The sequence below is a fragment of the Molossus molossus genome, unplaced genomic scaffold (genome assembly GCF_014108415.1).
Source record: "Molossus molossus isolate mMolMol1 unplaced genomic scaffold, mMolMol1.p scaffold_m16_p_1, whole genome shotgun sequence".
Lineage (NCBI taxonomy): Eukaryota > Metazoa > Chordata > Mammalia > Chiroptera > Molossidae > Molossus > Molossus molossus.
Genome location: NW_023425344.1, coordinates 226,450,864 through 226,587,295, shown reverse-complemented (window position 1 = coordinate 226,587,295; position 136,432 = coordinate 226,450,864). Strand labels below are relative to the sequence as shown.

The 136,432-nt window shown below is 44.1% G+C and overlaps 6 protein-coding genes, 1 non-coding gene and 2 pseudogenes across 9 annotated transcripts; 1 reads left to right on the top strand and 8 right to left on the bottom strand.

The window, feature by feature from the left end:
• Positions 1 to 9,976: 9,976 nt before the first annotated feature.
• Positions 9,977 to 10,947, bottom strand: LOC118619288 (acyl-coenzyme A thioesterase 1-like). The gene is made up of 2 exons (XM_036245975.1): positions 10,860 to 10,947; positions 9,977 to 10,587 (listed from the first exon to the last, which is right to left on the bottom strand). Exons 1-2 carry the CDS (start codon positions 10,920 to 10,922, stop codon positions 10,012 to 10,014), a joined length of 639 nt encoding a protein of 212 aa, XP_036101868.1. The 5' UTR covers positions 10,923 to 10,947; the 3' UTR covers positions 9,977 to 10,011.
• A 14,127-nt stretch (positions 10,948 to 25,074) lies between these two features.
• Positions 25,075 to 34,192, bottom strand: ACOT6 (acyl-CoA thioesterase 6). Of its 2 annotated transcripts, none has more exons than XM_036275216.1 (3): positions 33,730 to 34,192; positions 29,295 to 29,491; positions 25,075 to 25,729 (listed from the first exon to the last, which is right to left on the bottom strand). In XM_036275216.1, exons 1-3 carry the CDS (start codon positions 34,190 to 34,192, stop codon positions 25,124 to 25,126), a joined length of 1,266 nt encoding a protein of 421 aa, XP_036131109.1. In that variant the 3' UTR covers positions 25,075 to 25,123. The 2 variants fall into 2 exon arrangements, with proteins under 2 accessions (XP_036131109.1, XP_036131101.1); XM_036275208.1 differs by having other exon boundaries at positions 29,295 to 29,497; positions 33,736 to 34,192.
• A 13,576-nt stretch (positions 34,193 to 47,768) lies between these two features.
• Positions 47,769 to 49,405, bottom strand: LOC118623541 (annotated as a pseudogene).
• A 6,621-nt stretch (positions 49,406 to 56,026) lies between these two features.
• On the bottom strand, positions 56,027 to 59,974 carry ACOT4 (acyl-CoA thioesterase 4). The gene is made up of 3 exons (XM_036273776.1): positions 59,517 to 59,974; positions 58,244 to 58,446; positions 56,027 to 56,703 (listed from the first exon to the last, which is right to left on the bottom strand). The coding sequence occupies exons 1-3, from the start codon at positions 59,971 to 59,973 to the stop codon at positions 56,098 to 56,100; spliced, it is 1,266 nt and encodes a 421-aa protein (XP_036129669.1). The 5' UTR covers position 59,974; the 3' UTR covers positions 56,027 to 56,097.
• An 11,796-nt stretch (positions 59,975 to 71,770) lies between these two features.
• LOC118623535 lies at positions 71,771 to 77,530 on the bottom strand (annotated as a pseudogene).
• A 5,329-nt stretch (positions 77,531 to 82,859) lies between these two features.
• HEATR4 (HEAT repeat containing 4) lies at positions 82,860 to 135,782 on the top strand. The gene is made up of 16 exons (XM_036242066.1): positions 82,860 to 83,787; positions 85,193 to 85,374; positions 86,408 to 86,548; positions 91,695 to 91,883; positions 93,413 to 93,556; positions 99,334 to 99,513; positions 100,660 to 100,820; positions 103,037 to 103,141; positions 108,044 to 108,162; positions 109,161 to 109,341; positions 109,914 to 109,983; positions 111,850 to 112,039; positions 112,730 to 112,808; positions 114,148 to 114,307; positions 116,132 to 116,214; positions 135,600 to 135,782. The coding sequence occupies exons 1-16, from the start codon at positions 82,910 to 82,912 to the stop codon at positions 135,756 to 135,758; spliced, it is 3,021 nt and encodes a 1,006-aa protein (XP_036097959.1). The 5' UTR covers positions 82,860 to 82,909; the 3' UTR covers positions 135,759 to 135,782.
• LOC118621207 lies at positions 90,791 to 90,897 on the bottom strand. Its single transcript, XR_004957652.1, has one exon. It is a non-coding gene; the product is annotated as a U6 spliceosomal RNA (small nuclear RNA).
• Positions 115,229 to 118,233, bottom strand: RIOX1 (ribosomal oxygenase 1). 2 transcript variants are annotated; one of them, XM_036242035.1, is made up of 2 exons: positions 116,047 to 118,233; positions 115,229 to 115,482 (listed from the first exon to the last, which is right to left on the bottom strand). In XM_036242035.1, the coding sequence occupies exon 1, from the start codon at positions 118,231 to 118,233 to the stop codon at positions 116,314 to 116,316; it is 1,920 nt and encodes a 639-aa protein (XP_036097928.1). In that variant the 3' UTR covers positions 115,229 to 115,482; positions 116,047 to 116,313. The 2 variants fall into 2 exon arrangements, with proteins under 2 accessions (XP_036097928.1, XP_036097937.1); XM_036242044.1 differs by having other exon boundaries at positions 116,128 to 118,233.
• On the bottom strand, positions 122,662 to 122,978 carry LOC118616467 (40S ribosomal protein S21-like). The gene has a single exon (XM_036242056.1). It carries the CDS (start codon positions 122,941 to 122,943, stop codon positions 122,692 to 122,694), a length of 252 nt encoding a protein of 83 aa, XP_036097949.1. The 5' UTR covers positions 122,944 to 122,978; the 3' UTR covers positions 122,662 to 122,691.
• Positions 135,783 to 136,432: the final 650 nt, after the last annotated feature.

Sequence of the window (136,432 nt, the reverse complement as noted above, 5' to 3'; positions counted from 1 at the left end):
AATCCCTTTCACGTTGATGTTTCTCTCTCTCTCCCTCCCACTCTATCTGAACAAAAACCAAAAAAATGTCCTCGAGTGAGGATGGAAATAAAAAAAATCAATGGAAAAATATCCTTAGGTCCTCGGGGATTAACAAAATATAAACAAACAAAAAAATACTGCACCTCTGTAACTCATCAGTTCCACTTCTAGGACTTCATCCTGAAGAAATAATCACACAGGTGCACACAGATATATGTTCAAAAAAAATTTTTTTTTTCTTTATTGATGTTAGAGAGAGAGAGGAAGGGAGAGGGAGAGATAGAAACATCGACGAGAGAGAACATCCACTGGCCTCCTCCTACACAGTCCCACTGGGGTTTGGGCCCACAACATGGGCATGTGCCCTCACCAAGAATTGAACTGGTGACCTCTTGGTGCATGGGTCGACGCTCAGCCACTAAGCCACACCGGCCAGGCTATGTTCAAATTTTTATTTTACTTTAACATTTTTTAATTAAATTAATTAATTTATTTTATTTTATTATTTTATATTTTATCCTCACCTGAGAACATTTTTCCATTCTTATTCAGAAAGAGCAGGAGGGAGAGACAGAGAAAAACATTGACGTGAAAGGGACACATCAAGTGGTCGCTTCCTGCATGACCCCAACCAGGGCCAGGGACAAATCACAACCAAGGTTCGTGCCCTTGACTGGAATCCAACCTGCGACTCACTGGTCCGTGGGCCAACACTCTAACCGCTGAGCCAAACCAGCCAGGGTCTATGTTCAAAATTTTTATAGTAAAAAGAAAACAACCCAAATGTCAACAAAAGAGAATTGGTATTGTTGATCACCCAAACAATGAAATAATATACTTCCATTAAAGATGTTGCTGGGGCCCTGGCCAGTTTGGCTCAGCAGTTAGAGTATGGGCCTGCAGACCAGAGAGTCAGTTCAGTTCTCGCTAAGGGCACGTACCTCGGTTGCACTTTGTCCCTGGTCCCAGTTGGGGGTGTGTGGGTAGCAACCAGTCGATGTGTCTTTCTCACATCCATGTTTCTCTCTCTCTTCCCCCCTCTCTCCCTCCTGCTCTATCTGAAGATATATACAAAAATGTCCTCGGGTGAGGATAAAAAAATAAAAATGTTGCTGGGCCCTGGTCAATGTGGCTAAGTAGTTAGAGTGTCGGCCCTCAGACCAAAGGGTCTTGGATTTGATTTCTGGTCAAGGGCATGTACCTGGGCTGCGGGTTCGATATCTGGCCTCAGTAGGGGTGCATGCAGGAAGCAACCAATCAATGTGTCTCTCTCACATAGATGTTTCTCTCTCCCCTCACTCCCTTCCACTTTCTAAAAATGAATGGAAAAAATATCCTGGAGTAAGGATTGAAAATAGTAAACGTTGCTGAAATGCATCTATTGACATGCATAGTCATGATGTGTTAATTTAAAATGCAAGTTACCGCCCTGGCCGGTTTGGTTCAGCGGTTAGAGCATCAGCCTGCGGTCCAGAGAGACCCGGGTTCGGTTCCCACTAAGAGCATGTACCTCGGTTGCAGTTTGTTCCCAGCCCTGGTTGGGTCATGCGGGTGGCAACCACTCCATGTGTCCCTTTCATGCTGATGTTTCTCTCTCTCTCTCTCTCTCTCTCTTCCTCTCTCTCCCTCCCACTCTCTCTGAACAAAAAACAAAAAAATGTCCTCGAGTGAGGATAAAAAATAAAATAAAATGCAAGTTACCAAACAAAATGGTGTGATTCCTCTTAAAAATTATATATAGCACAGATATACATAAGAAAACTTAAAAGATATTATGAGGGTTTAATGTTTGTTACAGAGTGAACTGTGTGCCCTCAGAATTCATGTGTTGAAGTCCTAACCCCCAATGTGACTGTATGTATTTGGAGATAGGGCCTTTAAGGAGGTAATTACAGTTAAAAGAGGCCATAAGAGAGGCCACAAGAGTAGTAGAGCCCTAATCCAGTAGGACTGATGTCCTTATAAGAAGAGGAACAGACACCAGAAGTAGTTTGCACAGAGGAAATACCATATGAGGATGAAACCCAACACAATGGGTCCCAAGGCTGCCTGTCACTACTTGAGCCAAACTAAGCAGAGACAGGGATAAATCATATATGAGCGTTTATTCCAATAATGCCAGCAATATGGAGAGAGCAGCAGGTCATCCTGTAAATCCTGCTCTAACGCTTCCTATTAGCCAACTGGTTATATAGAGATAAGTATGAAACTGCATGCAAGGGGGAAGTGCTTTGGGGTCCCTGGTCCATGAGTCTCCTTCCAGGATCTTGAGGTCCAATAACAAGGTAGTTAATTTTCTGTGATGTTAAAACAGCTCCGCCTGTTCCTGGGACCTGAAAATGGTCAGCATTCCTGGAGCAACTCCTGGGGTGGGGTGGGGGGTGGGGGTCAGGGTCCAGGCACAGCGACAAAATCGAAATGTGTCCTGTCCTTTGTTTGTTCTCAAAATGTATTTAAGAGAATAATAGAATAATAGAGAACTAATTATAGTGGGGTACTAGCCATAGTTAAACATGTTAAACATAAGAAATGTTAAACATCCTTGCTCTGTTAATCATAATTGCTTTGTTCTGATTAAAGAAAGCCTATTCTGACCTGGCTGGAAGTTGTGCACCCTGGGAGTTTGCTTCAGAAACGCTGTCCATTCTCCTTATCTAAGAACAAGGGAAAACTGCTCAATATCATGGAAAGACTAACAACCTTGGAGCCCTGGAGGCAAACCACCCTTCCTAGTCTCCAGCCCACATTCCCCAGTGCATTCCTGCCCCAGGCCTGTGATGTGTAACTGGTTTTACCCGTTGTGATCCTTTTTTTTATCCTCGGGTGAGGACATTTTTTCCATTTTTTTTTTTTTTTTTTTTTGTTCAGATAGAGTGGAGGGAGAGAGGAAGAGAAAGAGAGAGAGAAACATCGAATGTGAAAGAGACACATCGAATGGCTGCCATCCACACAACCCAACCAGGGCTGGGGACAAACTGCAACCGAGGTATGTGCCCTTAGCGGGAACCGAACCTGGGTCTCTCTGGACCTCAGGCTGAGGCTCTAACAGCTGAGCCAAACTGGCCAGGGCTGCTTCTTCTTTTTTTTTTTTGCCTATCTGCCCTTCCCCACATGGCTACCCAATATAAGCCACTGGCTATTGAGGGAATGCAGAGCAGATTTTTCAGGGATAACCCACTGCTCGCCCATCTTGCTGATAATATTGGAATAAATGCTCATATACAATCCACCTTGTCTCTACTTAATTGGCTCAAGTAGTGACAGGCAGCCCAGACCCATTCGTTGTCCGGTTTCATTTTCTTTTCTGAGTAATGGACCATCTGAGCTCTAAGGCATCTTATCTTCTTTACAGCCCTGTTTTTCTTCTTGCAGCACATCCTCCAGTTTCCCAGAGGCTGTAAGAAAACCTCTTATCTATAATTAGTAAAGTGAATAATCATTAAATAACTATGGTCCTATTCCTATTACATGCCCTTCCCCCTATCAAGGACACAGTGAGAAGGTGGTAATCTGCAAGCCAAGGAGAGAGGCCTCACCCAAAACCAACCCTGTTCATGGACTTCCAGCCTCCAGTAATATGAGAAAATAAGTTCTGTTATTTAAGCCACCAGTCTGTGGTATTTTGTTATGGCAACCTGAGCAGGCAAATACAATGTTCACTTTGCTTGTCTATTTTTTAAGTGTTCTATAATGTGGATGTTTTAAATTTTGAAATAAGAAATAAATTTCATTTTGAAATTTGAACCACATTTATAAAACTAGGAAAAAGTAGAATTTTTATTGGAGAAAATAAAAATGTATATTTATAAGATATCCAACTTTTGCTGTTGTGTGATAGGTAGGCAGACAGGAACAAAGCAAGGACAATGGGCCAGATACAGAAGGTCACCAGGGTGGAAAGCCCTGGATGCCTAGCAATGGGCAAAACAGGGAAGACAAGGACCTTGCCCCCAGGGTAGCCTTTCCTCCCCTAGTATATCATAGTCAAGTGTTTTGTTTTTGTTTTGTTTTTTAATCCTCACCCAAGGACATTTTTTGATATTTTGTTCAGATAGAGTGGGAGAAAGAGAGAGAGAAAAACATCGATGTGAAAGGGACACATCAAGTGGTCACCACCCACACGACCCAACCAGGGCTGGGGACAAACTGCAACCGAGGTACATGCCCTTAGCGGGAACCGAACCTGGGTCCCTCTGGACCACAGGTCCAACGCTCTAACCGCCGAGCCAAACCAGCCAGGACGATAGTCAAGTGTTTAAATTCCCTGACCTTTCAGAAGAGGAGGCCAGGGGGGAAGAAAGAAATAAACCACAGAATTTATATGCATGTATGCCTAACCATGGACATAGACAACAATGCTGGGGACAGGGTATAAGGGAGGATCGGGAGGAGGGTGTCAATGGGGGGAAAAGGAGAAACATCTGTAACAAAAATAAATTAAAAAATTAAAAATTAAATCCCCTGACCTTTCCTCCCCCGTCATGTGTCATGTCCCTAGTCACACAGTAGACCTTCTTAGAGGAGGAACAAGGGGCTTAAGGTGGCCTGATGCAACTCCCATGCTGGCCCTTGCACAACCACTCCCTTAAGCGTTAACCCTAGAGATAACATCTAGGCCTCAGTTGCGTTTCTGCTCCAGGCCCAGAAAAGCAGCAAAACCAGACAAGCAATGCCATGGCTGACATCAGGACCAGCTGCATTGAGTAATGACCCACTGCCCTGATGCCAATCAATCAGCAGAAACCAGGACCCTGAAAGGACACACCTGGAAAGCTGACGACTTTTATTGGGATCCACTCTGGAGACCTCCAGCTAAATACCTTCAAGAAGGAGGGCTCCCCTCCTGGGATCACAGCCAAGCCTTTCCCCTTGCCCTCTTTTTCCCCTTGGGCATAATACCTTTAACTTTCTTTTCCCTAAATTTCTACTGCCTCTGTAACTTGTTTCCTGAGCCCACAGCCAGCTGGTCCCTTTCCTACCTCTGTGACTTTTTATTATTATTATTTTTTTATTGATTTTTAGAGAGAGAAGAAGGGAGAGGGAGAGAGAGATAGAAACATAGATGAGCCCTGGCCGGTTTGGCTCAGCGGTTAGAGTATGGGCCTGCGGACCAGACAGAGAGTCCCAGGTTCAGTTCCCACTAAGGGCACATCCCTCAGTTGCAGTTTGTCCCTGGTCCCGGTTGGGGGTGTGTGGGTGGCAACCAGTTGATGTGTCTCTCTCACATCAATGTTTCTCTCTCTCTTTCTCTCTTCCTCCCTCCTGTTCTATCTGAAGATAAATGCAAAAAAATTATAATAATAAATAATGTAGCCCGGCTTGTGTGGCTCAGTGGTTGAGCATCAACCCAGGCACCAAGAGGTCATCGGTTTAATTCCTGGTCAGGGCACATGCCCAGGTTGTGGGCCTGGTCCCCAGTGGGGGACATACAGGAGGGGGCCAATCGATGTTCTCTCTCATCAATGGTTCTACATTTAAAAAAATTTTTTTTCTTTATTGATTTTAGAGAGACAGAAACATTGTTCTACTTCCTCCTTGTCATGAATATCTTTTTTATTTCATCCTCACCCAAGGACATTTTTCCATTTTTGTTCAGATAGAGTGGGAGGGAGAGAGGAAGAGAGAGAGAGAGAGAAACATCGACGTGAAAAAAGACACATCAAGTGGCTGCCTCCCATACAACCTCAACCGGGGCCAGGAACAAACTGTAACCGAGGTACGTGCCCTTAGCGGGAATCAAACCTGGGTCTCTCTGGACCATGGGCCGACGCTTTAACCGATGAGCCAAACTGGCCAGGGCATGAATATCTTTTTTTGTACCAGTATATAAACTATTTACCACTATAAAAAGATAAATTTTCTTGTCTCTGAAAATTAATTCACAATATCTTGGTACATTTCCTATCAAGTACATTTTGAGTTTTACATCCTCAAAAGTTAAAAATACTCACAACAGGGGGCTCCTACTTCACATTTTCCTAAATTCTCTCAAACAAACAGCATCTGGACTCAGCGAGCCCCATCCCTATCACTAAATGGTCCCAGGCTCAGCACTAGAAGCAGCCAGCTTTCGTTCACAGCTTGGTATTGCCTGGGCACCTCCAAGACTAGCACAAGCAGCAGCCTTCGGCAGATCACTTTGTAGCTTATGCCCGGTGGTCCTGGGTAGAACACAGGCAGTGGCTGACCTTGCCCCAGAGCCAGCACACCCAGTGGACAGCTTCAGACCATGTAGAAGCACCACCACCCAACCATCTCCACAAGAGACACACTCAAAGAGTGGATTCAGAGGGTACCAGAGTCCTGCTGAAGTACGTCTTGCTCTGTGTGGTGGGCCCCTACACAGCTAATCATCCAAGGTAGTCAGAGGTCAGTGGTCAATGAGCACAGCCAGTCCTTGGAGCTGATCAGCCTGAGTAAATCCCTCCAGTTGACATGTCAACAGCAATCAAAACTCAATTACAACAGAAGGGTGTACAGTCCACACTAGGGGTGCACCTTGAGGGCTCAGCTGGTGTGACCAGGGAGGTTGTGCAATTGGACCTACAGGACACCTACTACAATAGGCCATCCTAGGAAGCCCAGGAGACATAGTAACTCTACCTAATACATAGAAACAAACACAGGGAGGCAGCCAAAATAAGGAGACAAAGATACATGTCCCAAATGAAATAACAGAACAAAATTCCAGAAAAAGAACCAAATAAAATGGAGATAAACAGTCTAATAGATGCAGAGTTCAAAACACTGGTTATATGGATGCTCAAGGAACTTATTGAGAACTTAAAGGAACTTAGTGAGGACCTCAAGAGCATAAAAAAAGACCAGTCAAGAAATGAAGATGCACTACCCTGGCCGGTTTGGCTCAGTGGTTAAAGCGTCAGCCGAAGGACCACTGAGTCGTGGGTTTGATTCCGGTCAAGGGCACGTACCTCCGTTGTGGTTTGGCCCTGGCCCTGGTCGAGGTCATGCAGGAGGCAACCAGTCAATGTGGCTCTATCACATTGATGTTTCTCTCTGTCTCTCTCTCTCTCTCTCCCCCTCCATCCCTCCCACTCTATCTGATGATAAATAGAAAAATATCCTCGGGTAAGGAATTAAAAAAAAAAGACATGAAGGAGGCACTAACTGAAATAAAAAATAATTTACAGGGATTCAATAGTAGAGTAAGTGAAGCCAAAAAGCAAACCATTGATTTGGAATATAGGGAAGCAAAAAACACCCAATCAGAACAGCAAAAAGAAAAAAAAATCCCCAAAACATGAGGATAGTATAAGGAGCCTCTGGGACAACTTCAAGTGTACCGACATTTACATCATGCCAGATGGGAAGGAGGTTGGAGGGATGAGCAAAAAAGGTGAAGGGATTAAGAAGCACAAATGGTTGTTAGACTGCTGAACCTCAAAGGGAAGAAGGGGGCAGGAAGAGATAAACCAAAGAATTTATATGCATATAAGCATAACCAATGGACACAGACATAGTGTGGGGGAAGGCAGGAGGAGCTGGGAGAGGGGAGGAGGGGGTCAATGGAGAAAAATGGTAGATATCTATAACACATTCAACAATAAAGAGAAGTTTACAAAAATATTCACACAAGGAAAGAAAAAAGAATTATATAACTTGGATCCTTTCTTTGTTCTTTAAAACTCTGCAAAATGACAAAATAGATTCCAAAAGCTGTTCACCAGAGAATATGGCTTTGGATCCATTTGCTCTTATTGCTGGCCTGGATAACAGAAAGTTAAGATAAAGGTTAAAATTATTATTACAACAGTGTCCCCAAATTCAGAAAATCTAGCAGACCTTTTGAAAAGTATAGGTAATATACATAGTTTGAAATGACAGAAAACCAGATATATTAAGAAGTCTTTAATTTTAAGCAAGAAGGTGAATTGAATAAAAGAGAAAATGTCACAGTTAAATAATTAGAGATTTAGCAAAATAGCTCAAAGTAACATACCTTAAAATAAAATAAAAAAGAATTTATCACCTAATAGTCATTAATTCTTAAGATTATTAAGTCAAGAGGTTCATGAATTCAAATTAGATTGAGCATTGTATCAAATTTCAATAGTCAATTTCACAAATCATGATTCTCATTACAATTATTTGCTAAAACTAATTTTTACCCTCACTGTTTTTGGTCTGTTTTAAAATAATCCTTTTTAAAATCTTACATGAATAACCCCAAAATTAGGAGTGTGTGTGTGTAAAGTATGTATACATACATACTTTTGTTTGGGGGGGGGGTACGTGCCCCTAGCGGAAACCAAAACCGGGACTCTCTGGTCTGCAGGCCGACAAGCCAAACCGGCCAGGGCCATACATACTTTTTCATTGATGTTAATAATTTGAAACATATCCAATTTTAAAATAATGTTAATTTGGGGGGAACTATTTTTTTTAAATGTTTTATTAATTTATTTTTGTTACAGATGTTTCTCCTTTCCCCCCCATTGACACCCTCCTCCCGACCCCCAGCCTTGGGGGAACTATTAATACTACAAATTAGGGTGACAACACTTCATTTCTCCCAAGAAGAACCCAAAACATAGTTCTGACCAGAAGATCCACTGATCAACCAAAATCAAAGACTAGTAATTAATATCTTTTTTTTTTCCCCCTCAAGTATGTGGAAAAAAATTACTAGGCCAGAACTTTTGATATCTTGTAATTCTATGCAATTTTATTTTATTTTTTTGCATTTATCTTCAGATAGAGCTGGAAGGAGAGATGGAGAAAGAGAGAGAGAAACATCAATGTGAGAGAGACACATCGACTGGCTGCCACCCACACAATCCCATGGGGCCGGGGACAAACTGCAACCAAGGTACTTGCCCTTAGCAGAAACTGAACCCGGGACTCTCTGGTCCGCGGGCTGTCGCTCTAACCGCTAAGCCAAACTGGCCAGGGCAATTCTACGCATATTTTAAAGTTTAGAATAAAAACTCAGAACTTCAGGTAAGATTATTTTATTTTATTATTATTTTTTTTTCCTATTTATTTTCAGGTAGAGAGAGAGAAAGAGAGAGAAACATCGGCATGAGAGGGACACATCGACTGGTTGCCTCCCATGTGACCCTGACCAGGGTATGGGACGAACTGCAACCTAGGTAAGTGCCTTTGGCTGGAATCGAACCCAGGGCTCATTGATCCAAGGGCCGATGCTCTACCGCTGAGCCAAACTGGCCAGGGCCAGGTAAGATTATTTTAATAAGTTAAGACTCACTTAATAAATTGTAATTAAATTTTGGTGAAGGTGGTGGAAGGTAGAAAGGATGAGCTCTGTCTTCCCCTCAGATAATTACAGTGTCTACATGGGACTAGAACCTGGAATCTGCCTATTTTAAAATATATTTTTGAAACCAAGTGTGAAGAAAAGCTTTTGTAAAGTATAAATACAGAGATAAGGGAACTGTAAAGAATCAAAGTGTTTCTCAGTAACTGGTTGCCATTTTTAAAGCAGTATCTTAGGGTTTCTAACTTTTCTTAAAGATCCTAGAATGGGTGGCAACTGGAAAAAAAAATCAAAATCTGATTAACAACAGAAAAGATTCTATGAGTTCAGTCTAACAACAATTAGCCTCCAAGTTATCTTATTAGAATTCACTCCAGCCTTGGACTATTACTAGCCAGGGGTCTATATTCATGTGTTTATCTTGTTCAAAACAGTTTTAAAACCTCGAGGATAGATATAGCAAACTAATTATTCTACACCAGTTTTTAAAATCCTTGGAAGGGTGGGTAAGTGGCAGATTGAAAACTGGTTTTCACTTAGGAATTACCTTGAGTTCAAGCTCAAATACAGCAAATATGGAGAAACATGCACAGTACCAAAGCTACAGGCTTTGATGAACTTGAAGTGAGTATTTCTACTTCTTTTAAAAACTTGCAGATGCCATGAGAAGTCCAGATCTCAGTCATCATTTGTCAAAAATATTCAATTTGTTCTGAGCACATTCTAAATTTGACTGTCCAGTTTGTAAGCCTTTACCCTAGATGCAAGTGCAAAAACTCCAAGATCTTCTTCCAAGACTCAATCTGAGCAACAGCGTGAGCTTTGAGCTGCCCACCTCCTAAAACAGGCACCCCCAATACAGGGTCCAGGGCTGCCGAGAAAAAAGGGCTATAAGGGGGATCTATTCTGTGGCCAGCATTAGGGTAGCTTAAAAGAGTGAAATTTGTCTTCCCGTGCTTTGTGAGGTGCTTCACAGCTATGTCAGCATAAACAGAGCTCTTCCAATGTCTGTCATCCTCTCCAATGATAAAAAGGATATGGGCACAGGCTTTTTCAAGAGGGATACGGCTTTCCTGATAGGCTGGATCCAAAGGATCCTCCAGAGCTTCTTTAACATCGTATACCCCTGAACTGGTTGCAGAGATTTTGTTCAGGTTAAAAGGTAGTCCTGGCAGTATTAATCTACCACATGTGAGGGCAGCGGCTGTGTTAGAGATGCAGCCATTGATGCTCACAACTGCAGCTATATTTGGGAGAAAGCTAGCCATGGAAAGTGCCAACTCTGCCCCTTTGCCAGAACCAATCACTCCAATGTTCGGACCTTTGACCTAAAGATTGAAGAAAAAGACAAACAAGGAGAGAGAAAAAGAAAAAGAAAGAATGATAGTTAATGGGGTCATAAAAGCCCTCAATATAAAGAAAAGTCTTTTATATATTTATCAGATAGTTTGCTTATTTATTTATCCATTAATTCTTTAATTCATTCAATAGGTATTTGTTATAGATATCTTCCAACCCGTTAGTACCACTTTCTATATTCACTCTCTCCTAGCACTAATGATTTTATTTTAAACACATTTCTCTCTAGCACCTCACTCACCTTTGGATGACTTTGCACAAATTTAGCTGCCTCCTCAAAGTAATCTAAATTTAAGTCTTTCATGATTGGAGGTAGATCTTCATAGCCAAAAAATGGCAAAGCCAGAGCAGCAAAACCTCGACAAGCTAGGAGACTTGCTCGAGATTCATTTAATCCTCCATCACCAAACATATCAATCAAACCAGGAAAAGGACCATCTCCTATAAACCAGGAAAGGAGATTAAGCTTGAATTAAGTGGTAGAACATTTAATAGACTATGATCTCCAGCTAACATTTTCTAAGTCAAATTCTAATTGTATAATATTTATCTTTTTAAAAACATCTGCCTATTTGCTTTGAAGAGAAAAGATCCATTTTGATTAAAATAGGATTATTGTTGTGGCTGAAATAGACACTTGTGCCCAGTTGGTGTGGCTCAGTGGTTGAGTGTCGATCCATGCACCAGGAGGTCCACGGTTTGATTCCCTGTAAGAGTACATGCCCATCTTGTGGGCCAAATCCCCAGTGGGGGGCATGTGGGAGGCAGCCAATCGATATTCTCTCTCTATCAATGTCTCTATCTCTATCTCTGTCCCTCTCCCTTCCTCTCTCTAAAATCAAAAGAAAAATTATTAAACAAATTTAAAAAGCCCTGGCTGGTTTTGCTCAGTGGTTAGAGCATTGGCCCGTGGACCAGAGAATCCCAGTTTTGGTTTCTGCTAAGGGCACATGACTTGGTTGCAGTTTGTCCCTGGCCCTGGTTGGGTCGTGCAGGTGGCGACCACTCAATACGTCCCTTTCACGTCGATATTTCTCTCTCTCTCTCTCCCTCCTACTCTATCTGAACAAAATATCAAAAAATGTCCTTGGGTGAGGATAAAAAGAGGAAAAAAGCAATAGATACTTGTTTGGGCTATTTTGAAGCTATAAATGTAAGAATGTTTTTATATTTTCCCTCCACAAAAAAATTACTGGGAAACGGAAAAATAATTTAAAAAATTAGTGCCAAAGAAATAGAAAGTATTTTGATTTCAAGTGGAAGTCACAGTAAATCTAAGCAAATAGTTCTGCAGACTTTGAGTTATGAAAGTATAATACCTCATTTTTTAAAAAAAGCCCGGTCAGTATGGCTCAGTGGTTTAGTGTCAACCCATGCACCAAGAGGTTGCTGGTTCAATTCCCAGCCAGGGCACATGCCCAGGTTGTGGGCCCAATCCCCAGTGGAGGGCATACAAGAGGTGGCCAATCGATGTTCTCTCTCATAGATGTCTATCTGTCTGTCTCTCTCTCTCTCTCAAAATTAATAAAGAAAAAAAAATTTTTTTAAGGTATCCATTTTAAAGAGCCCTTTGACTTTTCAATGAACTTAAGATATAGTCAGAGTCACCAAACCCATAATTTAACAAGGTATAAACTAATTAAAAGGTTTAATGAAAGTGTAATATAAAGTGAACAATACTTATCAGATATCAAGTTATACTATAAAGCCATTGTAATCAAAACAGCCCAGTACTGGCACAAGAAAAGGCATATAGATCAATGGAACAGAACAGAGAACCCAGATATTGACCCAAAATAATATGCACAATATTTGACAAAGGAGGCAAGAGCTCACAATGGAGAAAAGACAGTCTCTTCAATAAGTGGTATTGGGAAAATTGCACAGTTACATGCAAAAAAAGAAACTAGACCACCAACTTACACCATACACAAGAATAAACTCAAAATGGATAAAAGACTTAAATGTAACCCATGAAACCATAAAAATCCTAGAAGAAAATGTTGGCAGAAAAATCTCAGACATTGTATGTAGCAGAATTTTCACTGATACATTACCTAGGGCAAGAGAAACAAAGGGAAAAAATTAATAAATGGAATTACATCAAACTAAAAAGCTTCTACATGGCAAAAGAAACCAGCATCAAAATGAAAAGGGAGAACGGTCTGGGAGAACATATTTGCCGACGATACATCAGATAAGGAGTTAATATTCAAAATATATAGAGTACTCATACAACTCAACAAAAGAAAGACAAACAATCCAATTAAAAAATGGGTAGAGGACCTGAATAGACACTTCTCCAAACAGTGCATACAAATGGCCAGGAGACATATGAAAAAATGCTTAACATCTCTAATCATCAGAGAGATGAAAATTAAAATGACTGTGAGATATCACCTCACACCTGCCAGAATGGCAGCCATCAACAAATCCTCAAACAAGTGCTGGTGAGGATGTGGAGAAAAGGGGAGGACTCTGGCACACTGCTGGTGGGAGTGCAGACTGGTGCAGCCACTATGGAAAACAATATGGTGTTTCCTCAAAAAATTAAAAACAGTCTCTCCTCCATCCTTTTCCCCTCTCTCCTCCATCCTCTCTCCCTCTCTCCATCCTCTCTCCTCCATCCTCTCCCCCTCCTTCCATCCTCTCCCCCTCTCTTCATCCTCTCTCCTCCATCCTCTCCTCCCTCTCAAAAAAAAATAAAAAAATAAAAATGGAACTGCCATTTGACCCAGTGATCCCACTTCTTGGAATATATCCTAAGACGCCTGGAACACCAACCAGGAAGAATACATGCACCCTATGTTCATAGCAGCACTATTTACAATAGCTAAGATCTGGAAATAGCCCAAGTGCCCATCAGTAAATGAGTGGATAAAAAAGCTGTGGTACATTTACACAATGGAATATTATGCAGCTGTAAGAAAGAAAGATCTCTTACCCTTTGAGACAACATGGGGGGACCTGGAGAGTATTATGCTAAGCGAAATAAGCCAGTCAGAGAAAGACAAGTACCACATGATCTCACTTATTTATGGAACATCATGAACAAAATAAGCTGTCGACCAAAAGAGATCTGGAGTCATGGAAGTAGGGAACAGACTGGCAAACCTCAAAGGGATAGGGGATGGGAGGGGTGGGTAGAGATAAACCAAAGAACTTATATGTATATATACACAACCAAAGGACACAGACATTAAGTTGGAGAAAGCAGGAGGGGGGTGGGAGTGGGAAGGAGGGGGTCAAGGGGGGACAAAGAAGGATATCTGTAATACTTTAAACAATAATAAATACATAAATAAATAAATTGAACAAGATGTATAGTAAAATGTCAAACTAATATCCTCCAAATGTTGATTTGTTATTTTTGTTTCAACATTCCTATTAGAGACTGTGTTATTTATTCACCATTCCAATAGAAGAATTTCTCAGCCAATTGCCTCTTAGTATATTTCAGAAATATGCGTCTGTGTTTTTCCAATTAAAAGTGCCAGACAAATCTATAAGAACAGAATAAGAGGAAAGAACATAAAGATAGAAACCAAATTAAGAGATCTAATATTCCAGGGCCAGAAGCCAGTTCTAAATTTTCAAATCTAGAAATGAGGGCTACCAAAGTGAAAGCCAGGATGTACATAGTAAGGTAGTAATTTCTACAAGGTGGTTTTCTTAACATTCAGATATCTCAGGCTATCTCGATCTGCTCTTTTTAAAATTAGATTAATTTCAATCATTTCTGGATTCAAACTTCGTTCCAGAAAGCCTAAAGCAAACCATGAAAAAGACATAACATACAGAACTGGTTGGTTTGGCTCAGCGATAGAGCGTCTGCTCTTGGACCAAAGCTTGCAGTTTGGATCCCAGTCTAAAGCATGTACCTCAGTTGTGGTTCCGTCCCCAGCCCTGCTTGGAGCTGCTCAGGGTCATGCGGAAGGTGATGTTTGTTTTTTTTTCTCTCTCTCTCTCTTTCCCTCCCACTCTATCTGAACAAAAATGGAAATATGTCCTCGGGTGAGGAAATAAATAAATAAATAAATAAATAAATAAATAAATAAATAAAAACCTTGCCCTGGCCTGTTTGGCTCAGCGGTTAGAGTATCACCTGCAGACCAAAGAATCGCAGGTTCTATTCCGGTCAAGGGCACTACCTTGGTTGCGATTTCTCCCGGGCCCTGGTTGGGGTCATGCAGGAGGCAGCCACTCAATGTGTCCCTTTCACGTCGATGTTTCTCTCTCTCTCTCTCCCTCCCACTCCATCTGAACAAAAAAGTGGAAAAATGTCCTCGAGTGAGGATAAAAATAAATAAATAAATAAAATAAAAATCCTTAATATTTCATTCATTGTTTCACTTACATAGTCTGTGTTTATGGAGAAGATCAGAGTTTGGAGCTGAAAGAGTTTTTTACTGCACCCTCACTTTATCATCACCTAGCTATGTGATTTGGTTTAAATACTTTAGGCCTCCATTTCCTCATTTATAATATAAAGAAGCTGTTCTTCAATTTATGAAATGAGCAATGAAACAGTTTTCTCATCATGGTGAAGGTCTCCAAGGCATTAGAGAATGTCAGACAACAACAAAAAATGTCACCTTTGGCGGTAGCCAGGTAGCTCAGTTGGTTAGAGCATACTGTTAGGCCAAGGTTGGACCCCCAGTCAGGGCACATACAAAAATCAACCAACAAATGCAGAAATAAGTAGAATAAATTGATCAAACTGATCTCTCTCTCTCTAAAATCAATCAATCAATAAAAAGTCATCTTTATCCTAACGTGAAGCCAGTATAAAAGAGCGAAGAAGCCCTGGCCGGTTTGGCTCAGTGGTTGGAGCGTCAGCTGGAAGACCAAAGGGTTTTGGGTTTGATTCCAGTCAAGGGCACACACCTGGGTTGCAGGTTTGATCCCCTGCCCTGATTGGGGTTATGCAAGGGGCAACCCATCGATGTGTCTCTCTCACAACTATGTTTCTCTCTCTTGCTCTCCCTCACCCTCCCACTCTCTCTAAAAAGCAATGGAAAAACATCCTCCAGTGAGGTGAGGATTAACAACAACAAAAAAGAGTGAACAGTACATTAGGACTTCAGTCACTTTGGGGCTTGAGTAGATACCAATGAAAGACAGATTTGTATCCACTATTCTCGTCACTTAAAAACATATTTTTTTTCCTTTATTGATTTCCTTTATTTTTTCCTTTATTGAGAGAGGAAGGGGGAGGCAGAGAGACAGAAACATCCATGAGAAAGAACATCAATTGGCCACCTCCTGCATGCCCCACACTGGGGTTTTAGCCCACAATCTGGGCATGTGACCTGACCAGGAATTGAGCCAGCGACCTCTTGGTGCCTGGGTCAATGCTCAACCACTGAGCGACACTGGCTGGGCTATTCTTGTCACTTTTACAAGAAGTTATAACAAAGGTTAAATTGACATAAAGCTCTGCCTACCAGAGATAGGCAAACAAGTATTTGTTTACGTATGTATGTATGTATTTAAATCCTCACCCCAGGACATGCTAGAGAGAAGGAGGAAGGGAGAGAGAGATCAGTGTGAGAGAGAAACATCCATCTGTTCGGGCCCCACTGGGAATCTGAACCCAGGTACACACCCTGACTGGAATCAGAACCAGCAATCTTTCAATGCCCCAGACCATGCTCAACCAACCAACCGAGCCACTCCCCCTGCAAGGCATATGCTCTCAAGGAATAGTGTCTGCAGCACTAGGAATTTGGAGGGCGGACAGATTAAATTTAGTTTTTGTTTTGTTTTTTTATCCTCACCCGAGGACATTTTTCCATTTTTTGTTCAGACAGAGTGGCAGGGAGAGAGAGGAAGAGAGAGAGAGAAACATCGATGTGAAAGGGACACATTGAGAGTGGCTGCCAGTTGCATGACCAACCAGTGTCGGGGACAAACTGCAACCAAGGTACCGCCCTTAGCGGGAACCGAACCCGGGTCTCTCTAGACCGCAGGCCGACGCTCTAACCACTGAGCAAACCAGCCAGGGCTGGACAGATTAAATTGAAATCCCAGCCACCACCTAGGGAAATAAACATCGTCACCTAGACGACAAAATAAAGAAATTAAGACGCTCACTTTGTTTTCACATGACAAATTAGCTAGCAAGGCAATCAGCTTGCATAAATGTATTCCCTAAAGCCACCGCAAGGCCCTCTGCGGAAAAGGCCTCACGCACCTGGTGGCAGCAGGAAGACGCCCCGCAGGGGGCCGGCTTGCAGCCAGGTGCGGGACAGCTGCGGGCTGGAGAACCAGCGCTGCACCCGCGCCGAGGCCAGTGCCGGGCCCAGCGGTCCCTCCGGCTGCTGTGGCGTGTGGTGGACGGTCACCTCCACTTTGAGGGGGGTTTTCAACACTCCCCTCGGCATCTGGCTGAGGCGGGGGTCCTCCAGGCCGGCCGGCGTGAGGCTCCACAGGAGCCCCATTGGCTCCACGCCCGTGAAGTCGCCGCCCAGAGCCGGATCCCTGGCGAGGTCCAGTCCCCCGCGGCCGTCCGCCTCGAAGTGGGCCATCGAGCGGAAGAGGCGGCCTCGGTAGCTAACGGCTGATGCCCTCAGGGTCACCTGCTCCCTGGGGCCTAAGCCTTCCACTTTAATATCCAGGAGCTCGTCGGCCAGACCGGTCTTGGGCGTGACGGTCAGAGTCGCGGCCTTTTGGGAGAAATGGGACGATGGGAACATCGACCTCGGGAACTGGAGGGTCGTCCCCGGGGTTCGGAGCGCGGCCCGAGCCGCCCGCCACATGGCGCCAGGATCTTCGTGGATGTGACCGGGGCCAGAGGGGGCTGGAGCCTGCCCGGCGAAAGGTCAGGGATCCCGGACAGAGCCCAGCGGGGCAGGGCAGGCCTGCGCCGGTAGGACTGGGGCGGGGCGGGGCGGGGCCTGGAGGGGCGGGGCCTGGAGGGGCGGGGCCAAAGTGGGCTGGGTGGGCCACTGAACAGGGCCCTGGGTGGGAAGTGCTTTGGGAGGTCCTGTGGTAGACCGCCTGAAAGAGGTACAAGTTCATCCCGAACCTACCCCTCGACCTAAGGAGAATGAGAAGTTAATGATTTGTGACAGAAAATGCCGCCAGTCGCCTTCTCTAAAATCCCTCGCTGGCCACCAGGTGTCACTGTTCCCTAAACCTGGTTAAAGGAGGCTCCGTGTACTAGTGGCTCCTGATAAATTTCTGTCCTTTGAAATTATTTTTGCCGGGGATTAAGAAAGGGCTGTCAAGGTTAAAGTTAAAATGTTTCAGTAGAAATAATCTCTATGGTACTGTGGCCTGGCATAGTATTACAAATGTCTATTGTTTTTAAAGTCTTTTATTTTTATTTTTTATTAAATGTTTTCTGTAAGGTAGCCAGGCGCCGCCGGTGGGAGGTGGGAAGAAACCGAAGAGCCAAAGAGCCGAATAAGCAGAAATCAGGCTTTATTGGGTACACTCCGGGCGTGTTCACAGACTCTGGGGGTCGAGTCGGAGAAACCGCACCCGATGCTGGGGTTTGTGATTTTTATATCTGTGCCTATGGCAGCGGGAACTTGTTGTTGGGGATAGATCCTGAGGGGCTATGCATGGGGGCCCCTGGAATGTGAGTCTATTGTCCCGGAGCAAACAGTTCCTGGACTAGGACAGGAGAATGGGACAGGAGTTGATCTATGAGTTCGGGGCAAACAGATCCTGAAACAGGGTGGGAGTCTAGGTTGGGTAAGCGAGGTAATGGCTGAACAGTTTGCCTGGCGCCAGTTCCCAGGCTATTGGACATTTTCTTGTTTAATTGATATTTGAGAGAGAGAGGAAGGGAGCGAGAGATAGAAACATGGATGGTGAGAGAGAAAGACATGAATCGGCCTCCTACTGGGAATTGAGTCCGAAGTCCGGGCATGTGCCCTGACTGAAAATTGAACAGGTGCCTCTCAATCCATGGGACTACGCTCAATCCACTGGAGCCACACTAGCCAGGCACAAATGTCTATTTTTTTTTAAAACAAATGCTTTTTTTCTTTATTGATTTTAATTTTTTTTTTTATCCTCACCTGAGGACATTTTTGCATTTATATTCAGATAGAGCAGGAGGGAGAGAGGGAGGAAGAGAGGGAGAAAGAGACAGAAACATTGATGTGAGAGAGAAACACGACTGGCTGCCACCCACACGACCCCAACCGGCCTGGGACAAACCGCAACTGAGGTGTGTGCCCTTACTGGGAACTGAACCTGGGACTCTGGTCGGAGGGCCAATGCTCTAACCACTTAGATACCCGGCCAGGGCCCAAATGTATTTTTATTTTTTTTTATCCTCACCCGAGGACATTTTTCCATTTTTTTGTACAGATAGAGTGGGAGGGAGAGAGAGAGAGAAACATCGACGTGAAAGGGACACATCGAGTGGCTGCCACCCGCACGACCAACCAGGGCCGGGGACAAACTGCAACCGAGGTACATGCCCTTAGCAGGAACCTAACCTGGGTCTCCCCGGACCGCAGGCCGATGCTCTAACCGCTGAGCCAAACCGGCCAGGGCCCAAATGTATTTTTATATGTAGAAAAAACTTACCTAACATGATATTTATGAGTTTTATTATTAAGAAAAAGGCATTGAACTCAGAAAACAAAACCATATTTTTCCATTCATACAAATATTTGTATGTACATGCATTAAAATAGTTCTGTAAGGGTACACTTCAAGTTGGTAACAATAACTACCCTTGGGAGAAGACTAGGATTGGGTAGTGAGTTAAGTTTGGCTCAGCGGTTAGAGCGTCGACCTGCGGTCCAGAGAGACCCAGGTTCGGTTAAGGGCATGTACCTTGGTTGCAGTTTGTCCCTGGCCCTGGTTGGGTCGTGCGGGTGGCAGCCACTCGATGTGCACCTTTCACGTCGATGTTTCTCTCTCTATCTCCCCCTACCCCTCCCTCCCACTCTATCTGAACAAAAAACAAAAAATTGCCCTCGAGTGAGGATAAAAAAAAAAAAGAGGATTTTTAATTTTATCTGTATTGCTTTCATTATTTACAATGGAGACTGTATTGATATATGTACTTTGTTTTCTACTATAGAAGTCTATTCTAATTAAAATGCACATTAATTAAGCCAGGTGAAAACATTGCATTAAACTGCGTCAAGGAAGAAGTGTGCATATACAAATCTTGAATTTTGGGTAAACAATCTTATTTTTAAATATCCTATCCCACTTACCCCATAAATAAGATCATAATTGTCATGTATACTGATTTATGGCTCAAAAATATTTGCCACTGTGAGGGTTCCATTCAAGGTGGTGGCATAGATAAATGCAGTACTCCAAACCTCCCACAACCACATGAAAATTACAGCTCAATTACAAAACAACCATCATTCATAACTGCCTGCAATCTACCTGAACAGAAGTCCTACAACTAAGGATATACAGAAAAAGCCACATTGAGACTGGCAGGATGGGCAGAGATGTGAAAGGAACTGGTGCCACACTCACATATGGTGGTTAAAAATCAGGAGAGCCAAGGCTGGTTTGGCTCAGGGGTTAGAGCATCAACCCGTGGTCCAGAGAGACCCAGGTTCAGTTCCCGCTAAGGGCACGTGTCTCGGTTGCAGTTTGTCCCCAGCCCTGGTTGGGTTGTGTAGTTGGCAGCCACTCAATGTGTCCCTTTCACGTTGATGTTTCTCTCTCTCTTCCTCTCTCTCCCTCCCATTCTATCTGAACAAAAGATGGAAAAATATCCTCGGGTAAGGATAAAAAAAAAAAATCAGGAGAGATAGCTTGGCTATAGAGGTGACTCCTAAGGAGCAAGGGATCCTAGCCCTCCATCAGAATCCCCAGCCCAGCATCCCAGTGCTGGGAAGAGAAATCCCCATAACTTCTGGCTATAAAAACCAGTGGGGATTGTGGCTGAATGACATGGAGGGCTCTTAAAGGGCCCATCGACTTCTTGGACTCACTGTCTCTGAGCTCCAGGGCCGAGGTAGCAGTCAAAAGGTGCCAGGGACATGTGGGAAGGAACTAAATTGTCTGGCTTCAGGGCAAAGGTTGGAGGGGCAGCTTTCTCCCAGAAAGAAGTGCTGGCAGAGGCCATTGTTCCTTTGCTGAGCCCTTACCCCAAAAAGCCAGCAGGCAAGCACCATATCTGTCTCTATCAACCTGGCTAACACTGTTAACCCCACCCAATTTGAGGGCCACCCAAGTAATTTCCATTGGCTTTTCCATACAAATGCCCTCTCTTGCCTCATGCTTTGGACTTTCCTAAAATCTCAAACAAGGAACATCTGGCCTCTGAGTGCCCCTTACCTCTTGCTAAGTGGCCCCAGGCCTGGCACTACCAGTAGCTGGCCTTGGTTCACAGCTTAGCCTCGCCTGGGCACATCCAAGTACAGTATAAATAGCAACCACATGCAGATCGCTCTGTAGGTTGTGCCTGTGCCAGATAGCCCCAGGTAAGGCATAGCAGTGGCTGAACTTGCATTTCCCAGAAGGCCCCAGAGCCAGTGCACCTGGTAGACAGCTTCAGATCGAGCTGGATTATAACCCTATAACCTCCATGAGTGATACACTCAAGGGGCAGACTGGAAGAGCACCAAAGCACCACTGAAGCAAGTCCAGATCCATATAATTGGCCCCTTCACAGTAGCTCCTCTGCTGTAGTCACAGCCAGTCCTAACAGCCTATTGCCCTGGCCAGTGGTGGGGGGGGGTGGTGTCAATCCCTCCCAGTGATGTACCAACAGCGATCAAGGCTCAACTATAACTGGACAGTGCACACAGCCAACACATTGGGCACACCTGAAGTGCCCCAGCTCAAGTGACTGAAGTGGCTGCACCACTGGACTCTACAGGACACTTACTACATAAGGCCACTCTATCAAGACTGGGAGATAGAGGGGTTCTACCTAATACATAGAATCAAACACAGGAAATCAGCCAAAATGAGGAGATAAAAAAACAGGTTCCAAATGAAAGAACAGGAGAAATCTCCAGAAAAAGAACTAAATGAAATGGAGGCAAGCAAACTACCAGATACGGAGTTCAAAAGAATGGTTATAAGGATGATCAAGGAACTTAGTGAGAATTGTTTTTAACAGCATAAAAGGACATGAAAAGGACATAAAAAAGAACCAGTCAGAAATGAAGAATACACTAACTGAAGTGAAAATAAATTACAGGAAATCAACAGTAGAGTAGATGAAGCAGAAAATCAAATCAGTGATTTGGAATATAAGGACACATAAAACACCCAATCAGAATGACAAAAAGAAAAAAGAATCCAAAAAAATGAGGATAGTATAAAGAACCTCTGGAACAATTTCTTTTTTTTTTTTTTTTAATTAATTTATTTTTTTATCCTCGCCCGAAGACATTTTTCCATTTTTTGTACAGATAGAGCGGAGAGAGAGGGAGAGAGAGGAAGGGAGAGAGAGAGAGAAACATCGACGTGAAGGGACACATTGAGTGGTTGCCACCCGCACGACCAACCAGGGCCAGGGACAAACTGCAACCAAAGTACGTGCCCTTAGCGGGAACCGAACCCGGGTCTCTCTGTACCGCAGGCCGACGCTCTAACCGCTGAGCCAAACCGGCCAGGGCTGAAAACCTATTTTAAAAGATAATGATGGAAAACTTCCCTAACCTGGTGAAGTAAATAAACATACACATCCAGGAAGTGCAGAGAATCCCAAACAAGGCCCACACCAAGAAACATAATAATTAAAATGCTAACAGTTAAAAGCAAAGAGCCCTGGCTAGTTTGGCTCAGCAGTTAGAACGTCGGCCTGAGGTCCGGAGAGACACGGGTTCAGTTCCCACTAAGGGCACGTACCTCAGTTGCAGTTTGTCCCCGACCCTGGTTGGGTCATGTGGGTGGCAACCACTCGATGTGTCCCTTTCATGTCGATGTTTCTCTCTCTCTCTCTCTCTCTCTCCCTCTCTCCCTCCCACTCTATCTGAGCAAAATATCAAAAAATGTCCTCGGGTGAGGATAAAATAAATAAATAAATAAATAAATAAATAAAAGCAAAGGGAGAATCTTAAAAGTAGCAGGAGAAAAGCAGTTAGTTACCTAAAAGGGAGCTCCTATAAGACTGTCAGCTGACTTCTTAACAGAAACTTTGCAGGCCAGAAGGGATTGGCAAAGAGTATTCAAAATGATGAAAAACAAGGACCTACAACCAAGATTACTCTATCCTGCAAAGCTATAATTTATAATCAATGGCCATATAGTTTCCCAGGCAAGAAAAAGCTAAAGGAGTTCATCACCACCAACCAGTATTATATGAAATATTGACAGGTCTTGAAAAAGAAAAGATAAAAATATGAATATGGGACCTGACCACCGTGGGCGCCGTCACCCAGTGCTACGGAGGCATAGGGGCCCAGCACCGTGTCCGCGCCCACTCAATCCAAATCATGAAGGTGGAAGAGATTGCAGCCAGCAAGTGCCGCCGACCAGCAGTCCAGCAGTTCCATGACTTCAAGATCATGTTCCGGTTGCCCCACCGGGTTCTTCGTCGCCAGCACAAGCCACGCTTCACCACCAAGAGACCCAATACCTTCTTATAGATACAGGGTCCCCCATCCCCTGGTCTGCCCAAATAAACTCTTTGGGAAAACTGGGGTACTCCGACACACTTACTTTGTTTGCACACACTGCAGAACTAAAATGGTCCAGCCACGTTGAGTTCTCTGCTCTGAGAGGAGTCTTCTTCCCCAAGTAGGGCCCAGACAGTGGGATCTTTAGAAGCGTGTGTATGTGTGTGTGTGTGTGTGTGTGTCCCAGGAATGATGAGGGTCTCACCCCCAATCTCTCCTGCCCACTGAGTTCTCTGAGGCTTTGTCCAGTGAGACGCTGTCATGGGTGGGGTCCTGGGAGGGCTGCATTGCAGTCCTATCAGGCAGCCCTCTGCTGTGAGCTTGGAGGTGCATTGTAGGCCACAGGTTTGGCCCACAAGTTCGTCCCTCCTGCCTCATTAAACACAGGCCTCCGTCCCCTGTCCCCCCCATTCTTCTGGTGGTGAGATGTGGCAGCTGGACACTGAGGGAATCGGGATAGTGGGATTGGTTCATTCTGCCTGGGGCCTCTTCTGGCCTAAAACTTGGTTCTTGGTTCCAAGGTCCTCAGAGTAGGCAGGAGGTGGTGCCCAAGAGGGACATGAGCTTACTGTGCTGAGGTTCTGCTGCTTCCCCACTTGGAGCATCTTGAGTGAAGCTGCCCTGATTCTGCCCAGGGTGTTTGAGGTCCTCTGTTTCCAGGAAACCACTTCATGAAGTTAATCCTACCTTGGCTGAGCCTTCAACAAGGAGACTGAGGCACAGGCCTTGGGAGCACCTGCCTTGTCACCTTGAGCCCTCTGAGCATTGGTGTCCAGACAACCTACCACATTTACTCAGTCAATAATGCTTGGGGTGCATGCACTGGGGGCACAGCCTGAGCAGGATCCACCATGGATCAGGAAGGAGCCCAAGCACAAAAAGGCAGGAGAAAGCAGCCAGGCCTAGGGTGTCCTGAGCAGGGAAAACAGCTTCTAACCAAGGAGAGATGTAGTATGATAGCCCTGGTTTACCCAAAAAACCAGTTCACTTCGAACCTACCTGTGCTTGGAGAGGCCAGTTGCCCAGAGCACAACTTGTACACAGCCAGCCATTCTCACAGGAAAGATGCCCGAGTGGGGCCCCAGGTTTCCAGGGCTGTCGTAGCTGCTTTGCCTGCTGTTCCAACACAGTTGACTCTTTTGCACTAGCTGAGCCCACTACCTGGACTACTTTGCACAGGTCACCACTGGTTTTGCCTCAGTCATGTTCCTGAACCATACATCTATTCATATCACTTGGTTTTCTGTCCCTCACCAGACTGAGGGCTGGAACTACATATGTCACTGTCCCCAGCAGAGCTTCGGTAAGTTTGTGAGACCCAGAAAAGGGCAGTGATGGCCAATGGATATCCCTCCATCTGTGTCTATTACATGGGGCAACAATGCTAAAGTCCTGGCCTTGTTGTGCCAGGCATTTGATTTTGGGCACTGGAAAAACAAAAACAAAAACATTTTGGATTTGCTTTGACCTTGGCTTATTATTGAGCTACTGGTTATCTTCTGTTGATTTGTAAAACCTTGGAAGAAAAATTTCCCCATGTTGCAAATAAAATAAAATATAATTTAAATTTTTAAAAAATTAACTAAATATGTTACTCTATTGCTTAAAAAAAAAACAACTTAATGATAAAAATGGGATAGTCTTTAAAAAATGGGATAGTCTTGGTGAATCAAACGACTTTCACTTTTAATTATACATGATTCTGTATTGTTTGAATGCATTGTCATATTTTGTATGTGTGTGTAAAATAAATAAAAGCATGTTTAATAAAAAAAAGAAAATAGGATTGCAAAGGCTGAGAATCCAGTAGGATTTGACAAGGAAGCCAAGATGATTGCTTTGTTACAAAGAGGTTCCTAGGTGTTCTGGAAAACCCAATACATGTTGTTTTAATAACATTTTTATTCATAGTATCTCATCTATAATTATAATGTTATATTTTGCTTGACTTGATAGATTGTTTACCATTGAGATGTTTATGGAAGAAAGTTTGAATTTGCTGCCAGGCATCTACCTGTGCCCTTGAATGAGCCTTTGGTTCACCTCCATAAAATACTGGTAGGCCCAATACTGCATGCACAGAGGCTCTGCTAGGAGGAAAATACGGTGGGTCAATACAATGACCAGTTCCTGGGTAGCAGATTATCTGGGGCTTGTCTTTCCCATGGGCTTGTAACTGTTTAGAGGCTATGTGAGCATAGAACGCACTCTTCCAGCTATGATCATCCATGCCAACAATAAACAGGAAGGGCCCCTGGGCCTTTTCCAATGGAATAAGACTTTGGTGGTAGGGTTCTTCCAGTGGATTGTTCCAAATATTCATGAAATCTAAAAAGCCTGATTCAGTGGTTGTATGTTTCCCTAGGTCACTGCCGAGATCAGGAAGAGTCATATCCTTGTAATGCAGAGGAGCTATTGTATTGGCCACACAGGAATTGATAACTACAGTGGCCGTGATACCCTTCAAGAAAGAGGCCATTGAGAGACACAGGTCACCTCCTTTGGAGAATCCAAGAAGCCCAATACTAGGGCCTTTCACCTGATGAGGAGAGAGAGAGAGAGAGAGTGTGAGAGAGAGAATAAGCCTAGAATTCACAGAGGACATAAACAGTGATTTTATATTCTCTAGATAGCTTTCTCAAATGTAATTTGCTTTCCTTCCTTATGCAACAATCTACAAGGTTCTAGAGTGTCTTCTAATAAGCAAATTAATTGATTTCCTAGTACACAGGCCCTCCATTAATATTTATGGGATCTGGGTTAAGAATACACACAGAGATCCTATACCTAAATATTTAAAAGTTAAATATCAGTCCTGGCTGCTTTGCCTCAGTGGTTAGAGCGTCGGCCTGCGGTCCAGAGAGACCCGGGTTTGGTTCCCGCTAAGGGCACGTACCTCGGTTGCAGTTTGTCCCCGGCCCTGGTTGGGTCGTGTGGGTGGCAGCCACTCGATGTGTCCCTTTCACATCAACATTTCTCTCTCTCTCTCTCTTCCTCTCTCTCCCTCCCACTCTATCTGAACAAAAAATGGAAAAATGTCCTCGGGTGAGGATAAAAAAAAAAAAAAAAGGTTAAATATCAAATGAACAAACTGTTAAGTAAAGTATGTTCTTTTCTTCTACTTTGATAATATGCTTCCATAACAATTTATAAGGTTAAATTTAAAATCTTGGAACTCCTTGGAGTTCTGTACTGGAACATGGTATAGGGGAGAGCCAGACCCTGGCTCCAGTCTCTCTGGCCCACTCTCCTTCTCTTCCACCCCTGGCTCCATCATGCACCCTGAAGGGCCTCTCACACACATGTTGAAGGACCCTAAGAAGAAGCGTTGGGCCTGGAAGCAGGATCAGTGCTGTTCAGCAGAGAATTTTGGGGTTCAAGATCCCAAGGGCATGGTGAGAGAGCAGCCATATAGGTTCCAGGTGAACACATTTCCTTGGTCCTTTGGACTCCTTACTCTGTGGGCAGAGATGCAGCCAAAGGAAGGCCAGAGTTTGACCATCTAAAACAAAGGGTCCACACTGGCCGATTTGGCTCAGCAGTTAGAGTGTCAGCCTGCAGTCCCGAGAGACCTGGGTTCGGTTCCCGCTAAGGGCACGTACCTCGGTTGCGGTTTGTCCCCGGCCCTGGTTGGGTTGTGCGGGTAGCAGCCCCTCAATGTGTCCCTTTCACGTCGATGTTTCTCTCTCTCTCTCCCTCCCACTCTATCTGACCAAAATATGGAAAAATGTCCTTAGTGAGGATTTTAAAAAATAATAATAAAAATAATAATAATAAAACAAAGGGTCCAAGGAAGAAGCCCCTTTTGCCTGGGTTTGAGGGCAGAACAGATAGTATATACTGTTCTCTTCTTTTTCCTGGGGCCTATGTGCCCTAAATAAACCAATCATCACAGTTCAAGATCATCTAGGTGTTAGCAGCTCTAAAAGACCAGTCCATGAATTTTAACAGCATTAAACCATCCTACAGATTTTTGCAGAACATCTTATTTATTTTGTTTTGTTTTGTTTTAGTACGTGCCCCTAGTGGGAACTGAACCTGAGACTCTCTGGTCCGCAGGCCGACGCTCCAACCGCTGAGCCAAACTGGCCAGGGCAAACATCTTATTTCTTAACATTAAATGTTTGGGTCTCTAAGTTTAGACAGTAGCACAGAGTATGTATTCCATTTATTATCACTCATTTTTATTTCATTCATTTTTTCTACTATCAGTTAAAATATTCTCTACAAAACCCGAATACAATTATCACACTTAACAAAATGAATGAATAATGATTCCTTAATATCATCAAATACACAGTCACCAATTCAAATGTCACGAATAGTCTCGATGTCTCTTTCTAGTCAAACTTTTTCCTCTACACATTCATATTCATCTTATGAGAAAAACTGAATCCCAGAGAGGGCAACTGACTTATTCAGGATCATAAGGCCACTTGGTAGTAGATATAAAACCAGAACTCAAGGTTAGTAACTTTTTAGTCAGCTCTTTGAATTATGACCAAGAATTAAAGGGAACGCCCTGGCCAGGTGGCTCAGTTGGCTGGAGCATTGTCCTGTATACCAATGGTTGTGGATTTGATTCCTGGCCAGTGTGGCCAGTGGACTGAACATCATCCCATGGATTGAGAGGTCACAGTTCGATTCCTGGTCAGGGTACATGCCTTGGTTGTGGGCTTGATCCCAAGTGGAGGGGAGCGGCATGTGGGAGGCAGTCAATTGATGTTTCTCTCTCTCACATCAAGGTTTCTGTCTTTCTCTAAAATATCAATAAAAACATATTTATTTCTTTATTAAATAAAAACCTATTTAAAAAAACAATGAAAGAAAATTAAACAGTCAACTCTTTCTTTTTTTGGTTAATCCTCACCCGAGGATATTTTTCCATTGATTTTTTTAGAGAGAGTGGTTGGGAGGGAGGGAGAGAGAGAAACATCAATGTGAGAGAGACACATCCTTTAGTTGCCTCCTGCACAACCCCAACTGGGGTCAGGGATCGAACCTGCAACCCAGGTTCATGCCCTTGATTGGAAATCAAACCAAAGACCCTTTGGTCCTCGAGCAGGTTCTCTAACCGCTGAGCCAAACCAGCCAGAACCTTTTTTTTTTTGGTATGTGCCCCTAGCGGGAACCGAACCCAGGACTCTCTGGTCCGCAGGCCAATGCTCCAACCGCTGAGCCAAACTGGCCAGGGTTTCTTTTTTAAAAAATATTTTTTCTTTATTAATTTAATTTAATCAATTAATATTTTTCTTTTTTATCCTTACCCGAGGACATTTTTCCATTTTTATTCAGATAGAGTGGGAGAGAGAGAGAGGAAGAGAGAAACATTGACGTGAAAGGAATACATCGAGTGGCCGCCTCCTGCACAACGCCAGCCAGGGCAGGGGACGAATTACAACCCAGGTACATGCCCTTAACTGGAATCAAACCCATGACTCATTTTTCTGCGGGTTGATGCTCTAACCCCTGAGCCATACCGGCCAGGGCTCTTTAATGATTTTAGAGAGAGAGAAAGGGAGAGGGAGAGAGAGATAAAAACATCAATGAGAGAGAACACTGATTGGCTGCCTCTTGCATGCCCCCCAATGGGGATCAAACCCACAACCTGGGCACGTGCCCTGATCAGGAGTCAAACCGGCAACCTCTTGGTGCATGGGTCGATGCTCAACCACTGAGCTACACCAGCCAGGTGAGCCAGGGCCTCTTAATAAAACTTTTTTTTTTTTATCCTCACCCGAGGACATTTTTCCATTTTTTGTTCAGGTAGAGTGGGAGGGAGAGAGAGGAACAGAGAGAGAGAGAGAAACATCGACGTGAAAGGAACACATCGAGCGGCTGCCACCCGCACAACCGACCAGGGCCGGGGACAAACTGCAACCGAGGTACGCGCCCTTAGCGGAAACCGAACCCGGGTCTCTCAGGACCGCAGGCTGACACTCTAACCGCTGAGCCAAACCGGCCAGGGCTTAATAAAACTTTTGGAGGCGACTTACATGTCTCATGGCATAATTCCAGCCCCCAGTGTCCTGGTAGGGCTTTTGGATCCAGCCTTTGTGTCCACTTTGCTTCTCCTCTGCATTCAGGTGAGCCCTAGAACCCACCTTTGGATGCTGCAGCATGAAGTCCACTGCTTCTTCAAAGTACTCCAAGTACACATCATTCAGACTTTCAGGGAGGTCTTCAAATCTGAAATAAGCCAAAGCAAGCACAGCAAAACCATGACCGGCCAGGAGGCTGGCTCTGTATTCACAAAGGCCACCACCACTTCCAAACAGATCAATGATGCCAGGGAAGGGTCCTGCACCTGGAGAGTACCACAAATCATAAAGAGCTTTAGACTCTCAAAAGACATTCTTGGGTATCAGATTTCGGCAGACAGGAAAGAGAAGTTTTTGAAACAAGGAAATTTGGGGGTGTGGGGATCAGTGGAAGAAGAACCATTTTTACTTTAACTTAAAAAAAAAAAAAAGACAAAACTGCCCTGGCCAGTTTGGCTCAGCGGTTAGAGGGTCGGCCTGCGGTCCAGAGAGACCCGGGTTCGGTTCCCACCAAGGGCACGAACCTTGGTTGCAGTTTGTCCCCAGCCCTGGTTGGGTCATGCGGGCGGCAGTCACTCGATGTATCCCTTTCACATCGATGTTTCTCTCTCTTGCTCACTCTTCCTCTTTCTCCCTCCTGCTCTATCTGAACAAAAAATGGAAAGATGTCCTCGGGCGAGGATAAAAATTTAAAAAGACAAAACCTATGGGGAGAAGGGAGAAGGAATAAAATACCTTACTTTCTTCAGAATTTTTCATATATTTTCACACACACAAAAATAATATTAATATAAATACAGCTAACCCTTGAACAATGGGGGAGTTAGGTAAAAAATTCCAGTGTAGCCTTGGACGGTTGGGCTCAGCAGTTAGAGCATCAGTCTGCGGACCAAAGAGCCCAGGGTTCGATTCCTGCCAAGGGCATGTACCTCAGTTGCCATTTGTCCCCGGCCCTGGTTGGGGTTATGCAGGTGGCAACTAGTCGATGTGTCTCTCACACTGATGTTTCTCTCTCTCTGTCTCTCTCCCTCCCTCCCACTCTGTCTGAAGATAAATATAAATACACACACACACACACACACACACACATATATAAAACTTCGGGTGAGGATTTAAAAAAAACTGTCCAGCAGGGGTGGCCCTTGTGGCTCAGTGGTCGAGCATCAACCCATGCACCAAGAGGCTGCCAGTTCGATTCCTGGTCAGGACACATGCCCAGGTTGTGGGCCAAATCCCCAGTGGGAGTCATGCAGGAGGTGGCCAATCGATGTTTCTAGATCTTTCTCTCCCTCTCCCTTCCTCTCTCTGAAATCAATAAAGGAAAAAAATGAAATAAAATAAAAATCCCAGTATAATTATTTTGTTAATCTTCACCCGAGGATATTTTTCTATTGATTTTTAGAGAGAGTGGGAGGGAGGGGGGAAGAAGAAGAAGAAGAGAGAGAGAGAGAGAGAGAGAGAGAGAGAGAGAGAGAGGAGAGAGAAACATCAATGTGAGAGAGACACATCAACTGGCTTCCTATCGCACACACCCCAACCAGGGCCAGGGATTGAACTTGCAACCCAGGTACTTGCCCTTAACCGGGAATCAAACCTGCGACCCTTGGGTGCAAAGACCAACTCTCTGACCACTGGACCACATCGGCCAGGGCCCAGTATAACTTTTGACTCAAGTTACCTGCAGGGGATTGGTTCCAGGACCTCTGAAAATACTAAAGTCCACAGGTGCTCAAGTCACTTGTTTAAAATGGCATAGAACAGCCCTGGTGAGTTTTGCTCAGCCGTTAGAGCATCCACCCACAGACTGAAGGGTTGTGGGCTCGATTCCCAGTCAAAGGGCACGTACCTGGGTTGCAGATTTGATCCCCAGCCCCAGTTGGGGTTGTATGGGAGGCAACCAATTGATGTCTCTCTCCCTCCCACCCTCCCTCCCTTCCATTCTATCTTTAAAAAAAAAAAAAAAGGAAAAATATCCTTGGGTGAAGATTAAAAAAAAAAAATTTAATTAAATAAAATGGCATAGAACAATGCATACAGTCAGCCCTCCATATATGTTGTTTCCCAACCAAGGATCCAAAATATGGTTTTTGATCCTTGGTTGAATGAATCTGCTGATTCAAAACCTGGGGCTATGGAAGGCCGACTGTATATTTATTGAAAACAACAACAAAAACCACTTATAAGTGGACCTGTACAATTCAAGTCCATGTTGTTCAAGGGTCAACTGTAAACAAAATTAGAAATAATATATGATGAGATACACATTCTCTACTAAATTTTCTTTCTTGTTTTCCTTTTTTTAAAAAAATCCTCACCTGAGGATATTTCTCCATTTATGTTCAGATAGAGTGGGAGGGAGAGAGAGAGAAACATTGATGTGAGAGAGACACATCTACAGTCGGCCCTCGTTTATCGTTGTTAATCAGTTTCAGACTCTACCGCAATAAATGAATTTCCGCGAAGTAGGACTCTTTATATGCAGTCCTCCCTCACCACTTCGCACTTCGACTTTCGCGGCTTCACCCTATCGCAGTTTTTTCAAATATCGGCCAGGAGTGTTTTCTTTTTAAAAAGTCTTTGAGAGCCCTACCAGTTTGGCTCAGCAATTAGAGCATTGGCCTGCGGTCCAGAGAGACCCAGGTTCGGTTCCCGCTAAGGGCACGTACCTCGGTTGCAGTTTGTCCCCTGCCCTGGTTGGGTCGTGTGGGTGGCAACCACTCGATGTGTCCCTTTCACGTCAATGTTTCTCTCTCTCTCTCTCCCTCTCCCTCTCCCTCTATCTGAACAAAATATCGAAAAATATCCTCGGGTGAGGATAAAAAAAAAACACAAAAACCAATACACTTTAAGTGGGCCACGTAGAAGATGCTGAAGTTAACGTTTAATCTGGAGTTTTAATATCAGATTCCATGACTGAGTGGTGACAGATTGTTTTTTAATTAATGAAAATCTTTAGGAGATTCTTTATGAATTAGTCAGCATGGTTTATTAAGCTTCTACTATATCCCTGTACAAGCCTCTAGGACTATACAGTGATGTGTAAGTCCCCCATTCCAGCCCCAGAAATTCACAGTTGAGTGAACTAGTCACTAAGGCTGTGAATTGCTGAAGAACTGTAAGAATAAAGCAGGGCCTCTTGTTTTAAAGAATAATCACAGAATTCCATTTAGAGATTCCGTAAGCTGTGGCAACTCCGGCATTTCTCTCTAGTAGGGATTTCAGTTAAGAATTTGGTTGCCAGAAAAAGACAAATACCACATGATCTCACTTATTTGAGGAATATAATGAACATAACAGTCTGAGGAATAGGGCAGACCCAAAGACCTGGAAGTAAGGTACAGACTGACAACCCTCAGAAGAGGGAGTGGTGGGGGGAGGGAAGAGATAAACCACAGAACTTATATGCATGTACACATAACCAATTTTGTTCAATGGACATGGACAACAAAGCCAGGGATGGGGTGGGGGGTATGGGGAGGAGGGTGTCAATGGGGTAAAAAAGGAGAAACATTTGTAACAAAATAAAATAAAAATTTTTTTAAATTAAAAAAAAAGAATTTGGTTGGGCCTTGGCTGGTTTGGCTCAGCAGTTAGAGCGTCAGCCTCAGGACCAGGGAGTCCTGGGTTCAGTTCCCACTAAGGGCATGTACTTTGGTTGCAGTTTGTCCCTGGCCACAGTTGGCGTCGTGTGGGTGGAGACCAGTCGATGTGTCTCTCTTTCTCTTCCTCCCTCTCTTCCTCCTGCTCTATCTGAAAATAAATGCAAAAAAAAAAATGTCCTCGGGTGAGGATAAAAAAAAAAAGAATTTGGTTGGAAGGGGTGGGTCAGGAGTCTTGTTTCCAGGCTACTGTTACCTGGAAACTGGAGTTTCTCAACTTCAGCACTACAGACATTTAGAGCAAGGTATTTCTTTGTTGTGGGTCTGTCCTGTGCATCGTGGCCTCCACCCACTAGATGACAATAGCATCACCCCCTGCATTTGTGACAAAAATGTCTCCAGACAGTATTGCCAAATTCCCACTGGAGTGGAAAAAATCATCCCAGATTGAAAATCACTGATAGTTTATGACAGTGGGGGTCGGACCATTAGGGAGTTGTTCGTTTGTTTTGGATTATGGAGAACTGCCTCTATCTGTGGGTTTTAGCCTTCTTGGAAGTTTGATGTGAAAGGAGGCAAAAGTCACTCTTGCACACCAGCAGAATTGCCTAAAATCGATATTAGAAACACAAGGGCGTGGCTGGTACATAGCCTATCTCAATAAATATATGTTGTAGGCACTTTTTAGTATCCAGCTAAGGGAGTGACAAGGCCTCTTGGAAGTGCCTTGAAACTTCAAGAAAAGCTTCCACCCAGAATCCACGACAGATTCTGGAGCTCGAGGACCAGTTTAGGTAAGTGCCACAATCATGTGGTTCCCAGGTCAGGCAAGAGGCCCCGCAGGGTCGCAGACTCCACCCAACTCTCCAGAATAGCCCAGTGCATCCAGGGAGCAGGGCCCTCACCTGGCGGCAGGAAGAGCGTGGCGCGCACCCGGCCCGCGCGCACCGGCTCCCGCCGCACCCCGGGTGCAAGGAAGCCGCGCTCGTGCACCGCCCGGCCCAGGAGCCGCCCTCCGTCGGGCTCGTGGCCGTCCAGCACCTCCAGCTCCACGACGAAAGGTGTCTGCACGTCCCGCTTCACCAGCCGAAAAAAGGGCTTCTCGCCCTCCAGGGCCCAGAGCAGCCCCATGGGCTCCAGCCCCTCGAAGCTGCCGCCCAGCGCGGGCGCGCGGGTCAGGTCCAGCTCGCCGCCTGCGTCGGCGCGATAGTGCGCCTGGGCCCTGAAGAGCGTGCCCTTCTCGTCACTGAGGGACACGCGCAACGTGACCGGCTGCTCTGGGGTCAGGTCGCACACCACGATGCGCAGGGGCTCGTCCCAGCAGCTGCGGCCCGCGGGCTCCAGCGTCACCTTCGCAGCCATCTCGATCTCTGGGTGACAGGGGCGGCCTGGCCCGGCAGAGTCAAGGGCGGGGCCTGGCGTCCCGCCACCTCCCTGGGGATCAGTCGCTGTTGGAACTTTTGCACTCACTACTGCCATTGGGCTGGCATGTTGGCGCTCTCTAAGCCCGTGTGTGAGGCTTTCTAGAATTTGTGCAAATCACTAGTGCCTGAATGGAAGAAAGTGTAGACCAACGAGACAGACCAGACTCAGACTCCGAACGGGGTTCAAATTAAGAGAGCTTTATTAGCTGCAGGGCGACTGTCCCATCCTACGCAGAGGAGAGAGCAGCCCCGAGCCCAGGGGGAGGGTTGCTTATATAGTTGTCTTAGCCCCTGTTAAGGAATTTGCGGTTAGCTGTTATGCCTGAGGGAGCAAGCAGTTTTGTGTACATAAAGCAATGGTTATCTATACAATGCGGGACTGGGCGGGACGCCAGGCCCCGCCCTTGACTCAGCCGGGCCAAGCCGCCCCTTTCACCCAGAGATCGAGATGGCTGAAGGTGACTCTGGAGCCCGCGGGCCGCAGCTGCTGGGACGAGCCCCTGCGCATCGTGGTGTGCGACCTGACCCCAGAGCAGCCGGTCACGTTGCGCGTGTCCCTCAGTGACGAGAAGGGCACGCTCTTCAGGGCCCAGTGGTTATACAATGCAGTGGTTATCTATTAACTCTAGCAGCTAGTTCTTGCCATTCTCTTAAAATCCAGGGGTTAAGATCTGCCTAATGGGAAAAATTTTACTGTACGTTCACATAGCATGTGTTTGTCCTTTACATTCCCCACTGGTCTTAGGGTTAAATCAAATCCTTGATTTTAAGGTATCTTTAATTTCTTCTATTGTGGCTAGCCTTTGATAGGGAGTGCTAAAAATTGAGCTTAACAGCCTGTATTCTTTCTCTAAAAAATTGCATTAAGCAATTAATCAGGATTGGGCCACAAGCTAATGTTAATAGGAGGAGGATTAAGGGACCCGCAAGGCTAGTGATAAGGGTAGTGAGCTATGGGGACCAACCGAATAAGTCCTACCAATTCTTGGAGGCTGACTGAGCTTTTTCTCGTTCGTTCAGCCGCTTTCTGACCAGGCTTAAGCTTTCCCTGATAACACTACAGTGGTTAACATAGAAGCAACAGGTTTCTCCTAAGGCTAAACAGAGAAGAAATAAACCTGTGGAATAATGTTAGCAAGAATACATAAGTCTTTGGTTTCAATGGGAAAGACGCAGGGAGTCAGTCCTGAGACGCAAGCAAACCAAGTCCCGGGGGTGCAGTTAGGACCTAAGTCTTTTGTGATGAGGGGCTTAATGGGGTCAGGGTGGTAGTATCCCCGCATGAGTCCGCATAAGGGGAAGAGCTTAGGCTGTAGTTGCCGATGATGAAGCATGCCCCTGTCCTTGTAGGTCTCCAAGGGTCAGGCGGGGGCCCGTACCTTCATAGTAGTGGCCACCCATGACTGCATCTAAATTGGGTAGGCGCTTTACCAGCGATCAGAGTCAGGAAAGAGATGAGGAAACCCTGGAGAGCTTTACCTTCAGGGGATCCTCGTCGGCTGTAAGGCCCATTGTTCAGGTATTTGTTCAGTGTGTGCTTTCTTTACCTGAGTGTGGTGAATCCAAAATTTCCATCCTGTTACCTTAAGGGCGGTGGGCTTAGTCAGGATAACAGGAAAAGGGCCAGTCCAGCGAGGCTCGAGGGAAGCAGGCTGATGTTTCTTGACCCAGACCCAGTCACCAGGGGCGAAGTCATGCGGTGGTATCTGGGGTGTCCCCTGTTGGGGTCTGGCGTCCTTGATTAGCTGTCGGGTCTATTCTCTCAGCCTCTGGATTGCCTGCAAAGAGCTGAGGAGGTTATGGTTACCCAGGTTGGCTAAAACCTTGTCCTCGATTTTGGGTAGAATAGGGGGAGGTCGGCCAAACATGATTTTAAATGGGGTGAAACCCTTAAGATAAGGGGTACAGCGTACATGAAGGAGGGTAAAAGGAAGGAGCCTTACCCAGTTGTCACCCATCTCAAGGTGGAGCTTAGTTAAAGTTTTAATGTCCTATTCATTCTTTCTACCTGTCCTAAACTCTGGGGCCTATAGACACAATGCAATTTCTAAGTAACCCCTAAAACTTAAGCTAACAATTTTGTGGTTTTAGCAATGAATGCCGGGCTATTGTCAGACCCCAGAGCTAGAGGGAGGCCAAATCGGGGGACTATCTCAGAGAGCAGTAACCGGGCTGCGGTGGTTGCAGTTTCAGTCTTGGTAGGAAAAGCCTCAGTCCAGCCAGAGTAGGTATCTATGAAAACAAGCAGATATTTATAGCCGTATTGGCCAGGGGCGAACTCAGTAAAGTCAATTTCCCAGTGGTCACCAGGAGCTGTGCCTCGTTTTCAGGTTCCGAGGTCTGTTGTTTCCCGAGGGTGAGAGTTGACTTGGGCTCAGGAAGGGGATCTTCTTATTTCAGATTCTATCCATCTGTTGAGGTTTGGCACATAAAAGTCCTGGGCTATGAGACTGGAGAGTTTAGTCTTGCCAAGGTGGGTGCCCTGATGGAGCTGAGAGATCAGCTCTTGGCCTAGGGTCGCAGGCAAGAGGATCCTCTCCTCAGGGAGAAGCCTCCAGCCATGCGGCCCCTGGTTATAGTTGAGCTTCCGTCAAAGTTCTTCCTCCTCTTGGGTAGGAGGGCTCATTGGGGAGGCTTTCCCCTGGAAGGACTGGAAGGGTCTCCAGTGGCCCCACTGGTCTTAGGGCAGCCTCCTTGGCTGTCTGATTGACGAAGGCGTTCCCCTTAGCTTCAGGGGTGTCAGAGTTCTGGTGGCCCCTGCAGTGGGATAATGGCCACTTTTGTTGGCGCCTGCGGAGGAGGGTTATAAGGGGTGCCGCCACGGGTATGGGAAGGACTGAGCAGCTGAAGGTCTTCAGCCTCTCCGGCCATGGCAGCAGTGGGTGGCGGAGACCGACAAGGGGGTGGCCTCAAAGGGTCAGTGAGAGGGTCTTCTGGGGGACCTGAAAGAAGAGGGTAAAGCCTCCCAGAGGGAGTAGGAGCCAAGGGCCTCTGAGGTTTCCACGGTGGCTGAGCAAGTAATATCTTCTTCCTATTAGGGCAAGAGCATTTCTTAACATAATTAGGTTTGTCAGTAGCTATGTCAATCCAAACATCAGTGTAAGGAGTTTAGTCTCAGTGTCCGGGAGTCCCATAGATGACACCTTGAACTACAAACAAAGAGCCTAAATCAAAAGTGCCCTGGGAGGGCCACTCAACCCGGAAAGTGGGCCACTCCAGTTTGCACAAAGTGCGCAGGGATCCAGGTCTACTGAGATGCCGTAACCTGAGGCGCACTTGGAAAAGTCTGAGAAGCTATCAAGGAGGCATTGAAGAGGGGTCTGAGGTCCCTGACCCATTTTGAAGGACATAGGCTGGCACAACACAGAAACACAAAAGGACAAACAAATAAGACAGACAAAAAGCCAGACAAACCGAACCAGGACCAAAAGCGACGTCTCACTATGGCCCTGGGGCTGGATGTATGTGCTGCATCCAGCAGATCCACTTCCCTTTACTCTGCAGAGTTTTCAGAAACAGACTTACCGAGGGACGTCCCATTTGCTGAACCGAACCTGGGACCAGGGTTTCCAGATGCTCTCTAGATGAAATTTGGAGTAGAGACTATTTTCAGGCCAGAATGGCGTCCGGGGCAGAGGAACGTCTCTCTGAGGCCTTCCCTTAGACCACCTGTCTGCTCCCAGGATGGATCGTCTCCTAGAGCCTGAGGAGGTCAACCCGCCAGAAGGGGGACCTTGTTTGTCTATCTCCTTGGGGCCTCCAAATGTTGTAGACCAAAGAGACAGACCAGACTCAGGCTCTGAACTGGGTTCAAATTAAGAGAGCTTTATTAGCTGCGCCCCGACTGTCCCACCCTACTCAGAGGAGAGCAGCCCTGAGCTCAGGGGGAGGGTTGCTTATGTAGTTGTCTTTGCCCCTGTTAAGGAATTTGGGCTAAGCGTTTGCAAGCAAGCAAGCACGTACAGAAGCAGATATTTGCGGTTAGCTGTTACACCTGAGGGAGCGAGCAGTTTCGGTGTACACAAAGCAATGGCTATCTATACAATGCAGTGGTTATCTTTTAACTCTAGCAGCTAGTTTTTGCCATTCTCTTAAAACCCAGGGGGTAAGGTCTCCTAATGGGAAAAATTTTACTGTACGTTCACATAGCACGTGTTTGTCCTTTACAAAAGTATCTGCTAAGAATTAATTACTAATACTGCAATCTAATGTGGAAGTGTCGAAATTGAGATACAAAGACTGCTGAACCCTGGCCGGTTTGGCCCAGTGGTTGGAGCGTCGCACGCAGACCACAGAGACTCGGGTTCGGTTCCCACTAAGGGCACGTGTATCTTGGTTGCAGTTTGTCCCCGGCCAGGGTTGGAGTTGTGCGGTTGGCAACAACTCGATGGGTCTCTCTCGCATTGATGTTTCTCTCTCTCTCTTCCTCCCACTCTACCTAAAAAAAAAAAAAAAAAAAAAAAGACTGCTGAGAGATACAGGATTGGGGGAGATACTGAGGGTTCCAAGAACCTGGAGTTTTAAAGAGCATCTCAGATGTGTACAGTTGACCCTTGAACAGGGGGCGGAGTGCGGTTAGGGTCACTGACTTCGGGCACAGTTCAAAATCTGTATAACTAGTAATTAAGGGGCTCGATGGAGAAACATAGTCGTAATCCCTGCCTTACCTCTCAGTCTTTGACCAAGGCTTTTCCTAGAACTAAGGGTACCTAGAGCGGTTTCCAGAGCAGGTAGATGATTATGGTATAAAACCTGTGTGGGTTCCCTCTGACCCTGCTCCTTAATACCTAAATAATTAAGCCTGTAAATCCAGTTTCCTTATCTGTAAAAGTTTTTTTCGTGTGCTGATTACCTGGGGTAACATATGTAAAAACACTGCCGTGATACACTTTTAGTAGGTGCTCAGTGAGTTTTGTTCCTCAACTCACAAATCTGGTCACACACATTATCAGTGTTGAGTTGTATCAGATTACCCGCAGGAAAAAAGTAGCACTTTCAAAAATGGGTAATTTGAGGAGTGTTTCATAAAGGGACTATTTGCAAAGGTATGGGCAAGATTTGGAAAAAAAATAATAAAGTGTGCCCTGGCTGGTTTGGCTCAGTGTTAGAGCGTCAGCCCATGGACCAAAGAGTCTTGGGTTCAATTCTGGTCAAGGGCACGTACCTCGCTTCCGGTTCCTCCTGGCCCTGGTCACAGGGTCCCATGCAGGAGGCAGTCAGTCGATGTGTCTCTTTCACGTTGATCTTTCTCTCTTTCTCTCCCTTCCACTCTATCTGAAGATAAGTAGAAAAATATCCTCAGGTGAAGATTAAAACAAAAACAAAAACAAAAAGGTTTGGTGCTGAACCTTGAGTCTAAAGGCTCGGGGGAGAGGGCTGCTGGCAGGCGAGGCAGGAACCCATGGTGAAGTGGCAGGAGTGGTAAGAATAAAAACGTTGACCTCACTCTCCTCTTGTCCTTGTAGTATCTTGTGTTTTCAGAACAGTCACTTGCTCTCTTTGGCTGAACCTAATCATACAGCTAATCCTACATAGGTATAGAAAAGGGTAGAGAAGGGTAGATGGAGCACATGGCAGATGCCCAGCAAATGGAGGCTCAATAAATATTTATAAACTGAACAAAAAGATATCTGATGAGGACTTGATCTCAGAGTTCTGAGAGCTTTCCCCATTCCACCTCCTGAAGTAACTACTGCAACATATTTTATTTTATTTATTTTTATCCTCACCCAAGGACATTCTTCCATTTTTTTGTTTACATAGAGTGGGAGGGAGGGAGGGAGGGAGAGAGAGAGAGAGAGAGAAAAGCATCGATGTGAAAGGGACACATCCAGTGGTTGCCACCCGCACAACCCAACCAGAGCCGGGGACAAACTGCAACCGAGGTACGTGCCCTGAGCGGGAACCGAACCCGGGTCTCTCTGGACCTCAGGCCAACGCTCTAACCGCTGAGCCAAACTGGCCAGAGCACATATTTTAAATAACTGTTGTTTAAAGGGTTTCAGGCTGGACAGACATGCTGGTGGAGGCCATTGTTCCTTTGATGAGCCCTTCCCCACAGGGCAAGCAGATGGCTACCATTTCTGGGACTCCAGCAACCTGGCTCACACTGTTTGCCCTGCCCTGGTGATTCCCTGAGGCCCTGCCCCACCTAACTTTCAGGCCCACCCAAGCTTATTCCAGTGGCTTTACCATAGGATTGGCCTGTTTGGGCTCCTGCTTCAGATTTTCCTAAATTCTCTCAAACCAGCAGCATCTGGCCACAGCGAGCCCCATACCTCTCACTAAGTGACCCAAGGCCCGGCAATAGAAACAGCCAGACTTGGTTCACAGCTTGGCTTCACCTGGGCACCTCCAAGCCCAGCACAAGAAGCAGCCATCTGCAGATTGCTTTGTAGCTTATGCCTGCTGGCCTCAGGTAGAATACAAGCAGTGGCTGACCTTTCTCCAGAGCCAGCACACCCAGTGGACAGCTTCAGACCATGTCAAAGTACCACCACCCAACCACCTCCACAAGAGACACACTCAAGGAGTGGACTCAGTGGGTAATAGTGCCCTGCTGAAGTAAGTCTTGCTCTGTGTGGTGGGCCCCTGCACAGCTGATCATCCAAGGTAGTCAGAGGTTAGTGGTCAATGGGCATAGGCAGTCCTTGCAGTTTATCAGCCTTAATAAAACCCTCCCACTGATGTGTCAACAGCAATCAAAACTCAATTACAACAGAAGGGTGTAAAGTCCACACAAGGGGTGCACCTCGAGGGCCCAGCTGGATGATCAGGGAGGCTCTGCCACTGGACCCTACAAGACACCTACTACAACAGGTCACCCTAGGAAGCCTAGGAGACATAGCAACTCTACCTAATACATAGAAACAAACACATGGAAGCAGCCAAAATGAGGAGACAAAGAAACATGTCCCAAATGAAAGAACAGAACAAAACTCCAAGAAAAGAACTAAATGAAATGGAGATAAGCAATCTAATAGATGCAGAGTTCAAAACACTGCTTATAAGGATGCTCAATGAACTGAGTGAGAACTCCAGTGAACTTAGTGAGGGCCTCAAGAGCATAATAAAGAACCAGTCAGAAATGAAGGATTCATTAACTGAAATAAAAAGTAATTTACAGGGAATCAAAAGTAGAGTAGGTAAAGCCAAGAAGCAAACCATAAATTTAGAATATAAGGAAGCAAAAAACACCCAATCAGAACAATAAAAAGAAAAAAGAATCCCCCCAAAAATGAGGATAGTATAAGGAGCCTCTGGGACAACTTCAAGCATATCAACATTTGCATCGTGGAATGCCAGAAGGAGAAGAGAGAGGGCAAGAAATTGAAAACATATCTGAAAAAATAATGACAGAAAACTTTCCTAACTTGGTGAAGAAAACAGACATACAAGTCCAGGAAGCACAGAGTCCCAAACAAGATGAATACAAAGAGGTTCACACCAAGACACATCATCATCAAAATGCCAAAGGTTAAAGACAAAGAGAGAATCTCAAAAGCAGCAAGAGAAAAGCAGTTTGTTACCTACAACGGAGCTCCCATAAGACTGTCAGCTGACTTCTCAAAAGAAACTTTACAGGCCAGGAGGGAATGGCAAGAAATATTTAAAGTGATGAAAAGCAAGGACCTACAACCAAGATTACTCTATCCTGCAAAGCTATCATTTAGAATGGATGGACATATAGTTTACCAGACAAGAAAAAGCTAAAGGAATTCGTCACCACCAAACCAGTATTATATGAAATGTTGACAGGTCTTCTTGAAGAAGAAGATAAAAATATATGAACAATAAAATGGCAATAAATACATATCTATCAACAATTGAATCTACAAACAAAATGAACAAGCAGAACAGAAACAGACTCATAGATACAGAGAACTTATGTTGGTTGCCAGATGGGAGGGGAGTTGGATGAAAAAGATGAAGGGATTAAGAAGTACAAATTGGTTGTTAGACTGATGAATCTCAAAGGGAAGGGTGGAGGTGGGGCAGGAAGAGAGAAACCAAAGAACTTATACGCATACATGCATAACCAACAGACACAGACAATAGTGTGGGGAAAGCGGGAAGGGTGGAGGTTGGGGAAGAGGGAGTCAAAGGGGGGAAAAAGAGGGACATCTGTAATACATTCAACAATAAAAATAAGTTTAAAAAATAAATAAAGTATTTCAGGCTGTCCTCAATCTAGAAACACTCAGCTTCCAAAAAATTTACCTGGGCTGCTGCAGCCACCAGCACAATAATTACAGATGACATAATACTGTATATATAGAACCCTAAAGATTCCACCAAAAAACTATTAGAACTTATAAATGGGTTCAGTAAAGTAGCAGGATATAAAATAAATATCCAGAAATCAGTTGCATTTTTTAAATTTTTATTTATTTAACTTTTTTTTTTTTTTTTGCTACTGAACCCAGGACTCTCTGGTCTGCAGGCCAATGCTCCAACCACTGAGCCAAACCAGTCAAGGTGGTTGCATTTTTTTTAAACCTCTTCAAAGATGTTTGTTTTTGCCTGTGTTTTATTTATTTATTTATTTATTTATTTATTTATTTATTATTTTTTTCTTTTAGAGGAAGAGAGAGGGAGAGAGAGATAGAAACATTAATGAGAGAGAACATCGATTGGCTGCTTCCTGCATGCCCCCACTGGGGATTGGGCCCACAACCTGGGCATGTGTTCTGACCAGGAATCAAATCAGCTACCTGTTGGTGCATGGGTCGATGCTCAACCACTGAGCCACACTAGCCGGACTCAGTTGCATTTTTATACACTAATTTAAGAACTATCAGGAAGAGAAATTAAGAAAATAACCCCATTTACAATTGCATCAAAAAATACCTTGGAACAAATTTTTTTTTTAATCCTCACCAGAGGACATTTTATTCTGCATTTATCTTGAGACAAAGCGGGAGGAAGAGAGAGAGAGAAACATCGAGCTGAGAGAGACATATAGAGTAGTTGCCACCCACACAACCCCAACCAGGGCCGAGGACAAACGGCAACCAAGGTACGTGCCCTTAGCAGGAACCGAACCTGGTCCTCTCTGGTCCACGGGCCGATGATCTCTGGACCGCAGGCCGACACTCTAACCGCTGGGCCAAATCAGCCAGGGCTGGAACAAATTTTTATTGATTGATTTTAGAGGGAGTGTGGAAGGGGAGAAATAGATGGAGAAAGAGAAACATCAATTTGTTGTTCCACTTATTTATGTATTCATTGGTTGTTTCTTGTATGTGCCCTGACTTGGGATCGAACCCAAAATGTTGACATATTGGGATGAGGCTTTGACCAACTGGGCTACCTGGGCAGGGCCTTTGGAATAAATTTAACCAATGATGTAAAGACCTATACTCATTATAAGGCACTGAAGAAGATACAAATAAGTGGAAGCAGCCCTGGCTGGGTAGTTATGTGAAATAAGCCAGTCAGAGAAAGACAAATAGCATAAAATTTCACTTATATGTGGAATCTAATGAACAAAATAAAAAAACAAAATGGAAACAGACTCACAGATACAGAAAACAAACTGACAACTGTTAGAGGGGAGGGGTTTGGAGGGGCTGGGTGAAAAAGGTGAAGAGATCAAGCAAAAAAACAGAACACAACAAAACTCATTGACATAGACAACAGTATGATTACCAGAGGGAAAGGAAAGAGGGGTCAGGGGAGACAAAAGAGGGTAAAGTGGGGATAAGACGTGACCGAAGGAAACTTGACTTTGGGTAGTGAACAAACAACACAATATACAGATGATGTATTATAGTAGCGATTTTCAACCTTTCCATCTCATGACACACAAACTAATTACTAAAATTCTGCGGCACACCAAAAACTACATTTTTTGCCTTTTGCCGATCTGACAAAAAAAAATAGATATAATTTTGATTCATTCACACTGGACAACTGTCGTTGTGTTGGCTGTCATGGAGGGTGGCTGAACCAAGCTCTCTTGTTCCTGTGGTATTTGCACGGATTCACCCAGAAGCCTTTACTCCCAAGGCCACTTGTTGACCCTGCGTGGTGGCAAAGCCCACACAGGAACATTCTGCCCAAGATCTCTTGTTCCTTTGTTCTGGCAAGACCCACACAGGAGCATCCTAAACCTCGGGCAAGACTGTATTGCTAATCTGGACCTTGAGCTCAGAGGCCAATGGAAATATTTGGTGTTTGAGAACAATGAAGCTTTTGAAAGCCCCCCCCCCCCCCAACTGTCTATATAATAAACTTGCTGAGCCAGTTCGGAGTCACTGTTTCTCTATCAGAGGGCAGTGTCCCACCTGGCCTCAGCTTTTCTCTCTAGAATGTCTCCATGTCTTTCTTAGTCTCTGGCACACTGGTTGAAAATCGCTGCATTATAGAATTGTACACTTGAAACCTATACCATTTTATTAACCAGTGTCACCCCAATAAATTTAATAAAAATTAAAAGAAAAAAAAAGAAATTTGCACTCAGGTTTCAGAAAGATAGGGAGAAAAGTGGCTTCTTCCTCTCCTTTCCCTGATGCCCAGTTGCTGTGAAGGCCACGGAAATGAGTCCCAGGCACATGAAGTGAAAGCAGTTAAGGAGGAGGCCTGGGCTGGGCCATTCAAAAGTGCCCTCTTCTAGGGAATTCTGCACTTAGAATTCCGTGGTAGAAGTAGGTACTCTAAAGGCTGACTACCAGACGGTGCCCAAATCTGCAGAAGAATCATCTGCTATAAGAACATACATCTTCCTCATGAGAAAGGAGCAGCTTCATACAAATTCCAGTGCTTGCCTAGTGACTTGAAGTGGCTGTAACTTCATAGCCAGATATATGACATGCTATCTCCAGTGTTAAACATACACATTTATTTCTGTGCCTCTATTGTAGGGTGGGGACTACATAGACAGACAAAAGCCTTTCCCTGATCTAGGTTAGAATTTCTCTGGTTACCCCAGATAATTACACTCCCAGACAGCTTTATCTCTGAGAGGGATGTTACTTTTTCCCATGCTTAACAGCCCACTGTCTTTCCGTTACAAATTCAATATGGAAAGGCTGAACTTCAGAAACAATTGCTTGAATCAGTTGCCTCTGATCAGTATGCCATCAATATAATGAGTAATTTCACTATCTGAATTAGAATTAGGATATCTGTTTAAATTCCACTTTAATAGACTCTGACAAATGTTAGAGAATTGAAATATCTTAGGCAAAACTGTGAAGGTCACTGGCTGTCAGGTGCAAGCAAACTGCTATTGATGTCTAAAATATTTGGGATTGAAAACAATTTCCAAATAAGATCAATAAAAGGATACCAGTCGGGTGATTTAGAGAGATCTTTCTATAGAGAAACAGTGTCAGCCACAGTTCATAGGAGTTCATTTAGTTCTCTGCAATCCTCGACATTGGCAAGATCCATTTACTTTTCCAGGAACCCAGTTGAGAATTACAGGGGAAAAGGCTGGAGATGCAGACAGACTCCCAGTCACTCCAGTGTGAGCTGTGACCTCACTCATGATCCTGGGCCTGGTACTATTTTATATTTACAGTTTTGGTGGGACAAGAGAGCTCCATGTTCCTGTTTTTAGCAGTCAATGTATTACCCATTTGACCAAATCCTTTCTTCAAAATAGCAATAACTTAATTTCAACAATACTCTCATGGTTAATAGTAGTATATCAATATTAACTTCCTGAGTTTGATACTTTTACTATGTTTTTGTAAGGTGTTAGCATTAAGGGAAGCTGGAGGAAGGATACAGGGAACACTGTTCTATTTTTGCAAAATTTTTTGTGAGTTTAAATAATCTTTAAAAAAAATGTTTTTAAAAAGAACAATATCAGGGAGTGACAAAACCACCAAGGAGGAAACCACCAAAGAGGATACCTTTGGTCCTCTGTATCCAACTGGTAGGTTTAATAAAACCTGTCCACTTCAGATCCTTCCTCCTTCATATCCTCAAACACTTAGTCTCTATCATTTAATTAAGGTTTCCAGGTATTTGCATTATCTCTGTTTCTGTATCCAAAGTCTCCTGGAATTCTTGAATATTTCTCTTGTCCAAGACATCAGGACTCAGACATATGGTTTCTCCAGAGGAATCTGATATTGTAATGGGTCTAGAGAGAAAGGACATTAAGGCCACGTATCGCTCCCTTTGCCCTCATTCTTCGTCTTTAAGGGAAGGTTCCCTACATTCAGAAAGATTAGGTTAAATGAAGGGTATAGTTTTCAAAACAGCCACTTGCTGTCTGAGTACATAAACAGTTTCATCCTTATTCGGGCGAGCCCTGTCTTGGCTCAGTTCCTAGAACTTTGAACTATGAAAGTTACCTAGATGAATGCTTGCCAAGAGTTTTGTCCTAGTTGCAGCTGTTGCTGCGGTGTTTGAGAGATTAACTCTTTCAGGTGCTACATCAGTTACTTTTGTAATTTTATTAAATCACCAATAAGCAATGACCAGGGAGTTTGACCAAGCAACTGTTGTATGAACAGAATGAAACACTGCTCCACGCTCTCCTAATGACTGGTGAAGAAGGAAACCTATGTTACTACTGTTGTCATTTTGACATTTAGTCTCCACCCTACCCATAGCAGTGCAGAGGTTATATGCTTCATTCTTATTCTTTCTTTGGTTAACTTAGAAATTTAAACATACATGTTTAATTTACTAAAGTCCCAAGTTAGCTAATATTTTTACCTTCTTTCTAAATAATACCAGGCCCCAAGAACACTATAAATTCAATAACTTTCCCGGATATGAGTGATATGTTTTTGTTTTCATGTATTTTGTGTCTATCTTGTTTTATTTAACCCCAGCAGACATTATTTTTACTTTAAAAAAATAGAGTTGATTGTTTAGATTTACTCATACATTTAGTATATCTAGTAGAGATTCTTCCTTTCTTCTTGAATCTCAAACTTTTCATTTGGAATCACTTTTACACAGTGCATTTTGCTTTATTTTATTTTATTTATTTATTTATTTATCTATTTATTTTTGGTATGTGTCCCTAGCAGGAACCAAACCCAGGATTCTCTGGTCTGCAGGCCAATGCTCCAACCACTGAGACAAACTGGTCATGGCTTGCTCTTTCTTTCTTTCTTTCTTTCTTTCTTTCTTTCTTTCTTTCTTTCTTTCTTTCTTCTTTCTTTCTTTCTTTCTTTCTTTCTTTCTTTCTTTCTTTCTCTCTCTCTCTCTCTCTCTCCCTCCCTCTCTCTCTCTCTCTCTCTCTTTCTTCTTTCTCTCTCTCTCTCTATTTGTTTGTTTATTTATTTATTTATTTCCTCACCCAAGGATATTTTTACATTTATCTTCAGACAGAGTGGGAGGGAGGAAGGAGAGTGAGAGAGAGAAAAACATCCATGTGCCCTGAGTGTTGGCCTGTGGACCAGAGAGTCCGGGTTTGGTTCCCACTAAGGGCATGGACCTCAGGTTGCAGTTTATCCCCAGCCGGGTTGGAGTTGTGTGGATAGCGACCACTCAATGTGTCTTTCTCACATTGATGTTCTTCTGTCTCTCCCCGCCACCCTCTTTCACTCCCGCCCTGTCTGAAAAGAAAAAAAAATGTCCTCAGGTGAGGATTAAAAAACAAAAAAGAAGAAACATCGATGTGAGAGAGACACATTGATTGTTTGCCACCTGCGCGACCCCTACCAGGCCCGGGACGAACTGAAATCGAGGCAAGGGCTACACAGTACATTTTAAACTTTAATGTACATATGAATCATTTGGGATTCTTGTTAAAAAGCAGATTCCAAGTTAGTAGGTCTAGGATGGGACCTGAGATTCTGCATTTCTAACAAGCTTTCAGGTGATGCTGAAGCTGATTTTCCCAGGATCATATTTTAAAGAGCTACAGTTTCCTTTAGTGAGAATCTGTTGATAACAAACTCTCTTAGTTTTGATTTAAAATATTTTTGTTTTACAATAAATAAATAAATAAAATTTAAAAATATATATGTGTGTGTGTATATTTGTTGTTGTTGTTGGCCTGGATGGGGCATTCTTACGTTTTTATTGTAGCTCCTCCACCACCCACCCTCTTCAAATGGCACAATGGAATGATTATGTTCCCTATGGAGGACTTCCCTTTTGAAAAACAAAGCAGAAGTTTCCCTAATCTGACCCATATTCAACAGGGGCAGAAGGCAACGGATCCCGGGGTAGGGAGTGGGAAAGGAAGCCAGGTGTCAGGCACACAGGCTCAGCCCGCCGCGCTGGAGCGCGCGCCGGCCTCTGGAGCCGGAAAAGCGAAAGGAAGGCTGAGTGACCTTGGGTCGTGGCTCTTCCGCAGACTTCAGTCCATGAGCACCAGGCTCCCAGGTCCCTTCCTTAGGTCTTGGGGTAGGCCTGACAGGCCTTCACCACGTCTTTCAAGAAGTTAGGAACTCTGCCCTGGCCGGTTTGGCTCAGCGGTTAGAGTGTCGGCCTGCGGTACAGAGAGACCCGGGTTCGGTTCCCGCTAAGGGCACGTACCTCGGTTGCAGTTTGTCCCTGGCCCTGGTTGGTCGTGCGGGTGGCAGCCACTCGATGTGTCCCTTTCACGTCGATGTTTCTCTCTCTCTGTCTGTTCCTCTCTCTCCCTCCTACTCTACCTGAACAAAAAATGGAAAAATGTCCTCCGGTGAGGATAAAAAAAAAAAGAAGTTAGGAACTCCATTCTTTGCTCCCTTCTCGCCGTCGCTCTCAATCGCCAGACTCTGCTTGTGCCTCTTCAGCCTGCTCACGCCCTGCTTCTCAGCAAAACCCGGCGCGGAGGTGCCCTGGGCCAGGACCACGCGGATCTGTCGGTCCCCATCCAGCTCTCGCCGCTCCCGGGTGTAGATGTAAGCCCTGTTGGACACGGGAAAGGGTACTTCACTTCGCAGTGGACCACGGTCTTGTCGCCGCATTCTTTTTCATAGAGTTCTTTAACAAGCTGGTCCCACTTTTTTCTGTCCTCTAAATCCATATATATATAGACCTCTGTGAACAGAGCCGGCGGGCAATCCTCCAGAACACCGAAGACTTTATACTCATAAAGTCCAGTCTTCTGGTCCAGCAGCCGGTAGATGCCCAAGGTCTCCACCAGCAGTTGCCGGTTGGCCCCAGCCAGAGCGGGCTGCTGGAGCTCGGCACAGGCCTCCACGAACTGCTCCTGGGAAAAGCCTCCGGCAGCAGTAGGGTCCATCCTTAGGCAGCCTCAGCTCCTCCGCCTCATAAAATAATTTTGTTTTGCCCTAATTATTTTCTGGATATAGAATTCCAGGTTCACAATTGTTTTCTCTCTGCACATTGAAGGTATCATTCTGCTTTCCGTATTTCTTGTTGCTAAGTCAACTATCAGTCTAATTGTTGCCCTTTGAAAGTCATCTATATGATTTTTTTCATTATCTCCCTCTAAATTTCTTTTTCTTTTTTTTTTTTTATCCTCACCCAAGGACATTTTTCCAATTTTTGTACAGATAGAGTGGGAGGGAGAAAGAGGGAGAGAGAGAGAGAAACACCGACATGAAAGGGACACATCGAGTGGCTGCCACCCCCACGACCAATCAGGGCCGGGGACAAACTGCAACCAAAGTACGTGCCCTTAGCGGGAACCGAACCCGGGTCTCTCTGGACCGCAGGCCGACGCTCTAACCGCTGAGCCAAACCGGCCAGGGCTCCCTCTAAATTTCTTACTTTGGTTTATTTAATTTCATCATGATGTCTCAATGTGGATTTATTTATTATTTGTTTGTTTGTTTTGTTTTGGTACTTGCCACTAGCGGAACCGAACCCTGGACTCTCTGGTCCGCAGGCCGATGCTCCAACCGCTGAGCCAAACTGGCCAGGGTAGATTTATTTAGTTTTTAAAATCATTTTTGGGATTTATGGGACTTTTTGAAATGGAGGGTTGGTGTCTTATGTCAGTTCTGGAAAATTCTCAGCCATTATTCCTTTAAATACCACTTCAACCCCATTTCTTTCTCCTCTTTCTCTAGAACTCTACATCCAATTAGACTTGTTAGATCTCTCACACTATCTTCTATATCATTAAGTTAATTAAAACATATAAAGCATTTATAACAGCCTTTATTTTTATATGTTCTTTTATATATATATGTATATTTGTTAATCCTCACCCCAGGATATTTTTCCACTGATTTTTAGATAGAGTGGAAGGGAGAAAAGGGAGAAAGAGAGAGAGAGAAACATTGATGCGAGAGAGACACTTCGATTGGTTGCCTCCTGCTCCACCCAGACTAGAGCTGGAAAAAACCTGCAACCCAGTTATATGCCCTTGACTGGAAATTGAACCTGAGGCCTTTGGGTCCACAGGCTGCCCCTCTAACTGATGAGCCAAACCGGTCAGCGCTGTAGTTTAATATTTTTAATATCATCAGTATTCTGTGCTACACTCATGGTTTATAGGTTTTTAGGAATGGTGAATGTTAACTTAAAAACAAAAATTAAGCCCTGGCCGGTTTGGCTCAGCGGTTAGAGCGTCGGCCTGCGGTCCGGAGAGACCCGGGTTCGGTTCCCGCTAAGGGCACGTACCTCGGTTGCAGTTTGTCCCCGGCCCTGGTTGGTCGTGCAGGTGGCAACTACTCGATGTGTCCCTTTCACGTCGATGTTTCTCTCTCTCTCTCTCTTTCCCTCCCACTCTATCTGAACAAAATATATATATATAAAAAAAATGTCCTCGGTGAGGATAAAAAAACAAAACAAAAATTAGGCACCTTGAGCCCTGGCCATTTTGGCTCAGCGGTTAGAGTGTCAGCCCACAGACCAAAGAGTTGTAGGTTTGATTCCAGTCAAGGGCACAAACCTTGGTTGTGGTTCTGTTCCCAGCCCTAGTCCAGGTCATGCGGGAGGCAACCAATCAATATGTCTCTCTCATGTTGATGTCTCTCTCTCTCTTTCCCTCCCACTCTGTCACTCTGTCTGAAAATAAATGGAAGAATTTCTTCGAGTGAAGATTAAAAAAAAAAATTAGGCACCTTGAAACCACAATTTTTTTTTTATCCTCACCTGAGGACATTTTCCCATTTTTTGTTCAGATAGAGTGGGAGGGAGAGAGAGAGAAACATCGATGTGAAAGGGACACATCAAGTGGTTGCCACCCGCATGACCCAACCAGGGCGAGGGGCAAACTGCAACTAAGGTACGTGCCCTTAGCGGGAACCAAACCTGGGTCTCTCTGGACTGCAGGCTGATGCTCTAACCCCTGAGCCAAACTGGCCAGGGCTTGAAACGACCATTTTTAATCTTTTTTTTAATGTGTATCCTCACCAGAGGACATTTTTGCATTTATCTTCAGATAGAGCAGAAGGGAGAGAGAGAGGAAGAGAGAGAGAGAAACATTGATGTGAGAGAGACACATTGACTGGTCGCCACCCACATGACCCCAACTGGGTCTGGGGACAAACTGTAACCGAGGTACATGCCCTTAGCGGGAATCGAACCTGGGACTCTCTGGTCCACGGACCGACGCTCTAACTGCTGAGCCAAACCAACCAGGGCCAATTTTTAATCTCTTAATAAAATGTTTTATAATTTTTTTAAAAGGCACCAGTACAGTATACTCTCACCAATAGTAAGGATTCCCTTTATCAATCAGCTCCTTTGCCAACTCTGTATACTACCTCTCTCCCTCTCTCTCTCTCTCTCTCTCTCTGTATACATATATATTTTGTTGTTTTGTTGTTGTTTTTTCAATCCTCACCCAAGGATATTTTTCCATTGATTTCTGGACAGAGTGGAAAAGGGAGGGAGGGGACAGAGAGAGAGAAACATCGATGTGAGAAACACATAGATTGGTTGCCTCCAGCATGCGCATCAACTGGGGTTGGGGATGGAACCTGCAACTCAGGTATGTGTCCTTGACCGGGAATCAAACCCAAGACCCTTCAGTTCAAGGGCCAGTGCTCTAACTGCTGAGCCAAACCAGTTAGGACAATTGCTCATTTCTTTTTATTGACGAATAATATTTCATTGTATGAATGTACCACCATTTGTTTATTCATTTATCTATTAAAGGCTATATTGGTTACTTCCAAGTTTGGGCAATCATGAATAAAGCTGGTATAAACATTTGTGTGCAGGTCTTTATGTGGACACAAATTTTCAGCTCCTTTGGATCAATAGAAATGCAATTGCTGGATTATATAGTGAGAGTATACCAAAATGTCTTCTAAAGCGGCTGTACCATTTTGTATTCCTACTAACAGTGAATGAGAGTTCCTGTTGCTCTATATCCTCATCAACATTTGGTGTTGTGTTTTGGATTTTAGTTATTTTGTATTTTTTATTCCTCACCTGAGGATTTTTCCATTTATCATTAGATGGGGGGAGGGGGGCAGAGAGAAATCAATGTGACAGAGCCACATCAACTGGTTGCCTCCCGCATGACCTGACCAAGGACCGGGATGAACCACAACTGAGATACATGCCCTTGACTGGAATCTAACCCACGACTCATTGGTTCGCAGGCTGACGCTCTAACCGTCGAGCCACACTGGCCAGGGCTGGATTTGTTATTTTAATAGATTTGTTATTTTGTTAATCCCTGGTGACAAATGATATTGAATATCTTTTCATGAGCTTATTTGCTATTTTGTGCTTGTTTTCCTATTATTGATTTTGAAGAGTTTTTTGTGTATTCTGGATACCAATAGTTAATGAGATATGTGTTTTGCAGATACATTTTTTCACAGTCTATGGTTGTCTTTTCATTCTCTTAACAATATACTTAAAAACATTTTTTTTTCTTTACTGATTTGAGAGAGGAAGGGAGAGAGATAGAAACATCAATGAGAGAGAACATCGATTGGCTGCCTCCTGCATGCCAGTGGGGATTTGGCCTACAACCTGGGCACGTGCCCTGACCAGGAATCAAACTGGCGACCTCTTGGTGCATGGGTCAACGCTCAACCACTGAGCCACACCAGCTGGGCTTAACAATATACTTTAAATTCATTTGAGACAAATTTATTGATACCTACTATGTACTAAATGCTGGAGATTTAAAAAAATAAACAAGAGACTCTTTAGATCTGTAGGGATCTCACAGTCTAGAGGGAAAAACTGATCTATAAGTAATAAGTACAAACATGTTATAGTAGTTGCTATACACAGGTACATATAACAGCCTGGGAAACCAGGGACAGAATGGTCAAAAGTACATGTGGATCAGAGAGAGATTTACAGAGGAAGAGACAGCTTACGTAAAAGCAAGAAGTTCAACATGTTGAGTATAGTTTTAAGAGGGGAACAGTGAGAGATGTGGATAAGAGAAGCAGGAGGCAGATCACTGAGATTTCAATTACAAGATCAGATTTGGATTTTAGAAAATTTGGCATCAGAGTGAAGATTTGGGAAAAGACTAAATTGTAAAACCAGGTAGGAGATAAAAACAGTACCCAAACTGAAGAATGGGCAAGGTTTAGATATGGAGGAGATAATTTGAGGAAGGCAGTAGTATCATCAGGTATTACTAATGGGTATGGGAAGGAGAGAGAGGGAACAAGTTGGTAATGAACAATCACATCTTTTTTGTTTTTCCTGAATGCATTTTGCTATATGTGTGGAGTAATATGTTGTCTCCAATAGTGTTTATTAATTTCATTTATATTCATAATTTTAGATAATTGTCTTTAGATAATATCACCAGTCTCAGAAAATCACTTTATATTATTATTATTATTGTTATTTTTTTATCATTCTAGTAAAATATATCAACACTTCTCGATTCCACTTTTGGGTATATATCTGAAGAAACCCACACACTAATTTGAAGGAACATATGCACCCTGTTGTTCATTGAGGTGTTACTTACAATAGCCAAGATATAGAAGCAATCCAAGTGTCCATCAATAGAGGAGTGGATAAAAAAAATCTAGCTTATTTATTTATTTATTTATTTATTTATTTATTTCCTCACCCAAGGACATTTTTTGCATTTATCTTCAGATAGAGTGGGAGGGAGAGAAGGAGGAAGAGAGAGAAACATTGATGGGAGAGAGACACATTGAGTGGTAGCCACCCACAGGACCCCAACCGGGCCGGGGACAAACTTCAACCGAGGTACATGCCCTTAGCGGGAACCAAATCCAGGACTCTCTGGTCTGCGGGCCGACACTCTAACGGCTGAGCCAAACCATCCGAGGCAAAAAGAAGGATCTCTTACCCTATGACAGCATGGATGAATCTGGAGATTATGCTAGGTGAAATAAGTCAATCAAAGAAAGACAAGTATTACATGATCTCACTTATATAACAGACTCATAGATACAGAGAACAGATTGACGGTTGCCAGAGGTTAGGGGACTAGGTGAAAAAGGTGAAGGGATTAAGGAGTACAAATTGGTAGTTACAAAATAGTTATGCAGATGTAAATAAAGTGCATACCGCATAGGGAATACAGACAATAATAATGTAGTAACTATGTATTGGGTTAGGTAGGTACTAGAAATATTGGAAGAAACACTGTACAGTATATAAATGTCTAACCACTATGCTGTACACCTGAAACTAATACATAATAAATTGACTATAAATTGTTAATGAAAAAGCAAAAAACAAAAAAACTCCACTATGATACAGGAAAAAAAAAATTTATCTGTATACTTTTGGCCAATGAAAATTCTACTCTGCTATCAGTAGTTGAACCAGTAGCAAACACTGGATGGCTATTCTCTCCTAGTGATGGAGAAAGTAACCCAGTATTTGTTCAGCTTTATTTCATCTATGGCTAAAAGTGTTAAGTAAAAAAAATCTAGAAGAAAACATAAATTAAAAATATTTTTTTTGCCCTGGCCGGTTTGGCTCAGCGGTTAGAGCGTCGGCCTGTGGTCCGGAGAGACCCGGGTTCGGTTCCCGCTAAGGGCACGTACTTCGGTTGCAGTTTGTCCCCGGCCCTGGTCGGTTGTGCGGGTGGCAGCCACTCGATGTGTCCCTTCACGTCGATGTTTCTCTCTCTCTCTCCCTCCCACTCTATCTGTACAAAAAAATGGAAAAATGTCCTCGGGTGAGGATAAAAAAAAAAAAAAAAAAAAAATTAAAAAAAAAAATATATTTTTTTTTTCCTTTATTGCTTTTATTTATTTATTTATTTTTATACGTGCCCCTAGCAGGAACCGAACCCGGGGCTCTCTGGTCCAGAGGCCAACACTCCAACCGCTGAGCCAAACCAGCCAGGGCCCTTTATTGGTTTTAGAGAGAGAGGAAGGGAGAGGGAGGGAGAAAGAGATAGAAACATCGATGAGAGAGAACATCGATTGGCCACCTCCTGCATGCCCCAGTTGGGGATTGGGCCCACAACCTGGGCATGTGCCCTGACCAGGAATGGAACTGGTAACTTCTTGGCACATGGGTCGACGCTCTAACCATGGAGCCACAATGGCCAGGCAGAAAACATAAATTTTAACAGTGAGGAAGGATGTTTTTATTTTTTGTTATATAAATTGAATCCTCTACAATAGATATATGTTACATTAGTAAAATTAGTGGAAAAAAGTTACCTAAAATATAAATTAATACCAATGATATGAATTTGATATTATTCAGGGGACAATTTATTCACTTAAGATTATTAAACAGCCCTGGCCAGTTTGGTTCAGCAGTAGAGCATCAGCCTGCAGACCAATGAGTCACCGGTTCAATTCTGACCAAGGGCACATACCTCTGTTGTAGTTCATCCCGGACCCTGGTTGGGGTTGTGTGGGAGGCAGCCAGTCGATGTGTCCCTCTCACATCAATGTTTCTCTCTCTCTTCTTTCCTTTCCTTCTCACTCTATCTGAAGATAAATGGAAAAATACCCTCCGGTGAGGATTAAAGAAAAAAGATTATTAAGCACTAGAATCTGACCTTGTATCTCATGTCAACAACAGACCAATGCATTACAATTTGGGGCAAGCTCTTTTCTGGGTATCTCCAAGATGTGTGCAGAAAAAGGTCAGAATTTGCTTCCAAGCATCTACCTGGGCTTTAGAATGAGCCCTGGACTCCCCACCCCAGATCACAGGCTTTTTCAGTAATCTGTTCAGGGAAGCTGGGCACATGGGGAAGTAAGGAGGCTCAATATAATGCCCAGTCCCAGGGTAAGAGATGATCTGAGGTTTTTTCTTTCCATGGGCCTGTAACCGTTCAGAGGCTATTTGGGCATATAATTCACTCCTCCAGTTATGGTCATCCTGACCAACAATGAAGAGGATAGGTCCCTGGGCCTTCTCTATTGGAATCATGCTGGGGTTTTCATACCCTCCTACAATATCATTTCGTACATCCACAATGTCCAGGAGGCCTGAGAAAGCCGTCTTGATTCTCCTCAGGTCATGGCCCAATGGTGGGATGCAAGCGTCCTTGTAGCATATGGCTGTGCTTCCACTGAACCCAGATCCATTGATGGAAACTGTAGCTGAGATGTTCTTCAAAAATGAGGCCATGGAGAGACAAATATCAGCCCCTAAAGAAATGCCCAGAAGGCCAATACCTGGGCCTTTAACCTGGAAGACAAGAAGGGAGAAGATTCAAGAATCAAGAAGTTACCCAATAGCCCTGGTCGGTTTTGCTCAGTGGTTAGAACGTCAGCCTGTGGTCCACAGAGACGCGGGTTCAGTTCCCGCTAAGGGCATGTACCTCAGTTGCAGTTTGTCCCCGGCCCTGGTTGGGTTGTGCGGGTGGCAGCCACTCGATGTGTACCTTTCACGTCAATGTTTCTCTCTCCCTCTCTCTCCCTCCCGCTCCTCGGGCGAGGATTAAAAAAAAAAAAAAGAACTTACCCAATAGAAATTTTTTTTTTTCTAAATGCAACTCGAGCCCTGGCCGGTTTGGCTCAGCGGTTAGAGCGTGTGCCTGCAGTCCAGAGAGACCCAGGTTCGGTTCCCGCTAAGGATATGTACCTCGGTTGCAGTTTGTCCCCGGCCCTGGTTGGTCGTGCGGGTGGGCAGCCACTCAATGTGTCCCTTTCACGTCGATGTTTCTCTCTCTCTCTCCCTCTCCCCCCCACCCCCCACTCTATCTGAACAAAAAATGGAAAAACGTCCTCAGGTGAGGATAAAAAAAAACAAATAAATGCAACTCGATGTGCCATTAGCTTTAATTTGTGAACTGGGCACAAGAGAATCAAACTAAGCTGAAAGGAGTTTCTTCCCACATAGTAAAGCATATGTGACTGGACACACAGCAAATAAAGGTTAAACTCACTGGCACGTTTGGGAATTGGTTACAACATTCTAGAGAATGTCCACTAGAGAATGCTGAGTCATGGAGATTGTCAAGTTCACCATGCCTGGGTATCTAACTGTGGAACTAAATTCTGTTTCAAGAAGTGAATCTTTCATCAGACTCCTTCTTAATAGGTCAGCAAATGATTAACTTGATACAAACAAAATAAGATTTCAGAGTCCAATTAGTGGTTCTTAGCTTCTGAAATGGGTGGGCAAATTCTGACCAAAATCTGAGAACATACTCTGTTGTCAGAAAAAGATTAAAAAACAAGTATGCAAAGCTAACAAATTAGAAGCTCCGTAACAAAAGGAATTTTAATATTACTAAATAATTCCTTTAAATAAAATCTCACATGGCCCTGGCCGGTTTGGCTCAGCGGTTGGAGCGTCAGCCTGCGGTACAGAGAGACCCGGGTTCGGTTCCCGCTAAGGGCACGTACCTCAGTTGCAGTTTGTCCCCGGCCCTGGTTGGTTGTGCGGGTGGCAGTCACTCGATGTGTCCCTTCACATCGATGTTTCTCTCTCTCTCTCTTCCTCTCTCTCCCTCCCGCTCTATCTGAACAAAAAATGGAAAAATGTCCTCGGGTGAGGATAAAAAAAAAAAAATAAATCTCACATGTATTTTATGATTAATTCTGCATTGTTAATCCATCTGACAGAGAAAGTGAAAATAGGTACATAAAGTTACGGAAGTCTCCAAAAGAAATCTGAAAAAAGAGTAGAGTAGCATCAGTGCAGCTGGCACAAGTGAGTGCAAAGTAACACCTTCTGGAGATATATCTGGAGAGAATGATACAATAAAGGACATTAGGAGAACCTGAGAGTGTTGAAGCATGTAGCACACGGCTTCTTCAAAGTAGTCCATATTTCTGCTGTTGAATTCCTTGGGGAGATCTTCAAAGTCATAATAAGCTAGAGCCAATGTGGCAAAGCCATGACCAGCCAGAAGGCTGGCTCGATATTCCAACAGGCCCCCTCCAACACCAAAGAGATCAATGATCCCTGGGAAAGGTCCAGGTCCTAGAGAAGGGAATATTATAAAGGGAAGGTATTATAATAATTTAAAGATTTTGCTTTCCTTTTAGGGATCTTTCTAAATTATTTAGTCGGTTCTTATGAATCAAAGGGAAGAAAACAGCTTCCTGAGTCAATATTGAAAAGGAAAACAAATTCCTTGTGGGAAGGAAAATCTACAAAGTACCTTCTCATTGATAAGTTTACCCTTCATGTGATTCTATGATAAATTATCTGCAAGGTTCTAAGAATCTTTTTTTTTTTTGGTATGTGCCCCTAGTGGGAACCAAACCCGGGACTCTCTGGTCCGCAGGCCAACGCTCCAACCGCTGAGCCAAACCGGCCAGGGCTAAGAATCTTTAATTATAAGAAGAATAACAAAGTCTTCATTAAGGACTCTATCATGGAAGGAGGATTTTCAGGTTTTAGAAAACTGTTTTGGTTTGCTGTGTTCTGTGAGAGAAACGGACATAGAATTAAGAATCTTGAAACAAAGTTTTATGTTGTATTGCATCAACCCTTGCCTTTTTTGTGTGTATTCATATTTCAGCTGTATATTTAGAGAGAAGAAAGAAAAATACCTAGAGATGACTTTAGGTGAGAAAGGCAGCAAAGTCTGAAATGTGATCTGTGGTAGAGAGGAACATGAAGAAGTGGAGAAGAGGCCCAGGGTACCCAAGGACACTAGAGAACGGCGACATGGCAATAGCCGGGCCATCATTTTGTGTTAAGATCTGTAGGGCTGATGCTGTAGAGATCTGTAGGGTAGTAAATAGCAAAGTGGACAACACTACCTACCGCCTCTGACCCTGTTTTTTGTTTTTGTTTTTTTTTAACCTGCCTAATAACAGGACCCACTTCACCGGGATATTATACAGATTAAATGAGATTATGCAAACAAAATGCAAAGCACAGAGCCTAACATATCAAAATACTCTATTTTGGTTGTGCGGCCAATGATTCAGTCAATGCCAACTTCTCTAACCGTGCCCCTGAGCCAAACTCAAATAAAGCCGTACCAGAAACTACCGAAGGCCAAGCGCACACGCTCCCGCACCCCAGCAACCCAGGCTCACCTGGCGGCAGGAAGAGCGTGGCGCGCACCCGGCCCGCGCGCACCCGCTCCCGCCGCACCCCGGGTGCAAGGAAGCCGCGCTCGTGCACCGCCCGGCCCAGGAGCCGCCCTCCGTCGGGCTCGTGGCCGTCCAGCACCTCCAGCTCCACGACGAAAGGCGTCTGCACGTCCCGCTTCAGAAACCGCCAGAAAGGCTTCTCGGGCTCCAGGGCCCAGAGCAGCCCCATGGGCTCCAGCCCCGCGAAGCTGCCGCCCAGCGCGGGCGCGCGCGTCAGGTCCAGCTCGCCGCCGGCGTCGGCTAGGTAGCGCGCGTGGGCCCGAAAGAGGACGCCCTTCTCGTCACGCAGGGACGCTCGCAGCGTGACCGACTGCTCCGGGGTCAGGCCGCGCACGACGATGCGCACGGCCTCGTCCCACTGGCAGCGGCCCGCGGGCCCCACCGTTACTGTCGCCGCCATCGCGGCCGCGTGCTGCCCCGTGGGGACCGCCAGCAGGGAATGCCGTCGCGGCCGCGGGGAGCGCGCCGGGAGGTCGGAGGGGGCGGGCGTTCGCGGGCTCAGGGGGCGCTCGGTGGCCGGGTCGCCTGTGGAGACGTCTGGGCTCAGAGCCGTGGCCCACGCGCCGGGCTCTCCCGACTCGTCTGAGGTCAAAGCACCAGGCGGCTCTCCTGACCGCGGGCAGGCAGGGCAGGGACGGCCCGAGCGCTGGGTGTGGCGCCCAACCCGAGGATGCTGCTCGGCCTCAATCCACTCTCCCTTGTCGAAGTGGAAGTTGTTGGGTAATCGGTTCCTGGTGAAACCAGAACGGAAGGAGTTTAGGCAGAATTCCAAGAATTCCAGTCCCTCCATGGGAAAGGGTACCTATAAATAAAACAAACAAACAAACAAATAAAAGTTGTAGTGGATTATAACTACATACAGAAAAGTGCAGAGATCCTACACGCACAGCTCAGCGATTTGACCCACTCGGAACACACCCCGCGGAACCAAGCGCTCGGATCCAGAAACAGCATTGCCGGCGCTCCAGAAGTCACTTTCACTTTCCTCTTCAAACCGGTTCGCCTTTTCCTGACTGCCTGTGATGGGAATGAGTCCTTAAGTGTGTTTTCTTTTCTTTTCTTTTTTTTTTTAGGTTTTAAATTATTTTTCTCATTAAGATTTTAATGTAGGTGTAAATGAAATTTTTCATTTTAGACAAAAGTTTCCATTTATTTTTTTAGAATGATTTAGTGCACAAATACAGCCCAAAGCCAAAAGAAAAATAGCTTTGTCCTGTCGTTTCCCTAAGAAAGCACTGAAGTTACTCAGAATAGGCCAAAAGTTAAAAAAAGGCAATCCCTTGAGTTATGATACTATGTACATCGATTTGATGTGCAAGTGTGCAATAAATATATACACATACATTCCTATCTGCTTTATATCATTCTAGAGTGTTCATAGATGAAGCTGAGATTTAGAAATGTGAAAAGGCCATAACAGTGAAAATGAAAATAAAAGATACAAGGGTTTTTAGACCAGTAGAATAATGCTTAGCTAGTTGCTTTGGAACAAACTAAAAAAAGCTATTATGGAATAAACGGTACCTCTAAGAAGTGCTGAATGCAATATTGTTAAATGTTATTAGTTGGGTTTTTTATAATAGCCCTGACCTGAAAGACATGGTGATGGTGACACAGCTCTCACTGTCTCAGAATCCTCTGAATGGCCAGCTATAAGCTGTCCAGTATCTTTTATAAGTATTTCAAGAGCTGTGTTGCTCAGCCATTTAAAAGACAACTAGTTTATAACCCACTTCCTCTTATGTGGCTTTATCAGTTGCTCATGGTCCCAAGGAAGTATAAAAGAGGATATAAGCTGCTGAAGATTTCACAGAAGACACGGAGATATCAGAAACTTCATGATCATCACATTTAAACCACCGCTGTCTTGCTGCATTTTTTACAATAGGCAGTGTAGTGGCCTCTATCCAATCCACCATAGTGATTTGAAACAGAAAACAAGTTGTATTTCTTCAAACTGTTCTTTGGACCAATAACATACTGTGACAAGTCAAGATTTTCTAAAGGAAAGTCCACAGATTTCTGTAATTTCTGCTTCCACCTGCCATCATAGGAAAAACATTTCAGATGCACTAAAAGCACAGGTGGCAAAGTCCAGATATCTATCTTTTTTAGAGAATCCCTTCAAGCTCTGCAATGACTGCAGTAAAACCTGTTATTATCTGTGAGTTTTTCTTCTTTGGAAAATAACCTAAGGCAATCCTGTAATGTATATTTACTAGTAGATGCTAGTGGTAGAGACAATTATCCTCACCAGAGGACATTTTTCCATTTTTTTGTTCAGATAGAGTGGGAGGGAGAGAGAGAGAGAAACATCGATGTGAAAGGGACACATCGAGTGGCTGCCACCCACAAGACCCAACCAGGGCCGGGGACAAACTGCAACCAAGGTACGTGCCCTTAGCGGGATCCGAACCCAGGTCCCTCTGGACTGCAGGCCAACGCTCTAACCGCTGAGCCAAACCGGCCAGGGCTTAAGTGTGTTTTCTTTAGTGTCTTTCTTTTTTTATTAATTCTCATGGGATGATATTTTTTTCCATTGGTTTATTTAGCGAGAGTGGGAGGGAGGGAAAAGGGGAGACAGAGACACTTATGTGAGAGAGACGCATATATAGGTTGCCTCCCCAACACACCCCCAACTGGCTGGGGGTTGAGCCTGCCACCCAGGTACTTGCCTTTGACCAGAATGGAATCTGGGACCCTTCAGTGAACAGGCTGACACTCTAACCACTGAGCCCCGCGGGCCAAGGCTTCTTTAGTGCCTTTTGGTTTTCACCCAGTGATAACACCAAAAACTGTTTCTTTCTCTCTGTCTGTTCTGCTATTGGTGGTATCAGAAGGTGGCTGTCAAAGTAATTGGTGCGTTATGCTTCTTTGTTCATGTTTAGTGGGAGAGAGAGAATTCCAAGTATGTGAAATCACATACTTTCCCCTGGATGGAATGTTGAGATTGGCTTAAACCAAACTGATCACCATCATTGGTTGCCCTTGTATCAGGATGGAGTTTGTTTTCCCTGAAGCCCATAGGGCAATACCTGAATTAAAATCAGGACCTCTTGTAAAAGGAAGATGGGTAATTATGCCAAATGAGCACTTGGCAATAGTATCTCTGAGAGCTGTGGAGGAGATCAATTATGGTATTGATGGCTTTTTAGAAGTGAGGGCAAGAAAGGAAAATTTTTTAAATTAGAGAATGAAAATATGGGAGTAACGGGAGTTATGCCTAATAATGGGACTAATTATGGAATTTTGAGGTTGACTTTCTTTTTCTTTTTTAATTTATCTTTATTGTTGAATGTATTACAGACGACCCTCTTTTTTCCCCACACTGACCCCCTCCTCCCCAATCCCACCCCCTTCCTACTTTCCCCACACTATTGTCTGTGTCCACTGGTTGTGCATGTATGCAGATAAGTTCTTTGGTTTATCTCTTCCTGCCCTCACTCCCCCCCTTCCCTTTGAGGTTCATCAGTCTAACAACCAATTTGTACTTCTTAATTTCTTTATCTTTTTCACCCATCCCACCAGCCCCCTCCCATCTGGCAAGCAACAAAAAGTTCTCTGTATCTATGAGTCTGTTTCTGTTCTGTTTGCTCATTTTGTTTGTAGATTCAATTGTTGCAGATATGTATTAATTGCCATTTTATTGTTCATATTTTTGTTCTTCTCCTTCAAGAAGACCCTTCAACATTTCATATAATACTGGTTTGGTGGTGATGAACTCCTTTAGCTTTTTCTTGTCTGGGAAACTCTTTATATGGCCATCAATTCTAAATGATAGCTTTGCAGGATAGAGTAACCTTGGTTGTAGGTCTTTGCTTTTCATTACTTTGAATATCTCTTGCCACTTTTTTCTGGCCTAAAAAGTTTCTTTTGAGAAATCAGCTGACAGTCTTATGGGAGCTCCTTCGTAGATAACAAATTGCTTTTTTCTTGCTGCTTTTAAGATTCTCTCTTTGTCTTTAACCTTTGGCATTTTGATGATAATGTGTCTTGGTGTGGACCTCTTGGGGTTCATCATGTTTGGGACTCTCTGTGTTTCCTGGATTTGTTTGTCTGTTTCCTTCACCAAGTTAGGCAAGTTTTCTGTCATTATTTTTTCAAATACATTTTCAATTTCTTGCTCTCTCTCTCCTCCTGCTGGCACCCCCATATTGTGAATGTTGGCATGCTTGCCATTGTCCCAGAGGCCCTGTACACTACGTTCATTTTTTTGGCTTCTTTTTTCTGTTCTGTTGGGTGTTTTTTGCTTTCTTATATTCCAAATCGATGGTTTGCTTCTTGACTTTACCTACTCTACTATTGATTCTCTGTAAATTATTCCTTATTTCAGTTAGTGCATCCTTCATTTCTGACTGGTCCTTTTTTATGTTGTTGATGTTCTCAGTAAGTTCTTTGGAGTTCTCCTTAAGTTCCTTGAAGTTCTCACTAAGTTTCTTGAGCATCCTTATAACCAGTGTTTTTTTGTTTGTTTGTTTGTCTTATTTTTTATTTTTTTGGTACATGCCCCTAGCGGGAACTGAACCTGGGACTGTCTGGTCCGCACTGACGCTCCAACCTCTCAGCCAAACTAGCCAGGGCATATAACCAGTGTTTTGAACTCTGCATCTGATTGATTGCTTATCTCCATTTTGCTTAGTTCTTTTCCTGGAGTTTTGTTCTTTTCTTTCTTTTGGGAAATGTTTCTTTGTCTCCTCATTTTGGCTGCTACCCTGTGTGTGTATTAGGTAGAGCTATGTCTCCTAGGCGTCATAGGGTGGCCTATTACTGTAGGTGTCCTGTAGGATCCAGTGGCACAGCCTGCCTTATCACACCAGCTGGGCCCTCGAGGTGCACCCCTAGTGTGCACTGTACGCCCTTCTGTTGTAGTTGAGTCTTGATTGCTGCTGGCATGTCAATGGAAGGGGTTTACTCAGGCTGATCAGCTGCAAGGACTGGCTGTGCCCACTGACCACTGACCGCTGACTACCTTGGAGGATCAGCTGTGTAGGAGCCCACCACACAGAGCAAGACGTACTCCAGCAGGGTTCTGGTACCCACTGAGTCCACTCCTTGAGTGTGTCACTTGTGGAGGTAGTTGGGTGGTGGTGTTTCGATGTGGTCTGAAGCTGTCCCCTGGGTGTGCTGGCTCTGGAGCAAGGTCAGCCACTGCCTGTGTTCTACCTGGGGCCACCCGGCATAAGCTACAAAGTGATCTGTTGAAGGCTGCTGCTTGTGCTGGGCTTGGAGGTGCTCAGGAAAAGCCAAGTTGTGAACCAAGGCTGGCTGCTTCTAGTGCCAGGGCTGGAGCCACTTAACAAGAGATATGGGCCTCCCTGAGACCAGATGCTGCTTGTTTGAGAGATTTTAGGAACATCTGAAGCAGGATCCAAGACAGGCCAATCCTATTGATAAAGCCATTGGAAACAGCTTGGGTGGGCCCAAAAGTTGGTGGGGCAGGGCCTCAGGGAATCATCAGGGCAGGATAAATAGTGTGAGCCAGTGTTGCTGGAATCCCAGATATGGCAACAGTCTGCAGCCTCAGGGAAGGGCTCACCAAAGGAACAACAGCAAGTCTGTCCGGGAGAAAGCTGCCCCTCCAGCTCTCACCTTGAGGTTGACTTTTAGAAGACTGTTGTGTATTTAGATTTGAACAAGGAATTTGACATTAGAAAATACATTTTAGGAACAAGAAGAAATTAAGCACATAACAATATTTCACTGCAAGATGAAAATTCTCAGTTTATCATCAATTCTCAAAATGAAGTGGACATGAAAGACACTGTAGAAACAAGTCAGGTGAAGGGATTCAGGGAATGCTACCTCCAAATATGTAATTTTGGCATGTTGTAGACCAACGAGGCAGACCAGACTCAGACTCCAAACTGGGTTCAAATTAAGAGAGCTTTAGCCCTGGCCAGTTTGGCACAGCGGTTGAGCGTCGGCCTGCGGACCAGAGAGTCCCGGGTTCGGTTCCTGCTAGGGGCACGTACCACAAAAAAACAAACAAATTAAGAGAGCTTTATTAGCCGCACGGTGACTGTCCCATCCTACTCAGAGGAGAGAGCAGCCCGAGCTCAGGGGGAGGGTTGGTTATATAGTTGTCTTAGCCCCCGTTAAGGAATTTGGATTAAGGGTATGCGAGCAAACAAGCAGGTACAGAAGCAGATATTTGCAGTTAGCTGTTATGCCTGAGGGAACAATCAGTTTCTGTGTACACAAAGCAATGGTTATCTATACAATGCAGTGATTATCTATTAGCAGATGTTCTTGCCATTCCCTTAAAAATCCAGGGGGCAAGGTCATGCGTTTGTCTTTTACAGGCATATTATTTTGAGCTAAAGGCACTTGGAAAAACAGCAGATACAAGAAGGCACCCATTCTCCCCTAAAAACAGAAGATGAAACTCTCATGTGAGAGCTGCCCTCCTTATACCAGGGAGAAGGAAACAGTCTTATCACCAGAAATAAGAATTAAGGCTGAGAGAATTCTGCACAAGATCTTGTTAAAATGATTTCTCTTCCTTTAGTCTTCCCATATATTTTGCTTTTCCACAGTTGCCACTCTGTTCAATATAGTATATAAGTACTTAGGTTTTGTCACTTCTTTGGGTCTTCATTTTCTTGTGGAGACTTTCTGTACGCGTAAAAGTAAAATTGGTATGCTTTCTTCTTGTTAATATGTTTTATGTCAATTTCTTCTTCAAAGATTTTAAACTGATTTTTTATTTTCTTATTTAGAGGAGGCAGAGAGCTGAGGGAAACCCTAGGATGAGGCGGAGGGAGAGGGAGACGCAGAGGGAGACACAGAGGGTAAACTGTTTTATTTTTAATTTTATTTTTTTCCATCACCATTTATCTATGCCCTCTTCCACCTGCCCCACCGCCAATCACCACATTGTTGTCCATGAGTTATCTTTTTTTTTCTTGTTTGCTCAGTCCTTCCAGCACCTCCAATGCCCCCCCCAACTCCCCACCCCCACCCCGACCTGTCTGCCTGCTGACTATCTATGAGTCTTGTCTATTTTGCTTGGTAGTTCAGTTTGTTCATTAATTTCCACATATGAGTGAAATCATATGGTACTTGTCTTTCTCTGACTGGCTTATTTCACTTAGCATAATGTTATCCAGGTCTATCCATGCTATCCCAGAGAGGAAATTTTTCTTCTTTTTTTTTATTTCTCACCTGAGGATATTCTCCTTATTATCAAATAGAATGGGAGGGAGGGAGAGACAGAGAGAGAAACATCAATGTGATAGAGCTACATCGACTGGTCACCTCCCACACTACCCGACCCAACCAGGGCCAGGGATGAACTGCAACCAAGGTACATGCCCTTGACTGGAATCGAACCCGCGACTCATTGGTCCGTAGGCTGACACTGTAACCGCTGAGCCAGACTGGCCAGGGCAATTTTTCTTTTTTTTTTTTTTTATGGCAGAGTAGTATTCCATTGTGTAATTATACCACAGCTTTTTAATCTATTCATCTACTGATAGACACTTGCGCTGCTTCCAAATCTTGCCTATTGTAAATAATGCTGCAATGAATATAGGGGTACATCTATTCTTTCAAATTAGTGTTTTGGGTTACATGGTATACCCAAAAGTGGAATTGCTGGGTCATAAAGCTGTTCCATTTTTAGTTTTTTTAGGAACCTCCATACTGTTTTCCACAGTGGCTGCACCAATCTTTATTCCTACCAATAGAACAGTAGGGTTCTCTTTTTTTATTTTTTCATCCTCACCCAAGGACATTTTTGCATTTCAGATGGAACAGGAGGGAGAGAGGGAAGAAGAGAAAGAGAGAGAAACATCGATGCGAGACACATCGACTGGTTGCCACCCACACAACCCCTACTGGGGCCCGGGGACAAACTGCAACCAAGGTACATGCCCTAAGCAGGAACCGAACCCAGGTCTCTCTGGACCACAGGCTGACGCTCTATCCGCTGAGCCAAACCGGCCAGGACGAGGGTTCCCTTTTTCTTTCTTTTTTTTTTTTTTTTTTTATCCTCACCCAAGGACATTTTTCCATTTTTTGTTCAGATAGAGTGGGAGGGAGAGAGAGAAACATCGATGTGAAAGGGACACATCGAGTGGCTGCCACCCGCACGACCAACCAGGGCTGGGGACAAACTGCAACCGAGGTACGCGCCCTTAGCGGGAACCAAACCCGGGTCTCTCCGGACCGCAGGCCGACGCTCTAACCGCTGAGCCAAACCGGCCAGGGCTTTTTTCCATTTTTTGTTCAGATAGAGTGGGAGGGAGAAAGAGGAAGAGAGAAACAGAAACATCGACGTGAAAGGGACACATCGAGTGGCTGCAAGACCAACCCAGGCCGGGGACAAACTGCAACCGAGGTACATGCCCTTAGTGGGAACCAAACCGGGGTCTCTCTGGACCGCAGGCCGATGCTCTAACCGCTGAACCAAACCGGCCAGGGCAAGGGTTCCCTTTTCTACATCCTCTACAACACTTGTTGTTTGTTGATTTATTGATGATAGCCATTCTGACAGGTGTGAAGTGATATCTCATTGTGATTTTTTTTTTTAATTCTTTATTGATTTTTTAGAGAGAGAGGAAGGGAGAGGGAGAGAAAGTTAGAAACATCAATGAGAGAGAACATCAATTGGCCACCTCCTGAATGCCCCCCAGTGGGGATTTGGCCCACAACCTGGGTATGTACCCTGACTGGGAGTCAAAACTGGCAACCTCTTGGTGCATGGGTCTACACTCAACCACTGAGCCACACCTGCGGGCTCATTGTGGCTTCAATTTGCATTTCTCACATGATTGGTGACAGTGAGCATCTTTGCATATGTTCATTGGCCATCTGTATGTTCTCTTTCGAGAAGTGTCTATTCAAGTTTTTTGCCCATTTTTTCACTGGATTTTGTTTTTTGATGTTGAGTTTTATAAGGTCTTTATAAATTTTGGATACTAACCCCTTATCAGATGTATCACTGGTGAATGCTTCACATCAATTTAATTCTCAGGCCCAACCAAAAACCCTAACATGACAGAGGTAAAGTTTCTGCCTAGCAGAAATTTTGATGATATTGAAATAGAAACAAGTATTGAAATAGAGTACAAATGTATGTTATAAAAATGGTAAGGAGGGCAAGAAGTCCATGTCATATTTCCGACGAATCTCTCACCAAGTATGGAAGGTACAATATTCTTGTCAGTTAGCTCAGTCAGCAATCTGTCTTGACACTCTGAAGAGCTGATGCAGAGAAGAGATGCCCAAGAGTGACAGACAGCTGATTGTGAGACTGAGGAAATCGTCTATTTTTCTATACCAGGCAGGGAATCCTCTAATTTTTTATATTAGTCAAGAAATGAAGTAAACTCAATACCTGTGGTAATATTAGCACAAAACTAAGACAAAAAATAAAAACAAAGTATTGGACACTGGTGGACTTCAATATGTAAGTAAAAATTAAATGTTTTCTATGAAAAACTAAGAAATTACACTGGTTTGACAGTTTACACGTCCTTAAAACTCCAATGAGCTGGTTCAACTTTGCCACTATTCTCCACAGTTCCCAATTGGTTATCCTGCACAGAGCATGGATGGACTTTAAGGGAATTCATGATGATACCCCTGAAGAACACAAACACCTGTGTGTGTGAATGTGAACACACGTATATAAATGCACATTCTTTTTTTTTCTTTTAATTTTTTTCTTTATTGATTTTAGAGAAGAAGGGAGAGGGAGAAAGAGGTAGAAACATCGATGAGAGAGAACACTGATTGGCTACCTCCTGCATGCTCCCCACTGGGGACTGGGCTCACAACCTGGGCTTGTGCTCTGACTGGGAATCAAACCAGCAACCTCTTGGTGTGTGAGTCAATGCTCAACCACTGAGCCATACCAGCCAGGCATAAATGCACATTCTAATGGATGGATGAGAAGAGGCAGAAATTGATGGACAAATGGCTCTGTGCCCAAATAAAATGAAGAACCACAGAGATAGGGGAAGCAGCTTAACAAGAGAGAAGAAACAGGATTTGGGAATACTGAGCCCCAGCTCTACATGTATTATGTGAAGAACTTCTCTGAGACTTGGTTTTTCATCAGTAAAATGAAGATGACACATGCCTTACAGATTGGTGAGGGTTAAGTGACAAGCACACAGTAGTACACGAGAAAAAGCTGACAAAACAAAAAGCACTATCCTGTTTTTGAGTTTCAGGGGAAAAGTCAAGAACCATATTATTAAAAAAGATAATAAAGCCCTGGCCAGTTTGGTTCAGCGGTTGGAGCGTCAGCCTGCGGTCCAGAGGGACCCTGGTTTTCGGTTCCCACTAAGGGCACGGACCTCGGTTGCAGTTTGTCCCTGGCCACAGTTGGAGTCATGTGGGTGGCAACCACTCAATGTGTCTCTCTCATATCGATGTTTCTCTCTTTCTCTCTCTCCCTCTCATTCTATCTGAACAAAAAATGGAAAAATGTCCTCAGGTGAAGATAAGGGAAAAAAAGATAATTAAGGAAGAAATAACATCATCTTAATAAGTTAAAGCATTTTTTATTTCAAACACATTGAGCCTAAGAAAAGTGTAGTAAGCCTATTGTGGAATTTTTCTTTTTGGTACGTGCAACTAGTGGGAACTAAACCCAGGACTCTCTGGTCTGCAGGCCGATGCTCCAACCGCTGAGCCAAACTGGCCAGGATGATTGTGGAGTTATTTATTTATTTATTTATCCTCACTCAAGGACATTTTTCAATATTTTGTTCAGATAGAATGGAAGGGAGAGAGAGAGAGAGAGAGAGAGAGAGAGAGAGAGAGAGAGAGAAACATTGACGTGAAAGGGACACATCAAGTGGTCGCCACCCACACGACCCAACCAGGGCCGGGGACAAACTGCAACCGAGGTACATACCCTTAGCGGGAACCGAACCCAGATCTCTCCACACCACAGGCCAACGCTCTAACCGCTGAGCCAAACTGGCCAGTGCCGATTGTGGAATTATTTATATTAAGTGATATAAATATTAAATTATTATTTATTTTCATATTAATCATTGTTAAAATCACTTCAGTAATTCATCTAAATAATGTTTTGCCAGCTTTCAAAACAATTAGATTGTAAAAGCCCATGTGTATAAACAGAAACAGAACTTAAAATTTGAGACTACTTATTCATCCAAGGAGAAGATATCAAAGAACTGAAAATATATTTGCTATGAAAATTTTTAGTACTTTTACACCTAATTAGTAATCTAACTAGTAATTTACAGCTATGATGTTCACTTCTGTTCTTTTTTGTGTTTTAAATATGTTTTTTTATTGACTTAGAGAGAGGAAGGAAGATGGAGAAAGAAAAAGAAACATTCAGGAAGCATCAGTCAGCTGCCTCCTGCATGCCCCTTACTGGAGATTGAGCCTGCCATCTGGGCATGTGCCCTCAATAGGAATTGAACCAGTGAACTCTTGGTGCACAGGATGACACCCACCCAACCAACCAAGCCACATCAGCCAGGGCTGTTCATTTCCATTTTTAAAGGAAAAACTCATATCTGATCATATTTTTGATATTATATGCTTTTCTTCTATGGTAGATAACCATTTATTAATCAAATCAAATCAATTATTAAACAAATTCAATAAGTAATAGTAAATAATTAAATAATTACTTAATACCAATTACATACGAGTCACTGTTAATCAGTGTTACTTTTCCTTTCAGAACTAAAGCCTTGTGTGTTGGGAAAGACTAAAAGGTATGCTTTTTCCATCTGTTGTGTTTTCTGCAGAATTACTTTTCTCCCAAACAACTGAAAAGTCATGTAGTGTATACAAATCTTAAAAACTTAAAAAAAAACCAACAACCTATTTTTTAAAAATGCCTGGCCGGTGTGGCTCAGTAGTTAAGATCGACCCATCTACCAGGGAGTCAATGGTTCAATTCCTGGTCAGGGTACATGCCTGGGGTGGCAGGCTCGGTCCCTGGTGGGGGGCATGCAGGAGGTAGCAGATCAATGTTGATGCTTCTCTCTCATCAATGTTTCTATCTCTCTCTCCCTTCCTCTCTCTCTAAAAAAAAATCTATAAAAAAAAGACAACTCATTAATAAGTTTATTTTAACAGTGAGGAGGGAAAAATTTTAAGTGATTATTTAAAAGAAAAAAACTACATTTTCACACTAATTGCAACAGCTGTTTCCAGGATAAATTAGCATCAGAGATGCCACACAATCAAATAAAAGATTACAGTGTTGCTGGGATTATCCCCTTTTCTCCACCCAAGTGTTTGTGGAAAAAAATCTGGAGCTGCTTCCAAGCATCCGCCTGGGCCATGGCATGAGCCCTGGGCTCCCCTCCCCAGATGACAGGATGGCGGGACAGGATGGCGGAATACGGTGTGCAGGGAAGCCTGGCACATGGGAAAGTAAGGAGGCTCAATATAGTGCCCTGCTCCTGGGTAACAGATGATTGGAGGCTTCTCATTATGGGTCTCTAAATGTTTAGAGACCTCATTAGCATAGAATTCACTCTTCCAGTTGTCATCCTGACCTACAAGGAACAGGAAGGTGCTCTCAGCCCTTTCCACAGGAATGAAGCTCTTCTGATCAGGTCCTTCTAAAGGGCTATTTAGGACATCCACAATGTCTGCAAAGCCATCTTTGGTCATTTTGATTCGATTTAGGTATACATCTGCAGGGGGTAAGGTCTCACCCTTATAGTGAAAGGTTCCTACGACATCGATCACAGAGCCATTGATTATGACTGCAGCAGTGATGCCGTTCAGGAACAAGGCCATGGAGAAGCAGAGCTCACCTCCTTTGGAAATACCAAGCAGCCCAACTCCTGGACTCTTTACCTGAGGTAAGGACAGAGGGAAAAGAATGAGTTCATGAACCAATCTGGTGAGTAGTGCTTGGAATTGGAAGTCAGTTGGAATTGAGCCTGAATTTGGGTTCTGCCATTTACCAAGGTTTGCAGCCTGGGATATTTACCCATTCTTCCTTTCTATCTTCCTTTCCTCAGTTTCTCCATCACCACTGTTGGTGACTTCAACAACCATGTGGGTGATCTAAATACTTCAGCTTCTCAGCTCATTGACCTCCATACCACCAATGATCTTTTCCTCTACCCCACTTCAACCTCAACCACTCACTCCCATTATCATAACCTAAACCAAGTCATCATCAGTGTCTCATCTCCAAAATTTCAAATGCAAACATTCTACTCTCTGATCACCATCTTAAGTACTTCCAGTTTAGCCATTTTAGTATCACCTGTTTCTGTTTCTTTGTGATCTTGACTATTACCTTTTTTGCCATCAATATCTCTCTCATGTTCATGTCCCACCTCTTTAGATTTCAAGTTTCATTGTTATTATCACTCTCTTGCAGTCATTCTTTTTTCTTTTTATCATCCTCACCCGAGGACATTTTTCCACTTTTTGTTCAGGTAGAGTGGGATTGAGAGAGAGGAACAGAGAGAAACATCGACGTGAAAGGGACACATCGAGTGGCTGCCACCCACACAGCCAACCAGGGCCGGGGACAAACTGCAACCAAGGTACGTGCCCTTAGGGGGAACCGAACCCGGGTCTCTCTGGACCACAGGCTGATGCTCTAACCGCTGAGCCAAACCGGCCAGGGCTTCTTCTTTTTTTTTTTTTTTTGGCACGTGCCCCTAGCGGGAACGAACCCAGGGCTCTCTGGCCTGCAGGCTGACATTCCAACTGCTGAGCCAAACCGGCCAGGGCTCTTACAGGCACTCTTAGCTAATACCTTTCTTCCTTTGGTCATACTTGGCCTGGAGAAGTGATAACCTTGGTTAAATCCACCGATTCACTTCCTCTAGGCCTGCATTTGTGCAAATAAACATTGCTGGAGGAAAAAAATACACATTTTTGCTGGCAGATATTTAATTTTATGACCACAAATTTCAAATATGCATCCATAATGCCCATCAGTCCTGCTACACTTTACTGTGTTTGCTTTTCACTTCTCCAAAGATAATTTCACACTTCCTCCTACCTTCTCAAGCCTCTTGAACTCCTCTCTATTCCCCCTCACTTTCAGCTCTTCAAACTTCAAGGAGAAAATAGAAGCTATCCAGTAGGAACTCTTCCTCATTTTCCCCCTGCCAAATCTACTTAGTTTCAAGTGAACTCAGAGCCTAATTCCAAGGCTCTCTGCCTTCATTCCTGCTTCCCAAAGAAGTATCTCTGTTTTTATCAAACGCCATCCCTCTGCTTAGCTTAGGATCCCATCCACTCCCATTCTCATAATTTTGCTCCTACAACTATTCTCTTTCTCATCCTTCATAACTTTCTTGTCTCCTGGCTTGTTCCCATCAGTGTACTTCACACTTTGGTGCCTCCTACAAATTAATAACAATTCATTGACCATACATCCACTCTGTCATAGTTTTCTACTCTCTTTCACAGCAAAATTTGTGGAAAAAGTTGTCTGTAGTTGTTCTCTTTCTTTTCTTCCAATCTCTACTCAGTCCCCTCCAGGTTAATTTGGGTTTGCACTATTCTGTAAGGACTGCTCTCTCTTGTCATAGTTACCAAAATCCTGTATTATAAATGACCATTTGATCTCTTAACAGCAGTCTTTTTTTCTTCTCATGGCTTCTACAACAGCACCCTTGACTGGTTTCAAACATTTATTCTTCACGAAAGCACTAGAAATTAAATGATATTATTATTCCAATTTTTTCAAAGGAGGAAACAGAAACTAGTCCCAGAACTATTATTTTGTGAAGTCAAAACTCAAATTTAACTTTTTTGTTGTTAATCCTCACCCAAGGATATTTTATTTATTCATCTATCTATCTATCTATCTATCTATCTATCTATCTATCTATCTATCTAATCTTATCCTCACCCGAGGGCATTTTTGCATTTTTATCTTGAGATAGAGTGGAAGGGAGAGAGGAAGGAAGAGAGAGAGAGAGAGAGAAACATTGATGTGAGAGAGACACATCGAGTGGTTGCCACCCACACAACCCCAACCGGGGTTGGGGACAAACCGCAACCCAGGTTCTTGCCCTTAGTGGGAACCAAACCCGGGCCTCTCTGATCCATGGGCCAACACTCTAACCACTGCTCAGTGGTTAGGATAGGGCTATGATATTTCATCAATGTGAGAGAGACACATCAATTGGTTGCTTCCCACACAATCGGTGGCCCTTGACCGAGAATCAAACCCTCAACCCTCTGGTCCACGGGCCGATGCTTTAACCACTGAGCCAAACCAGTCAGGGCAAATTTAACTTTTCTCTATCCACATCTTATTCTGATTCCACTATACCCTATCACTTTTCTACAAGCTCCTATGCTTCCATCTACGAAGAGCTCTAACTGAATTGTAAAATAATTTTCTGATCCTCTGATATCTTGAGCCCAGAACCCTCAAAACATTTTCTAGTACCCAGGTTCTTTGGCCATCAAGTTCTTCATTTAAAACTTAATACTGTGCTCTCAGAGTGTTGGTAAACACAAACATTAAACTGGGGCTATCTGGAGGCAGTGACTCCTTTCCCCTTCCTTCAACTTCCTGTGTCAAACCCAGGGTACTCAGATGTGTTGGGGCTCATGAAGTACTATAAACCACTAGAATTTAAAATTCCATAATGTCAACTAAGAACTTTTTTTTAATCCTCACCCAAGGACACTTTTCCATTTTTTATTCAGACAGAGTGGGAGGGAGAGAGAGGAAGAGTGAGAGAGAGAAACATCGACGTGAAAGGGACACATCGAATGGCTGCCACCCACACGACCCAACCAGGGCCAGGGACAAACCATAACTGAAGTACATGCCCTTAGCGGGAACCAAACCCAGGTCTCTCTGGACCGCAGGCCAACGCTCTAACTGCTGAGCCAAACCGGCCAGGGAAAGAACTTCTTTACTAGCAGGAAATATATCAGTAATATATGATTGCATAGAAACTGTCTATGAGAAGTGACTATAAAAAGGTAATGTGGGTTCTTTCTTCTCTCTCTCTCTCTTTTTTTTTTATCCTCACTCGAGGACATTTTTCCGTTTAAAAAAATAACTCAGTACTAACCATTGAAGGCCCCTGAATATGTGCTCTTTAACTCCCTTTCTACTGTCCTAGATTTTATTGTCTTGATTTTCTTTACCATATTACCACTTATGTGTGTGCTTGAAACAGTATTTTGCTTATTGTGAATATTTTTTGAATTTTATCTAAATAGAATGAAACTGAATGTGTTCTTCTGGGACTTAGTTGTTTCATTCAAAAGTTTATGAGATTCATTCACGTTGATTCTGTGGCTACAGTTCAATCACTTTTGCTGCTGTCAATATACCTCAATTTATCATTTCTATTGTTGATGGACATTTGGGCTATTTCCAAGTTGTTTTTGCTATTATAAACTATACCTTTTGGTGCACATGTACCAGGAGTAGAATTATATAGTCAACTTTCTAAGTAAAAAATTGCTTCCAGATGTAGATGAATCTATTCCTTTTAGCAGTGTGAAATCCCTTTCCTCTACATACTTGTTAACACTTGGTAAAATTAGACTTCTAAATTTTGGCAAATTTTGAGGGTGTGAAATGTGTAGTTTTATTTTGTATTTCCCTGATTTCTAATAGGATATACTTTAAAAAAAATTCTCACCTGAGAATATGTTTATTGATTTTATTATTATTTTTTATCCTCACCCGAGGACATTTTTCCATTTTTTGTTCAGATAGAGTGGGAGAGAGAGAGTAAGAGAGAGAAACATCGAGGTAAAAGGGACACATTGAGTGGCTGCCTCCCGCATGACCCAACCAGGGCCGGGGACAAACTGCAACTGAGGTACCTGCCCTTAGGGGGAACCGAACCCGGGTCTCTCTGGACCACAGGCTGACACTCAACCGCTGAGCCAAACCAGCCAGGGCTGTTTATTGATTTTAAAGAGAGGTAGGAAGACAGAGAGAGAGAGAAATATCAGTGTGAGAAAAACACTGATTAGTTGCTACCCTTACCTGCCCAGGGGGATCAAACCCTCAGCCTAGGTATGTGCCCTGAAAGGACGTTGAACTCGCAGTGTTTTGTTGTACTGGTCAATGCACCAACTGACTGAGTTATCCAACCAGAGCAGGATAAACATCCTTCTATTTTTTCATTGGCCAATTGCTTTATATGTAATGAAAAAATTATCCATTAATTTCAGATTTCCGGTTAACAGCAAGAGACCTTCCTCCTCCATGCTAATTTTCTTAAATCTTAATATACTGTGGGAGTTATAAGCAAAATTGTAAAATTGAGGAACCTTTGAAGAAATTAAAAACTTAAAACTCCCTATAAATCTTTGTTGTTTGTTTTTTAATTACAACCGTGTTTTTTTTTTTTTCCTTTTCTTTACGATATCTTTTAATTGACCTCTCAGTTTTGGAGCTGCAGAGCCACCTCCCCAGACAGCCTTACATTCCATTTCTGCCTCCTTAATACTTTAAGGCCCCTCGAACCTCGGGAACATTGGGCGGTACCTCCATCATTGCAGCAGAAGCTGAGAGGTAAACGCAGGAAGAAATGGAAGCGGGTCGCTCACCTGGCGGCAGGAAGAGCGTGGCGCGCACCCGCTCCCGCGCACCCCGGGTGCAAGGAAGTCGCGCTCGTGCACCACCCGGCCCAGGAGCCGCCCTCCGTCGGGCTCGTGGCCGTCCAGCACCTCCAGCCGTATGGTGAAAGGCGTCTGCACGTCCCGCTTTACCAACTTCAGGTTTCTCGGCCTCCACGGCCCAGAGGAGCCCCATGGGCTCGAGCCCCGCGAAGCTGCCGCCTAGCGCGGGTGCGCGCGTGAGGTCCAGCTCGCCGCCGGCGTCTGTGTGGTAGCGCGCGTGCGCCCGAAAGAGCGCGCCCTTCTCATCACTCAGGGAAGTTCGCAATGTGTCTGGCTGCTCAGGGGCCAGGCCGGCCGCTCGCAAGGATGCTCACGGGTTCTTCCCAGCAGCAGCGGCCCGTGGGCTCCAGAGTCACCTTCGCCGCCATCCGTGCCGGGGCCCAAGAGACCTGGCCACCAGACCTCACCACTGGAGGCCTCGGCAGCCATGTCCACCTCCTCAGGCCTCGACGGCAGTGTCCATACACTCGCAGGACAGCGGGAGATGAAACCATCATTTTGCGACTTGATTTCAGACCTCGGGTCAGCTGAACAGGGCTCTTGAGAAAGTTAGCGCTGGTTATAGAGCCTCTGCTGGCAGGCTAAGTGCCCACTGGGTCAGAGGAGCCTGCTAAGGAGCTTGGAGGGCCAGAGTCCTGCCAGTCAGTAGCCTACCTTTGAAAGCAAGAGCCAACAGACACACATGAGTTTACTCAAAACCTCCTGGCTGAAAAATCTCCACTTTATTTAGGAAAGAATTTCCTAGTTCAGCCTCTCAAAAGCTCTTTGGTTTGTGCAGTGGGCTACCAGGGTTGCAGCTGAAGGACTCTGGCACAAAGCAGTCTCCAGTCCTCACTCTTTTTTTTTCTTAATTCTCACTGAGGATACTTTTTCCATTGAAATTTTTTTTTTTTTAGAGAAAGTGGAAGAGGGGGGCGGCGGAGAGAGAGAAACATGGATGTGAGATCGATTGGTTGCCTCCTGTATGTGCCCCAACCAGGCCTGGGGAGCCAACCTGTAACCCAGGTACCTGCCCTTCACTGGGAATCGAACCCGAGACCGTTTAGTCAGAGGGCCAGCGCTCTAACCATTGAACCACACTTCCCAGGACTCCAGTTCTCTCTTAACAGCTATGGAGTGCAAGACTGGAATTGAATTTATCACCTTGTTGATAATAATCATAGGTCTTTTCTTTTAAAATGTGCACCATGGTACTTTGCCCGTATAATTTGTGTTTATGCTTATCTTCTACACCATGCCACATCTAAGGGGCATGGCGTATTACTGTGTGAGCTCAGCTTTGTTCCTTTTAGGAGTAAAAACAGCCAAATGAAGTAATAGTTATTGTTATATATGGGATTCTTAATGTTATTTCATTTAAGCAAATGGCACCTCCTCATCCTGGACTTTTCACCTTTTCCTACTTTTTCATAAATTATAGGTTTTACCCTGTGGTGGACTTTTTTCATCAAACTTCAGTTCAGGGCTCTTCCAAGTAATGTACTTGATTTTACATTAATAATTTCATATTCTTTTTATTAGAGAAATCTGCAAATTGTATAAACTATAAGCAACTGTTGACCTCAAACAAGTTGATAACCTAAATTATCAGGAAATCATACAGAAAATAATCATACAGAAAATAAAGTGTTTATTTAAGATTTAAAGGAGTTGCATATCTGGGCACCCTGATTCAGGTAGCAACCCAAAGTGTCTGCCAGAGAAGAAAAGTCAAGGGTTTTAAAAGGCAAAAGGGGAACTTTGCATAAGTCATTCATACAGAATTTATATTGGTGTTGGTGACCGAAGTCTAACCTTGGCTAAACATAATTGATTGCTACAGCTATTGCTAAGTACCAAGTCTGTCAATGTGAAGAGTTTCAGGTACTCTTGCAGCTTCCTTTGTTCTATTGGTAAGGATGTGCTTAAGACCCATTTCCTTAATGGCCTTTTGGCTCCCTTTTTTTGTTGTTGTTGTTAATCCTCACCCGAGGATATGTTTTTCATTTATTATTAGCGTGGAAAGGAGGGAGAGAAGAAGGGAGAGAGAGAAACATCATGGGAGAGAGACACACAAACTGGTTGCCTCCTGCACAACCCCAACCAGGGTGGGGGACTGAACTGCAATTGAGGTACATACCCTTGACCGGAATTGAACTCTTAACTCTTTGGTCTGCGGGCCGACACTCTATCCGCTGAGTCAAACCAGCCAGGGCTAGAGGTTTATTTTTCAAAGGATAACCAAGAAGTCCATTTTGCCACCAATTAATAAATACAATGCAACTTCCCAAAGCTCAGCTCACAAAGAAGGACATTTAATAAATAACTGAAAATACTCCTGCTTGAGCCCCCAGGTTCTGTGAGTAGACTCATGGAATTCTACAGAGGTGGCTGCCAAGTAACCAATGTAAACAGTTTTGGAACCTAGGAAACTAAGGAAGGTTTAAGATGCAGAATCTTGCTTCCCTTTGAAGACTGTGTTGTGGGAGGCTATTCTGAAGGTAATTGAAAACACTACTGCTGTACCGGTGTCTGAAAGGAGTGTATTAGTTCAACTGAATGAGAGACAGCCTGAGTAGATGAAATGCTTTTGCATTAAATGTCAAAAGGGTCAGTATTACTTCAGGTGTTAACCAGTAGGAGACATCTTAGTTATGTCTCTTCTCTCTGGGCCTCAGTTTTGAAATGTGTAGGATAAAAGAATAGGAACAGATCATCTCTATGGCAGAGTTTCCAGAGTAATCTCAGGAGACAGCAGTATATCTGTGTGAGTACATGGCAAGGAGTGAGAATTAGAAAGTAGAGGGCCCTAGCTGGTGTTGCTCAGCAGTTAGAGCATCGGATTGTGCAGCAAAGGGTCTGGGGTTGATTCCTGGTCAAGGGCACATACCTGGGTTGCAGGTTTGATCCCTGGCCCTGTCGGGGTGCATGCAGGAGGCAACCAACTGATGTGTCTCTCTCATAGAGACTTTCTCTTCCTCCTTTCCATTCTCTCTCTCTCTCAAAAAAAAAGGAAAAAATATCCTCAGTGAGGATGAACAACAACCACAAAGTAGAGGGGGGAAAATGAAATTTTCTGATTGAAAAAAAGGCAGTAGAGAGGAAATCTGAAACAAGTCAGGTTAAGAGGCTGTGGTTCCTGATCCTGCTCTCCCCACCCCCGAACCAAACTACCTTTATACATCCCACAGATACCTCTTGGGGCTGTGGTCTCTTTAATGTGTATAAAACCCTCTGAGAGCGCGCCCTTCTCATCACTCAGGGAAGTTCGCAGCGTGACTGGCTGCTCAGGGGCCAGGCCGGCCGCTCACAAGGATGCTCACGGGTTCTTCCCTGTGCAGCAGCGGCCCGTGGGCTCCAGAGTCACCATTCCCACCATCCGTGCCGGGGCCCAAGAGACCTGGCCACCAGACCTCACCATTGGAGGCCTCGGCAGCCATGTCCACCTCCTCAGGCCTCGTCGGCAGTGTCCATACACTCGCAGGACAGCGGGAGATGAAACCATCATTTTGCGACTTGATTTCAGACCTCGGGTCAGCTGAACAGGGCTCTTGAGAAAGTTAGCGCTGGTTATAGAGCCTCTGCTGGCAGGCTAAGTGCCCACTGGGTCAGAGGAGCCTGCTAAGGAGCTTGGAGGGCCAGAGTCCTGCCAGTCAGTAGCCTACCTTTGAAAGCAAGAGCCAAAGACACACATGAGTTTGCTCAAAGCCTCCTGGCTGAAAAATCTCTACTTTATTTGGGAAAGAATTTCCTAGTTCAGCCTCTCAAAAGCTCTTTGGCCTGTCAGTGGGCTACCAGGGTTGCAGCTGAAGGACTCTGGCACAAAGCAGTCTCCAGTCCTCACTCTTTTTTTTTTTTATCCTCACCTGAGGACATTTTTCCATTTTTTTGTTCAGACAGAGTGGAAGGGAGAGAGAGGAAGAGAGAAACATCAACATGAAAGGGACACATCGAGTGGCTGCCTCCTGCATAAACCAACCATGGCCGGGGACAAACTGCAACCAAGGTACGTGCCCTTAGTGGGAACTGAACCTGGGCCTCTCTGGACCGCAGGCCAATGCTCTAACCGCTGAGCAAAACTGGCCAGGGCATGCTTCTTTCTTTCTTAATCCTCACTGAGGATATTTTTTCCATTGATTTTTTTAGAGAGAATGGAAGGGAGAGAGAGAAACATAGATATGAGATCGATTGGTTGCCTCCCTCATGTGCTCCAACCAGGGCTGAGGATCCAACCTGCAACCCAGGTACATGCCCTTGACTGGGAATCAAACCCAAGACCCGCCCTGGCCAGTTTGGCTCAGCAGTTGAGTGTCGGCCTGCAGACCAGAGAGTCCGGGGTTTGGTTCCCGCTAGGGGCGCATACCACAAAAAATAAATGAAAGGAAGAAAGGAAGAAAAGAAAACAAATCCAGACCCTTAGCCCGAGGACCGATGCTCTAACCACTGAGAAACACTTTCCAGGGCTCCAGTCTCCACTCATTTTTTTTTTTTCTTTTTTTTGTTCAGATAGAGCGGGAGGGAGAGAGAGGAAGAGAGAGAGAGAGAGAGAGAAACATCGATGTGAAGGGACACATCGAGTGGCTGCCACCGCACGACCAACCAGGGCCGGGGACAAACTGCAACCGAGGTATGTGCCCTTAGAGGGGAACCGAACCCGGGTCTCTCTGTACCGCAGGCCGACGCTCCAACCGCTGAGCCAAACTGGCCAGGGCTCATTTTTTTTCTATATTGATTTTAGAGAGAGGAAGGAAGAGGGAGAGAGAGATCGTAACATCTATGAGAAAGAACATCGATTGGCTGCCTCCTGCATGCCCCCCATTGCAGATTTGGCCCACAACCTGGGCATGTGTCCTGACCGGGTATCGAACTGGTGACCTCTTTAACCAATGATTCTTTATGTCACCAGGTAATGGGCATATATCTGGGGACACCCCAATTCATTCCATGTAGGTAGACATCTTAAGGTGAAACAGTTCTCATCCTGTTTTTTTTAAGTGTTTAGGATCAAAATGCCTCTTGCCTTAGGAGCAAGTTAGTGACATACTGATATGTTAAGAATTACAAAATATTCAACTAGGCACTACACACGTCAGGAGAATACCAAAGAGACAGGAGACATGGTCCCTGGGCGATGCAGTTAGCTAGCCACATAGTTAATAATGTGAAGTGTTACAGGATTGAAAATTAAAATAAGGGATATGGACTAGAAGCAATTTATAAATGTGTTTATGATATGGAGGCCTGGATAGGTCAAGGCAATTATGGAACAGGCAGGAATTGAATTGGCCTGGTAGAATGGATATAATTTGTATCAAGTGTGGACAAAAGGCTATTTCATATAGAGGGCACAGATGAAGCTACATTATATGAAGGGAGAAATGCTCAGAGAAGAGTCTAGGAGACTCAAGAGGTTACATGGCAGGACAAGGGCATTAACAGGGGTCACAATGATGGAGAACTCCAAGTGCCAGGCTGAGTTGTCTGAACTTTATGCTGTAAGCCTTTGAATAGAGAGAGAGCAACGTTTGAGGAAAAACTGGAAGCATGGGATTTAGAATGTTGCACCTTTTCTTTCTTTTGTTCTTCTAATTCACATGACTTTCCCCTTCTTCCCTTCTATCTTCCAAGTTCTTTTCTTTCTGTATTGCCATGGGTTACTGATTTCTATTGACCTAGAGCTCTCACCAGGTCCTCTCATCCCTTTTACAGGTCCCACCACCAGACCCTGCCTCTGGACCAGTGTGGAAGGAAGCATTTGCGGGGAAACAATGACCAAGAACCAAAAGGGAAAGACCTTTCTCCCTAACTGCCTGCATCAGTCACTGCCCCCACTGCTGGGATGGAGCGTGATTTTCTCCTACGTAAAACCAAGAAACAAGGAGTGCACCTCTGTCTCCAGTGTGCCTCCTGTCTTTCACTTCAGCCCGCAGCACTGTACGCACCTCAAGAACCAATATTTGAAAAAAGCCGCTTCAAACCTTACCTTCTCTCAGGAGGTGGTGTGGCAGCGAGGGCTACCCAGCCTTCCCTACACCCAGTACAGCTTTGACCACCTCTACAATGCAGACAGCATCATCCAACCTCCCCTCATCAGGAAGACCCGACCTGAGAAGCCTGTCAGCTTCAAGTTCTTGGATTCTTCAGGTCCCTCAGCAAGAGTCCCATCCCAGGCTGTGAAAACAGAAAGCTCTGCCAATCTTAAGAAGAAACGAAAGAAATCAAAGTCAGCAAGTGCAGCCCAGGAAACATCTCGCCCTCTCGCTCCTCATCCCTCCAGGGATCTAGACATTCTGGGTCTGTCATTTTCTCCAGATGTGAACCTGGAGAGGGAAGCCTGGCTTCTGCCCCATGAAAAAGAGGCCAGAGCCTGGGAGGCCATCGTGCTGGAAAAGCTGAATAAGCGCACTGCCCGATGGATCCAGAACAAGCGTCCTTTAAGGCCTGGGGTATCCCCCAACAAGTGGCAGAGCTTCTTGCGACAGCAATACGACTGGAGCCACATCCGGGATGAGCTCACTTCCAGCAGTGACCTGGAGCTCTTGAAACAGCTGGAGGAAGAAGAGACAGCAGAGTTTGAGGATCGAAGTGTTATCCTGCCCACCGAGGAGAAAAAGGAGCCAGAGCTGCTGCTTCCTGTTTATTACAGGTAGACTGACTGGGCCTCAGACATGCCTTTGAGAATACTTGGCTTCCCTTCAAGGATTCCTGGGTGGGCTCATACACTCCCATTTTGTGTTTTCCACTGCCAACCTGCTCTCTAGATCTCCATAAAGTAAGGTTTTTAGACCCAGGCACCACTGACACTCTGGGCTGGGTAATTCTTTGTTGAAAGGGGCTGCCCTGTGTATTATAAGATGTTTAGCAGCATTTCTCTGGATGCCACTATTACTCTTGTGACAACCAAAGATGTCTCCAGACATTGACACATATTCCCTTGAGGGACAAAATCACTCCCCCTTGAGAACTGCTGCCTTTAAAGGGATTGTTTCTCAGCCTTTCCCTTTCTGCTGATCCAGTTACTATCCAGGTGCTCTGAGAAACATATCCATGGTGAGAATAAGGAAGGCAGAGCCCCCATGGCTCTGAGGTTTGGTTCTGCTTCACCTTGAATAAGGAGCCAGCATGTCATTGACTCAAAAACTGACTAGCAGCAAGACAGAGAAGTAAACAACCTGAGTAAATAAACGAGAAGATTGCTTCCTTCTCATTTATAGCTTGAGGGAAGACTGGAACTATTATAATATCTCTGATTCCCAAAAGTGAACTAAAAGTAAGTGGAAACCCATTTATTTATTCAGTTATTAGAAAAAATATGAATTGCATTCCCACTACTTTCCAGTTATTCTTCAAAGTGCTGGGAATGCTATGTAAATGAGATAAACATGGACCTTTAAAGTGCTTACAGTCTGTCCACTGGGGTGGACAGACATTAAATAACCACACACATAATAAAGTGAGATAATGCAGGAGGCACATTCCCTTCCCCAAGCCCATGCAACCTCTAAGGGCACCAGTTTTAAAGAAGAATGACGCTAGGAGGATAGTCACTGTATTTTGCTATCCAGTGACTGCAGAGGAGGGCGAAGGTGGCTGCAGACAGGTTCCTTCTGGCAGCTCCATATTCAATTGGCACCTTGGGGGCAAGGCCAATAGTTAAATAGAGGTGTTCTTTAATTTTTTTTTTTCCTCACCCGAGGACATTTTTTGATATTTTGTTCAGATAGAGTGGGAGGGAGAGAGAGAGAAACATCGATGCGAAAGGGACACATCGAGTGGTTGCCACCCACACGACCCAACCAGGGCCGGGGAAAAACTGCAACCAAGGTATGTGCCCTTAGCTGGAACTGAACCTTGGTCTCTCCAGACCGCAGGTCAGCGTTCTAACCACTGAGCAAAACCGGCCAGGGCAATAGAGGTGTTCTTTAAATGCTCATGTGTGTATAAGCTGAGCTTTAAAAGGAAAGAGAATGAGCTATAGATACAATGGAAAGGGAAAGGTCCATCTCTGACCTTTCTCCCCTTTTCTGTCTCCCTCTCTCCCTCTGGCCAAGATTGCCCAATTACTTGCAGAAAGTCGAAACGATGTCTAGCAACAATAAGACCTCTAAGGATATCAATGGAAAGAGGAGTTTCTGGCAGCACCAAAACCAGAGCTACTTCCGGCAAGTGAATCCTCGAGCTGGAAAGTTTGCTTACTCCACTGACAACGCCTTTGAACAGGATATTTACTTTGGTAATAGAGCTGGGGTCCTGTGGTGGGGGCTGAGGTAGACATGGAGCAGGGAGGTGGACAGTACCTGGGGGATGAAACAGTCAAGGATATGGATGAGGCCCTGGGAGACCCAGGTGTTCATGGTAACATTCCTGTAACATTCTCTGGTTATTCTCATAGGAGCTGTTTGTTTGTTTTTTCCAGGGGTGGGATTGGGGGGGTGAGCAGATACCTGGTGGGGAGAAAACAGTTCTCCCTCTTCCTCCTTACTCTATCCCTCTATCTTACTAAGGAAGCAGTGGAGGGTGGGATTGTAAAGCAAGCAAGATTTGTCTTTGGGACAACCTACCTCTTCTCTGTACACCCTTCTCCCTCCTCTCACTTTGACATATTCCCCCACATATTCCCCCCTGTATTGGGGGGGGAAAGTCACAGGCTTTGGAGTCTGGTAGATCCAAATTTGAATCCTGGCTTAACCCCTTCCTACTAACCGTGAGCAAATTATATAATCTCTCTGAGCCTTATCTACCTTATTTGTAAAACAATATTAACAAAAATGCCCTTCATGCAAAGAATAGACAAAAAAGCATCTACACTGCTTCTTGCCCAATGCCCAATAAATGTCCACTACCTTCCCTTCCACCTTCCTATCCTTTAAATACTTGGGCTTCCAGGATGCATGATGTAGGTCTGCATGTTCCAAGCTGTTTTTCTATCCCCCTCTTGTTCCTAAATTTCTGTAAACTGAAAGTCTTCTTAAAGTGCTTAAGAAAAAGTATGACTAGTAAGAGATGAATTAGGTGACCCTTCATTAGTATCTATCTTTTCATAGGAGACAATGCCTATAAGTTAGGCTCTGCCTTGACTTCTAGGCCTCATGAAGCATGGTAGTCAGGAGTTCCAGGGGCTTAGAGTAGGGTAAAATGAAGTTGGGTCTGATTCTGGTGACTGAAAACCCAGGAAGAGGAAGAAAGAAGGTGCTGGACACTCTTTATTTCTTTTTAGTCCCTTTTGTGTATTTTATTTGACTCATTATTTCTTTATCTGTTCATAGATAAAGTCCGGGTCATCCACCAGATTGGTGCAAAGAGAGACCAGATTTTCCTGGAAAACCTCAACAGGTACAACAAGCAGCTATCTAAGGTCTTTCCTGAAACCCCAGAAAAGTGGACTTCCCAGCCAGTTCCAGAAGCACGTAAGCAGGAAGCTGATAATGAGCATTAGATGGAAGTGTGGCCATTTCTTTTCTTTATATATATATGCATTTATTTTCAGATAGAGCAGGAAGGAGAGAGGGAGGAAGAGAGAGAGAGAGAAACATCGACATGAAAGAGACACATCGAGTGGCTGCCACCCACACAACCCCAACCAGGGCCGGGGACAAACTGCAACCGAGGTACGTGCCCTTAGTGGGAACCGAACCTGGGCTTCTCTGGTCCGCAGGACAACGTTCTAACCGCTGAGCCAAACTGGCCAGGGCTCTTTTCTTTTTTTAATCCTCATCCGAGGATGTGTTTTTATTGATCTGAGAGAGAGAGAGAGAGAAACAGGATGAGAGAAAGAGAGAAACATTGATTGGCTGCCCCTCCATATGCACACCTATCACTGTAAGAACGAGGTGGCATCTCCAGAAGTGCAGGTTTATTGAGAATTAGCATGCAGGACTACCTCTTAGGAGAGTAGCAACTGGCTTGTATAGACTAGGGATTTTTATTTTTTTTTAATCCTCATCCGAGGACATTTTTCCATTTTTTGTACAGACAGAGTAGGAGGGAGAGAGAGGAAGAGAGAGAGAGGGAAACATCGATGTGAAAGGGACACATCGAGTGGCTGCCACCCGCACGACCAACCAGGGCCGGGGACAAACTGCAACCGAGGTACATGCCCCTAGCGGGAACCGAACCCGGGTCTCTCCGGACCGCAGGCGGACGCTCTAACCGCTGAGCCAAACCGGCCAGGGCAGACTAGGGATTTTTAAACTCAGGGCTGGGGGCGGGGGGGGGGGGGGTGTCATTCAGCCGTGGAGACGAGGAGACGTGGTCGTCTTTGATTGGTCGGGGGCTAGGGTCTCCTGAAACTTGTTTTTCTTGTCCAGCAACCGTTTACAGTTTTGGGTGGGTTAGGGTAGTTCCATCATTGCGCTCCGCCTGACTGGAGTGATGGGTTTGGGTTTTTTGGAATGAGAGGTTTAGGGCAAGGTTAAACAATAAGAGTGATGGGAACAATAAGAGTGATGGGTTTTGGTTTCTTGGAATGAGAGGCTTAGGGCAGTAATGTGGAAGTTAAGAACTAACAACCACCAGTTTGGATTTCCGGTCAGGGCACATGCCCAGCAATCGATGTTTCTCTCTCTCTAAAAATTAAAAAAAAAAAGAAAAAAAATCATCTCATAAAATTATAAAATATTAACTATAACTAGGAAGAGGCTTTGTGAAGCATCCATTCGGTTGAAATCAAATAAAACTTAGGTGTACTAAGTGGTTTAGGGCCAGTAATTACCAGCAAGGCAGATCCCATCTTAATGTTTCTGGGAAAGTTTATCAGACCCATCATGATTCAGCACTCAGCCCTTTTCCCCTGGGCTGGCTCTACCCTCCCAGTCCATTCTTGGGCCTATACCTGCTTCAGGCCATTGTGTCATCCTCTGTAGGTTTCTGTTTCACCAGTACATCATTCTTCATTCTATTAAGACAGATAAGGTAGGAAGGAAGGAAAATAGCCAAGAAATTAGCTTATGGAACAAAAAGTATCCATCCTCCAAGAGACTATGTCTTCATTTCTTTTCTTTGCAGTGTCACTGTTAAGGTGGGCCCCTGGTGTGCAAAAACTAGTAGCAGTAGTGACCCATTCTTTTTCCCACCAACCCCCAAACCTCTGTCTCTAGTGCTACCTTGCTAGGGAATAGTAATTAGAGTAGAGATGCTACTGATGGCAGCTATGCGCAGCTTCCCCAACACCCACACACCCTCCTTCTTTGTTGAGGACTACCATTTTTATAAAGCAGTGGAGAAGGCACCCCAGCAAAGCCTTGGGTTAGATCTTGGCAAGTCACCTTCTAGAGCTTCAGTTGTTTCATTAAAACTGAGGCACTGGCCCTGGCCAGTTCGGCTCAGCGGTTAGAGTGTCGGCCAATGAGTCACAGGTTTGATTCTGGCCACGGGCATGTACCTCGGTTGCGATTCTTCCCGGCCCTGCATGCAGGAGGGTCATGCAGGAGGCAGCCACTCAATGTGTCTCTTTCATGTTGATGTTTCTCTCTGTCTCTCTCTCTTTCTCTCTCTCTCTCCCACTCTATCTGAACAAAAATGGAGAAATGTCCTCGGGTGAGGATAAAACAAAACAAAAAAAGCAGGCACTAATCATTTCTATAGCAAGGCAGTTTTGTGATATTTATTGATACTTAGGTGATTTTCTGAATATGTTTTATAAACCATTAAGTACTGTATAGACTCAAGGCATTATTATTGGTATACTACTTTCCCCACAAGCCAGCTCTGAGAACAGGCAAATCCACAGAGACAAGGTTGATCAGTGGTTGCTGGGTGATAACTGTACAACTCTGTGGAAATATTAAAATACTACTGAATTGTATATGCTTTAAGAGTATGAAATTTACAGGATGTGAATTCTACCTCGATGAAGCTGTTAATTTGTTTTTTAAATCCTTTGGGGATCCTGCTGCATTCACAGAAGCCTCACCACCTATCTCACTTGCTTCATAGGCACCTTTCCCCCAGTAGTGCTGGACACCTGCCTTCTTTTCCCCCAGAACACAGAACATCCAATGAGCTGATGTTGTAGGGTATTTGACATCAAACCTCTTTTTATTTAACTTATTTTTTTTAAATATGATTTTATTGATTTTTTTAGAGCGAGAGGAAAGGAGAGAGAAATAGAAACATTGATGTGAGAGAGAAACATCAATCGGCTGCCTGCTGCACGTCCCCCATCGGGGATCGAGCCCACAACCCCGGGCATGTGCCCTGACTGGGAATTGAACCAGGACTTCGCAGTCCATGGGACAATGCTCAGTCCATTGAGCCACACCAGCCGGGCTCAAACCTCTTTTTCAAACAGTATTTGAAATTGATCTGGGGGAAGTAAAGTCAGATTAGTAATATATGTACACCTTCTTATAACCATTTTATTCATCATCTCATCTCAGGAAATACTGGGTATGAAAGAATTTAGAAATAATAGAAAAGCCCTGGCTGGTTTGCCTCAGCGGTTAGAGCGTCGGCCTGCGGTCCAGAGAGACCCGGGTTCGGTTCCCGCTAAGGGCACATACCTCGGTTGCAGTTTGTCCCCGGCCCTGGTTGGTCGTGCAGGTGGCAGCCACTCGATGTGTCTCTTTCACGTCGATGTTTCTCTCTCTCTCTCCCCTCCTCTCTCTCCCTCCCACTCTATCTGAGCAAAAAACAAAAAAGTGTCCTCGGGTGAGGATAAAAAAAAAAGAAATAATAGAAAACTCCCTGAGGTTAGATGTGTGTAGATCCCTGCCCCCTCTCCATTTTGATTGATTTGAAAAAACTTAGATGGTGATTTCTTTAAAATAATTAAAAGTCTCAGGAAACAAGGAGTATATCATGACAGAAAACTCTCTGGTGTGCCCAGATATGGTTCCTATATACCAAGCACAGGTTTTATAGTAAAAGTCACAAAGGCACCATATGTTTCTGCCAACAAAGTGTACTGTGCCTTTTGTCCCAAAGACAATCAAAGGGGTGTCTCTTCATGAGCTCCCTTTGAATGACTTCTGAAGTGGAAGGTGGCGAGTGGATGTTTTTCTACCTGCCTAGAACTCAAAAGGACTGGAAGTAAAATAAATGTTGGCAGTTGCCTATGTTTATTCACACAGAGGTTAAATATCAGAGATTTAAGACTTTCTCATCACATCGATTTTAACTCCCTGGGCAGAGGGCTATAGAGGAACAGTTACTTCTCACTTCCGTGGGAGGGATTTCAAGGAGGCTGAGAGAAGTGGGGGAGTGTCATGTGGCCAAGCATCTACTCACTGGGAGCTGACATGTGTGGAGCTGGTTCTCTGGCTCTGGATATACACATCTTACACTGCAAAGGAAGGAAGCCCTGAGCAGGGTGACCGAGTTCTCCAGTGTGACCAAGCTGGGTGAGGACCATTTGGAGGGTGTGCTCTGTATGGGCATCTGAGCTCAACTGCCCTGGAGTCTCACAGGACTCTGTTTGGGAGTTAGAATGAAATCTGAAAAAAACAGAAACCGCTGATAGTGCAAGGTTAGAACGTGAAACGAAAAAGCAATGTGGCAAGTAATGAATTTAGTAATCCAGAAATGTTTTTATCTGTTTTGCCTTCTCCTCCACACAACTACTCCTTTGAGAAAGAGGCTTTCTGAATCTCACGTCAGGGAGCACATTAAGTCTAGAAAAATATAACAACTATAACTATTGTTATTATTATTATTATTTTTAATGCTTCACAAATTTTCATGTCATCCTTGCGCAGGGGCCATGCTAATCTTCTCTGTATCGTTCCAATTTTAGTATATGTGCTGCCGAAGTGAGCACATAACTATTTTTATATAACAACTATACTTATATGGTTTTTCTGTTCTCAAATTTCCAACTGTTATATGTCACAATAGGAAAAACTCAAGAGATGCTAAAATCTTTTTTTTTTTATCCTCACCCGAGGACATTTTTCAATATTTTGTTCAGATAGAATGGGAGGGAGAGAGATAGAGAGAGAAACATTGACATGAAAGGGACACATCGAGTGGCTGCCACCCACACGACCCAACCAGGGCCGGGGACAAACTGCAACGGAGGTACATGCCCTTAGCGGGAACCAAACCCGGGTCTCTCCAGACTGCAGGCCAAGGCTCTAACTGCTGAGCCAAACTGGCCAGGGCTAAAATCTTTTAAAAATGTAGCAGCTTATAAGACCATTTCTCCTCCCAAATTAAAAATATTGAAAAGAAAACCTAATAAATTAGGAATTAATGGCCTATTACAATCTAAATTGCAGTATATCAAATATTAAATTTTATGAGCAAACCCTTTTTACATATAAACATACTTATGTTCCTAAAGATTGATTAAACTTATAGAAAGATTTGTAAATAGCTCAGCTTTTTTTGCCTGCTCTCTGTCCCCCACCATCATGGCTTTATCAGGTCTGTAGTCAGGACTTCTCATAACTCCCTATGGGACTTGTAATAAGTTCCCTTTAAAGTCACAGGAAAGTTCACTCTTGAGAGTACTGGTTTGCCCTGGTCTTAGTCAGGAATAGGAATGTGATGCTAGCTGGAACACAGGGCCTAGGGCGGTGGGGCGAGAATATCTCATATTGCCACACTGCACAGCTTGTAGGCCCGTGATAGGAGCCCTGCGCTGGACTGCTTTGCCCATTCCGGCCAAGGATCTGCTGCTGCAGGTGGGTGAGGAGGACGAGCCCACAAAGATCAAGAAAGAATCACTGAAGGAGAATGTGACCTGGAAATTGGTGGTCCTGCGGAGGATGCTGCAGGAATGGAAGACTACCTGGGATCTAAGTGAGTGAAGGGGCAGGGGCATTGGGAGATATCAGTATGTATTTGTGAGGGAGGAGGGTTTCACCTTGGACTAGAGTTTCTCAGTCTTTGAAAATCCATCCCTCTCTAATATATAAAAATCTGGTTGCCTCATCAGGTTAGACTAGACAAAGAGCCTTTCACACAGTGCTAGTTGATATGTATCTGGATGTTTTACGCATGGGCAAATTAACTTTAGTAATTTGTGGAAACTCACTATATTGAGAACGCTTCACGGGCAGGGACTCTAACTTACTGACCTCTGAAACTTTATATTCAATAAATGATACGTGAAGGGAAGAACGAAATAGGCTGCCCAAGCAATGGAAATATAACAATCAAAATAAATGGTAGTTGTCTATGATATAAACAGTAGTTGTCCAAAATTCATTTGTGGAGTTGGGATTATCATATATACACTCTGCCTTCAGAGATATTGGAGTAGAAGTCTGAGTGCCTGGAGCAGAGTAAGGGCCTGGCAAGGACTGTTGAAAGGTACAAGATTTAAAAATAATATTTTTATTGCTATTTTAGAGAGAGAGGAAGGGAGAGGGAGAGAGAAAGAGAAACATTGATGTAAGAGTGAAACAAAGATTGTCTGCCTCTGCATGCCCCTACCCGGGGTCCAGCCCACAACCCAGACATGTGCCCTGATTGGGAATTGAACCAGCAACTTTTTGGTGCATGGGGACACCACCCAACCAACTGAGCCATACCAGCCAGGGTTAAAGCTACAAGATTTGAGGATTCAAGGGCTGCTGCCTTTCAGAACATAAGGAACAAATTTAGTTAGTGCAGGAAAAAAGAGGTGATTCATTTTGTAAACTGGATCAGGAAAGCATAAAAGGGTTGGAAAAGAGATACTGAGTAAAAGCTACTAGTAGGGAGCAACTACAGATGGTGGGAGCACTAAAACAAAAGCTTGATACCTACAAAGAGAGCAGTTAGCAATAAAATGAGGAAGATCTTGAAAGCAAATGGAGGAGTTCTCAAAGGCAAGGAAACCTGATGATAACTTGCTAGGTATTTTGCTAAACGTTGTCTAGTTAACTCATTTACTACTTAGTCAATCAATATGGTAGGTTCTAGTGTATTCCCATTTTACAAATGAAAAGTCTCAAGCTCAGGTGAAGTAACTTATCCAGGGTCACACAGCTAATAACTATGATTCCAAACCAGCTATGTCTGATAATGTGCCTTTAACCACCATGTTTAATTGCCTCTTTTATTTTCCAGATGGTAACAATGAAGTTATTTAAGCAGAGAGAGACAGAATATAGGATGAGATGGGGTGAGGCAGGGAGCATTGTTTGGGAACTGACCTAGAGAGTACATGGATCATCAAAGAAATAACTTCCCTATGGATCTCATCTCTGGGGCCCTTTATTTTTCTGAGTTAATATTTTACTTGAATTGTCCTGGGAAGAAGGGGACGTCTTGTCACCTGCCTGTAGTCTAGTATCTAACCCTAACCAGATGGTTCTCTTCTCATTTTCCTCCCTATGCCACAGTCATCGAGTGGCACCATGAGACAGTTGAGGGTCTGCTGCGGAAATTAGTGGACATGAATGATGATATTCGGATCCAAGCCATCGTCACATGTGCCACAGCTGCTTTAGAACGACCCCGGACTGCCATCAGCCAGGGGGACTCAGGTGAGAACCAGACTGGACTGCTTGACAATACTATTTACAGGTTTCCCCTGCTATCTGAAAGTGGAATGTTCCTATGAAATCCTTTGTAAGCCAAAGTGGCACAAAGCAAAGCATTATCCCCCCCTTTCTGAAAGTTTGATGTACTACTTCGCTTTCATGAAGACCCACATGAGTACGGCGGTAATGGCTTTTTTTTTTTTATCCTCACCCGAGGACATCTTTCCATTTTTTGTTCAGATAGAGTGGGAGGGAGAGAGAGAGAGAGAGAAACATTGACACATTGAGTGGCTGCCACTCGCACAACCCAACCAGGGCCAGGAACAAACTGCAACCGAGGTACGTGCCCTTAGCAGGAACCGAACCCGGGACTCTCTGGACCGCAGGCCAATGCTCTAACCGCTGAGCCAAACCGGCCAGGGCTGGTAATGGCTTTTTTCCCATAAATGTGAAAATCCTCTTCAGATTTCTTTCAGGTAGCAAAAACAGGTAAGAACTGTAATGTACTGAAGAGATGGTTTAACAAGACACAGGAGCCCTGGCCGGTTTGGATCAGCAGTTAGAGCATCGGCCTGAGGTCCAGAGAGACCCAGGTTCAGTTGCTGCCAAGGGTACGTACCTCGGTTGCAGTTTGCCCCTGGCCCTGGTTGGGTCGTGCGGGAGGCAGCCACTCAATGTGTTCCTTTCACATCAATGTTGTTTCTCTCCCTCCCACTCTATCTGAACAAAACATGAAAAAATGTCCTCGGGTGAGGATTTAAATAAAATAACAAGACATAGGACTCAGATGATGGAAACTATAAATGCCATTGAAAGGACATAAAAGCCAACTAACATTTGTCCCTCAAACACCCTCTCAGTAACCTTTTATGTGAAGCCTGTGCTGACACCTTTATCTGCTGCTGGTAGCATCCTAATATTAATCACTATCATAACTATCTGTTACTTTTCTGCCATTCCTAGCAGGCAAGGAACTCCTTAAGGGCAGGAATTGATTTTAGCTCTACAAAGTTGCAGGTTTTTAAATTTTTGTTTTAATGGCAGCCGTCAACAAATCCTCAAACAAGTGCTGGCGATGATGTGGAGAAAAGGAGACTCCAGTACACTTCTGGTGGGAATGCAGATTGGTGCAGCCATTATGGAAAACAATATGGTGTTTCCTCAAAAAATTAAAAATGGCCCTGGCCGGTTTGGCTCAGCGGTTAGAGCATCGGCCTGTGGTCCTGAGAGACCCGGGTTCAGTTCCCGCTAGGGGCACGTACCTTGGTTGCAGTTTGTCCCCGAACCTGGTTGGGTCGTGCGGGTGGTGACTGTAAGGTAGCCAGGCGCCACTGGTGGGAGGTGGAAAGAAACCGAAGAGCAAAACAGCCAAATAAGCAGAAATCAGGCTTTATTGGGTACACTCCGGGCGGGTTCACAGACTCCGGGGGTCGAGTCCTAGAAGCCGCGCCCGATGCTGGGGTTTGTGATTGTTGTATCTGCGCCTATGGCAGCGGGAACTTGTTGTTGGGGTTAGGTCCTGAGGAGCTATGCATGGGAGCCCCTGGAATGTGAGTCTGTTGTCCCGGGGCAAACAGTTCCTGGACTAGGACAGGAGAATAGGACAGGAGTTGATCTATGAGTTCCGGGCAAACAGATCCTGAGACAGGGTGGGAGTCTAGGTTGGGTAAGCGAGGTAATGGCTGAACAATTTGCCTAGCGCCAGTTCCCAGGCTATCGGACAGTGACCATTCGATGTGTCCCTTTCATGTCGACGTTTCTCTCTCTTACTCTCTCTCCCTCCCACTCTATCTGAACAAAAAGCGAAAAGATGTTCTCAGGTGAGGATAAAAAAAAAAGAAAAAAAAAAGTAGATGGCAGCATAGGTAAATGCGGTATCGCATCCTCCCACAACCACATCAAAGTTACAACTAAACTACAGAACAACCATCATTCAAAACCACCTGAAATCAAGCTGAATGGAAGTCCTACAACTATGGAATTAAAGCAGCAGCCACATCGAGACTGGTAGGAGGGGCAGAGGCGCGACAGGCTGGTCCCACACCCACGTGTGGCGGATAAAAATCAGGAGGACACCTCGGCTGGGAAGGTCCTTCCTGAGGACTGAGGGGTCCCTGTCCCACACCAAATGCCCTGCTCAGGATTCCAGTGCCAGGAAAAGAAGTCCCCATAACTTCTGGCTGGAAAAACCAGTGGGAACTGAGGCTCAGGGAGGCCGAGGCGGCTGGAGCCCCAGGCAGCTCCTTAAAGGGCCCTCGCACAGACTTATCGGACTCGCTCCCTCTAAGCTTGGAGGGGAGGCAGCTCGAGGGACGCCAGAGACATACAGGGAAGAACTGAGCTGTTTGGCACTGGAGCGAGGGCTGGAGTGGGGGCTTTCTCCGGGACAAACATGCTGTCAGACCTTTGGTGAGCCCTTCCCTGGGGCGGCAGACAGTCACCATATCTGAGACTCCAGCAACCTGGCTCACACTGGTAGCTCCGCCCTGGTGATTCCCTGAGGCTCTGCCCCACCCAACTTTCAGTCCCACCCAAGCTGTTGCCACTTGCTTAACCATAGGATTGGCCTGTCTTGGATCCTGCTTCAGATGTTCCTAAATTCTTTCAAACAAGCAGCATCTGGTCTCAGCTAGCCCCATACCTCTGGTTAAGTAATACACAGAAACAAACACAGGGAGGCAGCCAAAATGAGGAGACAAATAAACAGGTCCCAAATGAAAGAACAGAACAAAACCCCAAGAAAAGAACTAAGCGAAATGGAGATAAGCAACCTAACAGATGCTGAGTTCAAAATACTGCTTATAAGAATGCTCAGTGAACTTAGTGAGGGACTCAAGAGCATAAAAAAGGACCAGTCAGAAATGATGGATGCACAGTTAGAAACGAAGGAGGCTTTAACTAAAATAAAGAATAATTTACAAAGATTCAATAGTACGTAAATCCAAGAAGCAAACCATCGATTTGGAATATAAGGAAGCAAAAAACACCCAATCAGAACAGTAAAAAGAAAAAGGAATCCAAAAAAATGAGGATAGTGTAAGGAGCCTCTGGGACAACTTCAAGCATGCCAACATTCGCATCTTGGGGGTGCCAGAAGGAGAAGAGAGAGAACAAGAAATTGAAAACCTGTTTGAAACAATAATGGCGAAAACTTTCTTAACTTGGTGAAGGAAACAGCCATACAAGTCCAGGAAGCACAGAGTCCCAAACAAGATGAACCCCAAGAGGCCCACACCAAGACACATCATCATCAAAATGCAAAAGGTTCAAGAGAAAGAGAATCTTAAAAGCAGCAAGAGAAAAGCAGTTAGGTACTTACAAGGGAATTCCCATAAGGCTGTCAGCTGATTTCTCAAAAGAAACTTTGCAGGCCAGAAGGGAGTGGCAAGAAATATTCAGAGTGATGAAAAGCAAGGACCTACAACCAAGATTACTCTATCCTGCAAAGCTGTCATTTAGAATCGATGGCCATATAAAGAGTTTCCCAGACAAGAAAAAGTTAAAGGAGTTCATCACCACCAAACCGTTATTATATGAAATGATGAAGGGTCTTTTTGAAGAAAAAGATAAAATATACGAACAAACAAAATGGCAATGAATACATATCTATTGACAATGGAATCTACAAACAAAATGAACAGGCCAAACGGAAACATTCTCATAGATACTGAGAACATTTTATTGGTTGCCAGATGGGAGGGGGATTGGGGGAGTGGGTGAAAAAGGTGAAGGGATTAAGAAGTACAAATTCATTGCTAGAATGACAAACCTCAGAGGGAAAGGGGTTGGGGGATGAAAAGAAATAAACCAAAGACCTTATATGCATAACCAATGGACACAGACAATAGTATGGGAAAAGGTGGGAGGGGGGCGGGACAGGGGAGGATGGGGGTCATTGGGGGGAAAATGAGGAACATCTGTAATACATACAACAATAAAGATTTTTAGCCCTGGCCGGTTTGGCTCAGCAGTTAGAGCGTCGGCCTGTGGTCCAGAGAGACCCGGGTTTGGTTCCCACTAAGGGCATGTACCTCGGTTGCAGTTTGTCCTCGGCCCTGGTTGGTCGTGCACTTGATGTGTCCCTTTCACATCGATGTTTCTCTCTCTCTCTTCCTCTCTCTCCTTCCCGCTCTATCTGAACAAAAAATGGAAAAATGTCCTCTGGTGAGGATAAAAAAAAATAATAATAATAATAATAAAAAGATTTTTAAAAAATGAATAAATAAAATAAAAAAGATATTGCTGCCCTGAAAAAAAAAAAAATGGAACTGCCATTTGACCCAATGATCCCACTTCTTGGAATATATCCTAAGAAGCCTGAAACACCAATGAGGAAGAATATATGCACCCCTATGTTCATAGTAGCACTATTTACAATAGCTAAGATCTGGAAACAGCCCAAGTGCCCATCAGTAGATTAGCAGATAAAAAAAAACTGTGGTACACAATGAAATACTATGCAGCTATGAAAAAGAGATCTCTTACCCTTTGAGACAACATGAGGGACCTGGAGAGTATTATGCTAAGAGAAATAAGCCAGTCAGAGAAAGATAAGACATGATCTCACGTATTTGTGGAAAATAATGAACAAAATAAGCTGTCAACCAAAAGAGATCCAGGGTCAGAGTCATGGAAGTAGGGAATAGACTAACAAACCTCAGAGAGATAGGGGGTTGGAGGGGTGGATACAAATAAACAAAAGAACTTATATGCATATATGCATAACCAATCCACATGGTCACTAGGCTGGGGAAGGCAGGAGGGGGTGGGAGCGGGAAGGAGGGATTCAATGGGGGAAAAAGGGGGACATTTGTAATACTTTCAACAATTAAAGAAAGAAAAGACTTCTACTCAGAGTGGATTCCATGCTCCTGAGTTGTCCCCAGAAGGCTCTGTAGAATGCTATACAAACCACCTCAAGAACTCTGGCCAGGCCCAGCCAGTGTGGCTCAGTGGTTGAGCATCAACCCATGCACCAAGAGGTCACTAGTTCGATTCCCAGTCAGGGCACATGCCTAGGTTGTGGGCTTCATCCCCAGTGGTGGGCATGCAGGAGGTAGCCAATTGATGTTCTCTCTCATCGATGTTTCTATCTCTTTCTCCTCCCTTCCTTTCTCTCTAAAATTAATAAAGAAAAAGTATTAAAAAAAGAACTCTGGCCAAAAGGAATACCTGATGCTGCCCTGTTGGCAACTGTCCCCCAATCCCATATCCTTCTGAAGACTGGTACCGTGTGTGACCTATGATAGTCTTGTGAGACTGTTTAGTTAAACCAAGATTCCCAAAACACACATATTTCAGGTGAGCTCTGCATAATACCTGCCTTGCCTACTTCAATGAAAGTTGGAAGAATGAGATAAATATGAAAACACCATATAAATGTCAAAGTACTACCTGAATGTAATTGTTATTAAAAATATTACAAAATGTAATGTAAAAATAGAAAAATATGTAAAGTAAAAAAGTTGATTTTTATCACTAAAACTAATGGTGTAAGTCACCATAGCCTAGCTGGAAACATTCTTCTTTGGATTGAATATAGCTCCTAAGAAGCCAGATGATAAAGGATTGGGAACTGGTACACCCAGCACAGAAGTGAGCTATAAAATACTGTCCATTGTAGGGGCCCAACTAAAGTCTAATTATATTACGTGAAAGTAAGCACCTGCAACTGAAACTGAGGTTGGCCACCAAGGATGTGGCTGTGGGAAGGAAGCTGTGTTTCAGGGAAAAGCAAGGGGGCTAGCACTCTCTTCTCTAGCTCTCTTTTTTGATCACAGATAAGGAGACTGTGAAAGCCCAATCAATCCAGGACTTGCCAGAGGTTTTACGGCCTGCTCTGGAGGCTGCTCTTTGTGACAAGAATCTCAATGTGCAGATGGCAGCAGCGGTATGCCAATATGCCATACAGTCACATAATCCCCTTGCCCAGGACATCATGCAGACTGTCCTTGAGAAGGGTGAGTAACTCCGTTTCTTCTGACCTGGGAATATGGGGTAAAGAGAAGATATCTTACCAATAGCTTCTGCTAATCTTATCTTCTCCACTATCATGCTCTGTAATGTCTACTGTATTGGGTTTATGTTCATTTTAGAACATAAAAAAAAAAAATTAGTTCATCCTAGGTACTTTTACAAAGTAGGTACACTGCCACCTAGTGGTACCTTGGCTAAGTGGTTCATAGATACATATGACTAGAAACCAACCATGCCCTATCACACAACTGGATTTTCTTTCTTTTTCTTCCCTCCCTCCCTTCCTCCCTCCATTTCTTCCTTCCTTTTTTCCTTCCTTCCTCCCTCCCTCCCTCCCTCCTTCCTTTCTCTCTTTCTAATATTTTTTCTTTATTGATTTTAGAAAGAGAGGAAGAAAGAGGGAGAGAGAAACATCAATGAGAGAGAACATCGACTGGCCACCTCCTGCATGCCCCCCACTGGGGATCAGGCCCACAGCCTGGGCATGTGCCCTGACTAGGAATCGAACTGGCCACCACTGAGCCACTCCGGCAGGGATGGATTTTCTCTTAATTGAAAATATGATGTAACAGTATTAAAGAATACTTTCTGAAAATTATAAAATCACCACTTGAACACATCATGCTTCCATTATTGCACATTAACTTATAGGCATTGTCCACATGCATTGTTGGAGTAATACAAGCAAAAACGTCAAGTGATATGCCCAAGGTGCTTAACTGCTCAGAGATGTGCTTGTTCCTTGTCTGGAAGTGAGGACAGACAAGGACAACTGACTTGTTTGGCCTTCTGCATATAGACACTCAATAACTTCATCTGTCTTAGGAAAGCCTCTCTTAATCTCTTAGGGGGAGGAACAACTGTATCTCTCAGAAGTGCCTTGTTGCTGTTACCTAACAAGAGACTTTTAGGATTTACCTTTTCAGGTTAAGATTTTGTCTATACTTAAAACCTTCATATGACCCATTTAAATATCGTTTAAATATGGGCTTGAATTTCTAAACTGAGAGGGGCACAGAGAAGTAAGATATCAGGCAGGTAGCAGCCTTGGGTACCAACCCAAAGGCTGTGCTTTCTGTGGGGAAAACATGTCACTTATCTGGACTCCTTTTTTCACTCCACTGTGGCAGATAATAGCATAGACAGCTGGGTTGCAGCTCAGTGCTTGGCTTTGGAGGGTACAGCCACTTACCCCGTGATTAAGAGGATTCTCCATCAGCTGTTTAACAAGAAGAATGAGGACACCGAGGACCAGGCTTACATGCTCCTGAAACATCTCAGTGGGAAGACGGTATGTGTCCATTACAGGGTCAGAAAAAGAAACCAAGTTTTGGAAAACTGGGTCTTTGCGATCAGTGCATGTGTAAAGAATAAAAAATGCAGGTGGTTGGGCAGGATGATCTCAAGCATAGGTAAAACTGGATTCAGTGTGGTTGAGCTGGGGTGTAGAGGTATATACAAGGAAAAGTAACAGCTAGCTCAGAGAAAGGTAAGAAAAGCAGATGATTTCTGTGTATGCAAGAAGAGTTCTAATATGTAGAATTTACTCCTATAAATTTACCCTTGAAAACCACACAGACATTCAATTCTGTTTATTTTCAGCAGAAATGTGAAATACAAAGATTGAGGCATATAAAAATCATTTTAGGGGTAAAGATAGTTAAAGTCAGGAAGAGGAATGCTGTCCCAATATGCCAAAGTTGTGGGTTCGATCCCTCATCAGGGCACATACATGAATCAACCAGTGAGTGTGTGAAGAGGTCAAAAAACAGTTGATGTTTCTTTCTACCTTTCTTTCTCTCTCTCCCCTTCTTCTTTCTCAAATAAATAAATAAATAGAGAGTAAGCCCCAGGGGTTTTCTGTTCAGGTTACAAAATCTATATTTTGTTTGATTCATGATCCCAGCATCAGTTGGCTTAGATCAGCGATTTTCAACTGGTGTGCTCCAAGAATTTTTATTTTATTATAATTTTTTTTTAGGTTAATCCTTACCCAAGGATATTTTCCCATTATTTTTTAGATAGAGTGGAAGGAGGTGGGGGAGGGAGAGAGAGACATCGATTTTTTTTTTTATCCTCACCCAGGACATTTTTCCATTTTTTGTTCAGATAGAGTGGGAGGGAGAGAGAGGAAGAGAGAAACATCAACGTGAAAGGGACACGTTGAGTGGCTGCCACCCGCACAACCAACCAGGGCCGGGGACAAACTGCAACCAAGGTAAGCGCCCTTAGCGGGAACTCAACCCGGGTCTCCCTGGACCGCAGGCTGACGCTCTAACCACTGAGCCAAACCAGCCAGGGCAGAAACATCGATATTAGACACATCAATTGGTTGCCTCCCACTCGACCCAGACCGAGTATGGAGATGGAACCTGGAACCCAGGTACAGGCCCCTGACCAAGAATCGAACCCACCACCCTTTGGTCCAGGGGCCACAACTGTAACCGCTGAGCCAAACCGGCCAGAGCTATTTTAATATTAATTTTTAATCCTCACCCGAGGATTTTTTTTTTTTTTAACCTCACCCGAGGACATTTTTCCATTTTTTGTTCAGATAGAATGGGAGGGAGAGAGAGGAAGAGAGAGAGAGAGAGAAACCGACGTGAAAGGGACACATAGAGTGGCTGCCACCCGCAGGACCAACCAGGGCCGGGGACAAACTGCAACCGAAGTACGTGCCCTTAGCAGGAACCAAACCCTGGTCTCTCTGGACCGCAGGCCAATGCTCTAACTGCTGAGCCAAACTGGCCACGGCCCGAGAATGTTTTTTATTGATTTTACAGAGAGGGAGAGAGAGAAAAAAAACACAATATCGATATGAGAGAAAAACATTGATCAAATGCCTCCAGTATGCACCCTGACCAGGAATTGAACCCAAATCCACAACCTTTTGGTGTTCAAGACGATGCTCCAAATGACCAAGCTACCTGGCCAGGGCCACCCCAAGTATTTTTAAAATGTGCAATACCTATTTCTTTTCCCTCCAGTGGTTCTCAACCTTCCTAATGCCGTGACCCTTTAATACAGTTCCTCATGTTGTGGTGACCCCCAACCATAAAATTATTTTTGTTGCTACTTTATAACTGTTGCTACTGTTATGTCTTAGGCTACCCCTGTGAAAGGGTCATTTGACCCCCAAAAAGGTCATGATCCACAGGTTAAGAACCACTGCCTTAGATTGTCAAATAAAATAATGACAATAGCCAACACAATAGCTGTCTGGGGTGAATGAATCAAAATCATACCTAATTTTTCTTTTGTTAGATAGGCAAAAAATATATTTTTTAGTGTGCTGTAGAATTTAAGCAATTAGTTTATATGTACCATGAGATGAAAAAGTTGAAAATCACTGGCTTAGATGGAACAGTGCTCCATATTTTGTAAACCTACTCCTTGCTAGGGTAGGGATGGACATTATGCTGGATGCCATGTCAAAATGGAAGTTATTCACGGTTCTAGTATCTGTAAAGATGATGAATAATCCATATAAATCTTCCATTTTCTTAGACCCTGATACACACCATGCTTGCTGTGGAGCTGAACAGCCGTCAATGGAAGGACCGGGTTATGGCCTGCCGGGCTCTCTCGCAGATCACTGGAAATGTCTGTTTGGTAAGTCTTCTCTTTCTCTGTTTTCAGGACAGAAAGTCTAGGCTAGAGAACGCTTCTACCTTTTGCTGTATCTAATATCCATTCTTTTAATTTTTTTTTCTTTATTGATTTTTATAAAGAGGAAGGGAGAGGGAGAGAGATAGAAACATCAATGAGAGAGAACATCGATTGGCCGCCTCCAGCATGCCTCCTACCTGGAAATTTGGCCCACAACCTGGGCGTGTGCCCTGACTGGGAATTGAACCGGCGATCTCTTGGTGCATGGCTCGATGCTCAACCACTGAGCCACACCAGCCAGGCATATCCCATTCTTTTTACTTATTTATTTATAGTTGTTGTTGTTTATTTATTTATTTACTTATTTTTTTGTTAATCCTCACCCCAGGATACTTTTCCATTGATATCTAGAGCGAGGAGGAAGAGAGGGAGGGAGAGAGAGAGAGAGAGAGAGAGAGAGAAGAGAGAGAAACATCAATATGAGAGAGACACATTGATTGGTTGCCTCTTGCACATACCCTGACCAGGGCTGGGGAATCACACCTGTAACCCAGGCATGTTGGCCATTGACCAGGAATTGAACCCAAGATTCTCAGTCCAAAGGCTCTAACTACTGAGCCAAATCAGCTAGGGTTGTTTTTTTTTGTTTTTTTTCTTTGGTATGTGCCCCTAGCAGGAACCGAACCCGGGACTCTGGTCCACAGGCCGATGCTCCAATAGCTGAGCCAAACGCCAGGGCAGGGTTTTGTCTTTTTGTGTGTGTTTTTTTAAAGAATAGATTACTGCCGTGGCCGGTTTGGCTCAGCAGTTAGAGCGTTGGCCCACAGACCAGTGAGTTGCGGGTTTGATTCTGGTCAAGGACATGTAGTTTTGATTCTGGTCAAGGGCACGTACCTGGGTTGCAGTTTTTCCCCGGCCCTGGTTGGGGTTGTGTGGGAGGCAATCACTGGATGTGTCCCTCTCGCATCTATGTCTCTCTGTCTCTCTCTCTCCCTTCTATTCTATTTTCTGAAGATACAAAAATATCGTTCGGTGAGGATGAAAAAATAGATTACTGATTTTGAGAGAGACAAAGGGAGAAGGAGAAGGAAACACTGATGTGAGAGTGTGACATTGATCAGCTGCCTCCTGCACGCTCCCTACCGCTCTCGCATTACCACCTTTTTTTAAATGTCCTCACCCGAGGACATTTTTCAATATTTTGTTCAGATAGAGTGAGAGGGAGAGAGAGAGAGAGAAACAACGACGTGAAAGGGACACATCAAGTGGTTGCCCAACCAGGGCGGGGGACAAACTGCAACTGAGTTATGTGCCCTTAGCAGGAACCGAACCCGGGTCTCTCTAGACCGCAGGCCGACACTCTAACCGCTGAGCCAAACCCGCCAGGGCTCGCATTACCACCTTTTATTCCTAACCCAAAATTATTTTCAAATAGTTTTTTCAAATAATTTTTAAATAATTTCTTTCTGTGACTTAAGCTACTGCTTCTCAGCCTGGTGGCAGTCCATAAACTGTCTATAAGTCACCCACAAAAAAAAAAAATCCAAGAGTTTAAAAATGTGTATAGTCGCCCTGGCCGTTTTGGCTCAGCGGTTAGAGTGTTGGCCTGCGGTCCGGAGAGACCCGGGTTCGGTTCCTGTAAGGGCGCGTACTTTGGTTGCAGTTAGTCCCCGGCCCTGGTTGGTCGTGCAGGTGGCAGCCACTCGATGTGTCCCTTTCACGTCGATGTTTCTCTCTCTCTCTCTCCCTTCCACTCTATCTGTACAAAAATTGGAAAAATGTTCTCGGATGAGGATAAAAAAAAAAATTAAAAATGTGTATAGTCGCTCTGGCCAGGTAGCTCAGTTGGTTAGAGGGTCATCCGGATATGCCAAGGTTGTGGGTTCGATCCCTGATCAGGGCACACACAAGAATCAACCAATGGATGCATAAATGAGTGGAACAAAATTGATGCTTCTCTTTCCCTTCCTCCCTCTCTCTAAAATCAATTAAAAAAAAACTTTTATAGTAATTTGACATTACCCCAATATCAATGTACTACATAAGTATCAGTCAATGACATTTTCCCACTCAAATACTGGTCCTTTATTACAGACAGTTTAAGCAGCACTGACTTCAACTGCCCAACAACCCAACTATACTAGTGTCTGTGCTGGCTTTCCCTGAGTGTTTAGCACACACATGGAAGGTATAAAACATAGACCCCAATTTCAAAAACTGACATTATATTTGGAGTAACAAGACTAACACACACACAAATGGTTGAAGAACAAGCAATAAATGTAAGGTGCTCTTAAAACTTTTCAGAGAGAGGTTAGTATAGGCTGAAATTATCAGTTCAAATTCTGTGAAGAAGTATGGTATAGCTGAGAAAGACTTGGATAGAACTGAAGGGGGACTTTGGCATGGAAACCAAGTTTCTTCTTGCCATTATTTTTTAATCATCGTCAGCTATCCAAATGGGATTTTCCCCTTCTTCCTATGTGTCCCTATAGCTTTTCCTTATAACACAAAGTACCTCCAAAATGGCCCAGAACATTCCCATTCCCATGAGGAGTTAAGACCCTCCACTCTTTGATCCTCGCATTTTGATGTGGAAAGCACAAAATCTGGTCATTCACTACAATCACCTGAAGACATTTTAGTCTGAGTTAATTCTGCCTCAACTGCTATAGTACCCTGCTGCTAAAGTCCTGGACCAGGAGCACAGGCATCACCTGAGAGCTTGTTAGAAGTTCAAAATCTCACCTCAGGTCAACTGAGTCAGAATCTGCACTTTAACAGTATCATTTTAACATCTGATTCATTTGCACATTTATCCCCTTAGCAGTTGTCACTCAAGATTAAAAGTAAAAAGACAGCCCTGGCCGGTTTGACTCAGCGGTTAGAGCGTTGGCCTGCGGTCCGGAGAGACCAGGTTCGATTCCCGCTAAGGGCACGTACTTCGGTTGCAGTTTGTCCCCGGCCCTGGTTGGTCGTGCGGGTGGCAGCCACTCGATGTGTCCCTTCACGTCGATGTTTCTCTCTCTCTCTTCTTTCCTCTCTCTCCCTCCCACTCTATCTGTACAAAAAATGGAAAAATATCCTCGGGTGAGGATAAAAAAAAAAGTAAAAAGACATGCAGAGCAAGCAGGGGAGAGGGTAAAAATGGGAACTTTGTATCAGATTGCTGGAATTAAGAAAGGCAGTAAGACCCTGGATGGTTTGGCTCACTGGTTAGAGCGTTGGCCTGGGGACCAAAGGGTTGCAGGTTTGATTCTGGTCAAGGGCACATACCTGGGTTTCAGGTTTAATCGCAGGCCCTGGTCAAGGTCATGTAGGAGGCAGCCAATCAAGATTCTCTTGCATCAATATTTCTCTCTCTTCCTCCCTCCCTCCCACTCTATCTAAAAATCAATGGAGCCCTGGCCGGTTTGGTTCAGCGGTTAGAGCGTCGGCCTACGGTCCTGAGAGACCCAGGTTTGGTTCCCGCTAAGGGCGCATACTTCGGTTGCAGTTTGTCCCCGGCCCTGGTTGGTCGTGCGGGTGGCAGCCACTCGATGTGTTCCTTTCACATCGATATTTCTCTCTCTCTCTCTCTGTTCCTCTCTCTCCCTCCCGCTCTACCTGAACAAAAAAATAAATAAAAATAAAAATAAAAAATAAAATAAAAATCAATGGAAAAATATCCTGAGTGAGGATTAAAAAAAACCAGTATATTCATCAGTTCACCTATTCAGTAAGCAAGCAGTTTCTGACCACATCCTACATGTTATACACCATGCAAGGGTATCTAGCATTGGAGATGCAAAGATAATGTCTTCACTTGGTTATAAATAACTGTAACAGCAGTTTTATGGTATTATGGGGTTTTCCTATGCTTATAGAGGTCACTGAGGAGATGCTTTTTGAGCTAAATCATAAAAAAGCAGAGTAGGAAAACATCTAGTATCAGGTAGGGGTGAAAAAGGGAGATTTTTTTGGCAAAGAGAATAGCTTGGACACATTTACACAATCATTAACTACAACTGCAATAATCTTTGTCCCTTCCCCTCTGAGAGAAGTATCAATGTATATAGGTAGCCAACTGTCATGGTTTCTCCAGGACATAACAGTTTTGTTTTGTTTTTTAACTGATTTTAGAGAGAGCAAGGGAGAGGGAGAGATAGAAACATCGATGAGAGAGAACGTAGATTGGCCACCTCCTGCATGCCCCACACTGGTGATTGGGCCCACAACCTGGGCAGGTACCCTGACCAGGAATTGAACCGGCGACCTCTTGGTGCATGGGCTGAAGCTCAACCATTGAGCTACATCAGCTGGACTTTATTTATTTTTAATCCTCACCTGAGGATATTTTTACATTTATCTTCAGACAGAGTGGGAGGGAGGGAGGGAGAGAGAGAGAGAGAGAGAGAGAAACATCAATGTGAGAGAGACACATCAACTGGTTGCCACCTGCATAATCCCAACTGGGCTTGGGGACTAACCACAACCCAGGTACATACCCTTGGCCGGAATCGAACCCGGGATTCTTAGGTCCACAGGCCAATGCTCAACCACTGAGCCTAACCAGCCAGGACCATAACAGTTTTTGTATTAAACTCAGGCAAATAACATGTAAATTGGGATGAGTTGTGTCAGCTTCAAATTTTATGTCTCTCAAGTACAGATTACATTGTCCCTGACATAATATAGTAAAATATGAGCCTGGAAAATAGACCTGGGTCTGAGTCCTGGCTCCAGCACTCAACTTGTTAACCATGGGCAAGTAAATCTAAACCTTCATTTTGTCATCTGTAAATGGTAATATCTGCTTCACTGGACTGTTTGAGAGGATTAAGTGATGGGTAAAACTTTTATCACAATGTCAAGTACAAAATTAATGTTAAATAAATCATAGCTAATTATTATACCTATTTATAGGATATGAAACATAAGTTGATCCAGTTGATGTGGAGTGATTGGAATAAGGAAGTAAGACATGCAGCTGCCATAGCTCTGGGACAAATGAGTCTTGGGAAAGAGGTGCATAACACAATCAGGTAAACTGAGTCAATGTGAAGCAAGAAACTTTTCTAATCTTTTTTTTTTTTAATCCTTACCCAAGGACATTTTTGCATTTATCTTCAGATAGAGCGGGAAGGAGAGAGGGAGGAAGAGAGAGAGAGAAACATTGATGTGAGACACATCAAGGGGCTGCCACCCACACGATCCCAACCGGGGCCGGGGACAAACTGCAACCAAGGTATGTGCCTTTAGCGGGAACTGAACCTGGGACTCTCTGGTCTATGGCCCGACGCTCTAACTGCTGAGCCAAACCGGCCAGGGCAACTTTTCTAATTTTAAAAGTGTTCAGGGGCCCTGGGATCCAGCCAGTCTTAAAAGGGTTCAGGGGCCCTGGGATCCAGCGAGCCAGCCTTGTGGAGCTGCTCTGTATGCTCAGCATTGTACTAGGTTCCACTGCAGGATTTTTTTTTTTTTTAAATAAAACAAAAAGTTAACAGTCCCTATAGACACTAACAATGTGGCTAAGGAAAGAATCATTAATTGAGTGCCACTAGTGTTAGGCACAGCTTTAGATGACCGAAAGAGTTCAAAAGTATGACATGATTCTGATTATATAGGCAAGATACACAAATACCTAGTAAGGTCAAGTTTCATGGAGGATGGATAAGACTACATAAGCAGAGAGAAGGAAAGACATTCCAGGCTGGGAGCCAAATGTAGAAACAAGCATGGAACAGGTGAAGGCAGTGAAGAGAACTGTAGCAAGCAAGAGGTGCATGTTTGAAAGTTTCTTTTATTTAGTTATTCAACACAGTTTAGTGCTTAGCACATGCTAGGTAATAGGGATTCAAGTAAATAAGATAGTTGAGTCTCTACCCAGTTAAACTTATAATGGGAATAAGGCTGACTAGGAAAGGATAGAAATGGATAATGGAGAGCCTACAGAGGTTGGATTTTATTCTGAGGACATTGCTGGGGAAGGTGTAGCACCAAGAGTTTAAGGAAGGAAAATAAAAGCACCTGTGTTTTACAGAGTCAAGCTGGATCAAGGAAATCCCCAACAGCGTGTGGAAGCCCTGTCCCTGATTGGTGGGCTCAAGCTCATGACAGCCAAACTTCTCCCAAGCTTCCTACACTGCTTCTATGATGACTTCATGGCAGTTCGGCAAGCAGCCTGTTTAGCAGCAGGTGCCCTACAGATTCGTAATACAATGGTGAGTCAAGGAAACATGCTCCCATCTTACCTGATCAACCAGAAGAGGGCACTGCCCTGAGCTTCCCTTGTTGTGCATAGTACACTCACCATTCTGTGGGGACACAGAATGAGTGATCAGAACCAGGAAGGTGAGGGGGGTATATAGGCCACATCAATGAATTAAGACAACATTTAGCTCCCAGCCAGCCAGACTTCACTCTAGAGCACACCCTTGAATCCTATTCTCACCTCATTGTTGGGCTTTAGGATCAACTCCAGTGAATAAAGTTGGAATCCCATGTTATTAGGGGAAAAACTGATGGAGGTATTCAAAAGAAGCCAGTATGACCATATAGATCTGTGAGCTGAGAAAATCAACTTATAAATATGATAATTCAGCTAATACATTACATGTGCAGGCTAGTACTTCAGACTCCAGCTCATTTGTCACTAGAATTGATATGTCATTTTTCAGTTATAATACAATTTAGAGACAAGAGGGGTCCCTTTCTCTGGTTCATTCTTGCTCTGGTCTTCTCCACCCAACATTGCCTTTTATCCATCCAGCCCCATTTTCTCCCCCCATTCCAGGTCCTTAAATGCCTTCTGAATCTGATAGAGAGAGACCCTTACTGGAAAATCAAGGCCTTTGCCATTCGAGGTATGACAAAAAAGAGTGGTCCCAGTTCCTCAATCTCAAATATATTCCCATATGCTAGTACAAGTGATCCCCAGAATTTCTCTAGGAACGGGGTGAAGTGTAGGGGAGGGGATGATCACACCTGCTCGAAGTTCATTACCTGAGAAATTAAAGGTTATTTTCCGTTTTTAAGTTTTTAGTTAAGAATACCAAATCTGCCCTGGCTGGTTTTGGCTTGGTTAGAGCGTCGGCCTGTGGACCAGAGAGTCCCGGGTTCGGTTTCTGCTAAGGGCACGTACCTCGATTTCAGTTTGTCCCCGGCCTCGGTTGGGGTTGTGCGGGTGGCAACCACTCAATGTGTCTCTCTCACATCGATGTTTCTCTCTCTTCCCCCCTCTCTCCTTCCCACTCTGTCTGAAGATAAATGCAAAAATATCCTCGGGTGAGGATAAAAAAACAAAAAAACAAATCTGCCCTGGCCAGTTTGGCTCAGCTGTTAGAGCATCGGCCTGCAGACCAGAGAGTCCCGGGTTCAGTTCCCGCTGAGGGCACGTGCCTTGCTTGCAGTTTGTCCCCGGCCTCGGTTGAGATCGTGTGGGTGGCAACCAGTTGATATGTCTCTCTCACATTGATGTTTCTCTCTCTCGCTTCCCCCACCCCCCACCCGCCCACTCTGTCTGAAGATAAATGCAAAAATGTCCTTGGGTGAGGGGAAAAAAAAAACAAATCTAGGTCAATGTCAAACTTATTAAGGCAAAGGGCAGATAGTCCCTAACAACTGAATTTAGGAATAAGTTCCAAGTAGATGTCTACTGTTGGATACACTTGCTTTTTCTGGACATTTCAACTACAGAATCCTAAACGTCAGACCACATTCAAGACTGCTATAGACCTTAAACCTTGTCCTCAAAATGTCCTACTTTCTTTTAACTTTTTTATCCTCACCTGAGGTCATTTTTGCATTCATCTTCAGATAGAGTGGGAGGGAGAGAGGAAGGAAGAGAGAGAGAGAAACATCGATGTGAGAGAAACACACCGAGTGGTTGCCACCCACACGACCCCAACCGGAGCTGGGGACAAACTGCAACCAAGGTATGTGCCCTTAGCAGAAACCGAACCCGGGACTCTCTGGTCTGCTCTAACCACTGAGCCAAACCAGCCAGGGCATGTCCTATTTTCTTTTTAAGGATCTTTTGCATTGTTTCTCTTTGGCAAGTCCCTAGAAGAATCGACCCTATGAAGTTATGGTACCTCCTTTCCCCATCACTCTGCCTTGACTAGGCTAGTTTTCTGAGTTATCTGTCCCATATCTCATCCCTACATTTGCCTATTTATGATAGGTAAATTAATGTATTCTCATATCCTAATGGGCAACAATGGGATGAAACACCCCTCCTAGGAATCCTTGGAGATAGCTGTCCTACTCAAACCCCTCTCCAAAATTCTAATGGTAATTATCATCCAAAAAAGAAGGTGCAAAACAAATATTTAGTTTAGCATTTGCAATAATTAACATAGCAAAGTGGCTGCCTACACATTATTTTATTTTATTTATTTATTTATTTAAATTTTAATCCTCACCCGAGGATATTTTCCCATCGATTTTTAGATAGAGTGAAAGGGAGGGAGGGAAGGAGGAAGATATATCAATTGGTTGACTCCCACATGATCCTGACCAGAGCCAAGAATCAAATCTGCAACCCAGGTACATGCCCTTGACCAGAAATCAAACCTGCAACCTTTCGGTCCTCAGGCTGACACTCTAACCGCTGAGCCAAACCGGTCAGGGCTACACATCATTTATTAATAAGACCATTTCTGGATGTTAGGATATAGCCAGGTTAGTTTTAAGTGACAGTGGAATATTCTGCCCTCTAATCTCTGCAGCTTTGGGACAGATTGGCCAAGTGAGTCCCCAGCTGACAGACCTCCTGCTCTGGGCTATCCACTATGAAGCGTCACCAGATGTGCGATTAGAAGCTTGCCGTAGCATCCTAGCCCTCAAACTTCAAGGGGACCGGGTCAGGGACACCTTCCTAAACGTGCTGCTCCTAGAAAACCATGATGCTGTTCTAAAGTAAGCACTAAACCTCTGGTTCCCTCCACCACCCCTTGTACTGCCAACTCTCACATCCTTGTTAACAGAATATATCCCTGCCTTTCCAGGCTGCCTACTGGCTATAAAAGCATGAGCTCACCTGTGCCATTCCCCTACTTACACAAATGGGTAACAGAAAAACTAATTTAAGTTAGATAGAAAGTCAAGCTCGTGTAGTTTACGCACCTATTCTCTATCCCAGGTGGTTTTGTTATTCATTTATTCAACTAACATGTATTAAAAGTGCCTACTGTGATAACAGGCTTTAGAGAAAAAAAAAGTCTAGAGTTTGAATACCAGCTCAGGCCTGCACTAGCTATGTGAGCCTGGATAAGTTACTCAAACTCTCAAAGCTCATTTTTTTCATTTATCAAATGCAGACAATAGTTTATCTTAATGGGTCTGTGGTGATAATTAATGAGATGTCATGTTCAGTACCTGTCATAAAAACATTCAATAAATGGTACCTATTAGTACCTTCAAATATATCATCTCTAAAACTATACAACATTCCTATAAGCTAAGCTACCACTTGCAGATAAGGCTCAGCAAAACCACATAATTAGGATTGGAATTTAGGATTCTTATCTGATTCTAAGTCCTATATTTTCCACCCCTGTGGTTTTTTTAAGGATAGAAACAATCTAAGAAGTTCTTCTTATCTTTCAGGGAAATTCACCAGGCAATGAAGATTCTCAAGTTAGAAAGTGAAGGAAACCAACAAATGCTGCAGGAAATCAAGAACAGGGTAGATAAGTGCAAGCTATGTTTTCAAGAAAAATTCAGGACTTGCAAGAGTTCTTCAGACCCTTTTTGCCCCTAAGTATATGCACATACTCTCTTTCCCATCATGGAAATACTTTCCACAATCCTAGACACAGATAACACATCATTTGAAGACACAAAACATCTGTGCAAGATAGGATTATAACATCCTATTAGAAAAAGACAAAACAAAAATCCCATTACAGCCGTCCCTTGTCACTTCGCACTTCAACTTGCATGGCTTCACTCTATCACAGTTTTTTCAAATATATTCATTAAAAAGTTGATTGAGACAGTGAAAATAATACAATATGAACTCGGTTGTCTGAGTTAATTATATACTCCTCTATTACAATTACAATGAAAATTACTGTACGTATGGACTGTAGGCCTATGTATTCGAGCACCCCAGGAATCCTTCAACGCCAGGTGCAACCGCTAGAGTCTGGAACAGATTAACCTCGATAAACGAGGGACGACTGTAATTCTATCAAGTAGTCCTCAAAATCAGGGTTTGTTGTTGTTTGTAAAATAGTTTCCTTCCCTTCCCATTTTCTCTCCACCATCCCCTAAACCCAAGTTCTTTTTTGAAGCTAGGCATAATGAAGAAATGAGGAACTAGAGCTAGCCTCCTATGTTTTCTTTTTCCTCCTGAACTTTTCTTAATTTCTTATCTAGTCTCTGTTACCAAAAGAACACTCTAGCTGAACAGGTGGTTTTAATTTTTCAAAGCTGTTAGAAGAGATGAAGGCGTAGAAGGAAAAGGACTTTAAAAATGTAAAAAATTCTTTCTTCATATATAATTCACAAAACCAACTTGACACCAAGCAAGCATTTCTTTTTTTTTTTTTTTTAATCCTCACCCGAGGATATTTTTCCATTTTTTGTACAGATAGAGTGGGAGGGAGGGAGAGGAAGGGAGAGACAGACAGAAACATCGACGTGAAGGGACACATCGAGTGGCTGCCACCCGCACGACCAACCAGGGCCGGGGACAAACTGCAACCGAAGTACGTGCCCTTAGCGGGAACCGAACCCGGGTCTCTCCAGACCGCAGGCCGACGCTCTAACCACTGAGCCAAACTGGCCAGGGCAAGCAAGCATTTCTTAGCAGGTTCCTTTCATCATGCCCCAAAAGTTAGAGTAAATTTTTCATTAACAGGTGTAAAAATGTCCCACAAATATCACAAGAGAACAATGTTCTCAGGCATTTATGTGCCACCTAATACTAATAAGCATGATGCAGTAAGTTACTTTATGTTTTTTTGATGATTTGCAGCTTGGTGCATTTGTTTTTTTCAATATCATTTGTTCTGATCTAGATTCAAACACTAAGCCAAAAGGACTTGGTGACTCAGAAAATATTCAAGATCGAGGCGGTCATAAAAAAACTGAAGGAGGAAGCAAAACATGTTTACTTACAACCCAAAGAAGGGCAAAAACCACCAAAACTCCATACTTTTCTTCAAGAAACACTTCATGGTAGGTTTTCCAGGGGTGAGTACTATGCTTTTAATGTGCCTTTTCTAGGACCTGCATGTTTTGGGACTTAGTTGTGGGCTCTGTAGGATGAGAGCCAGAAAAGACCATCTACTTTCCTTCCTGGACATCTTTTCCTTCAGTCCTTCTGTTATTTCCCCCACACATACACTTTTATTTGCTGTTTTATCCCTTAAAAAAATGAATGAGGGTGCTCTATTTGAACTGATTTGAAAGTTAGGTTAAAAAAAGGATATATTAGAAAAACAAGTATAAAATAAAACAGAAACTACTGTAAAGCACCCTAAAAAAGCCTTGTAGCCCTGGCCGGTTTGGTTCAGCGGTTAGAGCATCGGCCTGCGGTCCAGAGAGACCCGGGTTCGGTTCCCGCTAAGGGCATGTACCTCGGTTGCAGTTTGTCCCCGGCCCTGGTTGGTTGTGTGGGTGGCGGCCACTCGATGTGTCCCCTTCACATTGATGTTTCTCTCTCTCTCTCTCTCCCTCCCACTCTATCTGAACAAAATATAAAAAAAACAAAAAAATTGAATGTTGGTCTGCGGTCCGAAGAGACCCGGGTTCGGTTGCCGCTAAGGGAATGTACCTCGGTTGCAGCTTGTCCCCGGCCCTGGTTGGGTCGGGTGGGTGGCAACCACTCGATGTGTCCCTTTCACGTCGATGTTTCTCTCTATCTCCCTCTCACTCTATCTGAACAACAACAACAAAAAAAATGGAAAAAATGTCCTCAAGTGAGGATTTAAAAAAAAAAAGCCTTGTAGGTTTAACCTTTAATACTGGTTACCTCTGGAAAGTGAGGCTAGAGGGAGAACTATCATATTTAATTTAGGTACATCCATGGTTTTGCAACTTTAAAAGAAAGACTTTATATAGTTCTCAACCTTATATAACTGAAACTATGAGTGATGGTGACAGGATCTTAAAAGTTAAAGATACAACTTAAATGATGAGGTGCAGACATCAAGCTGGACCAATATATACTTACAAAAATCTGTGTGCCCAGGCGTAGCAGCAGCCTCAGGTCATTCAGCCAACTGCCTACCAGCCACCACCCCAAACCCAGGTCTTCTGGTTCCAAATCCAGTGCTCTCTTTGGTACACCAGGCTCTTTTCCACCAACCATGAGAATATTCATTTGCCAGATATGGGGAAGTTTCTTCCAACTGCCAGAAAAAAATGAGAGTGGAAAGTAACTTCAACACCAGCCTTCCCTCAGGGCCAGCTTGCTACAAGCTGGTTTACTGAGGCCTATGATAGCATAACTAGGAGACAGTGCAAGCCACTGATGCAAGCAAGCACTGAACAAAAATATAACCTACTCTTAAAAACATAGAACTTTTCTAATAGGATTATGCTGTTTGGGGTTCATGTAGCATGATTAAAATAAATAAATTAACCCCAAAGTTATAGAATTGGCCCCAATCCTATAACTACCCATTACCTTTCACCTCATCTCCATCTTCCTCCCCCCTCTCCCACATCCCTTCAAACCATGCCACATAATAACCTAGCCTTAGAAAAGGGAAACATTCTTTGGCACTTTAATAACTTTTCTAACATTCATACAAACTCACAATAACAAACAAGATACTGACCCCAACCCTCCCCCCAAGAACTCAAATTAAGGATGCAAACAAATTCCAATAAAAACTTCTAATGTCTCAAGCTGAATGACAGCAAGTGCTACACAGTACACTGAAGCCTGAGGGTGATGATAAGGTTGGTACTCTGAAATATCAGGGATCAAGGTTACTTCGAAGGAAATGGCTCCTTTTTTCCACCTCCAGCTTCTGCTTTTACTTTTGTACCTAGATGAGGCTCCTAGAAGATCATCTGAGTTTTCTGACATTGAAGCAGTCATAAAGGTAAATGTGAGCAGATCAATGGTGATCAAGGTAAGAACATAAGTTTTTCCCCAAAAAAAGGTGGTGGTGGTAGTGACAGGAAAGAATCATCACTACTGCCTTGTTTCTAGCAATCAACAAGAAACTACTTCAGGTAAGAGGCATCTTAGTGAGCAGTAACCCCTTATCATATAACATGGTTGCCAAGGAAAGCTGGTCCTCCACACTGTCACAGGGCAAGTCCCCTACTCTCACAAACTCTGGGTAGGAGCGGAGCAAGAGTTCCATGGCATCAGCTTGCTGGGGTAGTATCTCCAAGCACTTGGGCTCCTCCAGATGATAAACACGAGAGTTTTCCACTGTATAATAGAGAAGCAAATGGCCTCCCTCACCCACCAGCCGAGCTATCCCATCCTGAAGCATGTGCACTTCTGTTTCTGTTGTCAACTGGGCCCCCACATTTACAGGTTCTCCAGCCTCCCAGCGAATTGGGAGCCCATAAACACTTAGTGCCCTCTCCCTATCAGTCAACACAGGAGGCAGAGAATCATGGATGAAGTCTTTGGCTCGCTGGTCAGCCACAGCATCGACAGGGGCAAAGTGTCCTAAGCGGGCAACCAAGACCCGCACCTTCTCCATGAAAGCAGTTCTTCGAGGATCCTTAGAATCCGAATGCTGGGCCCCCATGTAATCCATGAAGTCTCGGGGCAGCCCCCTACGAAACTCCACATTTTCTTCCATTGCAGCCTGCACTGCCAGAGGTAGTACGGCCTCCAGGAAGTCACCCCAGGTATTGCGCTGGTATGTGGACAAGGTGAGGTGCAAAGAGTGCACTCCTTCGTGGCATTCGGCTTGGTGGATGAAGCCCCGAGGAAAATAGAGCAAATCTCCAGGTTCCAGCACGGTCTGCAGCACCGGCTCACCAAGGTCATCCTGGCTAAAGTTGGGGCTGGATGTCAGGGCCAGTTCCTCAGTCGGGACCCGGGGTCGGTAGACACGCCAGAGTTTCCTACCTTCCAACTGCAGGACAAAAGCCTCGATGTCGTCGTAGTGGGGAGCAAAGCCCTGAGAGTTGGGGGGCGTGAGGTAAATGTTGGAGCCCGCCATACTTCCAAACTGCTCCTGGAGCACAGCCAAGAACTGCCACACAGAGGTCGAGAAAGCCTGCGGACAAAGGAGCCGCAGGGAGCAGCCGGCCTGGTACAAGGACCAAGCAGCGGCGGGGAGGGCGCGGCCCGGGGGATTCAGGGTCTCGCGCCGCCCATCGATGTAGCGCGCGGCGTCCAGGTGCTGCCCGAACTGCACCTCCTCGTTGCGCAGCATGGAGTCTAGGTCGGCAGTAGAAAAGAGACCCTGGTAATAGGTGTGGTCCTGCCGCCGAACCAGCACGGCCTCCCGCTCCCACAGGCGCCGGTAGAAATGATCGGGTGGCATGGGCGCAATGAGCCATTCGAAGAGGCGTGCTGCCCGCCGCCGGCTGCTGGGGATGCGGCTAAGCTCCGCCAAGACCCGCTGCAAGGGAGAATCCCACGCTAGCTCCCCGCCCATGCTATCCACCGGCGGCCCCAACAGCGCCGCTGCGGCCACGGATGGTGGGGCAGCCGCCAAGTGCTGGGCAGAGCACAGTAGGGCTGAGGTCTCCACCACGCGGGCCGGTGCGGTGGGTACGTCCACCAGGCGCGCCGGAGGCACCGAGGCTGGCACTAGGCGAGCCGGCGGGGTCTGCGCCTCCACCAAACGCGCCGGGGGTGTTTGCAGGGAGCGGGCCGCTGCTGAGGCCTCCAGCAGCTCTCGCCGGGCCGCATCCGGGGGGGCCACCGTTCCGGCAGGCAGCGGGTCCTGGGGATCGTCAACTGTTGATTCCACCCTCAAGTCCTCAGAGTCTTCGCTTGGCAGCGTCTGGGCCCTCAGCGCGGCCATGCGGGATGCAACACTTCTCCTCAGCTGCCTCCGGATCTTCCTGGGCCTCAAGGGCAGGACCAGCACCGACCCGCTGTGTGATTGCGGCTGGCGCCGGCGTCTCAGCCGCCCGCGCCTCAGCAAACCCGCGCTAGCCCGGAGCCCGTCCATGATGGAACCCTCCCCCAGCCCCACCGGAGGCCCGAGAAAGAGGTCCACGCAGGCCCCAGCTGCGGTGTACTGTGGGAAGGGGGCGGGCCTCCAGCCGCCAGGGTTGGCCACGCCCACCGTTCTTCCACCCAGCCCCTTTTGCTCATCCTATGAACAGACGATACCTTAATTTTTTTTTTCTTTATTGATTTTAGAGAGGAAAGAAGGAGAGACAGAAATGGAAACATCAATAAGAGAGAACATGGATTGCCGCCTCCTGCATGCCCCTTACTGGGGATCAGGCCCACTACCTGGGCATGTGCCCTAACTGGGAATCAAACTAGCGACCTCTTGGTGCTATGGGTCGAGGATCAACCACTGAACCACACTAGATGGGCTATTAATTTTTTTTAATTCTATAACACATCAACTGTATATTGTATTGTATTGTATTTAGCACCATAAGTCAAGTCTCCTTCCATCTCCATTTTATCCCCCTTTACCTTCCCCTACCTCTTCCCACTCCCCTTCCCCTCTGGCAATCACCATACCTTTGTCATTGTTTTTGTTTGTTTGTGTTTTGCTCCATCCATTCACCTTTTTCACCCAGTCCCCCAATCCCCTTCCCTCTGACACCTGTTAGTCTGTTCTCTGTCTCTATGAGTCTGTTTCTATTTGTTAGTTTATTTTGTTCATTAGATTCCACATATAAGTGAAATGATATGGTATTTGTTTTTCTCTGGCTTATTTCACTTAACAAAACAGTACCTTAATTGAAATGTGGGGCTTCACACTAGAGCCACAGAGTCTTTGACAAATTAACAAGGATTTTGTATTTAGAGGCGATTTTAAAATCAAGTTGGCTACTTAACTCTTTATTCCTTCTAGTCTCTGCATATTGCAGTGTGCCCAGGATATTCTCATTTCTGAACAGCACGTTCCCTAGCAATTTTGTGCTGAAAGTGCATAAATCAGGTTTTCAAGGAATGCCCTCAGGCAAATTTCAAGATTTCAGTTCAAACCTTGGGTTTGCCAGGCCTTTATTCTGCAGATGACTGCAGATGACCTGTAAATTCCTCCACCCAACTTCTCTTTGTACTTTCTCCATTACAAATTCTCAGGTTGGCCTGGCTGGTGTGGCTCAGTGGCTGAGCCTCTGCCCATGCACCAAGAGGTTGCCAGTCAGGACACATGCCCAGGTTGTGGGCCCAATCCCCAGTGGGGGGTATGCAGGAAGTGGCTGACCAATGTTCTCTCTCATCGATGTTTCTCTCTCTACCTCTCTATCTCAAAATCAAAGAAAAAAAATTAAAAAACAAAAACAAATTATCAGGTTGTTGCTTTCTCTCTGAAAGGAGAGTTAGGAATTTTTCTACTTGCATCCTTTTATTTTATTTTTACTTTTTTAAATTGATTTAGAGAGAGGTAGGGAGATGGAGAGAGAGAGAGAGAAATACTGATGAGAGAGAAACATCAGTCATCAATCATCTGCCTCCAGCATGCCCCTGCTGGGGATGGAGCCCCTAACTTGGACATGTTCCCTGGCTGGGAATCAAACCAGCGACCTCTTGGTGCATGGTATGATGCTCAATCAACTGAACCACACTGGCCAAGGCTCTACTTGTATTCTTGTTATCTGCCATACTCACCCACTCTGGGATTTTTCATTAGTTACAACTTCTCTCTCCAGAATCTTCAATCTCATCTGAATTTTTTTTTTTCATCCTCACCCGAGGATATTTTTGCATTTATCTTCAGATAGAGCAGGAGGGAGAGAGGGAGGAAGAGAGAGAGAGAGAGAGAAACATTGATGTGAGAGAGACATCAAGTGGTTGCCACCCACATGACCCCAACTAGGGCTGGGGACAAACTGCAGCCGAGGTACATGCCCTTAGTGGGAACCAAACCCAGGACTCTCCGGTCTGCAGACCAATGCTCTAACCGCTGAGCCAAACCGGCCAGGACTTATCTCTGAATCTTAAATCAACCTCTTAAATGTGGGTCTCTCAATTGTTAAGAACAAGGTAGTCACTGTCTCCATGTAATTGCTGTTGTTTTGTACATAGAAATTGCTTGTCTTCGTCTGAACCGGCCAGGACTTATCTCTGAATCTTAAATCAACCTCTTAAATGTGGGTCTCTCAATTGTTAAGAACAAGGTAGTCACTGTCTCCATGTAATTGCTGTTGTTTTGTACATAGAAATTGCTTGTCTTCGTCTGAATTATTTAAGATAAATTCCTAGAAATGGAATTTCTGAGTCAAAGGGCAAGAAAAATTTTGTGATTATTAGCAGGTTTTACCGAGCTCCCTTCAAACCTGTTTATAATGTTCTAATGCCGTTATAAGCAGATTAGAGTACCTGGCCTCTAGGGCCTTTTCTGTGGTTCTGTTTGATCTTTCAGTCCTCTTCTTCAGTCACATTCCTATCCAAATACTTGCCAAATCTTTTAGATTTTATCCTTACTATGTGTCACATCCACCCTTTTTTTTTATCTTCACCCAAGGACATTTTTGTATTTATCTTCAAGTAGAGCAGGAGGAAGAGAGAGAGAGAAACATTGATGTGAGAGAGACACATCGATTGGTTGCCACCCACACAGCCCCAACCGGGGCCGGGGATGAACCACAACCAAGGTACGTGCCCTTGGCTGGAATCGAACCTGGGACTCTTTGGTCCACAGGTGACACTCTTACCTCTGAGCCATACCAGCCAAGGGAGCTGTTGTCATTTTTTAATTTGATAATCTAAGGGAAGAGTTCAGTGCTCTTGACTAAACAGTCAGGAATTGCATGTTTTAAAATTTTTTGTGGCACATGGGTTGAAAATCACTGATCTAGTGGATAGAGGTCAGACAACCCCTCCCCCTAATAGATAATTGGTGAGGCTGAAAAACCCTGGTTTATTATGTCGACCTAAGAAGATCAGGCCTAAGGACAAGTTTTAGAAGAGTTTATTTGAGCCAGTTTCAGGTTGTGCCTGAAGCAAGATTTCAATGTATTGAGAAAATGCTCTGGAGAATGGCAGTTTTGCAGCTTATTTCATACATTAGAGTTAAAGGAGGAGACATAAGGAAGGTTACATGAAATCCACTGGTGGAAGAAAGCAAAGTGGGGAAATCTCTAGGATTGGATAAAAGCAAAATGGAGAAACATACTTTTACATTGATGGGTACAGGATAGTTAATAATTAACATTCACAGCACAAAGAGATGGTATGTGGGAACAAGATAACAATGAGGGGTTCTGTGGACCCCTGCTCTGATGACTGAAATTGTGCCTTCCAGGGGTAGGAAAAGAAAATTACTCTGGCCCTGGCTGATTGGCTCAGCAGTTAGAGTGTTGGCCTGTGGACTAGAGAGTCCCAGGTTCAGTTCCCGCTAAGGGCAAATACCTCGGTTGCAGTTTGTCCCTGGCCCCTGTTGGGGTCATGTGGGTGGCAACCACTCGATGTGTCTCTCTCACATCACTGTTTCTCTCTCTCTCTTCCTCCCTCTCTCCCTCCTGCTCTATCTGAAGATAAATGCAAAAATGTCCTCGGGTGAGGATAAAAAAAAAGAAAATTACTCTGAACTTTCAAAGGTATGTGGAGAGATAAAAATGGCGGCGGAGTGAATGGAGCTACACAGACCATCTCCCAGGACCAGACTGGATTTACAACGAAAATAAAGACAAATCGTCAGGAAGGAGCAACCGAAAGGCAGCCTGGAGGACCACATAACCAGGGACACTGACTAAATCCTGGTAGGCTTGCGAGGACGCGAGAGGCGGCCTGGGCTGGGACCAGCGGACTGGCTGGAAGCTGCTGCCGCCTCAGCTGCAACCGCGGCTAAATCCTACGAACTCGGCTGAGTGCTACACCCTCGGCTGGTGCCGCAGACTCAGCCGCCCTTAGCTGGGAGCAGCGCCCTCGGGTTAAAAGTCCCAGGTGGCTCCATGACACAGAGTCTGGACAGAGGCTAAATTGGCAGCAACCACTCACCTTGGGCTCCGGCAGAGGGAAGGCAGACTGGACTGGAACTGTGTGGGGACACTCGGGATTTGGAGGGTGCTCAGAGCTTTTGCTGAATGCAGCCACGCAGGACTGTGGTCATTTTACTCCTTCCCAGGGCGCTGGGAAGAGGTGGCGGCCCCTTCCTCGGAGATTCAACCCTACCTGGCGGCCATTGAAATGCTAATTGAGGCCCATTAACAACCAGCATCTGCCCCACCCTCGGGAAATCCTCTTACACTGAGCACCTGAGGGAGTTTTTCAGGCAACTCAGAAACCAAGGTTCTTCAGATGACCTCTACTAATAGCCTCCAGGCAAAAAAAAAGCTAGAGGAAAGTTAAGACTTGACAGTGGTGGTTAAAGTGGGTCCTCCCTGCCTCATCCAAACCCAGAAGAGGGAGCCACAAACAGCAGAACACCAACACCCAGAGGGAAAATTTGGCAGACTCCAAAGCCCACGACAAATTTCATATCTGTGATGCTCTCCGCTCAAAAGTTCTTTGAGACAATGCCATCAGCCTTGGCCAGTTGGAGAATGGAGTCATCTGACTCCCCCATCCTGCGAATAGCCCCGCAGATAGCATAGGTTTTAAACTGGCCGTTGAATCTGCCTGTCACCTTGTCAACCTCGGCCACCTTCATCTGCATGGATGCGTGGTCCTTGGCGCCGATGATGCGGTTGCTGGCGGAGCATTTCCGCGGCCCGTACAGGTCCATGAACTTGCCGGCGTCGTTCTGCATGGCTAGGCCGCGCCTGCTGCCACCACGAGGAGCGCATCCGCAAAACAAAGAAAGCAGTTAAGCAAGTTAACAGAACTAGAATTCAGAGCCATGATCTTGAGGAAGCTCAACAGCATGTGTAAGGACATGAGCACCATGAGTAAAGACATAGAAATGTTGAAAATCAACCAGTTAGAAATTAAAAACAACATATTAGAAATTAAAAACACATTGGAAACTCTAAAAAGCAGAGTAGAGGAAGCTGAGGACCGGATCAGTGAATTAGAAGACAGGGTAGAGCCCTGGCCAGTTTGGCTCAGCGGTTAGAGCGTCGGCCTGCGGTCCGGAGAGACCCGGGTTCGGTTCCCACTAAGGGCACGTACTTCGGTTGCAGTTTGTCCCCGGCCCTGGTTGGTCGTGCGGGTGGCAGCCACTTGATGTGTCCCTTCACATCGATGTTTCTCTCTCTCTCCCTTACTCTCTCTCCCTCCCACTCTATCTGTACAAAAAATGGAAAAATATCCTCGGGTGAGGATAAAAAAAAAAAAAAAAAGAAGAAGACAGGGTAGAAAAAAATCAACCGCACTGGCCGGTTTGGCTCAGCAGTTAAAGCGTCGGCCTGCAGTCCAGAGAGACTCGGGTTCGGTTCCCGCTAAGGGCATGTACCTCGGTTGCAGTTTGTCCCTGGCCCTGGTTGGTCGTGCGGGTGGCAGCCACTCGATGTGTCCCTTTCACATCGATGGTTCTCTCTCTCTCTCTCCCTCCTGCTCTATCTGAACAAAGAATGAAAAAGTGTCCTCGAGTGAGGATAAAAAAAAAAGAAAAAATCAATCAGAAAACCAAAAGGAAAAAACGATTAAAAAACAGGAAGACAGCTTAAGAGAACCGTGGGTCAACTGGAAACCTAATAATATTCACATCAGAGGAGTCCCCGAAGAAGAAGAAAATGAGCAAGGGTTAGAGAATATATTTGAAGAAATAGTGACAGAAAACTTTCCTAATTGGGTGAGGGAAGAAGGCATTTGAGTTCAAGAAGCACAGAGAGCCCCAAGTAAGAAGAACCCAAACAGGCCCACACCAAGACACATAGTAATCAAACTGCCAAAAAATTAAAGACAAAGAGAGAATCCTAAAAGCAGCAAGAGATAAGCAACAGGTTACATACAAAGGAAACTCCATAAGGCTCGCAGCTGACTTCTCACAAGAAACACTACAGGCCAGAAGGGAATGGCATGAAGTAATCAAGGTCATGAAAAAGAAGGATCTGAATCCAAGACTACTCTACCCAGCAAGGCTATCATTCAAAATGGAAGGTCAAATAAAGAGCTTCCCAGACAAAAAAAGGCTAAGGGAATACATTAGCACCAAACCAGCACTGCAAGAAATGTTGGACTGCAGGACTGCTGTAATTAGCAGGAGAAATGGGAATAAAAATAGAACCACACTAAACAAAAATGGCAATAAATAAGTACATATCAATAATCACCTTAAATGTAAATGGATTGAATGCTCCCATAAAAAGACACAGAGTAGCTGATTGGATAAGAAAGCATGACTCATCTATATATTATTTACAAGAGACCCACCTCACAACAAAAGACTCACATAGATTGAAAGTAAAGGGATGGAAAAAAAATCTTCTAAGCAAACGGAAAGGAAAAAAAAAGCTGGGGTAGCAATACTCCTATCTGATAAAATAGACTTCAAAATGAAGGCCATAACTAGAGACAAAGAAGGCCACTACATAATATTGAAAGGATCTATCCAACAGGAAGATATAACCTTGGTAAACATATATGCACCCAATATAGGAGCACCAAAATATATTAAAAATCTTCTGGAGGACTTCTAAGGAGAAATCAATAGCAATACAATCATAGCAGGGGACTTCAACACCCCTCTGACATCACTGGATAGATCCTCTAGACAAAAAATTAGCAAGGAAACAGAGACTCTAAATGAAGCACTAGACCAAATGGATTTAATAGATATCTACAGAAAATTACATCCCAAAATTACAGAATTCACATTCTTCTCAAGTGCACATGAGACATTCTCAAAGATAGACCACATGTTAGGGCACAAACTAAGTCTCTACAAGTTCAAGAAGACTGCAATCATATCAAGCATCTTCTCAGATCACAATGGCATGAAACTAGAAATCAATTGCAAGAAGAACATACAAAGTCATTTGAACACATGGAAGCTAAATAGCATGTTATTAAACAATGAATGGGCCCTGGCCGGTTTGGCTCAGCGGTAAGAGCGTCAGCCTGCGGTCCAGAGAGACCCGGGTTCGGTTCCCACTAAGGGCACATACCTCGGTTGCAGTTTGTCCCCAGCCCTGTTTGGGTCGTGTGGGTGGCAACCACTCGATGTGTCCCTTTCACATCGATGTTTCTCTCTCTCAATCTGTTCCCCTCTCTCCCTCCCACTCTACCTGACCGAAAAATGGAAAAATGTCCTCTGGTGAGGATAAAAAAAAACAAAACAATGCATGGGTCACCGAGGAGATCAAAGAAGAAATCAAAAACTTCATGGAAACCAATGAAAATGAAGACACAACAACACAAAATCTATGGGATGTAGCGAAAGCAGTTCTGAGAGGGAAGTTCATAGCTCTACAGGCCTACCTCAAAAAACAAGAAAAATCTCTAATAGACTATCTAACCTCACAACTTAAAGAACTAGAGAGCAAACAAAAAGAAAACCCCAGATCAAGTAGAAGGAAGGAAATAGTAAAGATCAGAGCAGAAATAAACAACATAGAGACCAAAAAACAATTCAAAGGTTCAATGAAACAAAGAGCTGGTTTTTCGAAAAGATAAACAAGATTGATGGACCCTTAGCTAGACTCACCAAGAAACAAAGAGAGAGAACTCAAATACACAAAATCAGAAATGAAAGAGAAGTAACAACTGACACCACAGAATACAAAAGATCGTTAACTACTATGAACAATTATATGGCAACAAATTCGACAATCTAAGTGAAATGGACAAATTTCTAGAAACACATAGTCTCCCAAAACTGGACCGGGAAGAGATAGAAAACTTGAACAGACCAATATCAACAGAAGAAATTGAAGATGTAATCAAGACTCTCCCAGCAAACAAAAGCCCAGGCCCGGATGGCTTCACAGGAGAGTTTTACCGAACATTCAAAGAAGAACTAACACCCATTCTCCTCAAACTATTTCAAAAAATTTAAGAAAAGGAAGACTTCCAAACTCGTTTTATGAAGCCAGCATAATTCTAATTCCAAAACCAGAAAAAGACACTACAAAGAAAGAAAACTACAATATCCCTGATGAACATAGATGCCAAAATCCTGAACAAAATACTAGCAAATTAGCTCCAGCAATACACCAAAAAATTATCCACCATGACCAAGTAGGATTCATCCCAGGGTTGCAAGGCTGGTACAATATTCGCAAATCAATAAACGTGATACACCACATAAATAAAATGAAGAATAAAAACCACATGATCATATCAATAGATGCCAAAAAAGCCTTCGACCAAATACAGCATCCATTTCTGATAAAAACGCTCAGCAATCTGGGAATAGAGGGATCATATCTAGACATAATAAAGGCCATATATGAAAGACCTACAGCCAACATCATACTCAATGGGCAAAAACTAAAAGCATTTCCCTTAAGAACAGGAACAAGGCAAGGATGCCCACTTTCGCCACTCTTATTTAAGATAGTACTGGAAGTCTTAGCCACAGCAATCAGACAGGAAGAAAAAATCAAAGGGATCCAAATTGGAAAGGAGGAAGTGAAACTGTCATTATTTGCAAATGACATGATACTATACGTAGAAAACCCCAAAAACTCCATCAAAAATTTACTAGACTTAATAAATGAATTTGGCAAAGTAGCAGGATACAAAATTAATGTCAAGAAATCGATGGCATTCTTATACACCAAGGATGAACTTACAGATAAGAGAAACTAAGAAAACAATCCCATTTACCATTGCGGCAAAAAAATTAAGATACCTAGGAATAAACTTAACCAAAGAAATAAAGGACCTATTTGCAGAAAACTACAGGTCATTGAAAAAAGAAATAGAGGAAGATATAAAAAAGTGGAAGCACATACCCTGTTCATGGATTGGGAGAATTAACATCATTAAAATGTCCATATTACCCAAAGCACTCTATAGATTCAATGCAATCCCCATCAAAATACCAACGGCATACTTCACAGAATTAGAACAAGTACTTCAAAAGTTCATATGGAACCAAAAAAGACCTCGCATAGCCACAGCAATCTTGAAAAGGAAGAACAAAGTTGGAGGGATCACATTACCAGATTTCAGGTAATACTACAAAGCCGCCATCATCAAAACAGCCTGGTACTGGCACAAGAACAGGCATATAGACCAGTGGAATAGAACAGAAAACCCAGAAATGGACCCAAGGCAATATGCTTAATTAATATTTGACAAAGGTGGCAAGAGCATACAGTGGAGTAAGGGCAGCCTCTTTAATAAATGGTGCTGGGAAAATTGGACAGCTACATGCAGAAAAATGAAACTAGATCATCAACTTACACCCTACACAAGAATAAACTCAAAATGGATAAAAGACTTAAATGTGACTCATAAATCCATAAAAATCCTAGAAGAAACCGTAGGCAACAAAAATTTCAGCCATCATACACAGCAGAATTTTCAATGATACATCACCTAAGGCAATAGAAACAAAGGAGAAAATGAACACATGGGACTACATCAAACTCAAAAGCTTCTGCACAGCGAAAGATACAATCATCAAAACGAAAAGGCTACCCCCTGTATGGGAGAGCATAATTGTCAATGATACATCAGATAAGGGGTTAATTTCCAATATATATATAGAGTGCTCATACAACTCCACAAAAGGAAGACAAAGAACCCAATTAAAAAATGAGCATAGCCCTGGCCGGTTTGGCTCAGCAGTTAGAGCGTCGGCCTGCTGTCCGGAGAGACCCGGGTTCGGTTCCCGCTAAGGGCACGTACCTCGGTTGCAGTTTGTCCCTGGCCCTGGTTGGGTCATGCGGGTGGCAGCCACTTGATGTGTCCCTTTCACATTGATGTTTCTCTCTCTCTCTTCCTCTCTCCCCCTCCCACTCTATCTGAACAAAAAGTGAAAAAATATCCTCGGGTGAGGATTAAAAAAAAAAAAAAATGGGCAGAGGAACTAAACAGACACCTCTCCAAACAGGACATACAAATGGGTAAGAGACATAGGAAGAAATGCTCATCATCACTAATCATCAGAGAGATGCAAATTAAAACAACAATGAGGTATCACCTCACACCTGTCAGAATGGCTGCCATCAACAAATCAGCAAACAACAAGTGTTGGTGAGGGTGTGGAGAAAAGGGGACTCTACTACACTGCTGGTGGGAATGCAGACTGGTGCAGCGACTATGGAAAACAATATGGTGTTACCTCAAAAAATTAAAAACTGAACTTCCATTTGACCCAGTGATCCCACTTCTAGGAATATATCCTAAGAAACCTGAAACACCAATCAGAAAGAATATATGTACCCCCATGTTTGTAGCAACACTATTTACAATAGCTAAGATCTGGAAACAGCCCAAGTGTCCATCAGTAGACAAATGGATAAAAAAGCTGTGGTACATGTACACAATGGAGTACTATGCAGCTGTAAGAAAGAAAGATCTCTTGTCCTTTGAGACTACATGGAGGGATCTGGAGAGTATCATCCTGATTGAGGCAAGCCAAACAGAGAAGTACAAGTATCATATGATCTCACTTATTTGTGGAATATAATGAACATAACAGTCTGAGGAATGGGGTAGTCCCAGAGATGTGGAGGTGGGGTACAGACTGACAATCCCCAGAAGAGGGGATGGTGGGGGAGAGATAAACCACAGAACTTATATGCATGTATGCATGAACAGTGGACATGGACAACAAACTGGGGACAGGGCGGGGAAGGAGGGGGGGAAATCAGTGGGGGAAAAAGGAGAAACATCTGTAACTAAAATTTATTAATAATAATAAAAAAAGGTATGTTATCCTAGATGCATAAGAAAAATGGACAGATCTCACTTAAGGTGAAGATTGACTTTTGCTAAGGAAGCTACAGGCCTGGGGCATGATATGCCCTGTTAGGAATTTATGATCAAATCATCCTGTGTGATTACTTTTGTTCGCTGAGCTTGTCAGGCTTGCTTTGTGCACCAACCCCACTCATCCCCCACTAGTCAAGTTTATTACCTAGCCCCTTTTCATTCACAGTTACAAGTAGCCTCCCAACTAGTCTCTAACTTTAATCTCTCCCTAGTCAATTTATAACATAGGTGGCTACAAAATTAATTTTCTCAAGTTGTGGCACTAAATGTGCCATCAGCCTACTCAAAACCCATCTATGTTTCCCACTGACCAATCCAAGCCCTTCAGCTAGGGACTAAAGTCACATCATATTATAGCCTTATCAGCTACCACTCTGCTAAACATTACTTCTACAAGTTAGACTATTTGCTGTTCCTTGCTTATGTTCTCCTCCATACATTTACTCATGCTGTTCCCCCAAATGCTTTCTCCCAATCAGCTTTTGTCAAAACCCTTATTAATGTCCATTTCACATCTCATCTTCTTCCCAAAGTCTCTCCCATCTCTCTAATCACGAGAGAACTAGAACTTTGACCCTTTCACATGAGTTTAGCACACTGTGCCTGTTTTGGTGTATTATGTATTTGTCATATTCTTTCCTAAACTTCCTAGACTGTAAAACCCTTCAAGGAAAGGATTTCCTTATTCCTTTTGTTCTTACTTTCAGCACACTGCTTTTCACATTGGAAGGTGCACAGGAAATGTTTATTGGGAAGCAAACCAATCAGAATTGAGTCCTTCCCACACGTTATATATGGCATTAGCTCAGTCCAGTACTCTCTCAGGTCTCAGGAATCCCATCTGTAAAATAAGAATAAAAATTGAACCTACTTCTTTATAGGGTTGTTGTACGGATAAAGTAATGCATGTAAGGTACTTAGCGCAGAGTCTGGTACAAAGCTAACCACTTAAAAATGGTAGCTATAAGCCCTGGCCTGTTTGGCTCAGTGGTTAGAGTATTAGCCCACAGGCCAATGAGTCTCAGGTTCGATTCCGGTCAAGGGCATGTACCTTGGTTGCGGTTCATCCCCAGCCCTGGTTGGGTCATGCAGGAGGCAACCAGTCGATGTGTCTCTATCATGTTGATGTTTTTCTCTCTCTCCCTCCCTTCCTCCTTTTGACTCTGTCAGAAGATAAATGGGAAAATATCCTTGGATGAGGATTAAAAAAAATTGTAGCTATAGTAATAATTTATTATTATGGCACAAAGCCCTGTATGACCTATGTGATGACTGGGTGTCACTGGCCTACTTCAGAGGAACTAGGAGTGGGGGAGCCAGAGAAGTTCTGGAATTGGGCAGGATGACAGAGTGGGATAGGAAGCTTAGATTATTTTTTCATATGGCCCTCATTAGTTGAGTCTGTGGGGACAATATCAGATAAAGCCAAAGTTACCTGGCCAAGAGCCAGAGTAGGGGCTGAAACTAACTGATGATCTCCTTCCAAGTCTGTGTCCTAGTCTAGGGCTGCAGTGTCTGAAGGAAGGGACAGCCCCTTATTAATTGATACATAGGCTGTGTGTGTGCTGGTGAGGCCCTGATTCAGATCCCCGGGGGAAATGCTGAAGAAGGCAGGTCAAGTTTGTCAACTGGAGCTATAATTGCCTTTTCAAAGATTTGGTTTTCAATATACAATGGACATGTTCTGACGTGAACTAGGGGGATGAACTGTGCTTGTTTGCTCACAAAGCAGAGGGACAGTCTGCTCAGCTAGAGGAAGGCTGCACATTTGTCTTTTCCACATCCTGTACAAATATCTCTCACTTCCAGTCTTTCCTGTGACCTCAACCTTTTTTCCCCCCCAACATTTTGTGCTTTTCTAGAAGAATATTGTTGCTGGTTGTCTCCTACTTTCCCTTGTGACCTTATGGAGCCCGACTTATCTTTAATTTCATCACTTTTCCTGTGACTCTACTTAGTTTTCACTACAAAAGCATCTATTAATAACCATTTTCAAAAAAAAAAAAGTAAAAAGCCCTGGCCAGTTTGGCTCAGTGGTTAGAGCATCGGCCTGCGGTCTGGAGAGACCCGGGTTCAGTTCCCGCTAAGGGCACGTACTTAGGTTGCAGTTTGTCCTGGCCCTGGTTGGTCGTGCGGGTGGCAGCCACTCGATGTGTCCCTTCACGTCGATGTTTCTCTCTCTCTCTCCCTTCCTCTCTCTCCCTCCCACTCTTTCTGTACAAAAAAAATGGAAAAATATCCTCGGGTGAGGATAAAAAATAAATAAATAAATAACCATTTTCAGAAATATAACTTAATGATATGGAATAATGATCTTAATATATTTTAAGTGGAAAAAACAAAATAAGTAATACAGTAGGGTCCCACTTGGGGGATATGTATTTTGCATGTCGATGTCTGTGTATATCTATCCATTCATACACAGATTCATTCACACTACTGAAAAAAAGTTTGGGCGTCTTTACACTGCAGTATTTAACAGTGGTTAACTTTGGATAGTGGGATTCCAGGTGATTTTTATTTTCTTCTTCTTTGTTTATTTTTATGTTCTGGACTTTTTACATTGAACATATATCACCTGTGCCATTAAAAATATGGTGTTTTTTTTTTGCCCGACTGGTGTGGCTTAGTGGATTGAGTGCTGTCCCATGAACTGAGAGGTCCCTGTTCGATTCCTGGTCAGGGCACATGCCCAGGTTGCAGGCTTGATCTCCAGTAGGGGGTGTGCAGGAGGCAGCCAATGGGTGTTTTTCACACCAATGTTTCTATCTTTCAATCCCTTCTCTCTCCAAAATGTGAATAAAAACATTAAAAAAAAAAAAGGTGTTTATTAAACTATAAACTTCATTTTCCCCTGATCTCTAATGATTGCTTGCCTAGCTCTTTTTTAATTTTAATCAATATAATTCCCCTTTAAAAAAAAACAAAGGAACTTGATGGTAAGATTATCACTAATCTTTTTTCTTTTTCTTTATTGATTTGACAGAGAGGAAGGGAGAGGGAGATAGAGATAGAAACATTGAGGAGAGAGAACATCCATTAGCTGCCTCCTGCATGCCCCCCACTGGGGATTTGGCCCACAATCTGGGCATGTGCCCTGACCTGGAATCTTGGTACATGGGTCAGTGCTCAACCACTGAGCCACACTGGCTGGTGTCTAATCTTTTTTTATTTTTTTTGGCTCTGGTGTCAGAATTTAAAGATTTAAATCCTAACTCTAGCAGTTACTAACTATATAACTGAGTAAGTTCCTAAATTTCTCCATGTCTCAGTTTTCTTGCCTGAAAAATGAAGAAGCTAAAAGTATCTGATCAAAAGAGTTATTATGCAAATAAGTTCATTTTCCACGCATGTAAAGTGCTTAGGATATTACCTGGCAAATAATATCCTCGGGCATCTAATCTTTTTATCATGTCTATACTTTTGCATTTTCCAGAATGTAATATAATTAAAATCATACATTATGTGTAGCCTCTTTAGGCTGGCTCTACCAGTTAGCAATCAATATACATTTAAGGAGATTCATTCATGTCTTTTTGTGGCTTGATAGCTCATTTCTTATCTTTCGCAGTTTGTTTTTCCATTCACATATTGAAGGACATTGGGTTGCTTCTGGTTCTGGTGATCATGAGTAAAGCTGCTACAAACATCCATGTGCAAGTCAGACTTACTTTTTATCATGACTTGATTTTTCTTTCTTTCTTTTTTTTTTTTTGTGGTATGTGCCCCTAGCGGGAACCGAACCCGGGACTCTCTGGTCCGCAGGCCGACGCTCATCCGCTGAGCCAAACTGGCCAGGGCTTGACTTGATTTTTCATTTCAAGTATAATATTCAAAGAGTATAATAAAAACAATTGATAGAGGAATAGATCCTAAAAGTAAAAATTAAATTGAAATGGTCCATTATAATTGATTTATCCATTTTATAAAGCAATAAAAAATAAGATAATAAATAGTAGGTTGGTTCTTATTACTATTAATAATGTAATATATATAATAGCTGCAATTATGTTGTTTGTGAAATAAGAAATATTAGCCTTTGACTGAAACCACCATCTTCCAGTAATTTGCCAAAATGACTAATACAAAGGGAAAGAAGAGAGACATCTGCTATACGTTCTCCATGCCTTGTAGAAAACCTGGAGTTGTTCCTCTGCCTACATGCATATGAATCTACAAGAAAGGTGATGTTGTAGACATCAAAGGAATGGGCCCTGTTCAAAAAGGAATGCCCCACAAACATTACCATGGCAAAACTAGAGGAGTCTACAATGTCACTCAGCCTTCGGTGGGCATTGTTGTGAACAAACAAGGGCAAGCTTCTTGCCAAATGAATTAATGTACATATTGAGCATATAAAGCACTCTAAGAGTCCAGCCATGCACCAAGAGGTCACCGGTTCAATTCCGGGTCAGGGCACATGCCCAGGTTATGGGCCTAATCCCAAGTGGAGGGCATGCAGGAGGTGGCCAATCGATGTTCTCTCATCGATGTTTCTCTCTCTCCTCTCCTTTCCCCTCTCTCTAAAAAATCAATAAATAAAATAAATAAATACATAAAGCACTCTAAGAGCTGAGATAGCTTCCTGAAATGTATGAAGGAAAATGATCAGAAAAAGAAGGAAGCCAAAGAGAAAGGTACCTGGATTCAACTGAAGTGCCAGCCTGCTCCACCCAGAAAAACACACTCTGTGAGAACCAATGGAAAGGAACCTGGGCTGTTCGAACCCATTCCCTGTGAATTCATGGCATGATACATGTGGGGAAAAAAAGACTTCTGTACTGTTTAAAAATATATTATTAGAGGAATGGTATTCTTTCTGCAAATGTGTGAGTGGGCATATATCAAAATCTAGTATTAGGCTTTTGAAATTAATTAAAGAATAATCAAGCATAAAATTAGAAATAATCCCATTAAAATAATTAGATGTTCCTATTTATCTAACAAAAAAGGAAGATACATCTACACAAAGACAAGCTCACTGTTTGTAGTACCACTATAGCTTTGCTTCCTACAAGTACACAATCTGATATGTTCTATTTTACTTGATTCCTATCAAAAAAGAAAGATGTATGATGCATTTATAATGCTGCATTATCAGGAGACAACTTTTTTTGACTAGGCATTAAATGGAAACTAAATCCTTCTTTTATAATTTTATACATGTGATGATTAGAAGAATTTTCCATAAACTAGCTTTTGGCCTTGTACATTTCACATCTTGTTTTTCCTCCATTACCAACATTCTTCAATGTTGGGCACCATAGGACATATTCTTATCAACCTATGGTCCTGCACCTTCATGTCACATCACCAGTTTAGTGGGCACTGTGGGCAACAGTAGATTTCCTGTGAGGCAATCTGTGTCAGGATGGCTAGCAATTATCTAACCAGTGACACACTAGTACGGGCCTGACCTGCCCTGGGGCCTCCGCTTTGGAGGACTCAGCTCTGACCTCTGGCCACATGCCTCTCCATAGAGTAAGGAATCTATGGGGCCAAAATTGGCACATCCTACTAGAGCCCACATACTGCTTTATAGATTATACACACTGGGTAGCCAAGACTCTGGGATTCCCTGCCCATTTTTAGGGCTTGTGTGGACTCATGTCTTCCTAAGAGTGGCCTGCATTGCAAACATGCGCACGCTTAGACTCAATGGGTAGCCCATAGCAGTTGGTTAGAGCAGTATATGAACAGAACTTGGACATGCAGTCCGAAGTTTCCACGTGTGTATGTGTGAGGCCCTCAGAGTGTGAAATGGAACTGGGAACAGACAGAGACAGGTGTACTGCAGGTTAGCTTTCCTGCACTGCTAAGTTTTAGTAAGAAACGTCAAAGAATCTAAAAATTTCAAATGCAGGTCTGGGTCTCCTTGTCAAGGTAGGTGGATAGAATGTATTTTACTCAACAGTTTGTTAGATTGTTTGTTAGGTTGACTCATAACATTTAAATAGCTAAACATATAGTAAATAGGCTTCTATTTATACCTTTCTCCTAAGCTGAGAATTCTTTTGGGGGTGAGGATATTCTCTTATTATTTCAAGGAGTAATATAGAAACCTATTTTGATATCAGAACTCTTTAAATTCCTGGGGATGATTTAATCTAGCTCTAACCAAGTACAAGCTCAACCCTGGCCATCACTACATTGAATTATGGGTTTGAAATACAGCAGTGCTGGGTCCCCAGGGGCTATCCACCCTCAGTGAATCCACTTCCTCAACACATATCAGGAATAAAACTTTTTAGTCATAACTACATAACTTTTGAGTTGCTGCTTCATCTGCATAATAATAAAGACATAGAAAACAGAGGCAAACCTCAAAGATCACCATGCAAATAGATGCTCAAGCCTTCTTGGGTGGGCAAATCAGGTGTGTTTTCCCCATAAGGCTCCTGACTGGAGTCAAAAGAGTCAGGTCTTAAACACATAGATTCTATTTTCTTATTTATTATAGTAGTTTATAGAGCTATTCTGATAAACCATGGCTAAAGAGGCTTTCTCTTTGGGTCTACTGTTCAATTGAGACTACATGTTTTGCATATGCACTCATATGTTAATATTACTCTGCAGCCTATGAGGCCTCACACACCAAATCCCTGGTCACGGAGTCCAGTCCTCGGCCTAAATGCAAGAAGCAGAGGTCACTCATCACTTGTCAATGATCTACGCACCACTCGGGAAAAAAGGATTGCAATGGGACCATTTGGATCTGACAACCCAGATTTCTAGCTGGGTAAATACTCAAAGACAAGGTTTTTCGGGGTCATATCCTCTTCCTTTGGAAGGAAAGATGGTTATTTTTAGGATGAGACTTTCTCTTGTTCTAAGACACAGGTAGCAGTGAACCCAGTCATATTTTCTTTCATTGATGTTGTATTACCTGTCATGCTTATAAAGAAATACCTATTTAACAGTAGACTTGTTTTTTTTCACTTTTTAAAAAATCCTCACCCAAGGACACTCCTCCATTGATCTTCAGATAGAGTGGGAAGGAGGGGGAGAGAGAGAGGGAGAGAGAGAGAGAAAGAGAGAGAGAGAGAGAGAGAGAGAAAGAGAGAAACATTTATGTGAGAGAGACACATTGATTGGCCACCTCCTCCACAACCCCAACCATGGCCAGGGATCGTATCGCAACTGAGGCACATTCCCCTGACAGGAATCGAACCCGTGACTCTTTAGTCTGTGGGCTGTTGCTCCAACTGATGAACCAATCAGCCAGGGCAGTAGACTTGGTTTTTTAATGAGCACTATTTACACAGAGGGTTAAAGATATCACAGTAGGCAATAGAGCATATTTTTCCATACCCCAGAAAAGTCACACTGAATATAGGTCAGAGCTGTAAGTTTTACTAGAGAAGAAATACTGAAAGACCCCACCTTTTTTGTGTGTGTGTGTTACATGC

Coding starts and splice junctions, on each gene's coding strand:
- LOC118619288 (XM_036245975.1), bottom strand. CDS start 10,922: ATGAAAGACTTAAATTTAGATTACTTTGAGGAGGCAGCTAAATTTGTG. Junction 10,588..10,859: donor TTGTGCAAAGTCATCCAAAG/GTGAGTGAGGTG, acceptor TTCAATCTTTAG/GTCAAAGGTCCGAACATTGG.
- ACOT6 (XM_036275216.1), bottom strand. CDS start 34,192: ATGGCTGCGAAGGTGACGCTGGAGCCCGCGGGCCGCAGCTGCTGGGAC. Junction 29,492..33,729: donor CTTCCTGCCGCCAGGTGAGG/GCCCTGCTCCCT, acceptor CTCCAGGTGCAG/GACCCTTCCCTGGCATCATT. Junction 25,730..29,294: donor TCATGCTGCAGCATCCAAAG/GTGGGTTCTAGG, acceptor TCTCCTCATCAG/GTGAAAGGCCCTAGTATTGG.
- ACOT4 (XM_036273776.1), bottom strand. CDS start 59,973: ATGGCGGCGACAGTAACGGTGGGGCCCGCGGGCCGCTGCCAGTGGGAC. Junction 58,447..59,516: donor CACGCTCTTCCTGCCGCCAG/GTGAGCCTGGGT, acceptor TCCCTTCTCTAG/GACCTGGACCTTTCCCAGGG. Junction 56,704..58,243: donor ACATGCTTCAACACTCTCAG/GTTCTCCTAATG, acceptor CTTGTCTTCCAG/GTTAAAGGCCCAGGTATTGG.
- HEATR4 (XM_036242066.1), top strand. CDS start 82,910: ATGACCAAGAACCAAAAGGGAAAGACCTTTCTCCCTAACTGCCTGCAT. Junction 83,788..85,192: donor CTGCTTCCTGTTTATTACAG/GTAGACTGACTG, acceptor CCTCTGGCCAAG/ATTGCCCAATTACTTGCAGA. Junction 112,040..112,729: donor AACCATGATGCTGTTCTAAA/GTAAGCACTAAA, acceptor CTTATCTTTCAG/GGAAATTCACCAGGCAATGA.
- RIOX1 (XM_036242035.1), bottom strand. CDS start 118,233: ATGGACGGGCTCCGGGCTAGCGCGGGTTTGCTGAGGCGCGGGCGGCTG.
- LOC118616467 (XM_036242056.1), bottom strand. CDS start 122,943: ATGCAGAACGACGCCGGCAAGTTCATGGACCTGTACGGGCCGCGGAAA.